Source organism: Callospermophilus lateralis, unplaced genomic scaffold (genome assembly GCF_048772815.1).
Source record: "Callospermophilus lateralis isolate mCalLat2 unplaced genomic scaffold, mCalLat2.hap1 Scaffold_341, whole genome shotgun sequence".
Classification (NCBI taxonomy): Eukaryota; Metazoa; Chordata; class Mammalia; order Rodentia; family Sciuridae; genus Callospermophilus; species Callospermophilus lateralis.
The window spans coordinates 153,567-297,745 of NW_027513930.1; the positions used below are offsets into that span (position 1 = coordinate 153,567).

The 144,179-nt window shown below is 37.2% G+C and overlaps 1 protein-coding gene across 2 annotated transcripts; it reads left to right on the top strand.

Moving 5' to 3' along the window:
- Positions 1–14,764: 14,764 nt before the first annotated feature.
- On the top strand, positions 14,765–16,960 carry LOC143640582 (uncharacterized). 2 transcript variants are annotated; one of them, XM_077108279.1, is made up of 2 exons: positions 14,765–15,102; positions 16,640–16,960. In XM_077108279.1, the coding sequence occupies exons 1-2, from the start codon at positions 14,800–14,802 to the stop codon at positions 16,682–16,684; spliced, it is 348 nt and encodes a 115-aa protein (XP_076964394.1). In that variant the 5' UTR covers positions 14,765–14,799; the 3' UTR covers positions 16,685–16,960. The 2 variants fall into 2 exon arrangements, with proteins under 2 accessions (XP_076964394.1, XP_076964395.1); XM_077108280.1 differs by having other exon boundaries at positions 14,765–15,069.
- Positions 16,961–144,179: the final 127,219 nt, after the last annotated feature.

A 144,179-nucleotide genomic window follows, 5' to 3' on the forward strand; every position in this document is an offset into this window, starting at 1 on the left:
TCAGGAAGAAATTTTGGACAGTTATGGAAAGTTTCTCTATCCTCTGAGAAAGTAGGTTCTAATGAAAGTCAATATATTCTTTGTTGATGGTGGTGGTTAATTATCATTGACTTATATTGATGATATTTTCTTATCATGAACTCATTATAAAAAGGTGGATCCAATTAAGAACTTATTTATATTATAATAATATGTAACTCATCAAGCACATTCCCCACCAACACTGAAGAGTGTAATTTCATTAAACCCATAAATGTTGCCAGAGGCCTATGCATATGATCATCATGTCTGATTTTCCCAACAGCTAAATTCCACATTTCCTGAAATGAACCTGGCAGGGTACATGTTCACTCATCGAGAAAATGCATTATTCTTATTATGCCTTGTTTCAAGTTTTGTTTATATCCTCTGTTGGAATTAAATCCCTAATTATTTTTTCTGTACTACAATTTATTTTTCTGTCCTTAGGGCATTTATATTGAAAATGTTTGTGGCTTTAAGTTTATCAATGCAGAATTCGGTGTTGTCCTTGTCTTGTTTATATGAGCTAAAGCAAAGATTTCCTATTTTCAGCAGCAAGCACCATCACTGCAAATTAGGAGAATACTTAGGAATCTGTTAAAAACAACCTCTGTAAATGATTGTTTTTCTTTATCCCCAAAATGAGTTTTTATATAAATGCCACTGAATGAATTTCATACATTTCCAAATCGAATCATGAGCTTTTTTTTTTTTTTTCCTCTAAACGTAACAAATTATCCCAATGGTGAGTTTGTTAACTCCCTTTCTGTTAATAATTCCAGCTCTGGTTTTAACTAGCCCCCACCAGACCACCTCTTGCTTAGTTTAAAAAAAAATGTCTGTCCTCTAGGGATTAACACTTGCCCCCTCCTCCAGCTCTGCTCAGTGAGCTCCTTTTGATGGACTCACAAAAATATCAGGTTGCCTCATTTTTAAGACCACACCAGTCTCTTTACAGGCGACGCACTATTTTTTAAAAGACCTTTTGAGTCGAACTGACAGCTTATGTACGGTGAGAGTAGATTCCATTTGTAACTAAAAATGACTGTTAAGACAAATCAACCCCAGGAAATTGAGTCTATAACAAAAACTTGTATAAGCCTCAGTGGTAGCAGTGTTTTTCCAATGCAGCGGGAGAAGTCAGGGAAGATTGTTGATGTTAAGCTACAGCAGTGCTTTTAAGAGGGACTACCTAATTCTCAGATAGAATACCCCATGACTCAGCTCCCAGGGGCAGCTCCTGAATGACCACACTTCTATATTCAGTGGTAATAAAAGATGTCATTCAGATGACCGAGGTGTGCAATTTTATACTATGTAAAGAAAAAATTGTCTCCTTCCTCTGTAGGGTCCTTCTTCATGGCCAATTTGAATTTAGTGACTTGGTTGGGCTGCACGATGAAATAATCTGTTCTGAAAAGCATGCATCTTTAGGCAAAAAGGAGTCCTCAAAGTTGATTTATTTTATTCTGTATTACTCAATAATTCTGGAAATTCATTGCATAAGTGCTCATTCTAACATCTCACTCACCAATTGGAGCCTACTCTGGCTTCACATAGAACATTCTTGCTTTTATATTGTAAATCAGCAAGCTGGATTTGCTGGTGTTTCAATATACATTCCCTTATTAATGGATCTGTTCAGATTTTTAGAAAATTCATGTGAAATTAATCTCTTTGTTGTCTCCTAAAGCAGCTACTATTGTTGTTTGAAATTATTTTTCTTTCATCTCAAAATAAGCTTTTTGCTCTGATGCATTCCTTGAAATTATGTGTATGTGAAGAGGATAGTTGTTCTTTAGATGGGCATCTCCTGGTAAATATACATATTAAGGGAGTAAATGATTAGAAATAAAACAGTTTGGAGGAAAAATGAGCACTTCTAATAGCTTGGTCAAAAAGGTTTGCAAATATTGAATCATCTATGGACCAGAGGGAAATATTAATTCAATCAATTCAGTAGTTTGAGGTACATTCTGAAGGGAAGTCCTGTCTGGGTAAAACAGTTGCAGCTACACAGTTTTGACAGTGGCTCAGAAATACATGAATTGATTTAAACTTGACTCAAATATAATGCTTAGTTTTATCCTGTTCAATATCTCATGGATACAATTTACTACTGATTGTGAAAATTAGCTTTTACTTGACCTTAATACTGGTAAATTAAACCTTAATACTGGTAATATCCATATCTTAACACTTATACTGTTATAATTCTTATTCTAATTCTTGGTTAATAAGTCTATCCTCATCCTGGCCACAGAGAAATTTATAGATCCCCCTTGCTTGAAGCTTTGATTGTTATGGTCTGAAGACTTAAATGCAGTAGTGTGAATTATTCTACCAAATCTATTCAATCATGATATTTCATCAATCAATATGAGTTCTAGTAATATTCGTTGTACAATATTTTTGTCATATAGTATAGTATAGTATTTTTCCTAAAATTTACATATAAAAATGGAGAAATTCTCTCCTGCTTAAGCGTATTGTTAATAAATTTTTAAAGACATTTAATGGCCAAATTCCTTAGGAATTGCATTATACTTTATCTAATATAAATTATAAATGATTATATCTATCCATTCAATAATTTATATGCTGTTCTTAATAAGTATTTATTGAGTAGTTTCTGTACAGGATATTTCTTTTTGCTGAGATTCCACTGTAAAGAAAGCACAACCCCCTGCCCTCAGAGAGCCTACATATGAATGAGAGAAAAATAAAAGCAGAAATAACACTTACTGCAACACCCCATAAACCAAATGCTTCAAAATGAAGAACAGTGTTTCACTCTCTTAGTTTAAAATGTAAAATGCGAAGTATAGTTTTTGTTTTTCCCAGAACTAGAATGCAATGTGTCATCAATAATTTTTAAAGAGTAAGTGAATATAATAATAAAATACATTCGGGCAGGGGGGTAACAATTATCAAGATGGATTTAGGGAGGCCCATGCACAGCTCAGTTTGATTTATTGCAAAGATGGACAGACACAGGTATGTCTTGTATTTATTCATAAAGTAAAAAGTGTTTTAAAGAAGAAGAATCGAGTGCAGTATAGATCTGAGTGTCTTTTACACTAGAGATGCTTGCAATTTCAAAGAAGAATACCAACAGAGAAAAGTTACATTCATCAAGCCCTGAACGGTTTTTTTCTTGTACCTTTGTGAGAGAAAACTGGCTGTGAGGCAGCAGTTACTCTTTCACACACAGATGGACATAATAGGCTCGGAAACATGGCTCTTGAATTGGAATAACACAGCCCTGCCAGCTCCCCTCCCAGGTCCCTCCCAGTCTTTGTGTTTCCATGATAAGGGGCATTTGAAAGCCATTTGCATAGTTTCCAGCCCTTGAAAAGACGTTTTGTTTCCTTTTCTTCTCTTATTTTGATAAAATATTCTCATATTCATACAGCACTCTGGTCTCCAAGCTCAGCTCCTCTTGGTTTTGGTCTAGAGAGCAGAAGAAAGTGCAATTCAATTTTGAGACCTATCTACAGTTTTGCTTAATATTCCCATTGTGCAAAGTCAGAAGATTTAGGAGAGAATTATAATTGCCCCATATTTAAAATATTATTGAGAATGCAATGAACTGAATTTAAAATGCACTTTGAGATTTAGTCAAATCATTTAAGAAAAAAGTAATGTTTTGTAAGTTCATTTGTAAAGTTCCAGTGAATCTTTTTTCTAGGTTCTACTTAGTTATTTTTGAAAAGTTAATAAGGCTCCTGTGTTAATAAGGTAATCAATGGTATCTGCCACTATTTCTTTTAGCTTTAAAGGCACTTTATAGAATTTAAAAAAAAATGAAAGAAAGAAAAAAAAGAAAGAAAGAAGCAGGCATTATGGAGATATTGTGATTTTGCACAAATGGAGGAATGAAATATCCACATCTTATGATGGTGAATTTTTTTTCTTTCACCTAATCTGGATTCATATTGCATTATTTACATGAAATTTATTTTAATTTTTTTTAAATAAAATGATGTTCAAACAGCACACACTGGCAAGTGATAAGGAATTCTGGAAGAGTTACCACCATTTTTTATTCCCAAGACTTCACAAAATTTTTTTCTGTACTACTAAGTGATATTTTTTCCAAAAATAATTATTGACTAGTGTATTTTGTTATGACACTTAACATCAAAAGCTTTTGCTTCTTTTGGTGGATATTTGTTTGCTTCCTGAAAAAAGAAAAAAAAGGATTGCCACTGTTCCCTCCACCTGTAATCCCTGTCCTCTGAGATCCTTCTGCTCTTCTGGCAAGGTTGTTGCTGGTGGTGTCCTAGTTGCTCCTGGCTCTCATCATCCAACATGTTATTCCTCAGGTAGGAACTCCTCCCACAGCAAGCATTGGAAACAGAGGCTGGGATACATCAAGGGGAGCAAACATAATTGCCCTTTGCCACATACTGGGGCATGGCTCCACGTTTCTGATAGCTTTTTCAAATTAATAGCCATAAATAGCTGTTTTCAGGGCTACATGTGTGTTTTAGTTGTAACAAACTGGAGGGCCAAGTGTCGCCAGAACCATGGTGACACTGCACCCAAGTGGGGGACTTTACTCAAAGCACACTTGACTCTGGGGTGGGGGCGGTGGAGACAACACAACATTCATGTGTCACATAGCAAATCCTTTAATGCATCCTTCATCACTGCAGCACACAAAAAGACAGACCCCTACCAGAAACTGAAAATCTGTTTTCCTTCACCTTTCCCTTTGCCAAAACTGGTGGATAAAACCGTACTGCTGAAGACCTTGATCTGAAGCCATTATTTGTGTAGCTCCTTCTTGTTAAAAATCAGAAAGTCATTTAAGATTTGGGTAGACAGCTGTGTGAAGTGTTGTCAAGTAAGTGACGTCTGAGAATTAGCAAGGCAGAAAAGTAGGCAGCTGGCAGTATCATTTAAAATGCAACTGTGTTTGGAAACTCCTGGGAGCCAAAGAAGGGATGGAGAAAAAGAAAGAAAAGAAACAAAAATGTCTTCTAGGCAGGAAAAGTACAAGAGTGAAAATCATAAGTATATAATTATATATTATATTTATATATAAAATATATATTATATGTATGTCTATAGAATGATATATACTTATATCCATATGTGTATATATGTACACACATATACATACACATATGTCATTACAAAATGACATTTCTGTTTATTTGATTGTGCCAATAGGACAGGCCTAAGCTCATGAATTATGCCTGAAAATCAGTCATGAGCACTTGCAGGCTTCTTTAGAATCTAAGTAACATTAATTTTCTAGGGACTCAAGGTACAGGTCAGTAGTAGGTGTGTCCTAGCATTTGTGAGGCCTTTGGTCCAGTTCCTAGTATCAAATAAGCAAAGAAATAAATAAATTTTCTACATCAATAGACTAATGAAGGACTCGTTAGTGATTACCCTCCAACTATAATCCACCCTCCTATCCATTCTTCCTTTTAGTTTAAAATTTGAATCCTGTTACATGATCTTGTGAAATAATTCATTTAGTTTATTTAGTCAAAATAAACCAAATAATACCTGTAGAAACCAAGAAATTCCAGGTAAATGGTAAGTCTCGTCTTCAAAAGCAGTAGTCAATGGGCATTGGCTACAGCTCTCTAGTTACCTAGAGCTGTGTAATAGGTGATCACACAGAACAGTCTGAAAGCAACCATGGTTCTCTTGCCCACAAGTCTACAGTGTGATCAGGGCTGCAGTGCACAGCTCTCCTCCTCTGCACATGAATCCACTGGGCCAGTTTGAAGGCCAACTTATTTGACAGCTGGGCCTGGGGTCATTGATCTCTTGGCCTGAAGCAGAGGCTGGTTGCCAGCTGGGGCGGCCTGATGGACAGATTCCCACCAAGGGGCACTTTGGCTTCCTGACAGCATGTCTGCCATATTCCCGAGTGAATGTCCCTTGGAGATAACAGGGACAAGCATGACTTTCTCAGGGCCCAGCTTTGGAGATGGCATAGCACCCTCTGTCTACTCAGAGTTCCACCCAGGGTCAAGTAGCAAGGTCACCGAACTTCTGGAATTGAGGAAAACCAATTGCATATTTTAAGAACATGTGAGATGAGACCTTGTGGGGGCCTCTGAAAAATTTCATTCAGCACAGTGTGTGGTGTGGACACGACAGTCCATTTCCACTCCTGTGCTCCTTTTAGAACAGAGGTACCAAAAGTCTCTCTTCAGTACCATGGGCCCCAGGCCCTCAGGATGCAATCCTTTCCCAGGGCTGACGTGACAAACAGGTTGTGTGGCTTCAGCATAGAAATGTATTTCCCAAAAATTTCCAATGCATGAAGTCAGAGAATAAGGTCTTCCTGGGGCTGGTTTCTTCTAATCTCTTTTGATTTCCCGGAGCATCTTTTCCCCATGCCTTCGCATGGTGCTCCCTCTGTGCCTGTATGAATGTTTTCTTGGAGGACACCAATCATGTTGGATTAGAGCACAGTCTGCTGACCTCATTTTAATTTAATTTTGTTTTCAAAGTCATAATTTAATTATGTCATGTTTCCAAACATGGTCATATTGTGAGGTCCTGGCAGTTAGAACCTTAGAAGTAAATTCAGCAGGGACACAATCAATCTCATACCAGGAGAGCAGTTCAAGTCTATGATGCTGTGGTTTAAGACATCTCCAGGTGCAAGTGATTACCCAGGTGCACCTTGTAGCTTGAAGACCTGCAAACTGAAGAAGGAAGACATCTTGTCCTCCCCACCCCACAGTGACATGACATGGTACAGAAGAGAGGCATTTGGTTCCTGTGTTCTAAAAGGAGCAGCATGGGAGGCTCACAGTGACCACCTGGGCATAGCAATTCTAAAGCCCTGTGGGATATATCTTCATCTTTACAAAGATAGTGAAAGAGAATGATCTTATTGTTCCTTTAAAAAGCATGAATGCTCTCTTTTTTGTTGTTGTTCTTTTTGTATTATTTTTTATTTGTTTTAATTAGTACACATGACAGTACAATGATCTTGACATATCATACATTTGAATCAGATGGGATGTAATTTCTCATTTTTCTGAGTGTACAGGTTGCAGAATCATATTGGTCATGCAGTCACATATATACACACAGTAATAATAGACCCTCGTTGTTATACAAAATACATGTATGAAGATGTGAGGAAAAATAAGAGAATAGCGTTACCTTAGATTAGGTAGAGAGAAGTGATGGGAGGGGAGGGGAAGGGAGGGGGGGATAGGAAGGATAGTAGAATGAAACAGACATTATTTTATTACTGCATGAATGATCTCTATAAAAGAGAAGGTTCTTGTGTACTTGTCAGAATTTTCTTTCCTAGAAATTCCCTGGGTCTTGGGCTTGTCATTTCTTGCTATAGATGAAAGAGGACAAGGACAAGGTCAACTGTGGTAGATTGTGTTTTCCACCGTCGCCACCACAGCAGGCCCCATCCAGGCGTGACTCTTTTTGTGCAACACTACTTGGCTCCTGTGTGGCTATATCCCAGCCCTTTGGACCAGCCCTTTGGAACGTGGTGGACTTTAGGGGCTGCTCCAAATGGGAGAGAATGGTGGAATTGATACAGCCTGGATCCAAAAGCCAGACAATACAGTGCTTTATGATCCCAACATGCTCACAGACACTCATTTCAGAATTTAGTCACCATGGTGTGAGGAAAGCAGAGAAACGTGGGAAACCATCTGTGATGTTCTGGCTGATGGCCCCACCTGCAGCCTCAGTCAACATCAATCATCAGCACCAGCAAGCAACACCTTATGACTGCCATGGGCAGGGTCCCCAGCCCTCCAGATGCCCCTGCTGATACCTCATGGGGCAGACACAGGTAATCCTGCAAGCCTCGCCCCAAGAGTGGTTTAGTAGGACAATGAGATTGCTGATGTGCCAAGCCACCTAGGTTTGTGGTGAACAGGAACCTAGTTTTCTTCCCAGAAGCAGTTGCTGCTGTCACAACTCAGACATGGGTGCTAACCCTGGGACAAGAAAGAGGGAGAGAGCAGGGACCCAGCTAAGAATCATGTTAACAAGAGATCCTTGAAGATTGTGACAACAGAGAAAAATATGAAAAATGATATTAAAAACTGACAAAAGGGAGGCCTTGGTTTACATTATTTAAAAAAAAATTGCAATACCATGGGCTGGAGTAACACAAAAACTTAAAAAAATATATTCTTAATGAAATTGATAGTGTAGGAAAGGATATTGAGGCAGAATGGTAAACTGAAGTACCACTTGGCTTGGACTGGTCATGTAATAAATGAAAGATGGGAGAAAATTGAGTGAAAGAACTATTACATATGAAGAAACCAAGATCTGCTGACCGTGAAAATAAAACTGTGCCTCATCCTAGTCTCACCAGAGGGCAAATTATGCTGAAATTAGACAATGATATTTGGGCAAAGGAAACTCCAGGAGGCAGTTAGGAAATTATTGCCTAAAGAGGAAGCCAAGCGTGTGAATGGAAAAACTTTCCACAATCTCATAGAACTTTAAGGGGGTGCTTCATAGAGGCTTTCAAATGGGTGTCACTAGTATGACCACTGGTGTTATTTTAATTGTGATATGTAACATTTAGTCCATGAAAAACATTCAGTTTAAAACGTTGACCCTGGGCCCTTTTGCTGTGAAATAATATTATTCTACATTTTCTGACCACCCTACATTTTCCATTTCTGCCACATGCATTATTTACTTGATCATTGTTTTAATCGATCCTATGGGGTTAGCAGGACAGATGCCAGTTCTCCACTTTCTGCAGGAATGTTAGTGTTTTGAGGTCAGCCTTCGGATCTCTGCATCTCCGCTTGCCCATCAGCCTGGTGTCTGAGATGTGGGCTCCAGAGCATCTGCTGAAACCCGATGCGGTCCTCATCACCTGTGCAATCTCCTCAGTGCTCATCAGAACTGGGTCCAGGGAATGTGTTTATACCATTCTCTCTCATTTGGAGCAACCCCTTGTCGGAAGCCATTCTCACACGTGACTGGGTGACTCCCGGTTAGGGTCTGAGGCGCTCTGGCTGTGTCGGAGCTTTCCCGGCCCTCTCCTGATGAGAGAACCTGTCCGTGTGGGGGTGTAACTGACCACTGACCCCGGAGGCCCAATCACTGACCCTGACCTTGGAGTGCGGCCCCCCCTTCAACCTTCATTGGATGGAATTATCCCCTGAATTTCTTGCTCCCCAATAAAAGGCTACTCCCTGGCGTGCTCGCTCTCTCTCTCTCCTGCTAGCCCTGAGTAATCCTTGCTGCCCTGCCGGGCGGTTAGAGGAGGGAACCAGAGAGGGGAGCCGTCTCGGACCTGGTCATAGAAAAAGGTAACTGAGTCTGTGTGTTTATTTCGATCTCGCTAGCTAACTTTTATGCCAAGAACCTCATTAATGAAACCATTGCGCTGGCCGCGTGGTAGAATTGGCGCCCACGAGGGGGGCATTCTAGATTAGCTAGATTGAGTGGGAGCGCGCTATAAAGATAAAGAAAAAAGTAAAGATAAAGGAAATAGTGACAATTTGGGTCACAAAAGGAAGTGGTGACAATTTGGGTCACAAAAGTACCTTAAGATATTGAAGGAAAGAGACGTTAAATTAATTAAAATGGGAAATTCAACTTCTACGGATAAGGAAATGTATCTGACTATTTTAGACAGTATAATTAATCAGAAAGGAAAACAGATAAAGAAAGCTCAGTTATTACAATTCTTAGAGATTGTAGGTAAATATTGTCCTTGGTTTTGTGAACAAGAGTCTCCAAATTTACTTACTTGGGAGAAATTAGGAAGAAAGTTACAAAAGGTCTGTCTTTCAAATGAATTACCTGGAGGCATAGATAATATTCAGAGAACCTGGACGGCCTTGGAAGTTTGTCTTTTTGAATATATGGGCCAGAATTCGTGGCCCCCTGAAGACCTGCTAAAAGGCATTCAACGGGCCATTAAGTCTATTCAAATGGAAAATCCGCCTGAGGCTACGTTAATTCCTTTTCCTTTAAGCCGCTTAAAAACGAAGGCGCTAGGGGCCAGGCCCAAAGTTAAAAATGTAAATTTAAACTTGCAAAGTCAGGTTACTCAGCAGGGAGATTATGGAGAGCAACATCAGAAAGGAGATACCTCCGAGGTCCTAGAGAGCCCTCCAAGGGAGGTAGACAATCTTCCTGGAGAGGAAAATCCGGAAGAGATTCCTAGAGGGGCTCAGAGTTCCTCTCAGCCACGTGACTTAGAAGCCCAAATTCAAAATGGTGATAGCGCAGAATCCGACCTTGTCTCAGAGTCAGAGGGAGAAGAATCAGATGTTGAAATTCGGGATTTACAGAAAAATTTCGACAGGCTGCGTTTAACACCGCCTGCCCAGGCTACTCAAATTCGGCCCATACCCGCTAAAAAAACAAAGTTTAACAGGTACGCTGGATTAACGATGACCTTTCTTACCCCATTCCAGCGAGGTATTAAGAAGGCTCAGGAATTGGGGGAGGATACTAGTGGCTTTCAACTTTTTCCCGTTTTTGAGCAAGTTAATGAGCAAGATCAGAGAGTTAGAGTTCATGCTGTAATTCCTTTTAAAACCATTAAGGAACTAAAAAGTGCATGTGAGACGTACGGTCCAAATTCGCCTTTCGTACAGAGTCTGATAGATAATATTTGCTCCCAGCCCCTTCCTCCTAGCGACTGGATTTCTGTAGCCAGATCCTGTCTGAGCGGGGGAGATTTCTTGCTCTGGAGAACTTATTGGACTGATTTTTGTACTGAACAGACAGAACTGAATAGGAAACATAATATAGAAACACCAGTCGAAATGTTTTTAGGGACAGGTGAATTTGCTGACTTAGAAAGGCAGTTAAATTATGACTTTGTAATATACAATCAAATAACTGATTGTGCAAAGCGTGCCTGGAGACAAATAGTCTCTAAGGACCAATCCAATTTAGTTCTTACCAAAATCAGGCAAGGTGCCAATGAACATTATTCAGATTTTGTAGCCCGATTGTACCAGGCTGCAAACAGGTCGATCGGAGATCCAGGAGCCAGTGAATTCATAGTCAGACAACTAGCATTTAAAAACGCAAATAAGTACTGTCAAGATATTCTCCGACCGCACCGTAAGAAAGGCACAGTTTCTGAGTTCATTCGCTTGTGTTCTGATGTGGACTCTACACATTTACAGACTGTAGCTTTAGCCGCAGCCCTAAAAGAAACCTTAAAGCCACGGGATTTAGGGCGAAAACCCCACGGAAAATGTTACGTTTGTGGAAAAAACAATCATTTTGCGCGGGAGTGTCGCATGCGCAAGTTCAGGACTCCATCTACTGGCGATAATAGATATTACAGGACTCGATCCCACATGGCGGATCCAGATGGCGCGGATCAGCCCGCCTTCCCGCCGTCATTTCCTCCTAGCGGGAGGACAAAAAACTTCCGGTCGGCCCCTCCCCGGGCCGAGCAACAATACGAGAAATTCGAGGAGAGGTCGCACAGTGTGACGTCACTGGCGCCGACCAGGACAGCCCGCGATTTTTTCCGGAGGGATTTTTACCAGAACGTAGATCGCAGACAGTTTTCTTAGGGCCTTCAAGGACAATTGAATTGAGTCCTGAATCAGGACCAGAACAAATCCCTACTGGGATTTTCGGGCCGCTTCCTGATAATACTATAGGTTTAATTTTGGGACGTAATAATTTAAAGGGAGCCATTGAGGTAGTACCTGGTGTGATAGATTCAGATTTTAAAGGACAATTAAAGGTTACTGTAAGATCCAATTATGCCCTAAGGCTCACTCCAAGAGATACATTTGCCCAATTAATTTTATTGCCCTGTGATGCAGGGAGACACCTGCCGGTAGGTTCAGCTTCTAAGCCGCCGGACAGAGTATACTGGTCACAGTTAGTACGACAAGAGCGTCCTTTATTAGAACTTAAAATTAATAATAAAAAATTCCTCGGAATAATTGACACAGGGGCTGATATCTCTATTCTTTCCAGTAGATTTTGGCCAAGAAACTGGCCTTTACACGTAGCGCCAGCTAACCTAGAGGGCATAGGGCAGATTTCACAGCCCGCTCAAAGTGCCAACTATCTCCATTGGAAAGATTCCGATGGAAACAGTGGAGTATTCAAGCCTTATGTGTTAGAGACTTTACCAGCTAATCTATGGGGAAGAGATATTTTAACCAAAATGGGATTATTATTAGTTACTCCTAACTCTATGAGATCAGTTGAGGAAGTTAGTCAGAGATATTTTCCTGGAGATGATAGGGAGACCCATCAGGAAGAGTATCTGTTTACAAACCAGTCTCCACGACAAAGATTAGTAAATGCTCCAAGCCAAAATTTTTACTAGGGGCCCTGAGTACTTCCCCGATCCCTAAGACAGCTGAAAAAATCACTTGGCTCACAGAGGAGCCTATATGGATTTCTCAGTGGCCCATCTCAGGGGAAAAGCTTAAAATAATTCACAGACTAGTGAGGAACAACTTCAGGCTGGTCATATAGAACCAACGCTTAGTCCTTGGAACACACCTATTTTTGTTATTAAGAAAAAGTCAGGAAATTGGAGATTGCTGCAGGATTTAAGGGCAATAAATCATGCAATTCAGCCTATGGGATCCTTACAGCCAGGACTTCCCTCTCCCACAGCCATTCCTTTAGATTATAGCTTGATGGTAATAGATTTAAAAGACTGTTTTTTCTCTATAAGGTTACATCCTGGAGATTGTGAGAGATTTGCTTTCACTGTCCCAACAATTAATTTTAAGGAACCTGTTAAAAGATATTGCTGGAAAGTACTCCCACAGGGAATGCGTAATAGTCCTACTCTGTGCCAAAAATACGTAGACCAGGCGATAGATCCCATAAAAAGTAGCTTTCCTGATGCATATATTATTCATTTTATGGATGATATATTATTGGCTCATGCTAATTCAGAGGTACTTTCAGAAATTTTTACTCAGTTAGAGACTTCGCTTACAGCAATGGGTTTATGCATAGCTCCTCAAAAAATTCAAAAAGTGTCACCTTTTCAATATCTAGGTCAGATAATTCAAGGACGTACAATCCGTCCTCAAAATCTTCAGATAAAAATTAAGGAGTTACATACCCTTAATGATTTTCAAAAGCTATTAGGAGATATTAATTGGCTGAGGCCATCCTTAAAACTAACTACTTCTGAGTTAAGTCCTTTATTTCAGATATTACAAGGAAATCCCTCTCCAACCTCTCCACGTCAGCTAACTTTAGAGGCTAAAACAGCTTTAAGGAAAGTTAAAAATACAATTAAAAATGCACAGCTTACTAGAGTTGATCCTAAGGAAATGGTATATTTATTAATATTTCCAACTGAACATACACCAACAGGAGCCATATGGCAAAAATTAGGAGTTATTGAGTGGATTTATTTATCCCACTCCCCTCAAAAAACATTAATTCCTTTTCATGATTCTATAGCTCAATTAGTAATTAAGGGTAGAACTAGGATTTTACAATTAATTGGATCTAAACCTGATATCATAATTATTCCATTTTCTGTTCAACAGATTAATTGGCTTTTTCAAACTTCTAGCCCATGGCAAATAGCTTTTGCTGATTTTCCTGGCCAGATAGACAGTCACTATCCTCGTGATAAGATTATACAATTTACATCATTAACGTCACTTATTTTTCCAAAGATTGTACGTGCCCATCCTATAGATGAAGCCTTATCAGTGTTCACTGATGGATCAAGTTCAGGTAAAGCAAGATTTTATAGTCGTGTTCACACAGAGGTAATACAAACTTCTTATACTTCTGCCCAAAGAGCAGAGCTTCAAGCTCTGATTTGTGCCTTAACTTACTTTGCAAATGAGCCTATTAATATTTATTCTGACAGCTTATATGCAGTCGGAGTTACTAAAAATATTGAAACTTCAGTTATTGGGTATACTTCATCACAAGAGTTATTTAAATTATTTCATAATTTACAAAAGGCAGTGCTAATGCGAAAATATCCATGTTTCATAGGACATATACGAGCTCATACTAATCTTCCAGGACCTTTAGCTTCAGGTAATAACAAAATTGACAGACTCGTAGCTTTTTGTCAACAGATGTCTTCATATGACTGTACACTAGCTTCCCATTCCTTACATCATCAAAATGCTTCTAGCTTACGTAAAAAATTTAATATTACTAGAAAACAAGCTCGTCAGATTGTAAGCCAATGCCCTAAGTGTGTTATTCACACTCCATCTCTGCCATCAGGGGTAAATCCCCGTGGATTAAAACCAAATCAAATCTGACAAATAGACGTAACTCATATTCCTCAATTTGGTAAGCAGTGTTATGTACATGTCATAGTGGACACTTATTCTAGATTTATTTTTGCCACAACACGTACTAAGGAAAATTCTCAAAATGTAATTTCTCATTGCCTAGCAGCTTTTTCTGTTTTAGGATGCCCTATACAAATTAAAACAGATAATGCTCCAGCTTATGTGAGCTCTTCTTTTCAACAATTTTGTCAAAAGTTTAAAATTAATCATAAAACAAAAATTCCTTATAACCCCCAAGGTCAAGCCATTGTAGAACTAACTCATTTATCTATTAAACTTCAATTACAAAAATTAAAAAGGGGGGATAGGCTTATGACTCCCCAAAATAGCCTTAATCATGCCTTGTTTGTTTTAAATTTTTTAAACTGTGACGCAGAAGGTCACACTGCTGCTGAGAGACAAATGTCTCCCTCAGTAACAGGCCCTTTAGGCAGAGTTTTGTAAAAAGATTTACAAACCGGTCAGTGGAAGGGCCCAGACCCGGTGATTATATGGGGCAGAGGGCATGCTTGTATTTTCCCAGAAAATTCTTCTCGTCCTATTTGGGTGCCTGAACGTGCTATCAGACATGGAAGAGATAGAACCCAGATTGAAGCGACTGAAGATCAACCCAGAGGAGCCCCCATCCAGAAGGAGGAGATATCGGAAAAGGATGAAGAAAGACCAGATTGACCCAGCCAAAAAGCTGATTTCATGGAAAGACGTGAAGAAGCTAACAACCCAGGCTTCCCGAATACTTCGAGACCTAGGAAAAAACAGGACCCCAATGATGATGGTAACAACAGTAATTGCCCTACTGGGCTGTCAGGTAAAGGGGGATCAAGTAGACACTTACTGGACATATTTCCCAGATCCACCCCTGGTACACCCAGCTGTGTGGACTGGAAAATCTATTCCAGTATTTACTAATGACTCATTCATGATGGGAGGATTTACAGATACTCATATTACTCCCAATCATGTAACTAGATTTAATTATTCTGGCTATAGTGCCCAATTACCCTTGTGTTGGTCCCACGATAAACATGCTGGCTGTCTAAAAGTATCATTCGAAGAAAAGACAGCAATTGGTAGACCTAGACTGACAAATAATTCTATTTATGGAGATTTAAAACCTAATACTAGATCAGTAATTAAGATGGGACTTTCCCATAATAAGCCAGTCATTTCTGCCAAACCTCCACGGATACACCACTGTCCAAATAGTTCTACAATTGAGATTGGCACCTTTCCTAAATGGATGGATTGTATAAATCCCTTTCCTGTACAACATAAGGTGTCTAAAGATAGTGGGTATATTTTAGACTGGTCTCCAAAAATTGATAAGAGACAATTACGAAGAAATTCTGCTATGACACCTGCAGGATTTGTTAGTAATATTTTGACTTATAGTAAAGGTGGTGTTCAAAAAGATATTTGGCGTTTAATTGCTGCCTCAGAATTCTTACATTTTACAGACAAACCCTTACCAAGATTTATTGGCAAAAACTGTAAAGAGGGATCTTGCTATGGCTTACGAGCTTGTGTCCAATCTCCTTATGTTTTAATTATTAAAAATGTAAAAGTTAAATGGATAGATGACAGATATATTGTTACTTGTAAAAAATGTAACCTAACCAATTACATTACTAGGTATAATGGAGGAAAAGGAGTGCTGATACTTCATCAGCCCTCTTTCGTTTTATTACCTGCTAATATTTCAGAGCCATGGTATGCTGATGCTGGTTTACAAGTCTTACAGCAAATTCATGCCCAGCTGGCAAGACCTAAACGTGCTATTGGAGTTATAATTGTTGGTGTTTTGGCGCTAGTCTCTTTTATTGCCTCAACTGTCTCTGCGTCTCTGACATTGTCTCAGAATATTCAGCATGCAAAATTTCTTAATAATTTAGCTCAAAATACTTCCAAGGCTCTGCGTAATCAAGTAAATATTGATGAAAAGATTGAAACTAAATTAAACGCCTTAGAGGCAACTGTTATTGACATAGGTAATAAACTTTCAGCCTTAAAATTTAAAGAAAGGCTTAAATGCCATGCTAATTATAAGTATGTGTGTGTTACAGCTGCCAAGTACAATGCTTCTCTCTGGGATTGGGAGAAGGTTAAAAACCATTTGTTAGGTATTTGGCAAAATAGTAATAATAGCTTGGATATTCTGGAACTTCATCACCATATCCAAGACATTCAAAATAATAGAGCTGATTTTTCAGATCCTTCTTCTTTGGCTAACCAAATATTGAAGGAGTTAAATGGATTCAACCCTGGAAATATTCTCAAACACTCGGCCTGGTACATTATTGGATTATTCTCTTTGCTGCTAATTCTTTATTGCGTTGTAATTGTAGGATGGCGAGTCTTCAGAACAAGAATGCAGAAACTCCAGAGAGTGAACCGCCGCCTCATTTTTGCGAAAAGAAAGGGGGAATATGTCGGAAGCCATTCTCACACGTGACTGGGTGACTCCCGGTTAGGGTCTGAGGCGCTCTGGCTGTGTCGGAGCTTTCCCGGCCCTCTCCTGATGAGAGAACCTGTCCGTGTGGGGGTGTAACTGACCACTGACCCCGGAGGCCCAATCACTGACCCTGACCTTGGAGTGCGGCCCCCCCTTCAACCTTCATTGGATGGAATTATCCCCTGAATTTCTTGCTCCCCAATAAAAGGCTACTCCCTGGCGTGCTCGCTCTCTCTCTCTCTCCTGCTAGCCCTGAGTAATCCTTGCTGCCCTGCCGGGCGGTTAGAGGAGGGAACCAGAGAGGGGAGCCGTCTCGGACCTGGTCATAGAAAAAGGTAACTGAGTCTGTGTGTTTATTTCGATCTCGCTAGCTAACTTTTATGCCAAGAACCTCATTAATGAAACCATTGCGCTGGCCGCGTGGTAGAACCCCTAAAGTCCATGTCAGATAATGAAAGTAAAAAGCCCCAAATCATTAAGCATGTTTTCTAATATTAGGAAGTTTTCCAAAATTGTGATTCTAATATGATATTTTTAACATAAAAATCAAACAAGTGATCTTTCCATTTTGCTTGACCATCTTGCGTATGATAAAGAGTATGCTCACATACATTTGATGTCTAAATTCATTGATAAAAAAATCAAGATTTTATAGCTTCACTATCTCCCAAAAAATCATCCTAAGGCAATTATATTTTTATATTAACTATACAAATAACTCTTTGCTATAATTTCTTAAACTTAAAATTACAGTAGGGAAAGATCACTCGTTTAACATTGATTGCCTAATATTTAAACTATTGGCAAACTATGAAGAAATATTTATATAAATATTTCTTGATGCTTCCATACTTTACTGCTTTTTATTAACAATGGTAATCAAAATTACTGTGGAATAAGATTGATCAAAATATGTGTATATACAAACATGGTACAATGAACCCACTATTACGTATAATAATAAAATCCTTTAAAGAATAATGATTGAGGATTGTATTTATAGTCATTCAAATGCATAATATATGTAAATAAAGTAGATGCTCAATTTCCTGAAGTTAATATTTCATGTTTTTTCAAGCTCCACATGGATATACTTATATGCATTATAGTAATAGTTGAAACATTTTTGTTTGGAATACCTTACAAACCTGCTTGTCCTTGTTTGGGAAGTGTCTTTATACTCCTTGGTTTGGTGTACAAAGTCCAGCAATGCAGAGCAATGCAGAGAAGTGGGCTGCCTCATTCATTAGTCATTTGTTCATTCATTTTTCTTCCAACAAAATTTGCCAAGCCGAGCTACAGACCCTGTGGTGACCCTGGGTTTCTCTCCTATGCTGCATATACCGAGAAAGGGGAAAGCCGCTCACAAGGCAGTGTGCAAAATGTTGTGATAGGGCTGTGCACAGGTGCCAGCGGAGGTCAGAGTCGAGGGCCAAGAGACTTCATTGAAGAAGGAATCTCAGTTCAGAGCCTAGTAGGACTCGGCCAAATTGAGCAGTTAATTGACAAGTTTGGAAAAAGTAGTGGTCTGCCACATGGTCATGGATTAAAAACAAAAGGAATCTTTATTTTGGGAAGATAAAAGAAAATGCTGCCTTATCTATCATACAGAATTACGAAATAATACAAACCATACATAAATAATATTGTGTAGCAATATAAAAATAGAGAGTAGCATTTTATATCCACTTGATTTAGGTGCTGATTTTCCATTAATTGAATGGAGTTCTTTTTTTGTCTTTCTGAAAAACTTGGGTTTCCCCACCAAACAGAATGCATTATTCAGATTTATTAAAGCAAGAGTCATGAAAAATACAAAGTATAATGACAAAAACCAATTCGTTTCTACGGTATATATTAACTAAATATTTTGTAAAGAATATGCCTTTGGCATTTATAGTAAACCATGCTAAGAAATAAATATTGTTATTATTCCCCTTTTGAGCCAGAGGAAATGAGACAGAAACAGGTCACATAGTAATCAAAAAATAGAAAATATTTAAGTAAACTTTAAGGTGGTCCCATTGCAAAACTGTTTCAATGAATAAAACAAAATTTAAAAGCATGATTTTATTATTTAGTATTAACATTCCAATTCTAGTTTCCACCCAGATTTTAGTGGTGTAAAACCACAGCCACTATAACTTGCTTATTTTATCATCCTGGATGCAATGAAAAAAGGAAGATTACACAGTAACTTTAATAGAAAAGTATAAACTTATGTATGTAAATATATGTCTATGTAAAATTAACATATATATATATAATTAACATATATATATAATTTAATATATATATATATATAAAAGAGAAAATTGAAATATGATATAGAATGTAACAAATTGTAACAGGGTATTGCAATAACAAGGGAATGTGAAGAAGCAAAGAGAATGTTGAAGAAGGAGAAGATACAGTATAATGTATCTATAGAAATTTTTAGGAGGAATAGAAAACAGTGTAAGGCAAGCAGTTCAATGTAAGATGATGTGGTGTGGAGCATACACTTGGCTGTGATGGATTGTAGATGGCTGTCTCCACAGCCCCCTGGAAGAGCACCCAGTCCTGCCTCAGCCCCAGGCCTCCTGGGTCAGGACATGTTCCTTGATCACTGTAAGGCAGGCAAGTGAATGCTGTGCTTGCTGATGGAATTAGCTAAAGACTTGGCCTCTGAATTTGCTAGACAATGACCCTCGATGGTGCTGGGGGAAGCTGCAGCCAGCTGACATTGGCTGCCATGTGTCATATGGGACTGATCCTAGAGAAGCCACTCATGCTGCAGGAGACTTCAAAGCAAGAACACCACAGTTAGGAAAGCAGAATCCTATCCGGCAGCCTCTCTCCCTCAACCTTATTTACCAAGTTTAGGATTATACTGTCCAACAGGGGAGAAAAGAAAGCAATGGGCAGCTCCTCGTTTACCAGAGAGCAAGCAGAGTGAATTTGTAGCTGAGAGGCAGGACATTGATAAGTGGCATTCTCACAGGGTCTAAGAGAAAATGATTAAGGAAAAATGGGGATGCCTTTTTTTAATTTTTATTATATTTGAGGCTCAGCTAGGAAGCGTTGATGCTGGGAATTACTCAACTAGGGGGTTTGGAATTCCCCCCAAATTTGTCCATGTTTGTAGCCTGTGCTGGCAGAAGTCTGAGACTGGCATTGTTGATGGAGGAGTCCTCAGATCACCTCTTCACTGCTGGGAGCCATCAGCCAAGTAGGTATGACAAATTCCTTGCCAGCTTACATCCATGCTGTCTAGTGGAAGGACTTCTGTAAGGTGACCTTGCTCAAGGACCTGGGCAGGATCCGTGTTTAGGGTGTTCCCCCTTTAGAATAGGGCGGTTTAGCATAATAGGAGATTAGGGTGTTCCCCCTTTAGAATAGGGCAGTTTAGCATAATAGGAGATTAGGGTGTTCCCCCTTTAGAATAGGGCGTATCCTGCTGCTGAGTTCCTCTTGAGTGCTTAGGGTCAGACAGTATATTTTGGGAGACAGAAGCCCATGTGGAGTGGATTTGGGCAGAGTAGTGGATTTGGGAGAAGTGGATTTGGGCAGAGAACGTGGATTCCCCCAGAGCGTGTTTGTAGACGGCCGGTGTGAGTTCGGGAATAAAGAATTGCTGTTTGAATCTACAAGCTGTGTGGAGACTCGTGATTTGTGCCCAGCCAGAGACTGCGGAACTTCACAGCCTGGTGTCCTCAGAAATTAAGACTTCTTGCTCAGGACTTCAAGAGTGAGTGATCAAGGAGAAAACACTATTGCTTTCTCCTACCCAGCAAGGGAAGTCACTCAGTGCCACCTCAGGTATGTTTCCTTGGTTAAAAGCACCTCACAGGATTCAAGAGGAGGGGACACAAAGAAGTGTTAAGGTCCCTTGTATAAGAGGACGAGCAATGAAAGATAATTTGCAGTCATATTTGGAACACGCGGTTGCTCACCATTAACAACTTAAAATCTAATTGGCTTCCTTATGTCTCATCTGTTTTTATTTTTGGCTGGCTTCAACCCAGTTTCTCAATTTAAATGATCTTTTTCATCTTCATAGGTGGAGTTCAGAGTATTTAATCAAAGGATTTTGTTGGAAGAATTTATATTCTCCCTGACGAAAGGAATGTGTCCAAGAATAGAGCATGCCTTCTTGTGACATTTTCAGGTCTTCCAGGAGGACAAGGAATTCAGAAAGTTATAGAGCAAGTCATTTTCGTTCTCATTTATATTTTTAGCATAATAGAAAGTTAATGGTGGAATATTCCCAAACTTTGCTAAGATAACCTGCTTTCTCCTTTATATACATAATTCTCTCTACAACCTTGGATGTCATTGGCCATTTAACACATAATTCTGTTGGTTTTCCAGCTTTCTTGTTATTCTGCTGTTTATTCATCTCCTTCACTGAATGATAATTCCACAACCACTTTTGAATCTCCACGTTCAATAATTAAATATAATTAATTAATACTTTACATTATCAAGTGTATATTCTTACACAATTTTATTGGACACTGTTCTTATTTGTAATAGTTTTATTATCAGCTATGCATCCTATTACTGGCACTGATAACTCAGAATCCCGGGAGCATATGCCCAATGTCCTCTGGACATCTCCATCTCATGCTCTTTCCCTTACCTCCACTCACTATGTCCAAATTTAAGACCTCATCTTTTCTTCCAAATCAGTTTCTCTTTCATGTCTCCTTTTCTCATACTGCACTGTCATGAACATGTAACTCCATGTAGGTAACCCAGGAAGGATATTCTCTTTCACTAGTAATCTGATCCATGCCTGGCTCTTTTCCCAGGGCTTCCATCATGTAGCAGATCTGCTTTGTGCTCAGCCTGCCCCCTCCACCTGGCCATCACTGACCTGTCAAATGCTCATCCTTTCCACCTGGATACCTGGCTCTTCATGGTGTTAGCTTCCAATTCACTTTCCAAAGACCTGACACAGATGTTTTCTTAAAGGTGATTATATCACAACCCTGTTTAGAAGTTTTTAAATGACTCCCCATGGAGTTCAAACTGCCCTCTCTCTTTCTGTTTAGGTCCACGTTTCCAGGCATCCCTCATTTCTTGCACTGCTTTCGAGCCATTCTCTGACCAAGATTCTTACAGTATCCTTCTTCTGACAAAATGCCCTCACCTGCGGTGGCTCTTGTAGACACTTGCTACTTCTCTGGCAAGGTTGAAACATGACTTTTCCTCTCCCACCCCCCGAATTATTATTTTCAGCTTTATGCTCTAATTATTCTTGAACATATGTCTACTTAAAGTATGTACCATATTTAACTTGCAATTACTAGTTTGGAAGTTGTCTCTTAGTAGAGGTGACAGAGATATTATTCCCCTATTTATCTACAGAACAGAGTTCAGTATCTCTTACTTTGAACATGTAATTAATTACCTTTGATTGAATGATTTCCTGGATAGAGGCCTCTTGCTCAATATGGCTTTATCTTATCAAACTAGAAAACTATCCCCAACTTTTCATTCCATAAAACTATCTTACTAAATTTTGACCAAGGCATATATCTATCCACTATGTCTTTCTCCATGGGTTGTTTTAGCAGAAAATGTCAGATATAGAGCTCTGACAATCTGTTGAAATAATTGCATTTAAAGTGATTATTGAATAGTTGGATAAATATCTGCCATGTTTATAATCATTTCTATTTGTTGCATTTCTTCTTTTCCCCTGCTTTCTCTGGTTTTAATTAAACATTTATCTTTGTTAAAATATCAATTATATTTCTTTTTAAGAATTATATGTTTCAAATATGTGTTATAAATTAATATAAACCTACTTTTAAATAAAATTTTACCACTTTTTATGAAGTACAAATAAAGTAGAGGATTTCAAATTATTCCCTTTTGTCCCATATGATATTGCTGTGACTCATTTCACTCATCTATATTCAATAATCACTTAATACTTTATTGCTATAATTGGAAAATTAAAAATATCTATATTTCTTCTCCAATACTCTTTATTTAGATAGATATGTGTTTCTAGCATAGCATTTTTCTTCTTGAAAATCATCTCTTACACATCTTCTATGTCAGGGTTGCTGGAGAAAAATCTTTGTGTTTTTCTGATACAGTCCTCGTTTTTCTTCCACTTTGTTATAATGAAACAGGAAATAAAATTTTAAATTCGCATTTTTCAAAATTTCAGTATTTTAAATATGTCACTCTGCTATCTTCTGGCATGGTTTATGTATGATAGGCACACTGAAATTTTTATTTTCTTTCTTTAGAGGGAAGGTGTCCCTCCGCCTCTCCCCAGTTTCTTTCAGGACTTGATCATTGTCCTTGGTATTATTAGGTTGGAATATGATATGTGTAGCTGTAGTTATTTTAATTTTGTCCTTGATGTTCTCTGAGTCTTTTGGGTTTGTTCTATGTCTATCAGTAACTCTATAAAGTTCACAGCTTTCGTTACTTTCAATGTTTCTTCTTCTGTATTCTCTCCTTAGGGTGTTTCAGTTATGCATGTGGTAGTGCCCAGGTGCTCCTACCTAGAGAAGGTCTGCGTCTTCCACATCTCATAGCTCAAACCCACTCTTGGTGTGACAGTAAGATACAGAGGCAGGTAGTGTTTTACGCCTCCATTTTTGAGCCCCAAGTTGTTACCAGTGGAGCCCCAAGTTGCATTGCTGATCTGAGCTTTGGAGCATCCCTCCCCCTCCCTCAGGTGAGTCAGGAAGACGGAGGCAGTGGGGGGGGGACCTATACTCAGACCAAGGATGCTCCTGAAGTAGATCAGGATTTCGCACAGTCTTCTTCTCTGATGTCAGGTCTTCATTTTGGAGAGTTTCTGGGCAATATTTTTACTCCCCTCTTTGGCTCAGAGACAATAGGGTATTTTTCTTAATTTTTCTCTGTGAGAGGTCAACCTCTTCTAGCAAAGTCTATAAAAGTAGAAGGCCATCCCCTAAAACTATGGTCTGTAAGAGTTTCTTGCTATCAGACCGATTGTCCGGTATATTCAGTAAACGTTAACTTAGTTTTTACTATATGCCACATTAAGCCCACCTGCATTCTTCCTCATTTTCCAGTTATTTCCTCCAGCAATTCATCAGAATCGCCAACTCATCAGTAAGTGTTGATTCCCAACAGGTGACACCTGGCACCTTCCATCTAAGTGAGCCAAGCTCACCTGTCAGCTATGCCCTCCTCTCCAGGTTGCAGGGTTGTGATTTGCCCTATTACGTTGGTCATGGGTCCAAGAAAACATGCCTTTGTGTAGCTGTAATGCTTTTCCATGTTGTAAGCTTTGGAGCGATGATGCCCAAGCCCTTCACCTGACAGGCTACTACATGTCAGTACTGTTGATAATTTAATAAATACTTATTGGACAATTTTTGTATATCTGAATTGCATGCGTACTTCTCACCACTTGGATTTCAGAGTGCCTTTATTATGACTAAGGCAAATCCCCACTTCCCCGAAGCTGCCTCAGCTAACCAGCATTTGTTGAGTTGTGTTTTGCCCTGTTAGCTCTTGTACTCTCAGAGCAGGATGTGAATACTAACTCCACTGTGCATGGGGGTCACTGTAGCTGAGAGAAATAGACTGCAAAGCTCAAGGTTAGAAAGAGGCCACAGCATGATTGCCACTCAGATTTCTGACCTCAGTTCCACGAAGATCTTAAAATTGAGGAATTAATGTGGGGGCATTTGAAATAGTCACAGGCAAAAAAAAGAAAAGAAAGAAAACAAAGACAAGATAGCATATGCTCAAATGCTAGGCTCTCTGTCAATCCTGCTGAGATGATTTTCCCTTTCTTTGCAATCCTACATCAATGCAGGCAGGGGTCATTTCCCCTTCTCTATTGTCCCATTGGGCACCCAATGAATACTCCCCTATCTGCATTTTAGCTTCTCAAAGACAAGCAAGAGGTTATTTGTAAAGTACCACAGCTACTGACACAGTGTTGAAAATTTCTATGCACATTAAGCATTTCTCTCCTTCATGAAGGCAGATCCAAGTAAGAACTGACAACATTTTATGAGATTAACAAAATGAATCCCAATCAATTAATGCCAACTATGGTTTTATCTGTAAGAATTTAATTTCAAAAACTGCAATGCTTTCCATTCATTCTCTCTAGAAGCGGGATTGAAAGATTATTTTAATTTTGGTGGACCTGTGAAAACAGGCTGTATCTTGGACAGAAGTAATTATATAATTTTATATCATGTGTATTTGACTCTTGTTAATCTGCATAAATACACAGTACATTTTACAATAATGTGTAAATTGTTACCTAAAGGCTACAATGACTTTTCTTCATGAACCTAATTTGCCTCTTTAAGTATTTAAGAGTGTTGAGTTCTGTTTGGGTATTATGGAATATTTTAAAGTAACCTTTAACTTGGCCTGGGAAAATTGTATCAACAGTTTTCTTTTTTGGGAAACCTGTCCTCTTAATGCTTGATTATATTCTCCTTCTATTCCTTACATTTTATGGTTTAGAAATAAAATTTTATAGTATAAAAGTATTTAAGAGTGAATTCAATTTCTGAATTAGTTATACCAATTACTGACATTCGTCATCGGCAAATGGGCTTAAGTAGGTCTTTCAGATTATTCTGAGTTTGTATTTGAACATCAGATTTTGCATTCTGTATCCTGGGGATATTAAAAACATTAATAAGCTGCCCCAATCTGAGAACTGTGTGCTCTAGTATGGTCATTTGACAAAGTTCTTGCAACTTGTAATTAAGCTGTATACCAAGGTATCCCCCATACAGGGAGATGGAGATGCAGGTTTGTAGTAAAAGACAGAGGAGAGAGAGAGAGAGAGAGAGAAAGAGAGAGAGAGAATAATAATAATAATAATAATAATAATAAGAAGAAGAAGAAGAAGAAGAAGAAGAAGAAGAGAAGGAGGAGGAGGAGGAGAGGAGGAGGAGGAGGAGGAAAAGGAGGAGGAGGAGGGAAGAAAAGGAAGAGGAGGAGGGAGAGGAGGAGAAGTAGTGGGATGAGGAGGAGGAAGTTGTCTTCCTTGGCAGTCATTTTCAAGTGAGATCTTTTACATTCAGTCAGTAAACGTTAACTTAGTTTTTACTATATGCCACATTAAGCCCACTTGCATTCTTCCTCATTTTCCAGTTATTTTAGACACATTTTTTTTCCTACTTATTTCCAGTCACTTGCCAATTAGTTTGATCTATAACCACACATTATTTTATTATGAATTTAAAACAGCTGGTTTTTGGTTTACCAAATTCCCACCTATTCTTTTCATCTATTTCCACACAAATTTGCATATTTTTGCAAGAGTTCTAAAAAGAGATTCCTCTTCCCATATTTAATGTAATACCATCCATTTTTGTTCCCTACAGCCCATTATGCCCACACTGACATAGTACCTCTCCAAACCCTCCACTCCAATCTTCTCTTGTGTTTTTTAAAAGTCCACTGATCTTTTCTTTTCCAATCGATGCCTTCCCTGGTCCAGCTTGCTGTCTTGGGTTCTTGCAGGGCTGTCCTCTGCCCTCAGCATGCTTCCTTTCTCCAACAGCTCCCATCTGCCCAAATGCAGCACTCCCCCCACTGGGCTGCCTGAGTTACCAGAGGACCTACTTCTTTCCATATCTCATGGCTTTTAACTATTTTATCAATCCTTTAAACATCTTTCCTGATTTGAACATTACGACAACAGCCTCCTTCAAGTTCTAGTCTTTTGAAACTTTCCTGGGTCTCTCTGACACCATATTTTCCTGACCTCTTCTGTATTTATTTTCTCCTTTTTCTTTGATTGTGCTTTCTCTGCTATGTTGTGTCTCTTCTCCACTCTCACACCTTGAAAGTCCTCCTGAGGAAACGACTGTGGCTCCTGTAGGTTGTACTTATGTAGAGTTGACAGATACCCACTGAAGGCAGCAGACAAGAAACTGTAACTAAAGCATTAAAAAAGCAGAAAAATCACTCTTACCTTCCCATGTACATGAACTTTATTTGCTTCTTGAGATTGGATCAGGCTGAATTCTGATGGTGAACAGCATCTGGTCCTGAGTCTACTGCCTGAGAGGATAAGTTCTGAGGAATTGATGGAGCTGCCGGATCCTCTTGTGTATTCATCCTGATCACGGATGGACTCCAAGAACTTCTCTTGCTTTCAGTTTTCTTGTAGGTAGAAGACATGGTGTCATCCTCTGCAAGGGCAGGGAGCCATCCACCTGTCTTATGATCATGGAGGGACATGGCACTCTCTGAAGACACATTTTGCATAGGTCCCCTTGGGAACTCATTTCCAGTTCTGAGCTATTTATCCCCCATGTCAACCCACTCGTCCCCAGTCCCCTCACCCAAATTATGCCTGCTATTAGAGATCAGGGCCATAGGTTTGAGATTCTGAACTTCTGTGTTTTCTTCAATTCTTTATTTCTGTGTCTTATATCTATCCTGGGGTCTTCTCTCTAGCCTCCTTCAGGAGGCCTTCATCCAAGGTTGTCTTCCCAGGGACATCTCCCTTATGTATTGAAGTCAACAACCAAGGTTTAGCTTTCCACAGAGCAAAGGTAGAATGCTCCTCAATTTTTTTTTTAACTTTCTGTCCTTCTTTCCCTCTCTCTCTGTCTCCTTTTATCCTCCCTTCCTTCTTTCCCTATAGGATGGGGATAGGAAGGGAATATAGTGGCAGATTTTATCAGAAGGAAAATAATAAACTTTAAGTGAATGAAAACTTGGAGTTTAAAGTCCCTTTTTCTTTCACATGATATTGGTTTTGTATTTAGCTAAAGCAGAACCAGACTCCATGCCTAGCAGGCCTGGCACTGAGAGGAGGGATGAAGCAAGTGTGTTCTCCTTGTGTGTGTTCCCTTTCTCCCTCTCATCCCTTTCCAGACAATCTGGTGAGATCAGAGTACACTGCTCTTCATGCCCAGGTCAACTTGCAGTGACACTAGCATCACATGCAATTTATGACCTGTGCTTCTGAACTGCTTCTAGAGCGGAGTCATCCCAACCTCCCAACATGCGGACGTTGCCAGAGCCAATCTAGTATGGTCCTTACAATTATGACAGGCTCTGCCATCAGCTCCATCCCAGCTCTGTCAATCCAGCTGCATGCAATAGTGAGTTACTGGACATTTTTGAGCTTCTGTTTTCAGTAAGGGTTATTTATAGTCCTTTAAATATAAAGTTGTAAGAATTCACTGAATGGAACACTTAATGCAGAGGTTGGCACATAGTAAATATTCAATAACTGTTAATCATTTATGTTATGGAGACATTGGGTCTTAATAGAGCACTTGGCACAAATTAAATATTGAAAAGTCTTTGGAGTGTCACCACTTCAATAATTGGAATAACAAAGCTAGGGCACAATGGGTAATTCCTTATTAGTAAATCCAATTGTGTCTTTCAAAAAGAGTTTCTGGTTAGCAAGACAGTAGTAAAATTAATATTTATTTTATTTTTATTGGAAAAGGAAGAGTTCACCTCAATTAGATGACTGGCTCAGCTGTCCATAGACTCATAACAAACTACAAAGCGCCTCTGTTTATGGGAAGGCTTGTTCTCGCTCACATTTCTGTGGCCTGGCTGGGTGGTTCTTCTGCTGCTCTTAGCTTGGAGCTGGAGTCAGCAGAGATGCTGCAGAGCAGGGACTTCCTTTCCAAGGAAACTCAAGGACTTTCCCTTACTGTGGTTTCTGGTCTTCAAGGAGGGCGTCCTGGGCTGCTTTCTTGGTGCCTGACTTCCAAGTGTGCATGCCTCTTGGAGTGAACACTTATCAAATGTCTGCTGTGTCCTGCTTTTTAACATCCCATGGCTGAGGAAATCACATGGCAGCCAAACTCAAGGAAGGAAAGGACGGATGAGCAGGGGAATACTGGGGAGTTAGACACTTTGGCAGATATCGATGTACCTGTCCACCTAGACTATGGTGGTTTATAAAATGTGAAATGGGTAAAGCTGGGAAGTATGCTTCCCAGAGTCAAGTTCCCTGCATGGCTACCAGTTAGAGTCTGGTGAGGAGGAAGTCCACGACTTTGGAAGTTGGCAGTGAAGTAATCATCATCTCTTGCGATGGTTGTTGCAATCAGACAAAGTGGTGAGGGAACATAGAAATCCCTGCTGGGTTCTGGCTGGCCCTTGCTCTCCTCTGGTACATGTCTAGCTCATTCCCCTGTCCACTGATCCCATTGAACTAAAGTGGTCCCATTGCCATAATCAGACACTTAGCACTAAACCCATCGAGTCTGGATTGCAAAGAGTCCTCATTTTCCCAGAGGTGACCCTCTCTTTGCTTTCTCTGTCTCATTATGTGTAGGACTGGCTTGTCTGATGTGCTCATCTCAGCTGCGTTCTGATCTGGATAGTTCCAGCTCTCTCTATGCTGGTGTTGACTCTAACTCTGGTTACACTTTCCCAAAACCCTTCTCAGAGCTCTGATGCCCTTTGTGTCTGTTGGCTGATGCAGTGATGAGCTCTGTGTTCATTCTATTCAGTTCTTGTTTTCCAATGTGAGCCATAAGGAAGAAGAAACAACTGTGATACAGATGTACCAAGATCAGAATATTAACAGAAGCCTGTGGTGAACTACCTACAGAAGTAGTCAATACAAGCTTGCTATTATTCTTAATAAAATGCTACATATTTCCAATATTTGATTTCTCACTGGAATAACTTATCTTTAAGTCCCATTCTGTGATTTATAAATGTTCTTGGGTTGCATATCACATCCTGCCTTGTAAGGTTGAATGTGAAAGTATGAGATCACCTTGTATATTATAAAAACAATGCTGAATCCCGTTAAGCTTTTACATAGTTATCTTCATTTTGTTCCCTTTCCAATTGATTTTATTAATTTTGTCCATGCTACCTGCTACCTCCTTACTATTGTGGTTTTCTTTGTGCCCTTGGATATTATTTGCCTTGTGATAGTAGTGAAATTGATCCACAATTGCTTAACCTAGAAAAAATAAGTTTAAAAAATGTGAGCAAAGAAAATAAATTGATCTTGAATTTTCATTAACCATGATATGAAGGATAAGGAAGCTCCCTTGCCATGCGCCCTTGTTAAGTGCTACAAGATGAAGAGAGCTCGTCTTTATTTGATGGTTTTGACTGGTTAATATTATGCATGTAAAATTATTTATTATGTTCTAGTTAGAAAAATAATGCATTCTCAACATAAAATGGTTGAATAGAGAAATAACACAATATATGATGTCAACTTAACCATTTAATGCAAAGATCAATGTTATACTCTTTTAAAAATGTTTCTGAGATGTTCTTCTCTTTGTGTTTAATAAAATGTAATATAATAATGCCCATATGTCATCTTACAACTCAAAAGCATTTATAAATTAAATATTATATAAGGGTACTTAATAATTATTTCAAGAACCTCTAGAAAATATGCAGCAATGTAGTCCTGATGGTCACAATTCCAGGAAAGGAAAGATTTTGATGTACACATTCCATCAACATTTATTTGGCTTACCATCAGCATTTATTTCACAATAAAGTTATATAAACTATTTTTATTTTCTAATTAAGAATTTCTATTATGGCCAGAAAATTACTTTCAAGATCTGCCCTGTAGCTCAGCGATACTACCATCAGACTCACTCATGATGAGAGCTTCCCATCCAGGATTACTTTTGATTATCATGGGGCTGCATTACTGGCTTTGCCTTACCCCAGAAAAGAACCTTGAGTGTGTTTAATCAAAATGTAGCGATTGTGCTACAGGTAGTCTGTGATGTCCTTTGCCTGGACTGAACGGCTGTAAAAGCCACGGGAAGGTGGGATTTAGTGCTGTCTTTGCACAAAATAAATGACTGTCCTTTGCATGCTGGCTTTCATGAATTTAATGTATGTAGAGGTGATAATGCTGGGCATGCACTTAGGACTTTTCAACCCAAAGTTTTCTGAAGCTCTGCATTTCAGGAAGTCAGTGGAGTCAATGAAAATGGCCTTGACCTTCAGAATGAACGGTCTAAATTGAAAGAGGTATATTCAGAGCACTGAGGCGCCACCACACACTCAACACCCTGCAGCTGCATTGTACGACAGAGGCAACCACTGGCTCAGTGGAGCTTGCCTCTGGGAGCCAGAGAGCAGATTTCCCTGGCGGACCTGGGCGTGCAGAGTGCCACTGCCAAGGAGCGTTTGTCTCTCTGCTTTTGGACTTCCCAAGGACAGCTTCCTCCCAAAGTGGACATCAGTATTTTTTTAAATTCTGCAATACCCATATAATATAAAGTATCAAGACTGATAAGAGAAATGTCTTTCTTCAAGTTATCTAGAGTGATCTGTGGAAAATCAGCAGACAGTTGTGAATTGCTTTACTTTCTCTCATCTGCAGTTAGCCAAGAATGAAACCATTTTAAAATATCATAGTAGAGAGAAAATGCAGCCATGAGGAAAGAAGGAGATAATGAAGGCAGCAGGAATCTAGTGCTCCCTCCTCTGCCAACCCACCCAGGGTGCCCACAGTGTGGGGAGACTGCAACAGTGTTGACTAGAGTTCCTGATAGGTGCCAGGCAAGATGTGGGGCCCAGGCTGGGGTGATTCCAAATTTAGAACATGATGAACTTCTTGCTCAGATATTTGCGTTTTTATAAGTATAATAAATGGGATGAAAACAATATAAAAGTCAAAGTACAGGCCATCAGTTGACTTCAGAAAATTTCAGCTATCAAATATCCCAGTGAGTTTTCCAGGGTTACCTTTATTTAATACTAGCACTATGTCACTGTCAAAAGTCAGTTTACAGTTAATTACATAGAAATAAAATAGATATGTCAAAATCTTTCTGAGAATTCCATATCTTAGAAAGCAAGCCTTAATTGATAAATGTTGATTTTGTCCGAAGTTGCCATTTATTGCTAGTTTGTGGCAAATTCTCTTTAAAAGAGTTGAATTCTGTTTCTATGAAATGCCATACACACTCAGTCTTCATGCTCTGCTGTTTCCAATTGCTGCTTGTGCTAAAGACTTTGTCCCTAGCCAGGCACTGTATTGAGGGAGTAGATTAGGTGAGGCCTAGTGGGAGGTCCGTAGGTGTTGGCTTTCTCAATTTCCCTTTGCTTCTGAACTTCAGAAGTTAGCAGTTTGGTCAGCTTGTATTCCTGCATGATGAGGGGCTCTTGCCAGAGGCCCAAAGCTTGGAGCCACCTGATCATTCACTGCAAGCTCTAGAATTATGACATAAGTAAACCCTTTCTCTTTTAAAATTAATGTCCTCAGGTATTTTGTTAGAGTAATTTTGTTAGAGTGAAGTTGAATAATATACTCTAAATTAGGAAAATTAAATAAAATGTGTAAACAGAATCTGCAATTACAAATATCATTGAAATATATCCCTTCCCCCTTTAATATTAAGGACAAGTTGAGAACTAAATGAAATTAAATGTTTTATGCCGTCCTTGGTTTTCTATGCCCCTGTCAGAGTGAGGTCTGTCACTCACTCACCCATATCTCACCCTGAGAGGGTGCACAGTGTGAAGGAGGGCAGTGGGCAGTGCAAACACGGCAGTGCCCGTAGGCAAGGTCTCCCTGGTCATAGGTGCACAATGGCATCTCATAGTGCAAGCCTGTGCTGTTGCAGAAATTTCTTTTCTTTCTTGCTCTTTCCTGATTTGAATAAAGATAGGGTAGTGGATGTTAGCTCAACTATTCCAGAACATGACTAAGATTTATTTTCATAGGATGGTATTTTAAAAAAAAAAAAAATTCAGGTGAACAAAGCAAACTGTCTCTGTTTAAAATAAAAATAGTGACTACCACTTTTTTAGAGCGAACTCTGAATTACAAATTTGGTACTCAAAGGTAGCAGTCACATCATGGACTATTTGAGGTAGTTATTATCACTCTTTTATAAGTGAGAACGCTGAGGCCCAGAGAGTGTAAGTCACTTGGCCTACATAGCGAAAGAAGAAAACACAGTTGAACCGAATTCTTCAGATACCACTGTCCATAGCAGTATATCTCTCTTCTTTTGTTAGTAGTAGTGATTGGATTTTCATTAGTATAGCATTTCTCCAGCATTAAGTGTATATAAATGTGTGTATATAAATATTCAACAGAGAATATAAGAATCATTATAAATATTTTCTTAAAAATATTAGTTGAATTCAAACTAAAAAGCTGTTCTCAGCAAAAGAAATAATTAATAATGTGAATAGAGAACATACAGATTGGGGAAATTTTTTTTTTTTTTTTTACTGCATACACATCAAATAGAGCATTAATTTTCAGGATATATAAAGAACTAAACAAACTTAACACACACACACACACACAAAAAAAAACAAACCCCAAAACCAAATAACCCAATCAATAAATGGGCTAAGGAACTGAACAGATACTTTTCAGAAGTAGATATACAATTAATCAACAAAAACATGAAAAAAAAATGTTCAACATCTCTAGCAAGTAGAGAAATGCAAATTAAAACTACCCTAAGATTTCATCTCACTCTAGTCAGAATGGCAATCATCATGAATACAGATAATGAGAAATATTGGTGAGGATGTAGGGGAAAAGGTATACTCATACATTGATGGTGAGACTACAAATTGGTGCAATCATGTGGAAGGCAGTATGGAGATTCCTCATAAAATTTGAAATGGAGCCATCATTTGACCAACCTATCCCACTCCTGGGTTTATACCCAAAGGACTTCAAATCAGCATACTACAGTGACACAGCCACATCAATGTTTATAGCAACTTAATTCACAATAGTTAAACTAGGAAACCAACCTAGACGCCCTTCAACAGATGAATGAATAAAGAAATATGTGGTATATATATTCAATGAAATATTACTCAGCTTTAGAGAATAATGAAATTATGCCATTTGCCAATAAATTGATGGAGTTGCAAAATACCTCGCTAAGCAAAATAAGCCAATACCCCCAAACTAAAGGCCCAATCTTTTCTCTTACATGTGAATGCTTATTCACAATGGTGGGGGGCACTAGGAAGGAATGGAGGGGAGTAAAGGGAGGGGAGGCTATTGGGATATGAAAGATAGTAGAATGAAGCAGACATTATTACCTTATATGTAACATATATGACTGCATGACTGATTATACATGTTGTGTTTCTATAACATGTACAATCCACAAAAGGAGAAATTATACTCCATTTATGTATGACATATCAAAATGCATTAATGAATTCTACTGTCATATATAACTAATTCAAACAAATTAAAAAAGAGTTTAAAAAGTAAAACAAAAGAAAGATGTTAGTTCTTGACCGTGGAATCTCTCCTGTTTCTATACTTGTTAGTTATACAAAGAAGCACCAGGCTATAAGAGCAGTCAAAATACAAAATACATTGAAACACTACGATGGTCTAGGTTCAGGGAAAGTAATGTTCATGAATTAACTAGTTTACTTACCTATTCCTATTAACATTATGGAGATGGACATTATTTCTTTACCACCATCACCTTATCTACTAGGAAACTCGAAAACAGAGAGCTAAATTTGGTCTCAGATTCCTCAGCAAGCTAGTGGCAAACCTGGAATTTAAATTTGCTATTCCTACAGAGTAGAAAATTTTAGAAATTCTGCCCAAATGCTTTTTTAAATTAAATTCCACACAATACAGTTGATCTGATTAGAAGATTTAAGAGTACATTTTCACCTAAAATAATGTAACTTCATACTTCAAAGATAGAAATATTGACTAAAATCACCTGATTCCAATGTATATTTAGATAGCTCATTCATAGCTGTATTTGCTACTTAGCTCATTAGACAGTTGTATATCACTTATTGGGCAATAATAACATATTCTCTTCTCTTTTTTTTGATACTGAGGCTTGAATTCAGGAGTGCTTAACCACTGATATATATCCCCAGCCCTTTCATATATTTTATTTAGAGACAGGGTTTCTCTGAGTTGCTCAGTGCCTCGCTAAGTTGCTGAGGCTGGCTTTGAACTCACAATTCTCCTGCCTCAGCCTTTCGAGTCGCTGGGATTACAGGTGTATTATTCTAATAATAAAAAATGATGCCTTTATTTCACCATCATTATCTATCTATCTTTCTATCTATTTATTTTAGAATTTAAAGTGGGTAAGTTACCACTTTTACAAAGCTCACTCATTTGACAAATTGAAGCCAACAATTAGTGGGGTGAACAAAGAGGAAGAATATAAAACAGTTAGAATCCACCTCAATTGTTCTAGTAAGGGATGATCCAATACCTAAGAGAAAGTGGAAGAGATGGGTGTGGGAGGAATTGGAAGCTACTTTGAATGAGGAGGACTCTGGTGAGTTTGGGCTTGTTGCCTGCCTGGCAGAGGGTGCTCACCAGGCAGGGAGTATAGCAGGCTGAGGTTTGGGGCCAGGATACCAAGAGATTTTATTTGGACCTACTGAGTTTTAGGTTTGAAATATTCCTAGACATTGGTAAAATTGCACTTTTCAAATTTTTGTCAGGCAGAGTGTCTCCATTACGTTAGGATTGTTCCAACATGAGACAGTGACACAGAGCAGGAGCTCAAAGGACTGCTGGGTGACAAGACTCAGGAGAAGGATTTGGAGCAGAGCCATCTGGATTCATGATGATGGAGGATGGAGAGAAGTGGGGCATGAATCCCAGAAAAAGTGGGACCGCGGAGAGGACCAACTAGGAGGAGCTCTGGGGAAGCAGTAGCCCAGGGTCTGGCATTTAAAGAACTGGTTACAGGAAATCAAGGGGAAATGTCATGTTTTGTAATTGTGGGAGTGATCAGAAAATGTCACTGACGTAGAGAGCCTCCCTCAGACTTTGTGCAGAGGATGTAGAGGATTCCTTTGTTTCTTTAGATCAAAAAGAATTTCAAACCTAAATTCAAGAGTGAATGACAGTGTAGACATGGAAGCAAATCCGTGACAATCTAGAATACTTGTTGCCCAGGGAAAGACAGAAATATAATCAAAGCACTTTCAATTCCTAAAGTCTTGGGCAATATTTGTGCAGTAAAAATGCTTATGATATGATAAAACTGAAAATTCAGGATGATATGCCATTGGACCCACAAGATGTCAATGGTAAAATGATATGCACATATTCACCTATGCACATCTACATGAAACTATACAAATAATTATAAAGGAATATGTTATAATGTGAACAAAGAAAGGTGCCCTCTGAATGACAGGATTGTAGATCATTGAGGGTTAGTTCCTATAACTTGCTGGTGTTTCACTATAAGCTGCAACAGATGCCATACTCATAAAAAGCATAACAACAGGAAGAAAGGGGTATTGGGCTGTGCACCCTTAGCTACCAGCTCCAGGGACCTTTCACTTCCCAAGTGTCCCTGTTGTCACTCATGAAGGTCAATGTGAGGAGGAGCCCAGGGACTCATTGCCTACACAGGGATTCCACGAGGCAGCAGCCAGAGAGAAGCCTGAAACAGTGAAGGGGAGACTGACATTCTGTTCAAAGTCACTGTCAAGCCTGTGAGGTGAAGCTCCCGCCGAATGGTGTCAAGGTGGCACTGTGATCACGGTCACTGATGAAAGTGCCACCTACACGTGTGCCTGTCTTTTCTGTGATAGGAAGCATAATATGCCATGCATCATTTATTAAAGTTCACATGTAGAAACAGGCAGGGTGTTAGCCCTCAGTGTCATCTTTCATCTGTGAATGGGAAAGACAAAAGCAGAATTATGAGGTTGAAAGAGGCCTTGCGAGATCATGTAGTTCGTGGCTTGATCTCGGGGAGAACCTTATGAAGTATTGTATCTACTCATCAGCCAGTCAAGCAAGATCTATTGAATATTCACAGGTGTGCAGCCCCCTGCATAGTACCTGGCTTCCCCGACATTCTTTTCCCAATACCATCAAAGTCATGTTTTCTCAAGGGCTTGAATCATTTTGAAGAAGAGTTAAGGAGGGTTAAGAAAACACTGTATATTCAGGATAAACAATAGCTTCACAATCTGCAGCATGCATAGTGTGCAGTGGTAGGAATAAAAGATGGACAGGGCACAGTTCCGTCTTTAGGAAGTTCACAGAATCAGGCAGCCCAATCCCCAATCCTTCACATGAACACTTGTTACAGTTCCACTCCAGCAGCCCTGAACTCAGCCAGCCTTGATTGTGGCTGTGAGCATCTGAGGCTGATCACGTGTGCCTTAGAAAACTAGTGGCTTCTGTGGTCCCTGGTGTATACAAGCACATATTGCATATGGCGGCAGCACAGAGAAAGTTGTTGTGAGATGTGTTGTTTTTATGTGACAGTACACAAACATGTCTTTGTGCAAAAGGAAGATACAGAAGGACTAATGCAGTGGATTCAAACTACAGCCCACATCCAAAGAGAGTCTCATTTGTGATTCTCAAGCTTGTTCCCCAAAGGTTCAGATCTCATCTCAACCTCAAAAGCTCACGTGCCAGTATGTCTTAGTATTAGCACTTCTGCAACGAAGTCAAGTCAACTGCTGTGTGTAAACTGGCCTGTGTTCCAGGTTTCTGGTTAGGAGGCCATTGGAATTCATGGCTTCCTCTTTCCAGCCAGAGGAGAAGAAAAACTAGCCTTGAAAATAGGTTTCTAGATACGGTATGCATTTTATGGTTGAGCAGGTGCTAGTCGCACCAGGGTGGATCACAAGTGAAATGTTTGAGAGGTTTATGAAGTAATGTGACCCACTCCAAATTCAGGATTATGGAGCATGACCTTCCTGTACATTCTACATAAGTCACTTTAGGTTTGAGTGTACAAGAAGACACAGGCTTGTGATTTATTGATGATCCAGAATAGAGAATCACATGTGAAAGATTGTTCATATGAGCCATAGAGGATTGAGCTATTTAAGAAAGAGTAGGTACATGTCAGCTTTTACAAGGCCATTAAAACCTTCAGGAAAGAACTTTTGTTTTCCATGCTATTGAGAACTAAACTTCATACTTGGCCTAGCAAGAATTTGTTTCCTGAGCGGATTTAGTGGATTATGAACCTGTGGGGTAAAATTCAACTCTGCACATATTACCTTTTGATGACACCTTATTCAGATCCAAATGGACAATGCAGAGCTCTTCCCAGATCCCTTCTCACCGCCCCAACTCCCATCTGTAGGCATTGATTTTGCCTACTTAGTGGCTGCAGATGTGCCTTTCCCCGGGATTGCCCTCAGCCTCAGGGCCCTGCCTCACCCAGTCCCAATGACGGTGGATGTTGTCCAGCCATGATGCTGAAGTTGGGCATAAATGCCGAAGGGCATCATAGCTCCAGAGTTCCCTGTGGCTGCTGCTGCAGCCATACGTTGTGTCAAAGTCACTCTTGGTCCACTCTGGCCTTTCTCACTCTCATGCAGATCTGTCTGCCAAATTCACTTAGCACTTTAAATCTACATGCAAATCTGCATTGAGTGTGTACCTGGGGGTGACCAGATAGCTGCAATGATTCCTCATGTTGGGAAGTAATCATAGCCCATTACATTTTAACATTTCTTTTCATTCTTTTATTTTCTTAGCAGAATGCACTGAATAGTAAGTTCAATTTCAATAAAATATTCTTAAAATTACCTTCAGTTCAAATTTAAACCACTATTTCTTCAGATTGAGGTCTCATGCAATTGGTAGGAACTCTCATTGATATTGAAGTTGCATTGTTATATGACAATAGGTTTTAATCAGAAGTTGTTAAATATTTGTTTGTCCTTAACCTTATATTGGATAAATTGTACCTTATATGTCAGCTCATAGAAAAAAATAAAACAATTAAGCAGCCCAGTGGCAGACTGACATCTAACAGACTATTTTCACTGTGAGTTTAAATGACAACTATGGCTTAATCCAATTTGTGTTTGCAGCAGCCTATGGAAGCATCAAAGTGCCTGCCGAGCTTGTGAATGGGCTGCCAGTGTGATGCACTGGTTCTAAAATGCTTTCTACCCAGATATCAATTTTGTACACTTTTGCCAGATCAAATCAAGCTATTAAAGAATGCATTTTCTCGAGAATTAACAGCAAGAGTCATTCTGTGAAGCTCAGCTTCTATATGACTTTTAGAGAAAAGAATTGATGGGAAGATTACTCTTTGAAGGTCCCTATTGTACTTAGACATGTTCATACAGACCATTTTATAAGACTGTTTGCAGGCTTCTGTTGGAGGAGCTAAGAGGTATAGCTGGTGAAGGTGGAAAAAATAAAGGTTGTGATTCTAAGATATTTGTGGTATTGGTTGGAAACAAAAACATAGCAATTGAGTTGTTAAGATCAGCTTCTCCATGCACCACTAATGTGTAGTGGTTTGTAGAGTCAGAGAAGTCATACTACTTTATTGTAGGATGGATTTGTTCTATTTTAATATTGGAATATTAATATTAAATTTAAATACAATATCTCCCCGATCCAATAGCCTTATGAAAGTAGATATTATAGTAAATGCAAAACTGTTTAAGATATTATAGTAAATGCAAAACTATATTAAGAAAACCAAAGCTGTTGTCTGTTAAAAAAACATGGTGTTTTTATATTAATACCCTGTTGAGCTTATAAATAAATACACTCACTTGATATAATAGAAATAATCTGTTTAAAAGAATTTTTCCTGCTTACAGAGGTCGGGGAGGCATAGATGCTTATTGCTTTAAAAGTCATTGGAGAGTTCACAATTGTCTAAAGATTTTCTTTTCTTGACTCATTTACCACTTCACTTTTATGAGGAAGAATAAAAGAATAAAAAGAATAAAGAAACATAAAGGCTGACTTCAAGGACATCACAACCCTCCAAGGATGGAACAGGGAGCTCTGGCCAGTATGACTGGCATTCTGTCCTGAACTCTGTTATTACTATTTAAAAACAGGATCTTCATTACAATTACAAATCAAAGTTCTTTCATCTATTAAATAACAGCATTCATGCCTTCTAGCTATAACATCCTATAATTATATCTTTTGCCAAACTAAAATTTTGAAACCAATAAAATCACTGTATCTCTCAGATTTCTTTTTGCTTGACTAAATTACTCAACTTTGAGTCAATATAAATTTCAAACACATGCTAACATTCAAAAATTTTTGCGATAATAATAAAAATTATGCTGATGTCATTCGCTTATGTATCAATTTTAAAAATCATTACATGGAAGGAGCAATTTTGAGATCTTGGTAAATTAAATAACAGAACAAACTCCTTGAAATATTTGTTGATTTCTTAATCATGTTTTAAAGTGTCTACTCTGAAGCAAGCACTTGTCTGGGATTATAAATTGTCAAGAGATTAACTGATGATAGAGGATAGATTGTAGATAGATAGATGATGGATAGATATGTGTAGGGGTTTGACAGCCTCATATACTACATAATTAAAACATATGCAAAGCAACTGCATTTACTGCCCTTTACATGCACATAAAATATTTCCAAGTATCCATCAACATCAGAGCATCATAAAACCATGGCAAAATTCAGACTTAGATACTCTATTATATTGGATCTCCCTCCTTCACACTCCCTTCCCTGGGGGTGGAACTTAGGGGTAATTATGGATAATTCAGAATCTTCCTCCTATGTGAGTCCCATTAGGAAATTTTGTATAGTCATCACTCATGTCTTAATTTTTGTGTCTGTAAAAGGATCATGAAAATAACAGTATCTGTCCTATATCATTGATATTTGGATTAAATCATTTAATACATTGCAGGAACCTAAAACACTGGTTAGCAGTTACCAGGTTGTGTTCAAATCCTGGCCACTTTCCCCTGACCTCCTCTGCAGTAGAACTGTCCGAGGTCATGGCCAGCAATACTCAAGGAAGATGTCAGATGTCCAAGGTGCCTGACAGTCTCCTGTCTGTCACTGGGTTTGCACTGAGCACTTTCCGTGTTACTGAGGAACATTCTGAAATTCTTTGTCTTCTGGGATTTCCCCAAGGCTTAGCCAAAGTTTCCATCTCTACATCATCCCTCCACAAATGTTTCAATCCTACTAGAAGCCAGAATAAATCTCCCCTTTGATTCTTCTGTATCAGCCATGACCACTTTGAGTCTTATTAAATGATGCTGTCTATCTTGGTGAGACGCATTGGGGGTGGGGAGGAGCCTGCTGGGTGAAGCGGAGCCTAGCACTGCTTCTGATTCTTGCTCTTTCCATTCTCTTGTTAGTGCCTAAGTCCTATGTCCTATTTAGCCAGACTTTCATTGCTGATATTTGAAACTTATATCTTTTGAATGTCAAATATTTTTATCTCCAGTGTCTGTCTTTAGCATCTGAAATGTTCGGCTTAAGTAGAAAAAAAAAATAAAGAATTAGTAACTCTGTTTTCTTCTTTATTCCAGGCTACATATGTACTTGTAAAGCAATGAAGAGAGGGAGCCCTGGGCAAAAAAGAAAGGATGGTTTACAGAAATCAACATTTTTGTTAACTAAAATAAAACCCAATGGTATCTATTTAAAACATCTCAATCCCTATTTAAAAAGGTGTATCCATTTCTAGGTATGCACTGAAAGGAAATGAAAGCAGATACTCCAATATATGCACAAGCTAGCACCGAGCAATAGCCAACGTGGAAACAACTCAAATGTCCATCAATAGACTCATGGATAAAGAAAATGTGATGTGTATTCAGCCACAAAAATAAAGGAACCACTGATGCGTGGTACCTGATTGAATTTTGATAATATGAAATAAGCCATAGACCAGAGACCAGGTGTTGTATGACTTCATTTATATGAAATACCAGGAACAAGCAAACCTGTGAAGACCTAAAGTCGACTGGGGGTCGTCAGGGTTGGGGGCAGGCAGGATGAGTGGAGACTGCTTAATGAGCATGAGGGTTCCATTTGGAGTGGTGAAAAGGTTCTGAAACTAGAAGTCACGATGGGTTCACAGCACCATGAAGGTACTTAATGCCACTGAATCAACAGTGTACTATAAAATTGTTCAAGTGGCTTATTTGATCTGCATTGTGTCACAGTAAAAATAGATGACAATCTAAATACAATTAGTTTTAAGTGCTTATTAAGTACTTTATATAAAAGGTGAGGACAATTTTTTCTCATAATCTTACTTACAATTACCCCTACTGTGATTCCTTCTGTGTCCTATCTGACATTTTTCAACAGATGCCTAGTATTGTGCTCAACCTGAGCCAAGAGTTGGAACTTTGTTCTTCCAAAATATAATATTTTTTTTGAAATCCAAGAGGTACACACTGGTACGACAGTTTGTCTGCTGTAGTCAGCAATATGACTAGTTTCTGATAATTTTGCCTTGGTACCCTGCCCTGCTGAAGGAATGTACTCTCTGTCATAAATTTTAGGATTGCTCATGCTTCTAGCTTTGGCTAGAGATGGGAGTAGATAAAAATGTTTGCTACCTCTTAGCAGAAATTGCAAGAGACAGGAAGTGTCACCTCACCCACTTCATTCTGCTACCTGTTTCCTCCTTTCCCTGGAGTCTAAACTGGAGTAGAACCTAACAGTTCTTTTCCCCCAGGTTCTCATGTGACCTTGAACAAGAACAAGTTGTAAGAACTTCAGATTTGGGTGTTATTTGTTGTCACTACAAATGCTAACAAATACCCATGCCAGGCATAAAAAAATAGAATAATGAGATGAAGTTCTTATTGGACTCACAAAACCAAAGTCCTGGAACATCCCTGTGTTCTTCCAGGGCCAGGACAGACCAGTCAAAAAAGCTAACAAGGGCGTCAGTTGTGAGGAGGCCACATTATAATCAAGGAGGCTAGAGTAAGTATGCTACATATTCTCCATTTTGTAAGAGGACAGTGACATGGAGCAAAATACAACAGGGGAGGGCAAGCAGCCCATATAGATGGGGAAGACGAAATTTAACATAGGACTTTTGAGGAACCTCCTCTGGAAGTTAACATTGGATTCAATAAACTTAAAGGCAAGGGATAAAGACTTGTTAAGTGGGGGAATTGTTTGAAATGGGAAAGGGAGTGCAGATGCCCTGGGCTAGGGCAGGTCTGGGCATCTTGATGAGAATCAGGAGCTCTGAGTTTGCAATAAGGCTGCGAAGCAGGCAGCGTTGCCTGGGTGCTGGCTGATGTCTGGGCTCCCAGGGGTTCCAATGGCCCGTGTCTGAGTGGGGCCCAAGAAAGGGCACTGTGAGTAAGTTCTGTGGGATGCTGAGGAGCCGAAAGAGTACCTCTTGTGATCTATAAAGCCAGGACTAGGGAGGTTGCGAGGAAGCCTTGGCATGTGGTCTGACAGGAAGAGGTACCCAAGGCTTTTAACAGAAGAGAGGCACCACCTAGCTATAAAGAGGATTTTGATTGTGTTCAGATGGAGCAACAAGGTGAGCCATGTGGAAGTGGGAGATGAAGCAGGATTGAGACATGTGTTGTTGGGCTTGCCTTACACATAAAGAAAAAAGATGCCTTTACATCAATACAGCAGAAGGAAGTTATGGTCTGGGTTTCTACACAGCCAGAGACATTACATCCAGTGACCTCTGTTTTCTCTGGCAAGGTCATCTGACTATGAATGGGAAAGTGAGGAGAGATGTGATTACTTTTATGGGGAGAACAGAATGACCATTGCAGAGTATGAGAGACTTAATCGAGTGCAGAAATATTTTATTATTAAAAAACTTCCACTGAATAAACAAATGAAGCTGTGAGTCCACATTTACAGTTCAGGGATGTAAAATGCTACATCATTTTAATGCATGATAGATGAAAACCAGAATCATTCCTGGCAATTATATATCCCAAGTCCCAAACCCACTGTGGCTTCCTTGCCTCCAAAGCAAAGCATCCTAGAGACTGAGGCCACGGAGCCCCCTGATTTTGGTATTTCCTGAATGAATACAATGCTTCCTACATACTACCCTTCCTCTGTTCTCTTCTTCCAAATATTTTTTTATAATTGTTCCACAAGAGATTAACCAAAATAGCATTCCAATGTGTTGGTAGGGCTTGTAATAATAATACAGAACCAGAGTTTGCTAAAATCAACAATATAACGGTGAAGATGAAGAGGGTGGTGATGAAGTCAGGAACTGGCACAGGAACTATGCTACATTCTCTTCCTGTTTCAACTTAATCTGTCCTTTTCAACATGTTCCATGATTGTACTAACGGTTTCCCCATTTCACAGAGCAGGACACTGCAGCCCCTCAGCATACTCTGTGTGGCCGGGCATCCCGTGACACTGAGCTAGCCCTGCTGAAGTGTTTTTCTGCAGCTGTCCCTCAGATGCTGGTGGCAATAAGAGAATGATGAATTTGCCCCCACCCCTATCCAAAGTGGACTAAGGGGAATGACCTCTATCAACTAATGTGCACAGGAGTTATGTCCAGAAGCCTTTCTGTCCCTGGGCTGTACACACAGAAGAGAGGTGCCTGGGCCAGGTGTGAGGGGAGGGAGGAGATGGGACACTAAAGGCTTCCCGCTGGAGCTCCGGGACTTTCTTTGAAAGAGACTGAGCCAAGCACCCAGGCACAGAGCCCCTGCAGCAATGCACACTCAAGCACTCTTGCTAGGGACAGATACTTGGCTCTTTTTTCTTTAAATGAGAAACAAAAAAAAGAAGATAAAGATGTTGAAGGTGTTTCCTTCTTTTCCCAACTTGCAACAAATCCCATGAACATGTTGCTGTTCTCTTCACCCTGCCTTATAGTATGTTCCTCTGCATTTATTTTTTAATATACAATGTTAAGTCAAGTTTAATTTTTGGATGACTTAAGGGCAGTGCATAAAGATAATTATTCAGATTCTCTTAAGGAATAATTGCTCAAGTTTTAGGGTTTTTGCAAGGAAGGAGACATTAAAACGGCTGCTCTAAACACTTTTATCTCCTAGTAAATGAATTACATTCATGAGGAACATGTAGAAGGTCACTCAAGTTAAGAGAGCTCTATTCCCCACAGGATTTAAATCACTGAGACTTTTGGCCACATTTATCACTAATAGAAAGTATTCTACTGAGCAGGAATAAATACATTTACTGTGTCTAAGTAATGTCAGAGTGTGATTTTTATTTACATGATAGCCACCCTTTCCACTGTTTTCTTACAGTTTTCCCTTCCACTGCATGATGTTTATTGGTTCATTTTTTGTAAAATAGTAAAACCTCAGCTGAAAAAAAAAAGGGCATTGTGTCTTTAATTTAAAAACCGCCTAAGGGCCCTATGGGGTATATTAAATCTGTCTCTTTGCCGTATATCTTGATGTACGTTTTACTTGAAACCAGGTGTTTTGTATATTGGACTTTTTAACACTGCGGGGAGGTAAGTATTCACAGCTGGAGTTTTATGCTTCGCACATTTTCATGTTTGAGAACAAGAAGCAACCCCGAGGGAAACCCCTCCAGCCCGAGGAGAGGCCCAGCATAGGGCTTCTGTCTCCGGTGGCAGGACATGGATATGATGAAGTCACAGATATGGGCCCTGCATGCCAACGAGATGCCAGCGCTACCAAGACAAAAGTGTCAAGGAATCCAAGGGCACAGGTTCTCAGATCAATCAGCAGCCACGAGGTTGTCACTGCTCACAGGGGCTGAAAAGCAGTATCAAAGCCGCTGGAGAGAGGGGAGAAGCTTTTGTGGGGCCGGCTTTTGTCTTCACGTCCAACCCTGGAAGCCAGCTTAGGGTGACTGAAAGGCCGAGTTAATCTATTTCTAGTGAACATTGTTCTACTGTGTGTAGTTAGCCCCAAATCATTAAAGAAAAATAACTCGGTTGGCATGACCAAAAAAGCCTTGATTTTCCTGTGGGGTACGTTGGTAGGAGCTGAAGTTTTGCATTTGTTATTGTGTGAGGGAGAGAGAAGAGGGGCCTGACCCCACATCAAGAGTGCAGCAGCAGCACTTCCTAGCCCCAACAATGAACTTGGAGACAGGAGATGGTGTACTAAATGAAAAAATGCAGCGTTTCTAACGTATTCTTTTCTGGATTCAGTTTCCTGGCCCAAAGGCTTCTTAAAAATCCAACAGCACAAAAGGACTTTCCCCGCTATTTGGTTAGCCATCCCAGAGAAATTTGTCATGGTATTGCAGTGAGATTTCAGTCTCTGTGGTGGGCAGGGAGAGATTTGGAGGGGAGTGTCTGAGTGGGTTAGGATCAGGAAAAGTGCCATGCTGACTGTCCTCATCACTTAAGATGTGGCTTTGACGTCCCAGGGCCCCAGTGAAGTTTCATTTTAGTTCAGAGGGTTAGAGATCAACCACCCCTCTGTGCAAATACAGCAAGCACACTGCATCCAGTAACATGCTGTTGGTTCAGGATTTCATTGCTTGAGAACAGGCACCTCTAGACAGCATGACTTAGGCCCTGTCATCTCCGGCTCCAGCTGAATGACAGTCCCCCTCTTTGCTCTAAGACCTTGAAGACTCCCTCTCTTGTTCAGATGTCAGCACTTTGATGCACACGGTGACAGAGCATTGGATTCTTGGTGATTCCAACAGTAGGCAGCACAACATTTCATGCCAAGAAAAATAATAATGAAACTCTTTAAAAATTAAAAAAAAAAGAACACCAAGAATATCAAGTAAAGAGAGATTATGGCTAAATGTCACCAATGAATAGTAATACCATAGCTACCACATGGGACAAGGGAAAAGAAAATCTAAAGGCAGTCGATTAATGTTTTAAAAATCATTTTGGCAATCTATGGTTGAAGTGGATTGAAATATGTTTCTTACACTTGGGTCTAAAACCATTATGGTTTGCTAATAATTCTCAGAATATGCCTTTCCGTTAACTGTTTCTAGTGACCTACCTAAGTTGTTTTCATGGGTCACACTTTCATGTCAGAAAATTGAGTATGGTGTTTTATTTAGACATAAAAGGAAAAATCTCCCGTTGTCTGGGTTTGGAGCACAGCATTGCTCTGTGTATGTGATAGGATGTCTGTTTTGTTTCTGAGGAAGCAGGTTGGGGAGTTAGAATGGAAGGAGGCAGTGTGGAAGCTTCCAAATGCATGGTGAGGCAGGTACAAGGGCTCCACTCGCTTGTCAGTGTTAGAGCTGGTGGAGCTCACAGTGACAACCTACATTGAAGGCAATCACAATCTTTCACTGCAGGTAGCTGGAAATTCCTCGCCTGATGCATGCAGAGGTATCACCCTGTGCGGAGCAGCACACATGCATCTTTTCATTTAGGCTTATGACAATTGTTTGGGCCTGTTTCTACTACCATCTACATAGAGGCCAAATTACCTGCATCAGAAATAAAGACCATCAATCTTCCATGCTCGAATGCGCCTGTCTGGTTTAAAGCCATAATTTCTACTCATTCCATGTGAACCAAAATTGGCTAATCTGAAATTCTATGAGATTGGGGAAAATTCAGGAATCTTTTATAATTTTTAGCATTCTTGCCAAATTAAAGCACATTAATTTTGACATAGAGACTGAAATTTAATGAAAGGACAGAATCATTACTCAAAACATTAATTAATAAATATTTCAAATAAACATTTAGAGTCTATTATGGTCTAGATAAAAGGTGTTCCCAACTAAACACATGTGCAGGGATGTTAGAAGCAAAAGGATTAAATTATGATAGCTTCATCGGTGAGTTAATCCATTTGATGCATTAATGATTTGAATGGATTACGGTGTGATGAGTGGAGGTGGGTAGAATGTGACTGGAAGAAGTCGATCATTAGAGCCATACCTTTGAAAACTATGTCTTGATGCCTGGTTTCTTGATCTCTCTTTCTCTCTGTCTCCTGGATGCCATGAGGTGACAGCTTTCTTTTGTCATGTCCTTCTGCCGTGATGTTCTAACTCACCTCAGGCTGAGAGCAATGGCATCAGTGAACCATGATCTGAACTTGAAAATCATGACCCCAAAATAAATTTTTCTATTCTGAGTTCTTCTTGTCAGGAGTATTGGTCAAGTGATAGAAAGGTGACTAAAACAAATATTTACTATGTGATACCCTTGGGCTAGATCCCAATGATACAGTAATGAATAAAATCAGTTTCTTTATGCACCATGTAGAATGACGACTACTTCAAATATAATTTTGATAGCTTAATTCTATTTTGTCTCCATTTTCCTCCTTGTTTACATTGACTTTTGCTTTAATGTTCTTAGAAGTGTTAGTTTTAGCTCATGGTATGTTTTAGAATAAGTGGTGTCTGTATGTAACACGACCTATGGGGAGGCTGGTGTGGGAGGATTACAAGCTCAAGGCCTTCGTGGGCAATATAATAAGACCCTGTCTCAAAAGAAAATGAGAAAAGAGAGAAGTTGGGGATGTGGTTCAGTTATAGAGTGCTTGCTTAGTATGTGTAGGACCTGAATTCAATCTCTGTATCTGAAAGAAAAAAAAAACAAACAGTAACTTCTAGTGACTGCAAATAACAGCTAGTTACTCTGTAGGATCTAAAGAAACACAAGGAAAAAATCAAGGTTATTTCTTTGCAAGGATCTTACAGACCAATGGGAAAAAATTTGGATACAATACATCCATCAATAGGAATCTGATTGCTACTTTATAAAAAATAAATGCAGTAATGAAGCATGTTAGTGCAAGTTTGTATAAGGTGTTTAATTCTGCTTTATTGTATGAAAAAAAATGTTTATATTAATGTAGGAAAATGTAGTCAATGTAGGAAAAAAAAACAATCTTTTTTGGAACTAGTTGATTTTAGTCTGTGCCTTATGATAACAGCCTGGATTAGCCAACGGTTATCACAGGAGCTTTGATTTCATCAGGATTTCCTCAGGCCCCCCACTTTTGATTAGTTCATTCATTACACCATTTATACATGCCTCAAACCATTTATTGATGAACCACTATACGTTTATGTTGCTAGTTATTATATTTTAAAAAGGGACTTTAGATTTTGATCTGAAAGACAAAACTGCTCTCTTCAGACAATTTGTTAAAGACAGGAAGGAAGGCACAGAGAGTGAAAGTGACGAGTGGATTGGAATAGTAACTTCTTGTAAGGATTTCTTAGATACACAAGAGCTTAGATATTAAGAGCTATACGAATGTTTGATGAAGGTGTGTGGACGCCATTCAATGAAGAGGACTCTTTCCAGAACAGTGAGGCCCGTGCTCTCAACTTCCCTTGCCCTTCTCCCCTCTCCCATGATCCCATTCAGTATGTAATTTAAACCGAAGCTTTTATCGTGATGTGATTAAGTGGAGATATCACAAGAGAATGCGAGTTTTCAGGGAAAGTTTGGATTAACAGGAAGGAGGTGACTGATGTATCCAATGCACCAGGTCTTAAAATTCCCCTGCTTAGGGAGGCACCAGCCTCTTCCCCAGTGTGGCCAGGAACAAGGACACAATGGCAGGAGGACAGGGCAGAACCACATCTCCAGTCCCACATTACCAGCTGTGCATTCCCGTTAGAGGTAACTGCAGCCCCTCCAACAGCCTGATCCACCTCAGGGCACTAAGTCTTGCTGCTGCAGGTGAAAGATGCAGCAGTTGCTCACGGGATTTGCCCAATCAGTATTCATGGTTTAGAAAACACTTGCCTCCTTCGGAGACCACAGGAGGCAGGTGACACTGGAAATTAAAATTTGCAAGAGAGCAAGTTAATGATGTTCACTAACACATGGTCAAAACCAGTCTCCAGAGGGTTAGAGGTGGCCAGTTCTGCTAGGCTTGCCTGCAGTGAGTGGATCTTCATCTTTCATCCTGCAAACTTATACTGAAATCATGACAGCTGTACGGGATCATGGGATCATGATATGTCTAACCTGTTCATCTGGTTTGTTGTCCTGTTTCCTCCTTTCCCTGATACCAGAGACTATTTAGAATTATACTAATGGGATGTTAGAGAGGAAGAGTGGGTATTGTGATTTGCCTCATACTTAGATCCACATTTGGTGGCTATTTTTATTTCCTGGAGAAATATGTGGGTTCATTTGGTGCTTTTATATTTATATATACACCCACCTGCCTTCAGGTGCCATGTAGTAATCCATCAGCTATCAATGGATTTATCCATTTTCTGGATTTTCACTAATTTACTCTCCCCAGGAGACAGTGAAGGAAATGGATTAATCCACTGTTGACATCAGGACCCAGAACATATCCTCAAAGCCCCACATCTAAACCCTGCTGTGTTGGGAATTGTGCTCTCAACACAAGAAATTTCAGGGGACTTTCCAGGTCCAAACCATAACACAGAAGTTCAGTAACAAGTTCAAAAATTTAAAAATTTTGCATATTTTTAAAAAGATTTACTCTTTTTTAGATACACATGACAATGGAGTATATTTAAATCTTTAACTAATTAGTTCTTCACTCAATCACAAATAATTAGCTGGGACAAGTCAAAGAGAGGATTAATAATGATCATATTTTTGATTAGCTCCTTATGCTACAAAATTTCGACTTTTTAGAATGAATTCTAAAATTAAATATTTTAATTAAATCAAATTTAAATTATTTCGAATCTCCTCTCAATCCTCCTTTACTTACAATGAAGTGGGAAATGAGGTGTTTGAATAACTCACTGTCTGAATATATTTAGATTTTTAAATGTACTTCTTAATAGAAAAACTTGAACAAAGGCATACAAATAACAAAAATCTGTCAGGTAACACTTTGTCACTATAAAGGGAGTTCAGGTTCTACAGTCTACTGGGGAATTATTCAACATAATCTATGCTAATTCATTAAAAACAAGAAGCAATGCCTTGTATGTGCAGAGAACTAGAACACATATGGAAGGATAGGTAGGGCCAGGTAAGACAGGAGTGCTGAGAGGTCTGCAAGGATATGTATCCTGTATAGCCAGGACATGGACATAACCGTATCCTAGAAGCATGTCCCCTGCTGCAGTGTCCTGAGTGACACTCACAACATAGGTGTTCCTGACGGTCATCACGCCCAGCAAGACTTTCTTCCTGAGCTGATGTCTCTGTTGCTGAAATCTTTTTTCTGTGTTTTTCACATGTATGATTCTAGTAGGTTACCAATTACCAAACTAACAAAAATGGTCTCAATGAAATCTAGGTTTTATTTATAGAGATTTATACAATTTCTAGATATATAGCATATATTATAATGTATGTTAGGGATGATAAGTAATATATATGATAAGGCAGATATATGTGGGCATATGCATGTACGTACACATACAATTGATAACCACACTTAAAATGGGTTTCCATTTTTTTATTTACATATCCGATCTTTTTTCAAAAAATGTTTTTGAAGTTTTCATCATAGATTGAAAACTGACTTTTTCATACTCACTTAATATCTGAAAGCTCAGTTTTAATTCACTGGGTATATATGAACCTTTAGTCTCATTGGGTTCCTTGGAATTTAGGATTTCCACTTTTGAATAAGGCATGCATCACCTATGGTGAAATCATTATAACTGAATGTCAAAAATATCCAACAAGACAGAATTTTAATACATACCAAATGGCATCCCTTGAGGGGGAAAAAGAGCTTCCCAAGGACTTAGATGTACATATGTTTACAATGATGATTACCCAGCACGGAACCCCAGAACAAGGCTGCTGTTTACAGTGGATGTAATGAGCTTTCTGTGCCCGAGCTCAACTTCTTTTAGAACCCCAAACAAAGAAAGTGTGTACTGGAAGAGCTCTTCAACTGACGCCATAAATGGACTCTCTGCCAAAATCAGGAGGAATCTAAGGCCTTGACTGGAGTAAGTGGTTCTTAGCAGAGTTCATGACAAAATAAGGAAAGCCGGAGTGTTTTACAAACAACATATGTTATATGCTGAGTTTTCTTTATACTTGCAGGAGGCCTGCAGTTATTTTTAGCATTGTATGGAAACATCTTTAATGACTAGGGGAAAGACAACATTTTATACTTTATTTGATAAAGAATTTGCCTCTTTGATGATGTTATCATCCGATAAATGCACTTAAAGCAGCAAGATGACAAATTTTGCCAGAAATGGTTTCTACAGTGGGAAGAAATGGCACCAAAGTGGAAAAATTTCTGGAGATAAATATAAACATGCTCTTACTTCATCACTTTAAAAAGCCTTTCTTAAAACACCAATATAAAAATCAAAACTTCATTGGAAGCCCATAAGTTCATGGAAAGAAATATTGGATATGTTCAATGATAGTCATAAAATAAAGAAATAGATATAAATTGCAGTCCAGATAATTCAGGGAGAAAGTTTATTCTCATGTGAAAGTGACCAGTTGTGGAAGCAGACTTTGTTGTTCCATTTAGTTGGTTTATGAAGAACTAGATAGTTTTCTCATGTTGGCCAGAGCTACAAAAGAAAAGGAAGAGGCTAAAAGGGGTGGCCTCTTGAAAATGGCTTTTACATGGGAGAGGATCTGTCGATTTGGGATGTCAGTGCTATGAGAGAGGAACAGTCTCAGGCTGGTCTCCACAACCCCAGCTCCTGGTGTCACCCCTCTGTGTGATGCCTTTATCTCAACCTATGATTCTCTTCAAACCAACAAAATACAGCTGGGTAATAAAGGTGCTGAGAATGTGATTACTTGATTACTTATCATGCTAGGTCCTTCCTCACATCTGCACATCCAGGTTACAGAACTCCAGCCCTGGCTGGCCACTGATTTGACTATGCTTGACTGCAGAGGACCTGACCATGCTGCACTGAGACTCTAGCCCTTTAGAAACAGTAATATAGCACATGTGTGTTTTTTTCTGTTCCGGAGTTTGTGATATGATTTTTCTGCAGTAGTAGCCATCCAAACCACTAGAAACAACATAAAATGGTTCTGTCCAGTTCCATTTTGTTTCTTTTTCCTTGAATGTTAGCCCATATTGCAGACACCTGTCATGATACTGTTATTAGGTCACCGGTTGACTGTAGACAAGAAGCCACTACCTGCTACTACTGGGAAAGACTTCTAAGAATCCCCAACACCTTTCTCCTTCTTTCATTTTGTAACGATGGAAGTTTTTAGAAGTTTATTTTCATTTTTGTAATTGTACAAATTATAGTTTATAACATTCACATATTTTCCAGTGTATATTAAAAAAACACATTACTTAAAATTCACCATCTGAACTATTTTTAAATACACAGTTCAGTGACATTAAATACTCTCATATTGATAGGCCACTGTCACCATTGTCTAGCCCCAGAATTCTTCATTTTTTAAAACTCAGTACCTATTAAACACGAGTTTCTTATCCACTGTTCCTCACCTCCTGGGAGCCACCATTTCACTTACATTTGAATACTCTAGGTATTTAAAAAGTGGCTTACACATGATTTCTCATTTTGTGGCTGGCTTATTTCACTTAGCATGATGTCCTCAAGATTCACTCATGTTTATCAACTGTGGAAGAATTTCCTTCCGTTTTAGAGTCAATATTCCATAGTATGCATCACTATCTTTTGCTTACCCACTTATAAACTGAGGGACACTTGGGGTGCTGCCACATTATATATACTCCAAGTAATTTATTACTATGAACATGGATCTCTAATTTTTTTTCTTGAAGACCACATTTTCTTTTTTTTTCATGAGTTGAACTTTATTTTTCTTTTCCACTATAATTATGTATTCATTTTACATTTTAGCTTTTTTGTAACTTTTCACTGTTACAAAAATTATAAAATCAGTCTTTTTATGCACTTCTTCTTGTGTATGTGAGTACATTTCTTCTAGATTTCATAACTAGAAATGAAATTGCTTTATCAAAGCCCATTTTTATCAGGTCAACTTTACTGGCTCATGAAACTTCCAGTACATTCTCCTCTGAAAGTCTGAGAGCCCACTTTGCACTTTTAGGTTTATCATCCATCTAAAATTAATTTTTTTGTACTGTGTGAGACAAAAATCATGATTTTGTTAAACCACGGATCATTAAATTTATTAACTGAACTATCATTTCCACACTGATATTATTCTACTTTGGTAGTTACTAAATTTCCACATTTTGAGTTCTCTATTTTGTACCATTATTTATCTACATCTGTGCCAATACTGCATGGTTTTAATTACTCCAGTTGTATGATTAGATTTGATATTTCATAGGTACTGTTTTTCTTGAAAATTATCTGAGTTTTTCATGGCTCTTTCTTCTTCCATATGAATTTTATCACCATCTTTTGAAGTTTTATACAAATTCCTAGGATTTCATTGGAATTTCAAAGAATTATAGATTAGTTTTAGAATACTTAATGCCTTTGGTTTGTGGAATTTCTTATGTTTATAGGAATTTTGTTATGTCTTGCAATATTATTCATTTCCCAACTCTTGCCCAGTTGTCTTTGGATATATTCCCATGTACCTCAGGCTTATTTTGTTATTGTCATTGTTTTTTTTCTCATCACTAGAATTTATTTAACTGCTAATAATTCAGTGAACCCTCCCAGTCCAAACCCTGTGCCTTTCTTCAACTTTAAAGAAATTTTCATTGTTCCTTTTTTTACCTTAATTCTTTCTTTTCAGTAGAAGTGGGGTTTCTTATGCTAATTCTTCATGTGAAGACCACATTTTCAATTCTTTTAAATATACTAACTGAAGTAGAATTGCTGGATCATTAGGTAATTTCATTTGTAATTTTTCTGAGAAAACATCACATTGCTTTTCATACTGCCTGCTCCATTTGATATCACCAACAGCAATTTCTAAGGGTTACAATTTCTCCATATCCTCACCAACAATTATTTTGTAAAGTTTACTAGTAGCCATTCTTATAGGTATGAATTGGTAGCTTATTGCAGTTTTGATTTGCATTTCCTTAATGGTTTGTGGTGTTGTACATTTTTGTTTTCAGGTTCTTATTGGCTATTTGTAATACCTTCTTTTGGGGAAAAATCTCTATTTAAATCCTTTTATCATTTTTGAATTGGTGTGTTTGTTTTTTCTTGAGCTTTAGGAGTTCTTTCTATATTATAGATATTAATCCACTATCAGATTTTAAATTACCTTTTCTAATTGTGTGAGATTTCTTTTTTTAGACTGTTTGGGTCTTTTAATACACTTTTGTAGTGCATTTGAGTCTTATATTTAGATAATGGGATAATTTTGACTTAATTTTTGTTTATGGTATTAGGTTAGGGTTAAAATTCACTTTTTTTGTCATTGGGATGTACAGTTCTCTCAGCACCTTTTCCTGGAAAAATTATCTTTCCTCTATTGAATTCAAAATAATTTGACCATGTATGAGGCTTTATGAACTCTGCATTCTAATTCTTTGGTTTGTATGTTTATCTATATGCTAATATTATACTGGTTTGAATTTGTAGCATTTTATAGTAATTATTATAATATTTACTATGATAATATATTTTAAATCAGGATGTGAATTTCCAAGCTCTGTTCTTCTTCAGAATTGTTTAGACCATGTTACTTGCACTTCCATGTGTATTTTAGCATAAATTTCTCTGTTTCTACAAAATATACCATTGAGGTTTTGATAGGAGTAGAATTAAATCAGTAGATTACTTTGGGTATTATTGACAACTATATAAGCTCTTTCAATGCACTTATATAGGATATTTGATAGGTGCTTGTTTTAAAGTAAAGAGTCAAAAAAGAACTTTAATAAAATCTATTTATTAATAGTCTGAAGCTCTGTACAAAGTTTTATTTAATATGCAATGCTCTGTGTGAAAAAAGATGTAAAATTTGAAAACTGAACTTTTACTAACAAACAAATATCGAAAAAATGTGAGACACTGACCACTGCCCATTTTATAAGTTTTCACTTTAAAAAGTTCCATTTGTGGTCAAAATGCTTAGGGTCTGGAACTATTTATAAGCTCATACTACAAGTTTTATAATCATCACTTCAGATACAGCACTAATGTGGATATATATATATATATATATAGTGTGTGTGTGTGTGTGTGTGTGTGTGTATACACCATATATTGAAAGACAGGCTTTCCTTTTCAGAGCAGAGATAATCATATGTGTTTCTGGTTTAGAAATATGGAAATAAGTATAGCACCTGTTCAGGTGTGTTTTGTAGGCATGTATGTGTGTGGGAACCATTAACAGTCACAGTTTGATTACACCACACATACTCACATATAATGGGAGATCTTGAAACTGTAATGAGAGAGCAGACAGAACAATTTCAGTCATGGCTTTACTAAAAAAAAATTGTAATGTATGTATACTTATATGAGATATATGATGTATATATTCATGAAATATAGATAAAACTTATTTGCTTAGATGTACAAAATAAAAATCCAAGAATACTGTTTCAATTTGGAAAAGTAGACCAAATAAAATTCTAGTGACTCTTAAAAATTTTATAGTAATATATAAAACATTTTTTTAGTTTTTTTTTCAACAAAAGAATGGGACTTTAACAACCACAATAAAGAAATTTAGAAAAAAGTAAAAGGAAATCAATAAAAATTTCATTTAAAATGATCACTATTATCTTTACAAATTAACTGGGTATTCTGAAACATATAGAACTCCCCTTAGCACCTTTCCTTAAATCATTCATGACCAAATTTGTGAGACAAGTCAGACACAAGCTAAATGCAATAGTAAAAAGAAACAGAGTAGTGGCCCCAGTGCCCACCAGCTGTGGTGCAGCAGGTCCACTGGAGAAGTTCAGAGTGGGTCTTGGAGTAACATGCCAGCGGCCTCCTGCTGTTCATCACCTCTGTGGTGAGGACAAGCTCTCCACCATGCTTGTCAAGATACCCACCTCCATAAAATAGAGCTTTCTGGCATCCTGCAGACCAAAGGGCAACTCTGATGGTTTCTAATTCTAGTTTGGTCAATTATCAGCTGTCTTATAAGCTTCTGAACCCTAGTCTTCCTATTATTTCATTTGCTATATTCTCATGGTTGATAAGTGTTGTAGAAACCCAGTACTATACAATTCTTATTTTCTTGAGAAATAATGAGGACCCAGGGCTGACTCGTATGACTCTTTTATATACCCCCACCCTATATCTTACACCATTTCAGTTTGTGAGCTTTCTATTTTAGTGTGATATTAATTTTAAAAAGACTTAAAATTAGACATCACAGGTTGGTTTTCCACATTAAGGGATGAATCAGAAAACATAAACACTTTAGCTAAGGGAAGACATTCCTTTTATAAAGCCAAGATTAACCATTCAAAGGACCATATTGCTATTATTTGGAACATGTATTACTATCTGAAGTATTCTCTCAAAATACAAACAAAAACAAATGTTCAAGAGGAAAGCACATGTATATTAGAGGGTGAGAAGCAGAACCTCATTCTGGCAAGAAGAGTGCTTTAGGAAGAAGTCTCTAAGGTCAGGTTTATTTAGTCTTACTTGCTTCCTGCCTCCATATTCACCCCTCAGTATTTTGAATACAGCTTAGTAGACAGTTTCTTGCTTGGATGGTATAGCTTCCTTGGTCTCATCATATAGCTAAACTAGGATGATTGAAGAAACACAGACGAGAAGAAAATGTTAGAGGAAAATATATAATGGATGTCATCACTATGTTGTATATATTCCAATCTACAAACTCTGCTTTTATTTTATTAGCAGAAATGGCATAAGACTATAGACTGCAGATTAGTGCGGTCTTCCTTTGCATGGCTCCCTTCTTTTTGATACTTTGCAAATTCCAGCTTTGTTGGCTTCTCTGACCACCTCTCTGCCTCCTGAACACAGAGAGATGTGGCTCCTGGTCTGTCTTGCTCACATTCAGCACCGTCTTGATGACGCCTCCAGGCAAGTAGTACAGCTAACGAATCCCCCCTTGGCTTTCCTTCTTTTGAGATTCTCTCTGTTGTGTTCCTGTTGTCCAGCCCCTGAATAATGGTGTTTTGTTTGCATGTCTCATCTTTTTTAGTTTTTTACTACAGAAAAGCAATTCTCAGATGGATTACATTTTGAAGGGAGAGAGTGAATGAATGTCCAGGGATTCATTTTGCTTTAATGTTGTATAAACTTTTAAACATAATGCGATTTTTTTTCTTTAACACATTTTCTTAAGAAGTGATTACAGTACTTATTTTCCTGCTCTCCAGGTTTTTTCTAGAACATTTTTACATTTTGCTGTCCCTAACCCTCCTCTTTATCACTCATGAGTCTTGGCCTACCCTCAAACAGGAGCATGACACCTCTGGTTCCTATAATCCCTGCATTTTTTTCAGACACCTATTTTCTCTTGAGTTTTCACTGTTGTCCTCTTTCTGTCTCAGTATTTTTTAATTGGGGACTTCTTTTTCCCAGTGCTGTTCTGGAGAAATGAATCTCTGTTCATATTCTCTGTTCTCCAAATTTGCATAGGGATGTGGCATGGGACGATTCTGACAACCTACCTTCTTCTGTCCTTCTTGGGCTGGACCACAGGGCAACAGACCTGGTTCCTCAGTCAGTTCTTGGTGTCCAGCAGGCTCCATGAGAAGGAAGCTCCACTAGTTTCTAGGCTAGCTGATATTTGAAACCAAGAAAGTTCAATTCTTAATAGCTATCATTTCTCTCTACATTTGCTAACACATTTACTAGAAAGAATTTCCACTTCCTGGATACAATATAATCCCTCACTCCACATCCTCTTATTTGATGTTATGAGTTACCATTTTTTACTAGGGAAGATGTACTGAAATTGGGGGACTGGAGAGATGGGATGCAGTCAGACGGCTATAATCTGTGGGAATACGTTAGAATGTAGATTCTCTAATTTCTAGATTTAGAATCTTTGAGTTTTTGATCCTGGGAGAGGACCCTAGAGAACTGTATAACTTGTGAAGTGTTGTGAGCGACCCTCAAGTGTATTTCTCTAAATATCATCCCCTCATCTATGTACTAATGGAAACTCACAGTCAGTTACTACACAGCAACTCTTGCGGGCTGGTCAACATCTCATTATGGAAGGTAGGAACTCTGACATACCAACTGGGGATTTGAAGAAATTCCCAAGTATTTGTAGATTCCATGTCTGAAACTTAAATAAAAAAACATCATTAACTGGTTGTTTTAATTCTCACTAGCTGCCATCACATAATCGGGAGCTTAGAGCGTCCCCTGTGAATTCATCCTGCAGTTTCTTGGGAATACCTGAAAGTGTGTCTTCTCTCTTTGGTGCGATGGTATTTTAGTTATTATATAATTTCCTGTTAAATGTTACCTCGAACACCATCTGCCACTCTTTGGACAACTATCATGTTAATTAATTTCTGTATCACATTATCCCATGTTCCCCTGGAAGAGTGAATATTGTTTTGTTATTTAACTATTTCATGCTAACAAATATGAAAATTATTTTGAAAATTACTAGTACAATGTGTTAAAATTATATTGCTCATATATAACAAGGAATAATGATATAGAGGGCACTATTCTCAAAATGAGAAATATCTAAATTCTGAATTATATTTGGTTCATGTAGGAATAATATTTGTGCATAGTAAATATAAGCCAAGTAAACGTGTTTTGAAGAATAACCTAGCTTTATTCACTAAATTATATTCTGAAGGATGTCTTTAAGAAATCCAGTTAATATCTTCTGCATCATTCTATCCTATTTGAAAATGGAGGGTAAAATATTAAGCTTCATTTATCTGTATTTCTAAAATTACCTAGAATTGGATTTCATTTGGACTCAAATCATGTAATGCCAGACTCAATCAGACCTCATGTCCCTGTGCCAAGGATATCTGGTGTTCCACATGATGACGCATCACACTAACAGCATATATTTGACTTTCTAACAAATTGTGCTATGTAATTACTTTTTACTTAATTTTTTTAGATAAGAATATAAAATAAAAGAAATCTTGCAAAACTTTTATGCACTATTTTGCCCAGCTGACTTTTATGATAAGCCAGAATCTATATTGTAATTGATGATATAATTTATTTAAAAAGTTGTATCTATTAACTGTGAGCTCAAAAGTGCTAGAAGTGCCAGACTGCATGAAGCTGTGGCCCTGTGTGATTCTACCACTTCCTGTGTGGTCACAGACCTAACCTCACTAACAATAAATCCCCAGGCTAAGGATTGGATTTCTCATTATCCTGGGGGTTTAGCCTGATAGGGTGAATACATTGTCCGTATTGTGCTCTTAATACAAGATAGAAGCGCTTTTTAAAAGAATCAGAATTCCAATTTGCCAGGCCCTTGCCCTTCCACTTACTAGTGTCCTTGTACCAAGAGAGGGAACAGCAGTGATTTGGTGTCAGGGACACCCTTAGACCACTAGGCTCATGAAGCCATGATTATAGGTCAGCTTCTCTATGAACTGCTGAGCTTTATGTAGCTTTATAAATTCCAGTTGCTCTCTAGGCCAACTAACTACAGTGCCAAGTACCATTGGTCTAAAAGACAGGAGGACAAGAGTGTAGGGTCTAATGAGAGGGGATGGGTCCTGTTCACCAGGAGAGGGGGAATAAGTTTATGCCTTTATGACAAGGCTCAGCAACTTTATACATTAAGAACATCATCACCATGGAAACAAACCAAATGAGGATCATTCTGTTCATGCATAGAATGCTGTTTAAGTCAGCTACAACTACTCCAGGATCCAACCCTCTCCATGCACCATAACAAAAGAGCATATGGCTTTAATTAACAGCACAAAACCCCAAATACCAGGTAGCTGAAGTGGTTTCCAAGAGCAACTCTTTAGAAATCTTGAGCTGGTAGTAACATAACCTCTGTGATCTTCTATGAGTGACTGCAGAGACCTGATCATAGCTGCTTTTCCACCTAAAAAAGGTGAAGAAAATAAATGATAGTTAGAACAGCAATAAGATGCTGCATCTCAAGCTTTCTCCATCATGATAGTAATATCATGAAATTGTGTCAAAAAATGAGAATTTACACGTCACCTGTTGCATTGAGTTTTCTTTGGTGAGGCCCTTTTAAAATATGTTAATTAATTTTAATTTATTAAAATTCTAGGTAACAGGTGTGTTTACCCATATTAATCAGTATGTGATTGGACTGTCTACCAGAGAAAATAAGCTTTTCTAACCTTGTACTAAGTTACTTTAACTTCTTAAATATTTTTATGTTAAATCTTTTCAGGAAGACTGCTTGTTATTTCAAGACGCTTGATAGCTACCACATAGGTTAAAGTGAGAGTAAGGGGACTAACAAGGTTGGGGGTAAAAGTGGATGATTTCAAAACATGGACAACATCATAATGGTACATGGTGATGCTGCCCACCCCATTGTCCCCTTTGGAGGTAGTGCTGGTATGCATACTCTGACTCAAAATAACTGTCAGGACAAGAATGTTAAAACATGGGGAATATTTCTCACTCTGTGTAGAAAATAGGATTTAAAGAAAAAAAAATTGAGGTTTTTCTTCACACTCTGCCCCCAATAGACTCAGTTGAAAAATAACCAATATTAAGTCATTATACCAACATGATAGGGACATATTGAGTTAAATTTTTGAAATTTTTTAAGCTCAGTTAAAAAAATGAAGCTTACCAATCACATGACACATTTGAGCTGCCTTGGTATGTAATAATTCAAACAAATAGTAATAGTGGAAAATGAACTCGTCCAACTTGGCTATCACTGGATTCAATAGACACTGTCTATTCTTCTATGTGCAACATGGATCACCCATAGTCCACATTGCTTTGCATCGAAGGAATTGCAGCAAATTTCATTTAACACTGAGAAAAATAATGCTGACTGACCTGTCATCAATTATAAAATGCACCCCAACTTTATCATGAAATGTGAAAAAGTGGTATGATGTCATATTAAATAAGTTGTTCAAAATATATTTATTTTTCTTCATCTCCTTGAAAATGACCATGGTGCAAATTACCAGACTGTCACATGAACTATGTGTATCAAAAGGTCTTCTCAAACTGAGTCTCATCTCCTCTCTGACTCACGACACCCACACTTGTTCTTCTTCAGTAATCTTGGTGATATTTTCAAATTGTAAATGTGATTATGGTTCAATTAATTCTTTAACTGCTCATTTCTCTTAAGATAAATCTTTAAGGGCAGAATTATTTTATCTTTGGTACGGGGATTTGAACCCAAGGACACTTAACCTCTGAGCTACATCCTCAGTCTTATTTTAAAAAAAATTATTTATTATTTTGAGACTGAGTCTCCTTAAGTTATGTAGGGCCTCACTAAGTTGCTGAGACTCACTCAAACTTTCGATATTCCTGCCTCAGCCTCCTGAGCAGCTGGGATTAAGGAGTGTGCCATGACAACCAGCTAAATGCAGAATTTTAGAAACCAGAATCTCTTAGAGTACTAACTTTTCTAGGCTTCCTGAAGTACAAGATTTCATATCATAAAATAAAATACAAAATAAAATAAACTCTGCATTATTAATTTCATTTTTCCTCACTATCTCTTAAAATTTATTTGAGGAGATCTTTAAGAAAAGCCTGGGTGGTAGGTTTGGTTTCTGGACATGGCCACAGCAGTACTGATGAGGTCCATTATTTGTGGTCACCTTGAAACTCTGTCAAGGGGTAGAGTCCTTTTCATCTCTTTTTAACCTTACCTGAATTCTTCCTTAATTTGTACAATAATTTGTGGCCATGAAAGGTTATATCACTTTCAAGGCTGGCTTTAGAAGATGAGCAGCTTCTACTTTTAATAATTAGAATAAACTTAATTCTCAACCATTTTTACTGGGTGAAATTAAAGAATTTTTGGATGTGCCTAAACTGTGATATTTTGATACAATTTTGTTTTTAGAAAATACATGACTGAAAAAGTTTTCCAAGAATTGTATTTTGCTGTTGCCAAAAAATTAGCATGACTATTACATGTGCTTCTGTGCTAGACATATGGGCATGTGGAGAATAATTTTTTTTTTTGCTTAATAGTTATTTTCTGTTTTATTTAATTTGGCAGTAAGGTGAATTGATAGTGGATCAAACTACATTCCTGTTTTATTCTCTTCCTTACTTGCTTACATAAAGCTTATAGAGTTTGATTATTGAAATATTTTTGGAACAGAGATGTAACAAATGTACTCTGATATTGCCGTTGATAGTGGGGCAAATACAGTAAATGCCAGAAGTAACTTAAGGATTGAGAGCTAAAGAGACTGTGCATATACCTCACTTTTACTGTCTATTTTCAAGGAAATTACAATGATAATACTGTGATGGGCCTTTTTTATGTCTCTTAGTTGTGACTCAATGAGTTGCCCATTAAGAATGCATATAAACAGGTCCTTGTGAGTAAGAGAAGAAGAATTGGAACATCTAGAACAGGGGAGAGAATGAGAGAGAAGGGAAGGCAAGCTTTGGCAAGTATGTCCTTGACCTTTGGAATCCATCTGCTTGAAGTCACAGAGGCCACAGAAAAGAGAAAAGGCTGAGGAGCGACACATAGTTATTCTTACAAAGTTATATACACCTGACTTATGAAGCGCATCTCAAAGTATGAAGTATGGGGGGAAAATAAGGGTGTGGTATACCCAGTAGAAAGCAGTTGTCAGCAGCAGCCTGGGATCTGTTCAGGTGTCCTCTAATGCCCTCCTCATCTATGGATCCAGGTCAAGCTATTAAGAGAATTAAACCGACTTCACAGGTGTCTCTGCGATTCTTCTCTTACATTGTCTGCCAACATCTGAAGGGTAGCACGGTCATACTGTTGGTACCCGGTGAGATCTCCTTAGGTAACTAGTCAATGCCTGCCCAGAGCTCTGGGAATACTCGCCTTTTTAATGCTTTGGTCTCCTTAGCGTTTCCCATCTGTCTGTCTTCACTCATAACCTTTTTTGGTCTGTCCTGTGGTTCTGAGCTCATGAGCTAGGATTTTGCAAAGAATCAGTAACCAAACATCCATCTGCATGTTCCCTCAGCACCTGGCCCCCTTGGAGGATTTCTCCTTGATTCAACTCTGGAGGGCATTTCCTGGTTCACTGCACAGTGTGACGAGAAGGGAATCATATTGAATAGCTTTTAAATTTGCTTCAAGTGTAATAAGGAAATGTGATTTTTCAGGAATTATAAATTAAGCATATTATGGAAAGGAAAATTTAAAAGTTAGATTAAAAATGTTTATTTTTAGGAATTATACTCCAAGGTCTTAATCTTGATCAAAAGAACCAGGTCAGCAATGTAATAATACATTTTTAAAACATTGATGTTAACTAATCTCATTCTAGATGCCAGTGGGAACATATTAATGATGGAGCTACCAATTATATAACACATCAGTGGTCTTGGAAGGTTAGAATGCCCTTGGTACCTGCTGAGATTAATCCTGATTGGTAACTGGAGAGAATTCCACATAGATTAATAGTTCACATTACACCTGTCATGACTATCACCACAAGTATTACGGTTCAGAAACTCATCCAGTGTAATTCTTATGTCATTTATCTCAAGAAAAACACAGTAATGGAGAATGACAGTTTTCCCCACTAAAGGTTGCTTAAATTGCTACCACATTCATCCATATTTTAGGTTTTTAAACATTATGAGCGGAAGGAAACTTAGAAGTCTTCAGTATTCTCATGTGTCCCCTGAATCATAACTATTTTGTGCATAGCACAAATAGACCATCTTCTCTTTAATTGTTTCAGCTCAAATAGACTTGAAAGTTTAGCTTCAGCTTCTTTACTTTGCGGACCCCTATAATTCTTAAGTGTATTTGCGTGTAAAACTTTTGTTATAAAACAATGTTTGCTTTATTCTTTTTGCTTTGTTCTTTTCCAAGACAACGTATTTCACATGTGGAAATGGCTGCATTCACTTTGGCATTTGCTGATTAATCTCTGTCTCATGAGTTTTTCACCAACCCAAGATGTACTTGGATTAGCATCGTGTTCAGGAGTGTGGCTTCCTCGATATGGAAGCCATGCATGTCATTCACATAAGAGAGCAGTGCTTGCCAAGAGAAACAGCATCTTGCTAAGCAGATGGGATAGTAGGGCCTAGACTGGGATGGCCATTAGTGAGGTCAGCAATCCTGTCATTTGGCCAATGGTCCATTCACCATTACTGCATAGGCCTATATGGTTTTGCCTGTTTTGAATTCTTGTGGAATTTGATAATACTTCTTATCCTAAAATACACATCTTAGATACTCAGATTGATGGGCGTTAAGCTTCTCTGTCTGGATGATTTATTAAATTTCTCAGTGTTTTTAGTTGCTCTATTGATATGTTCTGTGGACTTTTGATTAAAAAATAATCCCATTTTACCATGTTACAATTCATTTTAAATATAATCTTCTGTTTCTGTTCCACATAATGATTCTTACTGTTTTGTTATGGTGAATATCAACTTTGAGCAAAGTAACTATCATCATCTTTGTTGGATGGCTCTATTACTAATTTAGTTTGATTTTGTGATTTTGTTTTACACATCATTTAACACAGAAATAGAAATATCCTATCTTGTGATTTCGTATTTCCTGAACTTCTCACCAAGCCAGCAAAGGAACAGAAAAAAAATATTCATGTGTGTGTGTATATATATATATATATATATATATATATATATATATATATATATATATTGTCAACAGTAAGGTCAAATTTTGTATGGAGACTTGCATATTTTTTTATATAAACCAAAAGTGGATTTAAAACTTTGGCTTTCCTAGTTATCACTTTTTGGTAAAAAGCAAAATATTAAATATTTACCTGTTAGATTTTTTTTTTATCACAAAGTAAATAAAAGTTATCAGGTAGGATGAATGAATTTGCAGGCTGAGGTTTAAGGAGATGAAGAAGTTGAAGAACTGATTTAGGTCAATTTAAATGCTGTATCCATGGTATGTGGTTATGAAAACAAACACACAAAAAACAAAAATCACAAATATGAAGCCACACAACAAAGCCATTTCTGAAAGGCAATAGTTTTAAAATAGAAAATAAAGTGAGTGAGTTACATGAGGAATCAGGGGGAGGATGTAATTCCCTCAATGAGGCCTGGAGGCACCAGTACATTCAGCTCCCCTCACCAGGTGCCTGGAGACCATCCACAGGTGCATGTCTCAGAAGGAGGGGATATTGAAGACTTTCTTACTGAAAATGCTTTGTCAAATCAATTTATTCTGTTTCAATATTCACTTATTTAAGTTTTGAATTACTAAGATTCTGCTTTTGTGTTCTCATTAATATTTTATTGTTTTGTTTGTTTTTTACTACAACCAGTCTGGAGCATGTCAGTGAATGGGGGGAAAAGGCATTTTCAGGCCAGATCCAGACTGAACAGTTCACGGGACATGTGGAAGCAAATCTCACATAAATATTGAAAATAATCATATCACAACAAATGTGTATTCTCCAGGTGAGTTAATCTCTGTCTCTCTTACTAACCTGCACTCTAGTCTGACATGTTGATGACACATAGATAGAGAATGTGATGGACACATACAGAATGCCAATCCATTGTGCTTCCAAGCTACACATTTTATTATACTGTGTAAATAACAGAACATCAATCTATGAATCTATCTAGAAAGAAAGTTAACCATAAGTTGGCTTTGGTTTCTAATACACCTCATTATTCAGTTCATTTTGGACAATATAGTTAGTATTTATTTAGTAGTTAAGACATGCTAGACATCTTTGTAATAATGTAATTGCAAATAATGTGTTCTTTCCTACAGGTGGAGGCTGATCCAGTTAGAGTTCAAAGGGCTCTGGGAAGAACAAGGACCTGTTCCTTCTTTGCCTGGAAAACTCATTTCTCTGTCTAGAGTGGTCTAGAATGCACAACTCTTGTGGTGACTCAGAACATGTTATTCATGTTGTAAAACTCATTAGTAACTTCAGTTTCTCAGAAGAGAGAACTGGATGTATTCTACATGGCTAAGAAAATTCTTCCTGACATTGCCCCTGCCTAGCTCCCTCCTGTGCCAGTTTTATGTCAGTCTTCATTCCATTTCCCCTAGATCCTTGTGATTCCAGGGTTTGTCCTGCTTCCTTGTCTGTGATCTTTGGGAAGAGCTCCCCCTTCTGTCTAGGAAGACCTCCCCCTTCTGTCTAGGAAGACCTCCTCCTGTCACCTTCTCCAGCTACTTGGCCAAATCACCTCCTACAGTGTCATCAGCTATCAGATCATTGCAGAGGACTGCTCTTCCACCCTGCTGCCACCCAAGGTGGTCTTCTTGCATATTTTCCTGACACCTTATTATTGTCTTTCACATGGTTTTGTAATCATTTTCCTATTCATTTATCCTTTTAGTCTCTTAAATTTGGGGTGACAGGAGGATCATTTCTGTTTACTTCTCATCTTTGACAGAGATTGACACACTTAGTAGGTGCTTGATAGTTGATTGTGTGGTTGACTCAGACAGAATTCCATAAATAAAAATAATACAGCTCAATTCCTTCTCAAAATTAGAATGGAAATGGGAAAAAACAGATAATATGTCGATGTCAGAAGCCAAATAAGTCTTGCCTCCTCGGTTTTGTTCAGTTTGGTGACATATTTAGCTCTGTGCTACTGTGATGGGACATTTCAGTTTTTTCTAACCATCCTATTTCACTCTACTGATCTCTGTAGGGATATGTACTTAGTATTTGGGATGTCCGGCAACTGCAATGATTTAAATTTCAGTCATTCACAGGCTGCTCAGACTTCTGATTCACAGTGGGAAAGCCATTCCAATTGAGCAGGATGGCAGAATTGAATTGATGCTTTCAATTCTGATTTGATTTGATTTCCTAGAACAGAGAAGAAAAGATAATTATAGGAGCCAGAAAAGTATATCATGACTATAACACTTAATAACTGGCCCAAAGATACTGTTTTCTTTGGATGATTTCCACATGAGCAGGGGACAAAGGTCCTCCAGAGTACAGTTACCTTAGGCAGATGTAATATTTTCTCTCTTTGTTCATTCACATACATTTGACACTTTTATGTTTCCTTGTAGTTACATATTCTAGTTTAATTTATAATGTACCATCTCTGTGAACAAAAGACCCATATACTATTTTTTTTTCTTTTTTCTCATTTGCCTGTAACTAACTATTTGCTTCCAAAAGAAATTTTCTCAAACTAATAAGACATAGTAAGCATGGGGGATTCTTCATATATGTTTTATGTTGTCTATGAAGTTACAATAATCAAGTGGTACAACTACACAGTTACAATGTTTCTTAAATGCCTTAAAAGGATTTAAACACTTAAAATAATAATCAGAATTATTAAATTTATCCTTAGCCTTTAGTACTTCACATTGTCTCCATATCTCCAACATCTCAAAGAATTCAAAGATTTAGTTTTGAAAATTCTACCTCCCCTTATGTTAAGTTCATATGAATAGGATTTCTTTAGTCTGGAATGTATTTCTAATCTGCTTGATATCTTTAGCAATGCTCTAGTCAAAGTAAGTCTACCTGATAATCTCAAGAGAAGAAAACAGAACAACTCATGTAAGCAAAAACCTAGTAAAATCTTTCTTTCTAAAAAATATAACAAGTGTTCTAGAACATAGCTAATGTGTAATAAGAGATTTATTGAAATATGATACTGATATGGTCTATTCAATCTTTTAACATAGAAACAGAAATAACCTGGTACCTCCAGGCCTCATTGAGTGGAACTACATCCTCACCCAGATTCCTGGTGGAACATATTCATTTTATTTTCTATTTTAATATTGGGAAATGGCTTTGTTTGTGGCTTTCCTTTTGTGTTTTTGCTTTGCACATTTTTTTTCATAACCACACCATGGATACACTATTTAATTTGAGCTAAATCAGGTTTTCAGCTTCATGCTACAGCTCCTTATACCTCAGATTGAAAACTCATTCATCTTCTCTGATAATTTTCTTCGTGGTAAAAAGAATCTATTCAATATTCTCACATATTTGAACTAAAATTTTATGTATAATTTACAATAAAAATTATTGATGTCTCCATAGAATTGTTATTGTAATTACTTTCTTATTCTGCTGTGAATACAAGAATTTGAGCACTAATAACATCAATCTGAAGATGATACAGAATAGTTTTAAAATTTTTGTATTCATCATCTCATTATAAACAACATAAAAAGATTTAATTAAAAATAAACACTGTGACTGATGCTTTCATCTCAGTTTCCTTATAGTTTTTTAGTGATCAAACTATGTGACATAATATCAAGTATGTTTTAAACATTTGCTAGTGTACACCTTAAAGTTTAAAATACAGAACAAAGAATCAAAAATAAATACTAAATAGTGTTAAATTATCCCACTCCCAATAATTATGTGAAAGTTACTCAATTCATTTAATCTTACCCTAGTCATAAAATCTTTGTGCTTTAACTGATTGGGTTGGACCATTTATATTTAATGTGATTATGGATACTGCTAGATTAAGTTGTACCTTCTCCCTTCATGCTACAGTTTTCTATTTGTAACATTTGTTTATTATTTTTTGTCTTTATTCTGAATTTCCTGATCTTAAATGAAATTTTTTATTTCTCTTTTTTTATTTTTGGCTTATTTTTAATATTTCTTAATAATAACATTTTATACTTCTTTTAAAAATGTATTTTAGATTTTTCTAGGGTTTATAGAATCCATTTTACTTGTATTTATGCAAATAATTTTATATAGCTTCTCCTGTGTAGAAGAAATGTATAGCATTGTATATATTCCTTTCTCCATCATTTTTGCCTTGTACTTGTCTTATATTTGAGATTTATATATTCTATAATATAATATATAGTCTATGAAAGAAATAATACTTTGATTCAAAATTTGCTTTAAAGAGCAGTTATTTTAGAAAAAAATAAAATACTTTTTACTTTTATTTATCCCATTGTGAAGTTCTGTTTCTTTGAGGGAGGATGATTTCCTGATGCTTCAGCTACTGGAAGGATTTCATGGAGGTTGTCTGGCAATGAATTCCCTCAGTTAAGTTTGTTCTATGAAAATTGACATTTTTCCTTTACTTTTGAAGCTTTAAATATTCAATTTAGTTTATTTTCAATGTTTATACAGAATTCTAGGTAAGGAGTCTTATTTTGCTTGTAACACTTTAAATATTTTTGTTCTTTGACTTTGCTTCTGTGGCTGCTAACACAGAGTTTGCTTTATTCTCAACCTTGGTTATAATAGACAATATGACTTTTTTATCTGACCACCTCAGGATTTCCTCTGTCTTTGTTCATCTATCTCTTCTATTTGTAATTTTTATGTTGTTTTTATCTGTTTGATATTAACTTGTTTTTCCTTGTGATCCATGGGTTTGGGGTATGATATCTGCCAATAATTTGTAAAGTTTTCAGTCATTACATTGCTTAATATTTTTTTCATGCTGTGCTCACATTTTTCCGTTTACATATATATTGACAAATATATTAGAATGTTTGATATCGTACAGCATCTCCGGAATTCTCTGTGATCCTTATTTAATGGTTTTTCTCCTTTAATTTCCATTTAGGTAATTTGTGCTTACTTATCTTCCGGCTCATTGACTGTCTTCTAGACTGTTTTGGGTCTAACCATGAACCAGCCAAAATGATTCTTTCTCTATTAATTTTTTTTTATTTAACATTTCTACCTGATTATCCCTAACTTTCCATTTCTTGGTTGAAATCACCTTGTCACACTTGAATATTGTTGCCTTTTCCATTCATTAGAGCCTATAACATTATTGGAGTAACTTGAAATCATGTTTTGACTGTTCCAATATCTATCATATGTAAATCTGGTTTGGGTGATCATTTTGTGTTTACAGACTGTATTTTTTTCTTACACTATTTTTGTTATGTCTCAGATACTTTTGTTGATAGATTGGTATGTTGAATAGAATTATAAATAGTGCTACATTTTTAATCTTATTTTGTTTTTATTTTCCATGGGTAGCACTCAATATGCATTTATTTCTCCTGGTCCTTTGGTGTTGGTGTTTGATCCATTCAGAAGCTTGACTGGTTTTACAGTAAGCCCGTTTGGATGTCCCTGTGTGTCAATCAGCTTTCAGTCACTATAGTCCCTGAGATAATCAACTTATAAAGATAAAAGTTTCCTTTTGAGTCACAATGTAGGTTCCAATTTATGATTTCTTGTCTATGTGGTTTATGGGTCTCTGGGAGGTGTCACATCATGGTGATAGTGCATGGTACAGCAAAGCTGCTCACTTCATGACTGAGAAGCAAAAGAGTCAGAGGAAGAGGCTATATTACTACTACCTATCCCCTTCAAGGATATACCTGAAATGGCCTTAATGCTCTTCACCAAGCTCCTCTTGGTAGAGGTAGTACCACCTCCCAATATGGTTTCCTTAAACCAATTTAGAAAACACTTAGGTTAGAAACATTAGCACCCATCTTGGCCCTAAAATTTCCCTTTACTTGTCTCTTCAGCTATTCCAGCTCTTTCCAGTGATATTTTCTCCAGTGCGTGTTAGTATGGGGATGGAGGGGAGACACAGTGTGCATGTCCTGATATTCTGAATAAGCTTCAGCTCTAGCAGACATCAATAATGTGGGCTGGGGGTTGTCCTTCCCAGGTACCTTGTCTTCTTCCTCACATAGTGCTATGAATGTTTGTTACATAGGAAAGGAGATGGAGGTTGTAGACAGTCTTAAGGTTGCAATCAATTGACCTTGAGAAAGGAGATTAGCCTAGTGTAATGGAATGGACCAGATCTACTCACAAGGATCTCATAAGTGAATGAGGTTGGGAAGAAAGTCTGATCATTGATACCATATGATATGATACGTGATATGTGACAGTGTCAGCTTTGAAAAAAGAGGAAAAGGAACATGGTCCAAGGAACACTATCATTGTAGAAATGGGAAAAATATGAGACAGATTCCTCCCTACAATTGACAGAAAGAATATAGTTCTGCTGATCTCTTGATACAAGCTTAAAGAAACCAGTTTTAACTTTGAAGATCTAGAAGTATAATATGATGCATTCCTGTTGTTTTTAATTTGAGAAATTTGTGGTAATTTGCTGTAGCAGCGGTATGGAACTGATACACAACACTGTTTAAAACAATCTGAATCAATAATTACTGATAATGATATTACCATTTTTGCTATTCATTGTGTGGATACATATATCCATGTGTGTGTGTGTGTGTGTATGTATATATATATATATATATATATATATGTGTGTGTGTGTGTGTGTGTGTGTGTGTGTGTGTGTGTGTATTGTTGTCCTATTTCCTCCCAGAATCTAGGAAAGCAAAAATCAAGGTTTATGGACAACCATCATGATTTTCTATAATCTTTACTTATTGCTCTTAATTTTCTCTTTCCAGTATTTACTGTAAGGATTAATCTTTTATTCTGCATAATGGTTTATATATTTATTATAACCATAAGAATATTTTAGGCCATCTGTGAAGAAAAAGGAGAAAAAAAATCTAAAACATAGTCCTATTCTAACTAATTATATATAGATAGTTTCTACATGGGAGGGAAGCAGAATCATCAGCCTTTTTCACATAGATTTAAATTCAAGTCAGTCAGATATTTAAATAAAGATAATAAAAAATTGAGAAAATAAATAAAAATAAATGAGTTAATAAATATTTTCCAATTGTAGCTTTCTTTGTTTATACTTATAGAAAGGGTCAATATCTTAAATTAGGGGTCAGATAAAATGAGCTCAACCATAACTGTTGGTTAAATTAATCAGTCACAGTTTATTATTTTACCTCTGGTGTTTAATTAGAGTTGTATTCAGGGTAGAAAGAAAATATAAATAGGTCTTACTCAACAACTTCTTGGATTATCTTCTGTGTAAAGAATACTGAGTATAATATGTAGCCACCTATGAAGGTTTATAATATTTAGAAAAAAAATTTCCTTCAACCTACATAGAATTATTTTCAATTACTTAATACCATCTGTATGCACACATATATATCATATTTAAATATATATATATATAACATAATTTATAGTGAAAAGAATCTCCATCTTCTAAGTGCGGATGGGTGTCTACCTGGAACAGATGGGCCAAATGTTGTATAGGCTGGTAGAAGATTTTGCTGTAAATCCTTAACCAATTCCTAAAAGCCAGTGTGGGCTAGGATAAGAAGGCCTCAGATCATAATAAACAGGTGCACACTTCTCTGCAAGCTTTGAATCCAGGATGCCAGCAGGGTTCATAACTGAAAAGACTCTTGGAAAAAAGTCCTCTTGTGAGGGAAACTGGAAGGGAAGATATGTCAGTCATGCTTAATTTATAAGTTAACTCTGTAATATATAATAGAAGCAAAACTATGCCATTTGTATTTAAAGAGTATCATTACATTGAGTATATATTTTTCAAAATATATATCTTTGCATGCATCTATTACTTTAGTGTGTGTGCACACACATGTGTGCATGTGTGTGTAAGTGTTCTTAACTGCTTTTTAATAAACAAAATAAATGAAGGGCTCTACGTTTCTTTGTTTTAATTATGGATATGTCAAAGCAGAATACATCATTCATTTATTTAGATCCAGAACCCCCCAAAAAATAGCTTAGAATACTGTAGGTGCTTAATAAAAGTTTCACAAAAAGACCTGGTTACTGTGTCCTATCATCTGCCTGATGATATTGACTTCAATATGTTTCACAGTGAATGTGTCCAAACTCAGTCCAAGTGGATCCCTCTCCAGGATGAGCATCCTAGTTCTGTTAATGATTCACCATAGGAAAAAGAATTTGTCACTGTCCTCGCTGCCTCATTCTCCTCTTGAAACTCTCAAAATCTTCTAAGAAACCAAGTACCTTTCAGTCTCTTAGAAGGCTTACAGCACCGCATTCCTTACTGTGGGGGGAAATTGGAAAAAAAATAGAAGCTATTCTATGCTATTTCTAACATATGCATAAACTATAACAATGAAGTCTTGAGACTTTAGCATGAACTGAAAATCATAGGGTCATATTAAACACCACGTAGGATTATTAGACTTTCAAATGTATTTGGGTCCTCATACAAAATATGACCTCAGTTTGTCAATTGTTCAGACAGATTATCTTTTTCACTGGCTTTTAGCCAAGAACTTCTGTGTATTCCAGGGGACACTGAACTATGTCTACAGAAATATTTATCGTCCCAACTGATATTGTCTCAACTGGTATTTATTGTCCCAACTAATATTGTTATTCTTTAGTGGGAAGCTACTAAATATCCTACAATGTATATATTTAGACCTTTTACAACAAAGACTTACCAGCCTAAAATATAATCCTACCACATTTGATAAGTGTTAAAATATCTGCATTACAATACAACTTTCAAGCATATGTTTTATAACCATATCAACAAAAGAAAAGATTAAAAGAAAGTCTTCTGATGAACTCTTACATCACTCAATTCCCATCGTCATACTTAATGCAAAGCCAGGTGCTATGATTTACCTAATATCATAACTTTGTCAGCTTTTGAACTTCCACAAATTCATTCAAAATTTATAAGTCAGTGAGTCACTTGAATGTCAGAGTGGCTGGTTTTCTGTGTTTTCTAAGCAGAAGCTGCTCTCAGTAGCATGTGAGAGGTGGGGTCTTTTTCTTTTAAACAGTTGGGGTTCTGATGAATTTCATTTTGATCAGTGGCTCTGGAGCTCAGTGCTCAATCTCGGAGTCCATGTGCTTCCCAGGACATGGAAAGTGGAGTCATTGAGACTGCAGTACAAATGGACTTATTTCTGCCTTCTCATTAATTATTTCTTATAAGTAAAGTCGAGTTACATAATTCCGTAATTAGGTTTGTATTAGTGCTTTGTTGTGAAGTCTTTTGATGTCTGAAGGGACTAACAATAACAACTCTATTAATTAAAAGAATACCGGTAAATTATTCATTCATCAGTCTGTAAGGCAATCTTTGGCAGTCTCTTGTTTTTCTTTGTAATGTGTCATTGTTATTTTCTGATCAGCTCTGCCATCTGAAAGCCTTTCATGGCTTTTTCCATGTGTGTAATATAATACAGTTTGAAGCAGCCTTAAATATTATATGCTTCTCCACTTTGGAAGACAAGAGGCAGAGTGAAGAGATCATGTCTTTGTCTGGATCATTTTGTTGTAAGTGTTAATTTGCCAAGGTATTTCTCCATTACTGCTCAGACCCCGAGCATTGAACTCTCTTATTGGATAATTATTTATGAAGAGATTTAAAGAAAATATATCACGGGAAATGTTTACTCAGTGTTCCATGTTTGATCTTTTGGGTACAATCTTTTTGCTAAAGCTGGAATCTATTTCCAATGACTACATATGAATGCAGCACACGTTCTGCGGCCTAACAGATGCCATCTGTAAAAGCATTTACTTTAAATTAGTGGAATAAGTAATCAAAAGGGCTTTGTACTTAATGCAAAACTTTTGGTGACTATTAAATGCTCATTAGAGGGTGTTTTTGCTGTATGACTGTCAAAATCAGCAGGACGCTTATGTTAGATTTCCTGAGTGGGTCAAGATTGAACATGATTTTACAACCTAAATAACATAAATAAATGCAGGTTATTTCAGCATCTCCAGATGTTTTTTAAACTCGTTGCCCCTAAATCCAAAACTTAATGCCATTTCAAATTCTTCAGTGGTATTTTACTGAAGACTTCAAAAATTAAATGTTTTGGCATCTCTAGATAAATAAGGAATGTTTTTACACTACCAACATTTATAAATGAATATCATGATACAATCAATAGTGTTAAATATACTCCAACCCATATATTATGGAACTATATCCCCCGGGGGAAACAGATAAAATCAGCTTAACTATGCTAATTATTACAATAGCCAGTTATTTAAAAAATTTTATTATGATGGTTTATTTGGTAGATTGTATATATGTTACAATTTGAATCTCTGGACACATGTCCTTATTATCGCTTAATTTTAATTGAACATTCAATGTCTGTCTTGTTAAATCTAGAGAGATGCATCTATTCCTTTCAGTATTGTTGTTTATGTAGAACCATGCCCAGGAATGATATGGTACAACTAAATGCTTAACTTCTGTCATGGTCTTACACTGCGGGAATTAAGTTTTAGATGTACTAACTAAAGTCTGTAGTTGGTCTTATTTTTAGAAAAAAGATAATTTTGAAGGTCTGTCTGCATCAGAGAACTGGCAAAAAGAAACCCAAGAGTCCATAATGTCACACTTACAGGCCAAAATACACTAAAAATAGTTGGGCCGGCATTGAAGGTTAAATACAGAGAAATAAAGCAAATCAGGCTCTAGTTAAAAAAAAAAAAAAATTCAACCCGTTTAGAAAGAAATACTATAAGGGTTGCATGATGCGATTTTTATTTATTTTTTTTAATCGAGAAAAGTATAAATCGGCAGAATAAGCTGCTGCTCTACTCTCTTAGAAAATCCTTACCATGGGGTTGAATTGTTTTACTCCCCATGACGTGCAGAATTAGAACTGTTTTTCTGATTCAAAGCTCTAGTTTTCCACCAATGTTGTCTCTGGTCTGGAGGGGCTGAAGGCTGATACGCTTTCCCCCTGGCAGTCCCACTCCTCTCCAGGCCAGGATGAGCAGCCATTCTACAACTGGCTGTTGTCCTTGTGACCGATCACAGCAGAAATGAGAATGATTTCAATCTTAAGCTGACCTAGACTCATTTTTTGAGAGCTTCCCCAAGAGTAAAACATTTGGGGGGATCCAGAATCTATAATAGAAAATATATTGCCATTTGTGAGCTGGTGTGGGCTAGAGGGTAGCTACATCCACACAAGGAACCCAGGACAAAGGGATGAACCGTGTCCCGACTCAGTCAAACCACAATCATGGGTTGAAAGTGGAAGTAGATGTGTCACCATTCAATTTATTCTTACTTATTATTTTTTTTCAAGTGCCTGTTCAATAAATGCTACATTCTTTGGCTACAACACTTCAAAATGAAAGCAGTCTTCATTCTAAGCCCCTTAGAGTATGTTGGTAAAGATGAGTTTGAGCATGTGTCATTTATGGCAGAGATATAATGAACTGAGCACTCTGCTGTGGGTGAGAGTAGGGTGCTCCCAAGAAATGGGGGGCTCAGGACAAACAAAAGACAAAGTCCCTTGGAAAAGGTAACAGATCAACTGGTTCTAGAGGAGCACTGGTAGTAAAGCAATTTAGGAAAGGGGGAAAGAAGAGCTTTTCTCAAAGAAACCTAGAGCTAAAGACATGGAGGTGAGATTTTCACTGACAGGGTGTTCTCAATATGAAAATGAAAATCATCTATGTGTTTCTGCTATTATCAAATAAACCATAAATTAGTAAACTGGATAAATTTTAGCCATGTTAATCCTAAGTAAATGATATGGCAGAATTTCAACCAAGTTATCTCAGTCACGTGATGAGTAAATTTTAGAATATCTCAACAAAACATTCTCAGTTTTCGTCTCAGTGAAGAACACATCTGTATTTAATCAGAGGAAATGGAAGGAAAGGCCATATTAGTGTGACCCTTTGTTCCTGATACTATACAAACACGTAAAATCTTAGAAAATAAACACATGGGAACGAACGAAAACATTTTAAAATGATCAGACTGTCTCAAATACTTCATGAGCAAATTGTGTTTTAGGGCCCCCTGATCTATGATGACAGTCATCAAAAGGTAGCAAACGTTAACTTCTTGAAACTTTTTATAAAATATTCAATGGAGAAAGAACATGGCTTAGGAGCACTCGTGTTTGTAGGTTTACAGCGTGTGCTTAACCTGTTATTATAATGTTCACCCTTTCTTCTTCGTTTCTCCACATAGATAGAATTGACCTGGGGTTTGATGAAGTTTGGATTCTAGGCTCAGGGAACATGACATCACATACATCTCCCTCCCTTTGACTCAGAGGCCAGTGAACCATCTCATTTCCTCCACCGAATCATTTAAAGGGAATGCAAATATTTTAACATAATCAGATGATGAACTGAAATTGTGTTAGTAAATATTCTCCAGGTTTTTCCCATTGGAAGAAATAAGCTGAACTGATTCTTTCAGTTGAACAGCAAAGATACGTAGCTGTAGAATCTCTCATAAGATGAACACTCATGAATCTGAGGTAGAACAATGTCCGTTAGAGAGAGATGACTCCCTCCACTGTGAGCTTGCCTTCCCAGAAGACTCCAGGGGACAGCCCTGTGTCCCTAGGCCTCACATCCTTTCAAGGAAACCTGTTTTATGACCCTGAAGTCAGAGCCAGGCTCACTGCCACATGTGTAGCCATTAGCCTTCAGGAAGCTCAGCATGCTTGTCCGGTGGGCAAAAGAGGCAGCAAGTGTTTTCATCCAGTGTCTACTCAGTTCCAATCCATAGCAGTCTGTGCACATCAACCCCTATATATCTTTCTTTCTTTCTTTCTTTCTTTCTTTCTTTCTTTCTTTCTTTCTTTCTTTCTTTCTTTCTTTCTTTTTTCTTCCCTCCCTCCCTCCCTCCCTCCCTTCCTTCCTTCCTTCCTTCCTTCCTTCCTTCCTTCCTTCCTTCCTTCCTTCCTTTCTTGTTCTGTAGGACCTGTCTTTCTTGTGCCAGCCCCATCTTTTGATCTAAAGTAGAGGATGATTTACATCCTATCTTCTTCCTGAGAATTTCGACATTTTGTCGCAACCTCCTGTCACATTCAAATATTAAGTGGATCTCTCTCTTGTGCCCTCTCTCTCATGGGTTTTTATCATCAGTGATACACTCAGGCATCTGCCATTTCCACACCAGCAGTCCCACACAGCTTGAAGATAAATGCAGGTGTGTGTCAGAGATATGTCAGATACCGATTAATGTCAGCTTTCTCAGGCCTTCGACCTCCAGCTTTGTGAAGCCAACAACCCCAGGCCTGGAGCCAGCAGCTCTGTGTCCAAGAAGTGGAGTTAGAAAGGACCACATTGATTCTCAAATACTTTACAAAACAGATTTTGTGGAATATTTATCAATGGTTGGGAAAGACTTTTATCCAGTTGCTGGGCATCTCCCAAACCAGAAAGCCATGTCATATCATTTATACTTCCACATGCATTGCTTTTTTTTTTCCATTTCTCTTCTTGTCATCTTAGAAACAGTAAAAATATTAATATTATTACATTTGACACTTGAATCAATATTTTAAAAATATTCTCTGGAACAAACTGAGAACTGTACCAAGAGCACTTTTTCATCCCCATCTGCAGTGGCTGTCTTGGGGATCAGCAGGGGCGTGGGTTGCACGCAAACCCAGCAGCGTCCCTTATGGACCATGCTCGCTGGGAAGAAGGCTGGACAAACACACTGTGCATCCAGGCCTGCCCGACATATTTTTGGGCTGAATGAGCTGAGCATGCCACCTCCAGGAGATCTGCTCAGGATATAAACCACCAGTTATAAAAATTGAGTTTCAAAACCAAATTTAAAATTTGGAAGAAATTGTACTGGACACCATGCACTTGATATTTTCCCAAACCTTAAATAGTTGAGAACTGATGTTAACATTTGAGTTTTTAAATTTTATCTGAGGAAATATGTCAACGTTTTGAAAATTAGCATAACTAAACAAACCAATATTTTCTGAGGGATTAATGCATGATGCTGCAAAATCCTGAATGTATAAAGGATCCATTTGAAGTGCAAGATGGGTTTAATAGACCCGTGGATTAAACAGAACAATGGATTTAATAGAAGAGTGGGGGGAGAAGTTTAGTGACAATGTTTCAGATTCTACTTTGTAACTAACCTTAAGACACTTCTCCTTAATGAGTTTGTGTGTAGCATCAAAGATGAATATCCACAATTATCTGAAAAGACTATTAGGTGAATATTCTTTTTCTCCAACTTTATATCGGTGTGAGGCCATATTTTCTTAATGCACTTCACCCGGAACAACATATTGAAGCAGATTGAAAGCAGAAGCCGATATGAGAATCCAGCTGTCTTCTATTAAGCCAGACATTAAAGAGATTTGCAAAAATGTAAAAGAATGCCACTCTCTTGAATTTTTGTTTTTTTGGAAAAAAAATAAGTATTTTAAAATACATTAGTTTTGTTAACATGCAGTGAGTAGACTACCACTTTAAATGAATTAATATTTTTAAAATGTAGCACATTTAATCTATGAAATAACATATACTGATAACTATAAAACATGAATACAAAAATGCTCTTTGGAGTTTTCAGTCATATTTAAGAGCACAAAGAAGTTTGGGCATCAAAATTTCAATGACTTCTGTATATTTGTTTCCCAGTACTGCCCAATCCAAGTAGCAGAAACCAAGGTGGATTTTCACAATAGAGTTGGTTTTGGTTGATGTGGTTGTTTTTTTGTTTCCCATGACTCCAAGGCCAGAGCACTCATCTCAGGTGTTGGGAGGACCCTGCTCTCATGGCAGACTCTGGGGAGAATCTGTCCCAGGACTTCTCCTGGCTGTTGGTGTTACATCTATCCTTGCCCCTCTGCCTGGCGCTGCTTAACCCCAGGCGCAGGCCTGGGTCCTCTCTGTGTGCCTGTCTGCATTCTTCATGGTGTGTTTCTCCATGGCTGCATCTCTTCTAGGACATCCCCTTGGAGTCATGGCCCCCTTACTCCAGTATGACTCCATCTTTGTTTTCATCTTTGTCACCTTTGCAAGGATCTTATAAGGTCACAATCACATGGACCCAGGAATTGGGACTTCTAGGGATCAAAGTATCTGTTAGAGGGGTAAAGTTCACCCCAAGATGCCAGACTTCCTAGGAATCCAGCTGCCACTGTTACTTATTGATGATCACCCCTCTTTATCTTTCTTTGTTGTGGTTTGCTCGTGAACACATTGAGGTTATTTTGACTTGTTCATTTTCCCATGGTTTTATCTGAAGTACTTCACACAGTTTAGAATCAATAAGTAATTGTCAACTGAATCAACTAGTGATAAATTAATTATTTAATATATTGTAAGAGACACTGAATATTCCTTTTTTTTTTTAAATCTTTTGAGATCCCATTAAAGGATGCTGGTTTTTCATTCATTGTCTAAAATAATTCCTTATCTGTTTTCCCTTGGAGGCAGTTTGGTATACAGAATGAGCTTGCATTTTAGTGATAGACTCACTTGCCTTATAATATGAATGAGCCAGTCTCTAAAGTACACAGCTTTGAAGAGACTTTTCCTATATATCTGTCATCCTGATTCTTATTCTACAAAAAAAAAAATTAAAAAAAAATAGGAGTACAAAAATGCTTGCCTAGAGGAATTTGGTAAGTGCTGTTAGATGATATATGGGCTATGTGAGAAAATGAGAGAGTCTAATACAGATTTTCAAGTTTGGTTGCTCAGAACAATCTAGCCTGTATTTGATGAGCCTGGAGGGGAACCTAGGCATCTGCAATTTAGAAGGTCATCACATGATGACTGCATTTAGACACACATGAGGCAGCAGGTGCAACATGTTAGCAGTACCAACAATTAAATCTTGGTTACAAAGAGTTCTGGGACAGAACCCCTTTATTTACCTGTTGTGTGTTTTAGAACCTTTAATGCAAATCTCAAGTAAAGTGAACACCTTGTTCAGGTCAAATTATATATAGCAATTTTTAACAATGTCTTGATAAGAAACATTTTAGTTTCTGTTATTATTTTTGAAAAGGGAGTTTGCTGATAATGACTCAACCTGTGCTCTGCTCTTCCCAGAGGAGGGCTGCTTCTTGAACAGAATGGGAAGTGAAATCATCCCGTGTCTCTGGGCTGTGACATTAGTCTGCACATGCAGCCTCCAAACCCTCCTTGGTAGAGATAGTATTCTCTTTGAATTTGAATTGTGGAATATTCTGCAGGTTATAAAAATATCTGGCACAGTGTTTGGTATATATTAGGTGCTGAACAATTATTAGCTTGTCTTCAATTCAATCCTGTTACAGAGGTAAAACAAAATGTGAAAAAAATTATTCTTTTATTTGTTATAATTAGTTATACATGACAGTAGGATGCATTTTGACCCATTGTACACAATTTTGTATTCCTCTGGCCTTACTGCAGAGTCCCAACATTAGTGTAATCATACATGTATAGTAAGTAATAATGTAATGTTTTGTATCATGGACTTGCTAAAGCATCCAGTGCAGAGCTTTCTTTCATTATTCATTTCCTGGTACTCCCAGGTAAGAGTAGTGACTAGTGTATCCATCACATTTTGAGCCTTTTGGAGGTCATCAGAAGGATGCTAAAGCTGGACATCGAGGCCAATTATTTGTGACTTCAATTATTGTTCAGGAGAATCTGAACTCAGGGCTTGTGCAAATTTAAAATGTTGGCACATTTTGCAGTACTTTCTAGTGTCTTTGTCTACACATTTCAGGAACTGTTTCTGGTTTAAAAGTTCAAAACAGCCAAAAACTTCAAACAGCAGCATCGTTCTCTGACTTTAATGGCAGCAGAATGGCACAGAACATCTGAGCTCATGCTGCATAATGACATCTTTTGGCCTTTCCGTAAAGGCCTGCTTGTCTCGTGTTCTTAAATAAAATGTGAGATCTTGGAATGTTTTTCTATCTGACAGGATAAAATTGAGGCCTTTCTGTAAGATATAATGGGAGTTTAAAGGCAGACTGAACCCTGAAGCAAAGAACCACTCACATTTTCGAATCACAACTGGTGAGCAATGGTGGTTTGATCACAGGTGCTGCCTCTTGCCTATAGTACCCATGGGAAACCGGCTGTCGTTCGACGGCTCATCTGCCTGGTCTTTTTAAAGTTGCCTGAGAGAGCGCTGCTATAAACTTACTTATTTATCCTATTTATTGGATGAGCCCATCACATAATGGTCTTTGGGTGCATTTACAAGGGCAATAAAAAAGGCTATGCAATTCTCTCTTAGCAATTTCTTAGCGAACCCAGAGCTCAAAGTAGATACAAGCATATGCAATTCAGCTATTTCACTGTTCTTTAACAATCTTTACATTTTTATTTAGCTTTTTTTTAGGGTTATCACATAATAAAATTGAAAAGGAGGAGTACATAATCCTAACTGAATACTAAAGAAATAAAATTATGGAAAACAATTCACACTCTTTTTCAAGGTTCCTGGAGGACAGCTCTGGGTTGGAGGTCCTGACTTCACAAAGTTGCACATCCTGTGTGGAGAGGCTTTCATTGTGCGTTCTTCTTAGATTTCACTTCAGATTAACAAGCATGGCATGCATGGTGCAGACCAGCAATGCTACATCACCCTGCATATGAGACATTCCTGCAGAATTTCAAGCAAAGTGGGTTAGCGGGGCTCTGAACAAGAAAAGGATGGAGCGATAGATGAGCATGTGCAAGCACATGCAGGGAGCAGGTCACACGCATGGGCACAGGTGTCTAGCTAGTGAATCCCGACTGACAGCAGGAGGATAAGCTAGCCTAGATAAAGATCTTAGACTTTGCCCAACAAATAGCTATTATTTTCTACATATGTAAAGTGCTGTCAAATATAACTAAGAATAAGGGATGGGTCATTCACTCACTAGTGCTTAGAATTTCTAATTCTCTGTTATTTTACTTTCAGTGAAGTGGTCCACCACAACAGGTGCTGATCTATGTCAAATGCAGATGAAATGCATAATAGTATTTGGTCAATGATGAAGGTAAATATGCTAATTGGATAAATAAGACCAATGCATGGGGTCAATATATTCTAAGAAAGTTTCTAAAATAACAATAAACTATACTTATAATTTCAAGTAACTTCTAATGAAGAATTTATTTCATATGATTCCATCATTTCAACAAATCTTCCTCCACCTGTTAAGATATGTAATTTGCTTTGCTTGGTGCTGAGACTAACCCAGTGAACACAGAATGCTCTTTGCCCTCAAAGTGATTAGTGCATTGTGGAGAAGATAACTGCAATTCAGGATATAGAAGAAAGAAGGGAGTGCAGAAATGTGGACATGGAAACTCCTTCCTGGCCCTGCTTGAGAATATTATAAAAAAGACCACTTGGCACAGTGGTGAGCAGATCAGAGGGGACCACCTGACCATGTGGAGGAGGCTTGGGAGAGCCAGGAGACTGGAAAGATGAACACAGCCAGGCTGTGGGCTTCTTCAGTAGTTCCTGCATCTGCAGGTGCGATTTCTAACTTGAGTCTCGGTAAGGAAGCAGTACAATGAGAAGTTATGCTGCAGTTTGGCTTTGGTACAAAGGTGGTTTGGGCTACAGAGAAACAGGGCTGGGGCTTCTGGGTAAGTGATATCACTGGACTGGCAGGAAAGAGAGGACAGTTAGGAGGGGCACTACTGTGGTGTCGTCAGTGTGATTTTAAAAATACACGTGAAAGACACTATAAAATTGGATTAATGTTTACATGTAAATGGATATTGGAGCAAAAAATAGGATAAGAGTCAGGATAACATAGATGACTTCAGCATGGTTGATACAGAAATTGGAGCAATTAATGGAGAAATAAAAAACTTGAAGAAAGAACGAGCAGGCAGGAGTTCAGTGTTGAAACTGGAGATTGAAGCGATGGGGGAGAGTTTATTAGGGTACATTCAGAAGGCAAAGGATACCTGGCAAGGAAACTCAAAATGGCCTGGAGTAGAGACAAAATGTATGCCTTACCAGAGGAGAATCGTGACGTGAAGTCAGGAGACTGTGCAAGATTATCAGGTGAGAGAGGGTTAAGCGCAGAAATAGAGCACCCATACCTGGAGGTGGGAGATGACCAAGGATGTACTGCCATGGAGGGTTCAGTGGAGAAGTCAAAGCTGCAAGAGGGAGATAGAAAGGCCCCACAAGTCCCAATTAGACATGGAACACACCACACTCTTCATTAGAAAATAGCCAATATTTGCTTTAATTCTCAGTTCTAATAGGCATGTGATTAGCATTCATTTACTCTCACACTTTGCTATCTTTTAATGTTTTTGTTAGTGCATTAAAGTTATAGATAATATCAGAGTTTATTTTGACATAATCACATATACGTGAAATATTATTTGCTCTAAATCAATCCCCAGGATTTACTCTTTCCTTCCCCTCCTCCCCCAACACACAGCAAGTTTTGTTTTCTTTAACCTAAAAATTGATGTTTAGAACCCTTTTTTACAAATATGCACTGAACAGTTTCATGTTAGTGTTGAGGAGTGTTCACATCTCTCCAAATTGCTGTCCTAAGTATGACTTTAATAAAGCTGCTCCTAGAGGGGGTTAATTTCCCACATTGTAAAGAGTTTCTAAAAGAGAGTAGCAAGATATATTCATCAACACAGGAGACCTAAAACCAAAATGCTACAGGAACTTGCAGGAGGAAAGTTGGTTCTCTGTTCAGAGAGTCACTGAAGCCTCTAACAGAAACAACAGAGATACCAGCTAAACCACAGGCCAGTCCGTTTCTCCCTTTTTTGCTACTCTGTTTCTTAAGTTAGTTTAAGTTTAGGGCACATGCATACTGAACTAAATAACTTAATTTGAATATATATCACTTAGTTCTCAAAATACATTATTTTTACCAATTCAGTATACACACAAATACAGAAATAAATTTAGGGAATGAATTTTGTTTATTGTAATTTCTATTTCCATTTCAAATATACTCCATTTGTCTCTCTGTACCTTTTCCCCCCAAGATTTAGATTTAAGATAGTGGTATCATCCCATTATTTTGTACAATGATGTACAACACCAGTGAAGAAACATTGAAAGAAGTTAAACATTTTTAAAAAAGACAACGGTGACATTTTACTATAATTACTTAACATTTTATTATTTTACTTAACCTTTAAATATATTTGTAGACTATACTCACATTTGATCAAACCTCATTTTATTTATGTATCTAAACATACATTTGTCATATATAACACATTCACTTATTTTATAGAACAAGACATTTTTATGAACTGTTACAAATAAGTCTATTTATTTCTCTTTCAGAAAAATTCAAAGATGTATTTCTTATTTTCTTCAGTTATAATTTTTATTTTTCCTTAGAACTTGAATTGCAATGTACCTGAAATTCTTAGACATATTACTTTTTCCTGGAGAAAATAAAGAAAATCCCAGCACAGTACTTAATGCATCTAATTGTGTGGCCATTGTCTTCGGCATCAGAGGCTGTTCTCCAAGGCCGTTTTGTCATTCTCATGACCTCCCTATGACAATAGGTTACCTTGTTATTCCCAGTATCAATTGCCATGGCTTTGACTCCCTCTTGATAGTATGGAATCCAATTCCTCTTCCATTCAATGTCAGCAATAAAGGATTTATTCAGCAGCTGAAGATGGTGTCATTTGAAATGAGAAAGGAAGCCTTCTTTCATTCCAATTAGCAACGAGGGAGAGAGCTGGTCTCTTCCCCCTACTTCCCAGGCCTGAGCAGGACCAACACTGAAACTGAACCCTGCCACCTGCTTAGACTGTTGCAACTGCACATCATGTAGCAGGTAGAATGCATTTTCTGTGTAGGGAAACCCAGACATCTTGGGCGAGTGGCTAACCTGCTCCCAGAGAGATGCAGGGTCATTCCTCTTTCCCTCAGAGGGAGGTTTTCCACTGGGCAAGTCATGAGGAGGGCCAGGACACACTGCCTGTCTGTGTCAACCAAAGGCGCCATGTTTCCAGCCACTGACTCCTTCCCTTTCCCTGTGAGGATGACAGACACCAGGAAAATAAAGTATGTTAGAAAATGAAGCTGTTGCTTGAATTGACATACCATAAATGAATGTGAGTCTTCAGTAATCTTCATGATCTTACTTTTATGTACTCCATTCCCTGCCAATAATACGTATTTATGTGGTGAAATTTTATACCTCGTCATTAATTTTTTTTCTTTTATATTTGATTGAGTTGCAAATAGATTTTTTTCTTTCATGTATATACATACGTGTGTGTGTGTGTGTGTATGGGTGTGTGTGTGTGTGACTTGTATTTATTTGTACACAGCTAAGTGGGGAGAAGTTCCCAAGAGCCCTGGACCAGCTGGCACCTGAACCCCCCACAGATCATTGTCCATCTCTCAGTGCGTGGGACTGGCCGGTTCAGGTTTGCACCTGACCCTACTGTCCTCACCGGCCGTTTCTGGCCCTCTCTCCCTTCTCTTTGGCAGCTGCTGGTTCCTCCAGAATCAAGTTTTGCTTTTTAAGCTCTTTAAAGACTTACATTTTACCTCTTAAAAAAAAAGTTACCATATGCTCCCAAAGGTAGTTTCTAAGCTCATATTAAGTACTCTAAAATAGGAAAAGCAAGCTTACAAAATATTTGTGATACAAATAGAACTAATATACATATTACAAACTTTGCCTACTATTTCTTTCTCTTTTTTTGTATTCATATTTATTTGAATGAATGAGACTTCATGCTTCATTCACACTCTGGTTTAAAGTTACCTAGGAACAAGTAGATTTTGAGATGTGAGAAAAGAATATGTGGATTTCAGAGCTTATAGAAGAGGTAAAAAGGAATGGTCAAATACAATGGCATTGAGGTCTCAGAGGCATTTTTTCTGATAAATATGTACAGAGAGGTGTTTAGTTACACAGCAAGCACTGAATGTGTAGATATTCAGGGAGGGGGCAGAGAATTGTGTGTTTGTTTATCTTTTTATTTTGAGGGACAAGAGACAACAGTTTCAGATAGATGTATAAATAAGCATCAAGCATCTTCAATGATTAAGAACTTTTGAAACCTAAGAAAAAACTGTAACTTAGAATTTGTTCTTCAGGATAAATGACCAGTGGTCTTATCTCCAAGAAAACTATAAGAAAGATTTAATAATAGTTTTAATAATGTATTTCAATTTGAATAGAAATTATGAAACATCGTTTTTAGTTTTCTCTGTAAACATATCATACCTACATTTTAGGCATGAGGAGGCACTACAAAGAAGACCCAGTGATGCTCACCTGTAATCCCAGCTATTCAGGAGGATGAGGGGGAGGAGCACAAGTTTGAGTCCAGTTTCAGCAATTTAGCAAGATCTTGTCTTAAAATAAAAATAATAAAAAGGGCTGGGATGTAGGTCAGTGATAAAGCACCCCTGAATTCCGTCTGTTGCTGGGTGTGGAGATAAAGGAGGTCATGCATACCCGATCTCCTCTGCACCCTCCCTCGGTTTGCTAATGTTCTGAACACCAGTGGACTCCATGAGCAGAAACCAGCCACAGAACATGCACATTGGTAGGCTGGTGAGGGCCTGAGAAGCTGAAAATGAACTGAGCTGAATCAAATCAGAATCTGTTGAAGAAACCTGCACGGATTCCTTCTCTGCTTCCCTGACTGGGTGTGATAGTCCCTGCTGCCTAGATAGAATGACATGGCCCCGGCCATAAGGTGCATGGGACATGCATGGTCCTCTGCAGCTTCGCTCTGGATGAGGCCACTAGGACCACCCGGGTGGACTGAGGGGCTGCCTGGTACATGAACAGTGCTGCTTCATTTTCTCTCTATAGTTCCAAGTACACCTGAAATATTCTAAATATTACATGAAGATCCATTAATTCATTTGTTCTTTCTTCACTCATTTCATCCACCATCGTTTATTTTGTGCCTACTGTGTCAGGCACTGTGCTAGATGTGGAATGGAAATAAGAAAGGAGGCTTGCATGTTTCTCACCTCTATAAAGCTTTCAGAATTCCAGAATATAAATAAAGGGAAAGGGAAAATTGTAGCAACTATTGCAGTGATAATTACATACTATGATGCATCCTGGGAGACAGAGACAGCCCAGCTTCAGTGTGCTACCTGAGCAGTCATGTTGGTCCTGTGCTTGGAAGGTCTGTGCTCAACTTAAAGTTCTAACAGTACCTTTTAGAAATTCTAAATTATTCTCCAACCATAGGGGCTATGTTTTTATTTTTCACCAGCCTCTAAAATTACTTTGCATATTCAAAGATGCTACATTAATTATAAACATGGGAATACCTGTTTTAGATATAGTGATAAGGGAGCACAATCCAGAGAAGGTAATTCCAATTAGACTCTTCCTCTAAGTCATAAGTATAGGTAAGATTGACTCCAGAGCCATCTCTCTACCTTTTACTGATCTACCTGTTGCTCTAGCTAAATCAATGAGGTTTAAAAGAATTAACAGATTAAGTAGTAAAAGAAGATTCACAATATATTTACAAACCAAATCCTTCCTAAAAGTGACAAAGGATACAGAACAATAAACAAATAGGCCAGTAAAATGTGAAAAGATGGGATTCCAATAATCATTAATATAAATTTAATGATATGTGGGATAATCTATTTCACCAATCAAATTGACAATTAAAATTTTAATTCCCCCATGTGCAGGTATAATTGCACAAATGGTGCTTTTATCATGTACAATCAGAGAAATGAAAAGCTGTGCTCCATTTGTGTAAAAAGTAAAATAAAATTAGGTAAAAAATGTAATATCTATGGTCAGTATTCTTGTTCCGGGGAACATTAAGTTAATATGATCACATAGAGAAGGAATTTACTGGAAAGAAATCAGAAAATTCAAAGTTGAGGAAGGGTGTGGGTCTCAAGTCAAGCTTAAAAGAACAGTTCTCGAAACTCTGCTTGAGAACTGCTCTGTGCATCAAATCATCATAAACATTGATGACTCCTTTAGTAAAATAGGCTGTCTCTTCCTTTGCAGGTGCCACCTCTGGATCAGGAAATGCAGGAGAATCTCACCCAGGGTCCTATAGCTCATTCCATTACTCTCACCAGCACTGTGGATTGTATAAAGTGCCTTTTCCTCAAGAAATGCACACATCATCATCCCTTCTTCCTTATAGCTCTGTAGAGCTCTGTTGCGTTCACACCCCATGTTCGTTTTTGTCCAGTCATCTGGTGATGGACATCTAGGCTGTACCATAACATGCCTGGAGTGAATCGCATTGCTGTTGGAAGAAGGAAATTCTGTCATTTGCAAGTAAATGGATGGAACTGGAGAATTAGACTCAGAAAGTTAAGGGTTGAATGTTTTTCCTCATATGAGGAAGCTAGAGATAAAAAAAGGAATAAAATGAAAGGGAATCTGATGAAAATAGAAGGGAAGTCAGTAGAGAAGGCAGGGAAGGAGGGAAAGGGGAAGACCTGGGGAATAAAATCTATAAGATTATGCTCACACATTCTTGAATATACCACAATGCATCCGACCTTATGTATAATTATAATGCATCAATGAAAAACACATGTACATGTAAAGAAATAGATGGTAGATCAGGAGAGTAGAGGAGGGGAACAGGAAGGGGAGGGAAAGCAGGGAGGGAAGCAGAAGGACTGGGGAATGTATTGGTGCCAATCGTGTTATGTTCATATGTGAATTTATTACAATGAACCCCACTAGTCCATGTAATTATAACACACTAACAAGAAGGAAAATAGAAATTTCTGGGTTGAATCTACATGTACAGTGATGGGTTAATTAGCCTCCCTGTTCCTAAATTGCTTCTTTATAAAATGGCATTAGTAATATCTTTCTTATATGAACATTTTCATATAAAATGAAACAATGTATATAAAACATAATGCAGTGCCTCAATCATCAGCTGAAAACTTCAACTACTTTTGTCTATTTTTTGAAATTTGGTTCAGTTCATTTGTCATTCATTTGTCATTATTAACCGAGTTTTTGTTAATAATGTGAAAGGTATACTTATAATAATTTAATAATTTATCTTTTTCCTAGCACTTGTGTTTTAAATGTTTACTCCCAGTTCATTTTGTTTTCTTTTTTAATATTATGGATTTATAAAGTTTAACATATGTTTTCAAATCCACTGATGTTAATTTGATGTCCTTTTACTGTTTTTGAATTTAAAAACAAATTCTCATTGAAGAATCAAATTAATGTTCACACATGTGTGCCTTTTTATTGCTACTTTCCTTCTCTATTTAACCATTTAATCAACCTGGGAATGTGTTATGATGACAAATATCTATGATGTCTTTAACAACAAAGAATATACAACCCAAAAAATCAGTATCCAGAAAAAAGATAAATGGAATCTTTTCCAAGTTCAAAATATACACTTATAAAAGAGATATAATTGAGCCACAGACTGGAAAAAAAATGTTTGGGGCTTATTTGAAAAAAGACTTATGCTTTACTCAGCTTTTCCACTGCCCTCACCAAAAAACCTGACAAGAACAATTTTAAGGAGGGAAAGATTTGGGGGGGCTTACAGTTTCAGAGGTCTCAGTACATAATGGCCTATTTCATTCCTCAGGGCCCAGGGCAAGACAGAACATCATGATTGACTGATGGGTGTGGTGGAGGGAGGAGGCTCAAGACATCACACCAAGAAGCAGAGAGAGACTAAGGTCAGTTCATGAAATATATATCCCAAAGGCAATCCCTCCAGTGACCCAGGACCTCCAGCCACACCCTACCAGCCTGCAGTCCCCACCCAGTTCATCCTACCAGGGGATTAAGGCACTGATTGGGATAAGGCTCTCATAACCAATTCATCACACCTCCAAACCCTGCATTGTCTCACACCTCATATCTAAACCATAGCACCAAAGGAGGGAAAGTGGAAGACCTGGGGAATAAAATCTCTAAGATTATGCTACACGCATAATTCCTACAAATCAACAATTAAAAGGAAAGCATCTCACACACACAAAAATAGACATAATATAGCTCAACTGCAGAAGAGTTGAGAAGAGCTACAGGTTCACAGCAATGTTGACCACAGCTCTGTTGACAATGGCCTGGAGTGAGAAAGGACCCCTGTGCTCAGCAACTCGGCAACAGAGGGATAGAGACAGATGGTGTAGATGTGAAGCCAAAGGGGAATGGGTGCTGGCACAGGCTGGGTGCCCCTGACACTTGCAGACAACGTGCCAGGTCACAGGCACTGGAGGGCCCATATTCTACAGATACGTTCATAGTAATCACCCAGGGTGGAAAGATCCATACAGACCCATACAGGGCCAGAGGTTAGGGGACATAAGGAATGTGGAAAGATCACTCAGTGTGTAAGGGTCTTTAATTTGGAGAAATAAAAAAAAAATGCTTTGAGACTTGAGAGGCAAGTGATTGCATAATACTGTTGAAGCACCAAGGACCACTAAGTTGCTCATTTTAAAATGGTTCCTTATATGTTATGTGATTTTACCTCAAAATTTATTTTAAAGATTGGATGGACAGAAGACTTGTATACTTCACCAAACAAGATATATGGTATGTCCAATACACACATGAAAATAATCAACATTATAAGTTATTGTATATATATATACACACACACATAAAACATCATTAGAATACAAAAAGAAAAAACCTGATGCTTTCATTTTGCTAGAGTGTCAAATAGCTCAACCACCTTGAATAGCCAAAGCATGACCAATATGTTCCGTTTATTTATTTATTTTGGGTACATTCATTCCATTCCACTTCTGATTATGCACTAAGCTCCCTGAGAACATGTGTCCCTGTGTTCAAAAGAATGACTTGATCAAGAAAGTTCATAGCAGCTGGATGTGCAAGAGCCTACAAAGAGAAATAATCCAACGATCCACCAATAGAAGAATGGGTAAAACCGGGAGGCAAAAGCCCTCTGGCTGATCTATACTCACCATCAATCATCAATAAGGATGAAGATACTTGAGTACTGACAGAGGATGGATAAATCCAATGAGATTATTTTACGTGGGAGGAACAAGACACAAATAATAACACATTGATTTATCCCATTTATTTTAGGTTCATGAGATGATGGGACATGTCAGTATCTTTCATTAGGTCTTAGTTGCATATGTATAAATAATTTCCAGAATTCATAAGACTGAACACTAAAATTTGCATATTTACTTTGTATTAATGGACACTGATATATTTTCTTTGTTAGTGTGATTTTTCATATTTAAAAGAAAAATAACTTATTTTATGACATTTAAATGCTGTGGACAATCGGCCCTCACCCTTTCTCATTCTGGAACAGGTTTTTGTACCTCCAGTTTGAATACATATTTTACTGTTTTGTCTTTTAGAATTAGTATCATGCCTGTGTCCAACCTCATTTGGCATGCTAATAGGAATACATCTGCTGATCTGCCATCATATGACATAATTTCCTAAAGTGCCACCTGTGATACAACATATTGTACAGCTTCAATTTAAAAACTTTATGAATATTAAAAGCAAATGTTCCCGCTTCCTTGAGTGCATTGGCTTCATATTCTGCTCACCAAGCCTATCCCAGGTGTTGATTTAGAATTCAGTGGTACAAAACGATTATCTATCATTCTAAATTATCTCATATTCTTCTAATCCTCCATGTATCTGAGACAGAAGCCTGGGAAACACGTTCTTTCCCATTGACCATGTAACACATTTTGTCATTAGTGGCTGAAGCTGCATCATTTGGAATTTCAATCTAAACAAAGATTCATAAGTGCGTCACCCAGCAGCTGCCTTGTCAGGTTGTGAAAGGGAAAAATTAAACTCCTATATTTATTCCAAGCTCTTCTGGGATGGATCTCATAGGAGAGCTTCATTTTTATTTCCTGTTTATCAGAAATAAGCCTATGGAAGACACGTTATGTAAGTAATTATGTAAAGCCATCACACAGATGGTGGATCATAATAAGCGATTGTTGATAGGGATTTGGTCCTTTAACAAGCGCAGAGAAATGGCATCTGACTCTCCTTCTTATTAATAATAATACCTAGTGCTCGTTAAATTTGGTGGCAGTTCCACTTTTATCAGAAAAAAAGAGATCTGGCACTGATAATAACTGTTATTGAAAGGGGAAGAAACAACACAGGGTTTCATTTATTTTCTGTGCAGGCAGCGGATGCTACCATAGATAGAGAAAGAGACAGACAGTCAGAGAAGACAGACAGACAGGTAGACCTTATGAAACAACTGAAAAAGAGCAAAACTGCAGTTATAATGCAGCTTCTTCTGGATCCCATAAATCCTTTTTCATTAATCTTTTAGAATTGACCCCGCAGGAAGCAGAAAATGCATTTGTCCAAATTGTTTACTTTTCAGCCTCTTTCAAACTGTTACTTGTAAAGTACTAGAAGTATAAAGCCACTGGTTCAGATATTCATTCATGTATCTGTTCAGAAGTATTTGATGAGACTGACTTCTTCCAGGCACTGTTGGGAAAGGCAGTTGTGAGTCAGAATAGCTGGTCTCTACCTTCAAACTGATTATTGTCCCTGAAAAGAAGCGTGATTATGGGGTCTATTAAAAATCTCTGGAATGAGATTAAATTCACCATTTATTCACCCAAAATAGATTCATTAAATGTTTAGTTTTTTACAACCTAGAAGGAGGAGCTGGACTAAAATGGAAAAATGCTACAACAAACTTCAGTACAGAGAGACTTACACTGAAATTTTCAATTGCTTAAAATTTGAATGTAATAATGTAAGTAAAGTTCTGGCCAATCTATGGCTAAATGCCTGAAGCAAATGTCCCCAGACATTGCCAAATGTCCCTCAAAAGGCCATATTGCCACCTGCTGAGAAGCATTAAGAGAAGAATTGAGGAAGAAGAGATGTAAAGACCTCAGAAACTGGTAAAAACAAAAGTCTCATTAGATACAAAATTAATGTTAGTTACCATAAAAAGGATATAAATTGTTCTCATTCTCACAACCATTAATACTGCACAATATCTACTGTCTTTTTTTCTCCTATACGTCTTTTCTTGAACCATTCAAGAATTTGAAATAAATCCATATTCTTGAAACCATAAAATGAACAAGAATAGCTACTATCATTTCTTGTTGCATATTTTGGGATAATGTTATTAACAGCCAAATTACAAAATAACAAAGTGATCAAGAAAGAATGTGGCATCAACAGAATTCAAAATGAAAATAAAAATTGCTGGCAATTGAGATTTTAATATAAAATTTGGAAGATTGTTTACAACATGCTTTTCTTTCATTTTTTCTTTGGTCAAGAACCTCACTCTTTGTAGATTAGAGATGTTTATCCAATAACTGAGAAAAGAAAAGAGTTTTCAAAGTAGGAATGAGGAAGAATCAATGCAACATCAATATGCTTTTTAATGTAACATCAGAATTATGTGTGACAGATGATCTCAATGTTGACATTGCTGGCATTTGGTGTAAATAGGTCTGTATTTTTAGAGGTACCTTGTGCACAATAGGATGCTTAGAAGCTTCCCTGGACCCTGTCTTCTAAATGTCTGGAAAAAATGTCCCCAGGCATTCCCAAAGTCACTGAAAGGCAATATTGCCACCTGTTGTAAATCATTGAATTAAGGCAGTGATTGAGGAGAAGATGTGTGGGCTTCTGAAAGTCTTTGAGAGATAGCTCACACAAAGGGAACTTTGCCCAACTGACTAGAATCTATAGCTAAGCATCACTAGTGACAAATAAAATAATATCTATAGTATTCTGAAGTGTGCAGATTAAGACAAATGAAAAAAAGACAGAAAATTCTCAAGATGTGAAAATAAACAGCAAATATCAAAAAGTCAAGTGAGTAATTCTCTAAGTCAGTGACAATAGAGATCAGTATTCCTAATCTTTGTTTATTTCAACATCTGTTTAAATGTTGTAGTTTTGGATTACAAATATAAGTGAAGTTAGCAGATACTAATTTTGACTAACTATGCAATCATATTTTGACTTTATTTTTAAAAGATCAAAAATATGTATACTAAATAGCTTATCATCACTTTTCTCAATTATCCAAACAGTAATTAGCTTGAAAAACTAACCTTAATGAAACACCTGGTGTCTTTAAAAGATCTAAATAATTTACCTAGGATTTTATCAATAATTTGAACTCATTTAAGTACAGAAATTTGCTAACTTGTTAGGATTAATTTATGTTAAAACTGACTTTCACTCGAAAGTATTTTTTGAGGTGGGTCCAGGAATAATGTGAAAGTTCTACTAAATTTTTAGTTTTAAAAATTCATTAAAATGTCACCCCAACATTATTTATAATGTAAAGATTTCAAAACAAATATCAAAAAAATAATTTTTCCTGACAGTCATTCCTAAACCCATGTTGCCATCTGTCTGTGGTGGACTGGTGGCCAAGGCCAACCACTGGGAAGTTGTGTCCATGTGGCAGAGGGTGGAGACAGTGTAGACCAGAAGGTCTCCCCGTTGAGTGTTGCTGAGCCAGGCCCTCCCTGGCCCCCGATGTTCTGCACCTGTGTGCACAATTGGTCTTCCTCTTCTTTCTTCCTCTTCCCTCTTCCTGATTTCTATTAAGCATCTCCAGGGACCTCCTGGCCAACATTTCAACCATCAAGTCTTAAGTTAGGAAATGAGGGAAAAAAATAGCTTTCCATGGTTGCATTAAATTGAGAAATACAAGGTTATATTTAGAAAATGATTTCCAAGGGGAAAAAAATTGTGAGCTCTTTTTAGATGAGTACAAAACTAATAATCCATAGCTCAAACATATTAATGATTCAAAATATGTAAAGAACTTAGACAGGACATTTTCAGACATTGTGTAATAAGCATATGGAATGAATTGAGCAAAATGACCATCAAAGAAAATAAATTAATGAGCTTAAGAAGCAGACATTTGGACATGAGAAAAAGGATTAAAGCATACAAGGGCCAGTCAGTGTGTGGAATTGTGATAAAAGTGGATAGCCTCTTTGAACCACATAGTACTTTCAGCTCATTCATCTAAAATACAAATCTACACTTTTAATTAAAATATGCCTTCCAAAGTCCATGAATATGTCTTAAAATACTTAGAATTAGGTTGGGTTTGGCCTAGGGCATAATTTACATAGGTAGTTTGAGTTCTTGGTTCATTAATGAAAAACATACCTGCCCCTTGGGAAAGAAGATATATATAAAAAAAATTCTATCATGTCCATTAGATCCAGTAATAACTCCACTGTGAAACTCAGTGCATTCTAGAAAGAAGTTTGTGGGTTGGTTGATCATTACTGAAGAACACAGAAGTTGAACACTAGTGAATGCATGTAACCCCTCCACCCTCCGCTTCCTAAGGATAGACAGGGTTACTTCTGGAAACTTGATTGGGGCCAGAGCTGTCTAGATTTCTTCCTTTGCTTGAGTGGGCTTCCCTTAGCTCCATCCCCCCAGGGCTGCTATAAGTAGGGATTTTTTTTAAGTCTTTCTTGTCTTTTAGAATCTATTTCTTTTTCTCATCCCTACTTGTTACTGGCTAATGTATTGATGCTGAAGGAGGGACACTTCCATCGTTTGCTTACACCTAGTGTGTTTATCTTAATGGAGAAACTGTGTAGTCTTTGTCTTCAACTATTTTAAAGATAAATGATAAAAGAGCAGTTGTGTTGATTGATGTGTGACTATGGACAGCTTCAGAGGTTATACCAGGCACACTGTGTATTTTGACTCATTTTACAATACCCTGACAGATTATTTTTAATATTGCTATTAGGAGATGAGTTGTCTCCCTGTCCTTAATCCACAGCACCTTAGAATACTATTTATTTGAAAAAGTGTGTGTTTTCAGATGTAATTAGCTGACAAGGAGTTCATGCTGGAATCGGGTGGACCACTGGTGGTCCAACGTGACTGGTGTCCATATGGAGAGGGGAAATTTAAACACAGACACACACAGGAAGAATGCCTTGAGAAGATGAGGGTAGAGAGGCGGGAAGTGTCTCTATACTCAACGGCCACCAAAAGCCCCAGAAAGTCATTAGAAGTAATGGAGATGTATGGGACAGATTCTCCCTCAGAGAAGGAACCAGTCCAGCTAATACCTGACTTCTGGTCTCCAAAATGGTGAGAAAACACTTTTTTTATATATATATATATAAGCCACACAGTACTTGGTTATGGGAACTTGGTTATAGGAGCTTCAAGAAAACTAGTGTTTTAATCATCTTTAGAGCTGCTATGATTAAAAGACCCAACCAGAAAAACCATAGGGGAACAAAAGTTTGTTTAGGGGCTAATGGTTTTAGAAGGCTCAGTCCACTGAAGACTGGTTTTATTTCCTTGGGCTCAAGGTGAGGCAGAACTCATGGTAGAAGAGTGTGGCACAGGCAAGTGGCTCACATGATGATCAGAAAGCAGAGAGACACCACTTATCAGATACAAAATATGAACCCCAAAGACATGCCCCATTACCCACCTCCTCCAGCCACACCCTACCTGTGGTTCATTCAGTTACTGCTCAGTTAACCTCCATCAGGGATTAATTCACAGATAGGTTTAAAAGCTCTCATAACCCAATCATTTCTCCTCTAAACTGCTTTGCTTTGTCTCACACATGAGCTTTTGGGGGACAACTCACATCTGAGCTGTAACAACTAGCAACAGCATTTTACAGCTGAATACTGAAAGCTCTGGAAGCAACCACAGCCCAGGAAGAGAAGTGGGACCTTCCAATCCACACATTCTCCTAAGACCTCATCTGAAAAATACAATTTCAGATCGGAGACTTTCTCTAATCTCTTTTTGTGTTCTGTGAAGAAAGAACACAAAATTATCAAAAATTTTTTTTTCACAATTTTTAAATCTACCAGAAAAGAACAAACTTGATATAAAGAAAAAATAATGTTCCTAAAAGCTGAGAAGTAATTCAGAATCACTGTACATGTCAATAGTTCCACCTTGAAAAGTTATGTTAACAAATTACCTTCGAGATAAGGAAAGACCCTTAAGGGACATCTCAGATTGAGTGTCAGTGATAAGGGGGAAAAACATGTAGAAGAGTCAAGTGAGCTGAACATTTGAGATAGATAATCAGGCTGCACTTCATTAAGGGAGAGACGTTACCTGGGAAAGGGGTTTCATAAATGCAAACTGTAGGAAATTATCAAATAGATCAATTTTGAATGTTGAGAGTGATCAAATAGGAAGAGCTACGTCTGTAGAAATAATTTTTAAAATTTATACTGTTATTTTTAAATGATTCAATGTAATGTTTTGAAACATGCATACACTGTGTAATGTTTAAATCAGATTAAACATATCTATCTCCTCAAATATCATTTCCTCAAGGTGTAATAATATAAAATCCTTCGTTTTATCTCCCTGAAATGCATAAGATAGCTTATCAGTGTCTGTACCCCCCCCCCCGTTCTCTCATAGCCCCTGAACTTCTCACTCTTCTCGACTATCTTAGCACCCATTGATCAATCTCTCTCCTTCCCTCTTTCCCCTCACTACTCTCCCCATCTTCTGGTTGACATGGCCTAAAACTAAGAGAAGCCTTCGTCGCTCTTTCTGTAGCTCAGAAATTCTGCTTGTCTCTCCTCAGGATATTTGCTCAGTCCACAAATCACCATCAGCTCTTCTCTGTTCAAGAACACAGGACATAAACTTCCCTGTGTTATCAACTCCACAACTGTGCTTCTCACAATTTTACATCTCAGATCTTTTTAATGCCCCTAAAAAAAGTGTTGAGAAACATTCCCAAAGATATTTATCTTATTAGAAATCTGAACAAATTTTTTTAATATTTGTTTACAAATTAATTAAAAGTAACAACAATACAAGCATAAGGTATTATTATAATTTAATATTTCATGAAAAAGAACTACAAATTAGTGAGAAAGAAGGAATTGCACGATGCCTTTGCAAATCCCTTTATTGTCCTGCGTAATTGAGGCTAGCCACTTTTTCATGTCTGTTTTGCATTCAATCTGTTGTAGTTATGTTGTTTCAAATGAAGTGTATAAGGAAAATCTAGCTTCAAAAATATATGTAGTTAAAAAAGAGATGAGTATTGTATTGGGTGTTCTGAACAGTCATGGCTAATCTTCCTTTAAATTACATAAAACCTAAGAAAAGGTGGATTCTTAAAGATGACTACAACTACATGTGCCGACATTTTATAAAATTATTTTATGAACCCATGATCCTAACCTCTTTGTGAATGGATGGATACTTTGCCAAACCTGATCTTGTAATTATGCACTGGCTACTTGAAAGTATGAATTGACTCATGCAGTCACATCTTCCAGAGATTAGCACATTTCATTATATGATGTAAGTCATTATTACCAATATCACCTCGGACCATAGCAGAAGAATCTGTTCATACTGGGATGTTGTCAGGCTCATGATGATGAAGACAAATTTTCTGAATCTGATCTTTGTTTCCAAGCTCAAATTCTACCATCAGTCTATCATACTGTAAGTTATTTTCATAAAAGTAACAGCCTAGCTTTGCTCACTGTGGAGAAATTATTGGCCTAGCAATGAGCATGGTCTATCCGTTATTAATTCAGGTAAACTGAGAACGTAAAGAATTGCATTGAATATGTTAGCTAAGTTTAACAATCTGGAGGGGAAAGATCCACGGGTGGACTCATGGCCTTGAGTGGCCGGGAGTGACCTTTCCTCTTTCCCTGGTACTTTTCGATAATTCTGAGCACTAAAGCTTGTTATTTTTATGAACATGCAGAGGCACAGCTCTGTCTCAAGCTAGAGTCCATCGCTTCAGGTATTGGCCATCAGGGGACATCCAGCATGTCCTCTGTGTGCACTCGAGTCCTCATTAGGGGTGGTAGGGCAGAATGTGAACTGTGGGGAAGAGGAATGGAAGGAGACAGAAGGTAGGAGAGAGGCAGTGGGGAGGGGAGGCAGACAGGGATACAGTGGATGGCATCTGTGTGGTGAGATGGATGGACCGCAAGGCAGTGGCTCAGATCCTGGGGTCAGATGTCTTCCTGCAGATCCACTGCTCATTGGAGAGCTGTTACAGGAAAGTGTCTCAGACTCTCAAAGTCATCTCCATTTGGTTGTTTGTTAAATGGGACCAATAATACTAACTACAGCTGAGGATTATTGTCTGAATTAGGTGAAATGTATTAAGAAAGCAGGACTCAGGCTGCTGCTTGGTACTATGCCATGCACAGTAAAAGTCAGCCATCAACGTGTTTGAGACGGAACCTGCAGTGTTATTAAAGAAGACAGAATGCTGCCTTTCACTTATCATTCTCCTTCCAACCAGCACAGCGACCTCACCTCTGCCAACTCTAAGCCTGGGGCTGGATGTCCTCTGTGTGTCTGGCCTGGGCAGTAGCTTTCCTGTGTCCTGTTCGCTGGAGGCTTCCCTTACCATCGGCAGTATTTACTCTGGGGAGAAAACTATGAATTTGATAAATTAGTTTACATAAAGTCAACATTAAATTGTAATTCTCTGGGATACAATAGATTTTTCCATGGTCTAGACAACTCAGAAGAGGGAAGAGCTGTCAGGGGCATTTCACAAGAAGGCATTTTATTAGGGGGAGAAGCTGATGAACGCCAAGGCCAATCAGGAACAGGCAAGGTGGAGGAGGGGTGCACTCAGGAGAGGCCAGAGGATTGCTTTAATTTTGTTTATTCTCATATTCCCCAAACATATTTAACCACATTGTCCTCCACGGCTGGAATCAGCGATTGAGTATCATGTGTCAAGTGCTTCCAAGGGTGGGCAGCGCTGGCTGAACTCCTTCACAGTAATTAATATGCTGTCACTTCTCATTCCTGCGCCTCCTTTAAAGTCCCTCTCCGGTGCCCATTTCCGATGCCCGTGTTGTGCTGGTGGAGATGCCAGGATGTCTCCTAAGCTCTCTCTGTGTATGAGCTTCCCTGCAGACTCCACCCATCTTTTGTGCTCCTTCAACAGCCTGCTTCAGGTGCTCAGAATTTTTTTTTTTTTCTATCAGTCCAGTTCAGATTGTCATCAGTTTTTTTTTTTCTCATTTCATTTTATGTTGTTTTTTTAGGCCATCACTTTTGGAAGAATCTGCCATTAATACTTTCTGAATTCTAAAGCCTGTTGAAAGCCATTTTCACTCCCAGAAACCTTTAAATATATAGAAAAGACTTGCCCCAATCCTAGATCTAACCTAACTCACATGCCCTTTTCCCACTATGAACAAATATTCAATATTTTATCTGACATGAAATTATGGGTAACATAAAAGAAAAAACCCTAAATTTGCATTTTGAAAGATAGCTTGTCAGTTTATTCAAAATCCCCTGAGTGTGTACTTGTGTACTCCTGAACCCTGTATCTCCTGTTTCCTATAGACCTGGGGCTAATAAAAGATACATAGCATTGAGAGAATCAGTTGCCAGGATTCCTTCACTGTAACTTTCACATTTATGCTTCAACAGGTTTCATTACTTGCAGTAAGAATACAGGGCCATGGAAGGTTTTAATTTATATATATATATATACTATTTTAAAGTTGATACAATATCTGATATTTATCTATCGTAAGGATACAGAAAGCATTGTATTCATTTTCAGCCAAATTAAAGAATGAAAAAGAACAGTAATAGTGAGACTCACGCATTCCAGTTCAGAATCTGTGTCCTAACCGCATGCCATTGTTGCCTCAGGGTGTGGGAAGGTTTGCACAGCAAGGCTCTCAGTGAGGGGGTATTTTGTGTTTATCCATATGAGCCCTGATTAGGAAGATTCTGATCCTCAGCTACACAGCATCTCTCACACTACCCAGTGGCTAGCTCCTGGCTGCTGTCAACTTCTGGTGAGTCACTATAAAATGTAACACAAATCAATACAATATTTTAGAAAAAACAATTTAAAAGAAACTTACAACTATTAGTTATAGGAAATAAAATTATTTTAGAAGTTATGCAATGACCCTAGTAGTTAATAATGTACATTTTAAATAAATGAGGATTATGTATTATTTTAACTTCCATGCTGATAAAATTATTTTAAATGTTCCTTACTACATTTGATTGAAAACACATTGAAATAATAAATGTAAAGATGTACCACACTGGAGATGTAAATTTATTTAAATCATTTGTACAAAATTATGCCCTGAAAAAAATTGTATTGTTATTATTATTTGAATAGAAAAATATATATCCACAGCACCTTTTTATAAACAGATAATACAACGAAAAAATTCATCAGCTTATGAAACTTGAATATTACTTTTGAACTGTACAAATGCTGGAGTAATATGACTTTATTTTAAGATAATTCTCTCTTACATCTCCAGCTGTATCTTATGCCTTCTGTTTCAAGAACTTTTAACATGTAACATAGATTTGTTTTGTTTTTCTTTGCTGTTGTATTTTCTTTTGATATCTAAAACAAAAATCAGTTATCATGGGCAATAAATTAGGATATATCTTGTGTAAAAGAGTCATTTTTCCTTCTCTATAAGGGTATATTATTCTTTTATAGAGTATTTTTTAATTCATTTGCAAAAAAAAATCTAGATGTGATTGCTTATACTTGTAGTCCCATGTGCTTGAGGCAGGGGAATCATTTGGTTACACAGGTTTGATAACAGCCTTGGCTGAATGTGAACACATATTACTGTGTGTGTGTGTGTGTGTGTGTGTGTGTGTGTGTGTGTGTGTGTAGAGAGAGAGAGAGAGAGAGAGAGAAAGGCTGAGAAGGTAAGTGCACTACAATGGAAATGATTGTGAAAATCATAATGCAATTTTTTTATGCTGCTAGTTTAGAAAACAACACTCAGGGAAATCAGGACTATCAATGGACCCACAAATCTATAGTCTAAGTGGTTAATTATTATTTCTAATAAAACTAAGTTTTTCTATTAGCATAAAACTCATTTTATTTCAACATCTTTTTTCTCAAATCTAGCACCAATAATATTTGATTTTTTGAAGACAAAAATATGTGTCTCTGAAGCTGGTCTACATTAGACACAATCAGGGTTAGATATGTGTCCTGCCATAACAGAATCAAGTGGGCTTTGTAAACATGCTACACATTTATTGTCAGGTGTTCATTGTCATGATTGTATCTAGTACTTAAATAAATAAATTTACTTACTTGGATACCAAAGGCAATAAAATAAAAAACGTATTTCATAGACACTCTTTTTCTTCTTTCTCTCTCTAAAAACAATTTTCAGTTAGATTAGAAACTAATCTATATTTATTACCAGGACTTAAAATGGAAGCAGATTGGTTTCTGGAGAACTAACATTACTAACTGTTCTTAATATAATGAATGAGAATTATAACGTATGAACGTATCAGTGGATGATAGGTCACAATGAATCTATATAACTAGAATTTATTTGACATGGACAATGGGCGTGTGCTTCATGGTTTATAGTCAATCTGTTGTGCAAAGTGCTCAGGGTGCAAGCACAACTTTGTTCAGGAAGATTTGCACTAAATGTTGACTGATCTTGGGGTTGCTGGTTCCTGTGACCTCTCCTGGAAAGTCATATTCTGGCTGATGAATAACTGGACACACCACAGCTCTGAGCCTCAGGGCACTGCCTACTTTTCCTGCAAGAGAATCTTACATGGCCACTTGACCTGCCTTCTCTTCCATCTCACTTCTTCCCCTGCTAACTCTATCTCTAGAAGTATTCCTTGGGTCTGTGTGCACAGTTATCTGGCCATACAGACTTCCATTCCCTGCCATTGTTCATATTAAATGTAATTTTTACGTCACCAGGATATTTTGACATTACCCCCTTTGTGGCTTCAGTAAAGGGTCCTATTTTTCACTTACATTCATCAGGTTTTCAGGAAGCCTGAATTTTTCTCAGGATGTCCAAGAATAAAGTAGGTATTATGACAGCTCCCGAGTAGTGAATTCAATCAAATCTGCAATAATTGTCTTTAATCAAACACTCATCTTGATTTTCCTCAACTACATAGATGTAGTTCCCATCTTCAAATAGTTGTGTAACTACAATTTCTAAACCCAGACTGTAGGATCACAACCCAACTGTTCACTGACATGTTCATGTTGATACCTAATAAGCATCTCATTTTTTTACTGATTTTTTTAAAAAAATAAATGACAGTGGAATGCATTATAATTCTTATTACACATATACAGCACAATTTTTCATATCTCTGGTTGTATATAAAGTATGTTGACACCAACTTGTGTCTTCATACATGTACTTTGGATAATGATGTCTATCACATTCTACCATCCTTACTAATCCCCTGCCCTCTCCCTTTCTCTCCCACCCCTCTACTCTGTCTAGAATCCATCTATTCCTCCCATGCTACCCGTGCCTATCCCACTATGAGTCAGCCTCCTTCTATCAGAGAAAATATTTGGCGTTTGTTTTTTGGGGGAGATTGGCTAACTTGACTTAGCATTATCTTCTCCAATGTCATCCATTTACCTGCAAATGCCATGATTTTTTTCTATTTTATTGCTGAGTAAAATTCCATTGTGTATATATGCCACATTTTTTAAATCTATTTATCCACTGAAGGTCATCTAGGTTGACTCCACAGTTTAGCTGTTGTGAGTTGTGCTGCTATAAACATTGATGTGGCTATAGACCGTGGAGAGAGATAGCTGGGTTAAATGGTGGTTCCATTCCCAGCTTTCCAAGGAATCTCCATACTACTTTCCGTATTGGCTGCACCAATTTGCAGTCCCACCAGCAGTGTATGAGTGTGCCTTTCCCCCCACAACCTCGCCAACACTTACTGTTGTTTGTCTTCATAATAACTGCCATTCTGTATGGAGTGAGATGATAACTTAGGGTAGTTTTGATTTGCATTTCTCTAATTGCTGGACAAAACATCTTAATTTTAAAACAGTAAAAAATAACTCTTTATTTTCTCACAATTCACAGCTGTGCCCCTCTCAGATCCACACAGTTCTGCAAGTAGAACCAACAGTCGCTTAAGTTAAAAATCAACAAGTTTTCCTCACTGTTTTCTCATTTCCTCTCTGATACTCTCCATTTTCAGGTCAGAATTGTCAGACTGAAAACAGAAATGTCAGCCGTCCCAGTAAAACACATCCCGCAAGCATCACCTCCAGCTTCGCCATCCCTGCCCCATTCTGGGCACTTCTGGTTGATCTTTCCTGAATTACTAAAGGAACCTCTAATCTGAACTTCCACTCTAGTTCTGACCCTGTTCTTTGGGCTTTCAATTTAGCAGTCAAATAAAACTTGCAAAATATTATGAGATTCTCATGTTGGAAATTTTTGGTGACTTTTCACCAGTCTCAAAAAAATTTAAAATTTCTTCCTCTCACTTGCTGAGCACTGCATGCTCTGAACCTGTATCATCATGACCTTCTGTATGTTATCCTAAATCCTAAATTGCAAGGGCTTCATCACTCCAAATGGTTGCTTAACTGGATTTTCTAAAGCTAACAAAGTACAGTGAACATGGGTCGGATACAGCCTGACTCATGATTCTTCCTAGGAATATCCTAAGCTAGACACAGATCAGTGCCCTCCCAGGACTTTCATCTGACGAGATGGAAGAGGGAGGGCTGTGTTCAGTCCCACCACCCACCGTCACCCACCATCTGGTGATCAGGTGATGCTTGACATTGGGAGGATTCTTCTTGTTTGATGGCTTCTGCTCAGGCATTGGAGTACATAAACACTCCAGAGCCCCATAACTGCAAAGCTTCCCAGGGAGAAGTCCTTCTGACCTTGTTCTGTGTTCATCCAATTATGGACACTGTTAGACTGTTCAGGAAGAGCATAGAAAACTAAAAACTACACATGGGACCATACACTTCCGGGAAGCAATTACTCCTTCAGCTCAGACACAGGTTCAAATCATGTTAAAGGAAATAAGTATTAGCAGCTCAGTGCTTCTGAATGTCTACTAGTGTGTAAGGGATGATTCCAACTACTCTGCATACAATTATTGCAGATTCACACAAACACACGCAAAAAACCAGCTTGTTGCCTGAATCATCATGTTCTATCAATATTAGCTATTAATGTTAAAAAGGAATATGATTCAAAACAATCTTATGAGGTAAACACTTTGTTCCCATATTTTTCAGAGAGGAAATGAAAGCATTAAGGATAAGATAATTTATTTTGTTCATTACTTAGGCAATTAGCAGATCCAGCTGAGCACTTAAGCAGAGGTATGATGACTCCAGAGTCCAAGCCAAGGTCACCTCAAGTTAGCATTAATTTAAAACATGCCACTTTTCTTCACCTTGTAAAGATGCTTCTCTATCATGCTGATTGACTTTTATCTTCCTGTAAAAGTGAGATCACCCACTTCAAGCCACTGCTACTCAATCCAGGAACCTCGGACTTCCTCAGGATTGGTCACTGAGTACTTGGACCAAACCATAGTGTGCTCAGTATTTGACAGAGGAATAAAAGGACTTGTTGCCACATGGCATGTGTCTCACCAAAGGGGAGGAGCCATGTTGCAGAAGGTGTGCAGTGTTTCCCAGGAACAGTTAAACAGTTTCTATGATAATGTGAAAGCAAGCTCATACAGACTTCATTATGTGTCAGGTATAATCTATGAGGTCACATATTAACTCCTTAAATGTTCTAAACAACTCTCTGCAAGTAGGGACATATACTGAAGCTGAGACAGAGACACATTAACGACTTGTCCAAGGTCATTGCTGGTAAATAGGGAGAGGAGACAAACCTGGGCAGCCCAGCTCCACGTCCTGCTTTCACCATGCTGAGACTGTTGCTTCTTTGGAGATTGATATCTCCTGTAGTGTAGAAAAGTCATATCCCCAAAAATAGATGATGAGTAGAAATTGGGCAGTTAGACAACATGGAAGTTAATATCTCAAGGAATTTTAAACATTGATTGACAAAGAGAGAAGGGCTTGCATCTCCCTGGAGTTTGTAGTGAACACAGGGAATTTCCCACCTGGCAAGAATTAAAAGTCTCTGAATTTATAACAGATTATATTCATCCACACTCAGTGATGCTCTCAAGATTTCCAAGGAAACAAACCCAGGCTGATTGTAAAATCTGAAACATACAGCCACATATTACATGTTACTTTCTTATACAGGTATCAAGAGAGACAGATTTTATTTAAAACACATTGGAGGAAGAAATTTTTGCTGGGGATGCATTTTAAACACAATGCCTGGCAGGGAAGGAATGTATAGCATATGGTCACTTTCATTAATTTGGCTCTTAAATGATATATAGAGTCTGAAAACAGATATCACAGAACTGAATATATTTTACAGAATTCTTAAATATGAGATGAATGTTTAAAATACAATATTTTATTAAAAATAATTTCTTGGATATAACTCTCAATTTATGTATTTACTGGGATTTTTTTATATTCCCAGTAAAATATATATGAATTTAATAAATTCTTCAAAGGATGTTTCTTTTATTCTTCAAAACTAAACACAAAGATGCCAGAGAAAGGAAAAAAAAATGTTCCATATTAAAAAAAAAAATCCCACAGGAATTTAGCATATCTAGAGCAGAGGCAATCATAGGTAGAACTCAAATACGCCCACACAGCAGGTGCTACAGAATATTTTGTTTGTAGTGAATATAACAGACTATATCATAAGAGTATGTCATTAGGAAGAAAGCAGAAAAATGATAATATGTCTCCTGGCTAAAATAATCACACATTTAGCAAATATGAATATAAAATAGATTTAATTATACCATTATATGCGTATATATTTTCAATCACACATAGTATTCATATATACAATGTACACATTTTTCATTTATATATAAATTTTGTAATTGGATAACAAATCACAGTACACTATTATAATTATATGGAACACAATTATAAAATTTTATAAGTGTATTTCATATTTATATAATTAATAATATACCAAATGTTTGGTCACATATTTATATAAAACCACATGTCACATAGCCATCATGTGATAGAGACAGACAATACAGAACTTTAGGATTTTCCTACTATTGTATTGACTGTGAAACTCCCACTCAAATGCTGTGCTCACACTGAGGACCACAGTGAGTTCACCATCAGTGTGAACTTTCCCTCCACTGCCCTCTGCAGCACATCACTCTCACCTCCATCAAAGTTGTGAGATGTAGGATACTTTATTACGGGGCGTTAAATCTCGAGCCACCAATGCCAGTGTTCATGTGTGACTGCAAGTTGGTGCAGTGGGCAGAGATCTGGTTAGCTCTTCCTGGGAACTGCTCTTGGGAGTTTTCTCACAGTAGCCTTGCAAGGAGAGGAAGACTCCACTTCCGTTCTTTCCATCCACTCCATGGATGTAAACCCACATGCTCCATAATGTGAGTAAAATATCCACTGGATTCGTTTCTACATATGTTACAATATAATGAGTATTTATAGTGACATCTAACACTGCCGACTGTGAGTTCTCCAGGGGGAAAAACTCCCCAACAATTCTGCAGCCAATTTCCTGGTCTCTTTACCCCTCCAATTGCTTTAGGTAGCTTGTCTCCAAAGGTTCCGAGAGATCATTGATTGAGGTTGTTCTAGGCCACTTGTCTTCCACAAAAACACAACTTTGTGGTTCAAAATAAAATCATTAAATTGAGCCCTATTGTAGTATGAGATACTTTCTATCTTGAATACAAGGTGACTTTCTCTCTGAGGGATGCTTTTGGGAAAACGTCAGTATATTTAATCATTTATGATGAAATCTTCTATCAGGTCCTAAATAGGACTCCACAACACAGAAAATCACTTGCAGCTGCCACCTTGAGCAGGTGGAGTTCTTGCTGTGGAGGCGTGTAGCCTGCTCTCTGAGTCATCTGTCACTGTCACCCACTCTGGGTAGGGCTGTGCCATAGAGCAGGGTGTGGTGTACATCAGAGGAAGGCCTTCTTTGCCCCCAGGAACCCAGCAGAAGAAACGATGACTCCACACATCATCATTATCATGACAGTGGAAGAGTGGGGTTCATTTTGACGCGATCCTACATGCGTGGGACGCCATCTGCTCCATTACAATCCCCAGTTCTTCCTCTTTTCCTCCCCTTCTCCTCTCTGTCTTCCTTCTGCCTCTTCTCCCTTCTCTACCTTATGCCTTCTATTTATTTACAGTTTTAAATTGATGCTTTATAGATATATTTAAAATGCACTGTAGAATATTCATATATATGTGAATATATTTGCAAGGAGTGGATTTCATTCTGTAGTGGCTTCCTTTCCCATTTCTCCTCTCTCCTCACCCTAGTTCCCTTCTTCTACCTCACTGCTCTTTCTTCTGTTTTCATGGCATCTCCCTACCTTTCTCCCACCTGTTTTTGTCTAGCTCACCCAGATGAGTAAAAACATTCAACCCACTTTCTGTGTCTGGCTCATTTCACTTAGCATTATATTTTCCAGTTCATCCATTTATCAGCAAATGTCATAATTTCATTTTTATTCATGGCTGAGTAAAACTTTATTATGTATATATACCATATTTTCTGTATCCATTCTTCTGCTGAAGGGCACCTGGGCTGATTCCATAACTTGGCTATTGTAATTGCAAAGCTATAAATAGTAAAGTGGCTGTATCACAATAATTTGCTGATTTTAGTTCTGTGGATAATTACTGAGGAGTGGGATAGCTGGATCATGTGGTGATTCCATTTCTAGTGTTTGGAGAAACATCCATGTCACTTTCCATGGTGAATACACTAATTTGCAGTCACCAAAAATGTATGAGTATACCTCTGCTCCACACACACACATGTTTGTCAATAATTGCCATTCTGAGTGGAGTAAGATGAAATCTGAGTGTAGTTTTGATTTCCATTTTTTGTTTTCTAGGGATATCAAACACTTTTCTTACATAGATTTGTTGGCCATTTTTATTTCTTCCTTTTGAAGATTTTATTTTTGATTCACAATTGGAAAATAGAGCAAAAGATACATTTGGCACTTGCTTAAACACATGCACAGCCTCTCAGTTGTCAGCATCCCTCACTAGAGTGGAACCATCAATGGCTTCTCATTGACACATGACCACCACCCAAATTTCATAATTCACATTAGAATCCACTCTGGGTGAGTATATTTAATGGGTTTTTGATGGGATGTATAATAATGGCATTATGGTTTGGCGAGGAATTGTCCTCCTAAGGCTCTTGTGTTGATGTAGGGATATTCAGAGGTGAAGGGATTGGGTTATGGGAGTTGTAACCTAATGTAATCATTCTAGTTTGAACAGACTGGCTGGATGGTAACTGTAAGCACCCTAGGCATGGAGAAAGGGTCATGCCCTGGAAGGGTGCATCTCTCCTGTGGCACCTTCGCCTCCCTCTCAGTTTCCGGACTCCTCCATGAGCTGAGCCGCTTTCCTCCACTGGGCTCTTGCACCATGATGTGCTGCCTCACCTCAGCCAAGAGCAATGGAGTTGGCCACTTATGAAGTGAGCCCTCTGAAACCATGAGCTCAACTAAAATTTTTCTCCTCTAACTTGTTCTTGACATGCATTTTGATCACAGCAACACAGAGGTAAATACAGTGTTAATAGCGTCAGCAATTTCTTACACAAACTGGGGTTAATAACAAAACTGAGAGCTGATTATGCAGAAAAGGAAAATTTATTCTTGGCCAGGGAATAAGGAGAAGGTGGGACAAACAACCTTCAGATCACGCTCTCACCCAAGTGAAAGACGAGGGTCCTTTCAAGAGTAAAGGAGAAAATTCAGATATTAGTTAAGGAGTAGGGGAATTAGTCACATCTTCTTGGAGAGCAGACTGGGTCTATCCCAGGAAAAAGCTAATGTGAGATCCTTATGTGAAGTTGCTAGAATCAGGGTCAGAAGCAGAGCAAACCAAGATAGCACTTGGCGATTTCATCAGGGCCAAGTAATATGATGAGACAGTCCAGGTGATTAGCAGGTCCTCAGAGTGTTCTTTATGGCTGAAACTAATTCTTCCTGGTTCCATTCTGTGTTAGTTTTATAGCAGTAGCTGAAGTTCTACAAATCTGCACAGCTGGGTAGGTGTTCCTCTGGTCTAGAACAGAACACTGGTTAGCAAAGGGACTGCTGGTATCAAACTTGAGGTTTGAGGGTGTGTTTGTTTGCCTGGTGACTCTCTCATGCAATATCTGTACTGCTCTCAGTTCCTCCAGCTCCACCTGCTTACACCTATTTATCAGCCTTCCCCCAGGTTTTGGCAGCCACTGCTTTGTTTGTTTGTTTGTTTGTTTCTGTTTTGTTTGTATGTTTGTTTCTGTTTTTAACATCTCTATTGCTTTGTCTTTTTCAGAATATCATATAGTTGGTATCATACAATCCGTACCTTTTCAGATTGGATTCTTTCAAGTATTAATATGCACTTAAGCCTCATCCATATCTCCCCTCATTTGATAAATCGTTTATTTTCAGTGCTGAAAAATACTTTATTATCTGGATGTACCACAGTTTATTAGTTTGTTCACCTGCTGAAGGACATCTTGGTTGCTTCCAAGTTTGGGCAATGATGAATAAAGCTATTATAAAAATCAATGTGCAGATTTTTGTGGATGTAAGTTTTCAAATGTGTTGTGTAGAGACTAAGGAGTTCAGTGTTTGGACCATATGATTAAAACGTATTTAGTTTCATAAAAAACTGCCAAAGTGTCTTCCAAGTGGCTATGGCAGAAATGAATGAAGGGGTTTCTACTGCTCCACATTCTCATCACCATTTGGTGTTATCGGTGTTCTGAATTTTGCCCATTCTAATAGTTATGTGGCAATATATTATTTTTTAATTTGCATTTATCTTACAGAAACTGATATGGTGCATTGTTTCATATGCTTATCTACCAACTGTCTAACTTTGGTAAGGCATAATCACATTTACTGGCTTATTGGGTTTTAGGATCTCTTTCCACATTGTGTACGACATCTTTATCAGACTTTATGTTTTCTTCAAATAATTTGTCAAGGTATTGGCTTGTTATCTTACTCCCTTGGCATTGTCCTACATGGAAGTTTTAATTTTAACAAAGCCCAGCATTCAAAGTGGTTCCTTAACAATTAGTCATTTATGAAACATGTTTTTTTTTGGGGGGGGGCATGCTGGGGACTGAACCCAGGGCCTTGTGCAAGTGAGCAAGCACTCTACCAACTCAGCTACATCCCCAGATCTGGAACATGCCTTTGTGTTTTATCTGAAAGCTCGTCACCATGCTAATGTTCATCTAGGTTTCTTCTATATTATCCTCCAGGAATTTTACCACTTTACACTTAGGAATCTAATAATTTGTAGTAAAATTTGTGAAAGGTGGAAAGTCTGTGCATACATGTTTTTTGTTTGTTTGTTTGCATTTAGATGTCCAGTTGCTCCTGTGCCACTTGCTGGAGTCTTTCTGTCCTCCACTGAATTGCCTTTGCTCCTGTGGGATCGTTTGGCTATGCTGATGTGAGGCTATTTCTGGGCTTTCTATTTTTTCTGTTGATCTACTTGTCTACTCTATGACCCATAGCACTCTGCTTTGATTCCTGTAGTATTGTCACAAGCACTGTGGTTGAGCAGTGTCAGAACTCCAACTTCATTCTTCTCACAGTTATGTTTTATTGAGCACTGAAGAAAAACATGTAAGATAAGACTTAATGAAGACTGAAATTTAATCTGGTGGAGAGTGAGGGAAATAGAAAAGATAACTGCCAACCATCTTAGGTAGAGATGGAGGAAGTAATTAGGAAGTAATTTTGATTTGAGGATTTTTTTTTTAAAGAGAGAGTGAGAGAGAATTTTAATATTTATCTTTTAGTATTTGGCGGACACAACATCTTTGTTTGTATGTGGTGCTGAGGATCGAACAAGGGCCGCACACACGCCAGGTGAGCGCGCTACCGCTTGAGCCACATCCCTAGCCCCCATTTGAGGATCTTAAAAAGGAACTGTGCACAAAAAGAGGAACCAAAGAACCAAAGAAGGAGGGTCATTTGACAGTGTTGGATACGGCAGATGTGTTTTACTTATTTATTTTGGTTTTTTCATTCTTGTTTCTTTCTTTTTCTGAAAGGGGGTTCAACATGGGGAAAAAGGAAGAGGCAGAGATGAGACCTAAGGAAGGAGAAGGAAGGTGGAAGGTGTGTGTAGGAAGAAGAACCCAGGCACAAAAGGAAGAGAGGCCTGAGGAAGGGCCACTGACCTTCTTCCACGAGGCAGAAGTCCCCGCCCTCCTGCTTCCGTCTTGGCAAATGAATCATGTTCATTTGACTCCATCATGCTTCAGACACTTTTGCAGTGACAAATCCTCTCCTCTACTTTTACTGACCAAAGCCACCGTTGCGGGTGCGCCCTCGTGCCCCCGAGGGAAACTCCACTTCCTGCCAATCACTCCCCCACTGCATCCCAACCTCCACATATGCAGGGCTCCCCTAAACTCTTCAGTTTCTCTATTTGCTTCATCCTCCACAAGGAAGAAAGACACATCTCTCTGAGTCCTTAGGGTAACTACTCAGTATTTCCAGCAACTTCTAAGATCTTTGGCAAAGAAGCACTTAAAGGAAATGTTTTCAATCCGGAGCTGCTAATAGGTCAGTAAACAGGATTTATTAAGCACAGCTGTATTCAAGGCCCTGAACTGTGGGCTGTAGGGAAATGCGGAATTCGCCGATTGATGTGAATTCCTCATGAGAAAGATGATTTAAGAAAGCTTCAATTAAAATAGGATAAATAGGACAACTCAATCAGATGAAAGCAGTTTATCTATATGATTAAATTTCTAGGTGAAATGGGGAAGGAGAATTTGAGGGAGAATTTTGAACAGGGTTCTAAAATATTCCACAGGATCAAGTGGGTATTGCCTATTTTAAATCAGAGAAGAAGTAAATAAGGCACATATGGATGTATCCATGGTCAGTGAAGGAGGCTGAAGGGAGGAGCTAAGAGAAACAGGGAGAGAGATGTGTATCTGCAATACATTGGAGAGGGAAACTGAGCACTTCCCAGGACACTGACAGACTTGAGTCCCATTCTACTTGCTATTTAATCTTTTGCACTTTAGTTATTTATAAGTAAGATGTACTAGTGATGACTAACCTATGTGCTGATATTTTTAGAGGAATTGCCTTAGGATATTTGCTCAATAAGTGTCACTAGTATTAATCATCTCTGACTTTTTTCTGGGGACTTCTACTTACATTCCCCCTAACATCAATTAATGTAGTGTTGCATTTGTCCTGATTGTCCCAGAAGTAAACAGCCTCTTGTTACTCCACTATGTAGCTTCTTCAATGGCATTTCATCACCAAGAATCTGAGAATGGTAGGTTATCCATAGCCCGTTGCAATGTTGCCCTTCCTGAACTTTGTATTTTCATTACATAATGCTTCTCCTTTTGTTCCTTGATCCAGATACTTTATGAATTAGCAGCACATGCTCAGGCAAAACAGGATCCTTCTGGAGTCCCAGCCTTTGCAGACTTGGAGACCTGTGTACATAATCCCCATTGTCATTGTGGCAAAATCCTGTTTGAATCTACCTTCTTTAACCTAGCTTCTTTCACTACCATGTAGAGCAAAACACACACTTTTGTTAAAAATGAATTCTGTACTTAGAGAAATATTTGTTTACTTATTTGTCAATCCATTATCCATTCTTTTTCATGATGTTGCAAATCTAAAATTCAATAGACAGTATTCTATTTCTAGTATTTTTAAAGAGAAACTTTGGAATACAGTTAACATCTAATCTTTATGGTTTAGATATTAGGTGTCCCCCAAAAGCTCATGTGTGAGAAAATTCCAAAAAAATTTAGAGGTCAAAGATTTAGGTTAGGAAAGCCTTAACCTAATCAGCAAATCAGTGCATTAATCCAATGAAAGGGTCTATAGCTGGGTGGTAACTGTAGGCAGGTATATTGTGGCTGGAGGATGTGGGTCACTGCGGCATTTACTTGGCTTATATATTTTGTCCTTGGTGAGAGGAGTCTCCCTCTGCTTCCTGGTGCCATATCCTGGGAACTTTCCTCTACCATATCTTTTTGCCATGATGTTCTGTCATACCTCAGGCCCAGAGGAATAGAGTCTGATATCTATGGACTGAGACCTCAGAGACTGTGAGCACCTAATAAACTCTTGCTCTTCTGAAATTGTTCTTTACAGGTTTTTTTGTGACAATAGCAAAAAACACCGACTAAGACACTAACAATGGCTGATAAAAGATTGAATCATTAAATAAATATAGGAATAAATGCTTAAAGTCTTCATAAAATAGAATTTCTTCCTATTTCGTGCTATACCTCTGTTACCTTCAACGATGACATACACATATTGAGAGGTGCACAGAAATGCAATAGCTTAGTACTGATATAACTGGGTAGTCAGTGTTCCATTAAATGCATGGTAATGGGTGTATATTTTCATATGAGGAAACTGGGAATAAACTATATTTGGTGAGGTAAGATCTTCATTAAAATACAAAATACGATAAATATGACCTGGGAAACAACAATCCCATACTCAAGAAAGGACAAGTCCAGATTGGATGATACACACCATTTGGAGATTCCAAAACGGTTTCATTGGGGAACATCAGCAAAGGTACCCAGATTAATTTGGAGACAGTACAAATTGCAAGATTGTGGGGAAATTGTTCAATCAAGCTGTATTTTGTATCAAGCAAATCTCAGAATAATTGATTTGAAAATGAAGTAAAAATAAATAAAATAACTCAGATTGTCATGAGATTTTTTTTTCCTGTGATGAAAGAAGATAGCTGAAATATGAAGAAGTTGGCAAAAGTATTAAAACAGAAGCTCATCTGTAATGGATTTTATTCAGAGCTTCATTTCTTAAAATGTTGCCATAATTCAGGGTATCTTGATGCAGGAGACAGCTGGAGTTGATAATAACGTTTCTCAAGGCTGTCATTAGTTCTGCAATATTAGCTTAAAATTAGTATGGAGGAGAATTCAAAGTTCATACAGATTTTTGGTTCAGTTCCTTACAGCATATAAAAGATGAAATGACATATTTTAAAAAGCCATCAGGACTTGTTTTCTTCAGAAGAGTAGCCCCAATTTTTAAAGATGTACTATTAGAAATCATTTTACTAAGCATATAGAAATATTTTAATTGTATTATAATTCAATTCCAAAACAACTCCATAAAGCATGAAGTTTTTTTACTTATAAGAAATATGCTTCCATTGAATTATTTATTTAAAATCCATTAAGGAAAGATTTACACATATGTAAGCAAAGCACACATATTACCTCTTCAATAAAGAAGGTGAATATGCCATCTACAGAGAACCTAGTCTTAAGTCAATCAGTCACATGTAGCCCATAGACACCAAATCCAAGACCACTAATGCAAGGTGATTGGAAGGCAATCCCATCCTTTGAACACCACGTGATCAGGTGGGATGAAAACACCTGGGAACCAAGTTATGTATACATAAAGGAAAGCTAAACAAAGAATTTTTATTTGCTTAAGTCATATAATTACTTCTAACTTTTGAGAAGCAGGAAGCATTTATCAATAACAGAAATAAATATATAGAAAATTTTGTATTTATTTTCTATATTAACCACAGATTATATAAAACATTATGTAAAATTTACTAAAAATGCCAAAAAGACATTTAGTTGGTCACGGGTTTAAAATAACACCATTAGTATCACTTTAAATTATTTGAAATTATATAATCATGATCACAAAGTTTATTTAATTCCCTACCCATAACTTATCTATTATCAGTTCACCTATCTACATGCTTTTGTTTGTTGATTTAAAGAGTCCAGATAAATAACAAAAAAATTAAAAATATTACCTTATTTTTAATCATTTATAAATGTCTAATTAAATCTCATTTTTGTGTACATTGATAAACTGCTTAAGTGTAATGTTAAAATAGCATTACAGGGCTAGGATTGTGGCTCAGCAGTAGAGCGCTTGCCTAGCATGGGTGGGACCCGGGTTTGATGCTCAGCACCACATAAAAATAAAGGCATTGTGTTGTGTCCATATTCACCAAAAAAATAAATAAAAATTTTTAAAAATAGCATTACATGATCAGTTCTACATAGCTCCCAAAGCAATTCTTTATAGGAAAATGTGAACTAGATCCTTAATGTTTTAATATGCACAAGCTTAGTGACAGAGATTGATGATCAACAAATATACAGGATTAATATAAGTAAATAAAAGCTCAATATCCACAAAGATGGAAAATATTGGAATTTTCAGATGCAAAATATAGAGTAATTATATATAAAAATATATTGAAAAATGACACAATTTTAAATACTGATCATTTTACAGACATTATCAGGAGTAAAGAGATCAGAAAATACATGGCAGTATGTAATATTTAACATCTATGTGCATTTAAAGTGTATACATTTGAAAGTAATCAAAGTTTACCAATATAATAAACAGTTGAAGTGAAACATAATTGGAAAACACAGTCAAAAAATAAATAGCAAAATGAAGCCCTGAGAGATAAGGCGATGGGAATAAAAAAGAATCATGGAGATATAGAAAGGATAGAAAAAATAAGGTCTAACCAGTTAATTTACAGGGACAATAGAGAAAGAACAATGAAGAAAAGATAATATTTGAACATATAGTGGCTGAAAATGTTCCAGGCCTCATAAAAATTATGAATTTAAAGAGAGGGGAGGGAGAATGCATCTCAACAGACAAAAATCAATTCTTACCTCTTTAAGTGTGGACACAATGGAATCCACTACATCTAAAACCAAGAGCAGGACAAAGAAACCCATTCCCTTAGGTGCTCTTCAGCAATGGCCTCCAACTTTTACACAGCGCAGGGAAAGACAGAAAGAAACTAAAAACATAGGGAGTGGGAGGAATAGACATAGATAATTTAACGAAGCCCTGTAAAATACTCCTGGAATATGTCAACAATAATATGACAATAGCCCAGTGTGCACATGGAAGATCAATATGAAGACCTGAATATTTTCAGTATGTCTATATACTACAACCAAGAATATTGAAACCTCATTTTAAAACACATTACATCAATTATACATCAATAAAACTGAAAATAAAAAGAAACAGCAGCAACACATTGTATACACTACCAATATATAGAAGAGGCAACTTAGGTCTTACAAAGGCTTTGCAAAACAGGAGAGAAAATGATAAAACTCTAGATTAAATGTGACATAAATATGTGGAACAAATACTCTATTCTTGGATGGTACCCATCAATTCCCAATGATGTAAATTCTTCAAATTTGACCTAGACAATATAAGAACTTCAAGTACTAGCAGATTGTCAAGCTAAATCTAAAATAAAAATACAAGTGAAAATAGTCCAGAAATCAAAAAAAAAAAAAAAAAAGAGAAGAGGTTATATATATATATATTCTATAAATAGCCAAAATTTAAAATAAAGCTATAGAAAATAAGAGTAATAAATTAATAAATTTTATACCTTCTGTTCAGTAAAAGACAATTGAAAAAATGAAAAGATGAATTCAAATCTAGGAGAAGATATTAGTAACACATAATTGACAAGTATCAGAATCCAAAATAATACATTCATAACTCAAGGAATCTTACCCAAGATAATTTCTTGTCAGAAGATTATGAACAATACTCTCAGAAAATAGGAAACATGTAAGTCCTTATTCCTTATTAGTTCATTCCTTATAACATTCCTTATTTTAGAAATGGACATTACAATCACAACAAAACACCATTTTGTTCTTGTAAAATAACTACGACTAATAATAAGTCAAATAATACAATGTATCAGAATACAGTTCAGCAGGAACTCATATTTTTTTTTCTATTGGAACATAAATTTGCACAACCACTTTGGAAAACAATTTGATATTTTCATGTTTTACAGCCCAGAAAAATCCGAGCACAGTATGTTGTGAAGAAATGTCTGCATGTGTATTTCAGGATCAGTCTGGGGTAGGGAGTTAAGCCAGAGAATATTACTTCATTAGATAATGGATAAGACATTTTTTACTAATAAAATGTAAGATTTTACAATTATAAAAATGAATGGATTAATTTACCCATGAATTTAAAATTCAATAAAACTTTAAAACATGTTTCTTAACCAGGCATTAACATGCGATAAAATCATTTAACACAACAAGGGAGGATTAAACACAAATTTTAAGATGGTGGACATCTATAAGTGGCAGGTAAGAGGTGGGTAGCAGAGAAGGACAGAAGGATGTGCAAGTTATGAGCATGTTCTGTTTTCATGGGTGAAGAGACAGGTTTACAAGCAGCATTCACACATTGCTTTTCTTTATAAATTAAAACAGAATGTATCAGTTATGGTGTATGTTAAACATCGTGTATTGACACATAATAAAAATATTAAGACTATACATACAGGCATTAGGAAAGAATTTACTAAGACACAATCATATTTGCAAATGTTTTAACAACAAAACATTCCCAATTTTCTTCCCTGAAGTTATATAAACCTTACATAACTTACATAAAACTTTAATAAACTTATAAATAAGTCTGTTGCACAATCTGACAAAATTCTGTTAATTCAAATAAACATGCCAAACATCAAGGTAGAAATTAAACATACTGTGGTGCCTTCAGAACTTTGCAGGGAGCCGCAGTGCACTGGAGTCAATAATGTACTCAACTGAACGTTTAAAAGTTAATGTGCTGTCCTGATGTGGGCAACTCAAAATGGGCATAGGAATTGGATTTAAGCCAATGTCTTTTTCCACTTACAGTAGACTATTATTAACAACTGAAAAATGGATGTTTTTCTACAGTTCAAAAACTTCTTTTGCATATGTTTTTATATGTAGCTGAACAACAATAACGAAAAGACTTGGATAGAGTATCCTTTAAAGAAATGATGGGTGAAAAAACATCAGATTTTCTAATATTTCTGTCTTCATGTCAGTAAAATATGTGATTCTGCTTGATTCAGTCTTTGAGATTCAATAAGATAATTTATATCCATTAAAATATTAAGAAAGCCTTGAGTATCATCACTTGAAAGATATCTTAGAAATCACTAAGCAATATGCAAAAATGAGATGAATTACCCATTAAATCTAATAATTTCCCAAGAAACAGATTTTGACAGAGTTCTGACTTCCAGAGAACCATATTATTACTTTGCCTAGTGTAACTGTCAGATGTGTGTAAAATCATGAGATAATTCACAATTTTCTTCCATATGCAGCTTTCACATTAGCTTATATTTTTAACTTGTATAATTTCTCATGTATTTTCTGTTTAAAAAAAGCCAAAAACTTTCTCAGAGGAAAATAGTTTTATTAAAAAATACATATATCTATTACATTACTTTCTGATAGATATCTTTACTGATCCATCAAATATACAAAGAAAAGTGTTATAACCATTTTAAGAAATGGAATTTTAGTATAATATCAAATACATTAACACCCTCACATTGTGACATGCCTAGCATTTAATGATTCTACCACCTATTTTCTACTTCATGGGTTCTTCATTTTGAACTATTGTGTCTTAAATGTTATGTTCATTATCCAGAATAGTCTAGCTAAAGAGAAATAAATATTTAATTGCTTAGCCATAAAAGTGAATCAAAATGTCACTTCATATGCATATATCCAGCCCAGGTTTCTCTAGCTTCACAGGTATAAACAACAAATCTCCCATGTTGGCCCACTGAAGACATCTAATACTTCTTGTCCTTAAGTAATAAGGTGTACCAGTTCATGGAGACCTACATAATCAATTTTTAAAGCAGCTTTTCTGAAGGGTTTCCATTTTTTTCTAATCAGTGCAGATATGCTTGTTACTAAAAAAGACCACCCCAAGAGTTAATTCCTTAAAATAATGATTATTTATTTTACCCTCAACTCTGCACTTGATGTAGGGCTTGAATAGAATGGCCTATTTCTGGTCCATAAGGCATTAACTGGGATGACTTTATAGGGATTGGCGTTTCTTCTTCCAAGGTGGCTCCCTTACATGGCAGGTTGGTACCAGCTGTGTGCTGGGATCTCAGCAGAGGTTGTTGCCAGAGGCCATCATTTTCCTCTTTGAAGGCCTCCACCTGGAGATTTTTATGTTTCAATAAATTTTTCTTCAACCTCACAGTAGTTTTCTTTTCCAGGGGCATTGGCATGTGAACTGAATTTAATTTGTAGATATTCCTCAATAATTACTAATTATTTCTAAATTTTAAAATTGATTTGTTTCATGTTTAATTTTTCAATTTTTTTCCTTTGTAAATTACATTGTATCACACTGAAGGGGGCTTTTAATGTAGCTATCATAATCTTGATGATGTTACTTCTTTCTTAGACTTTTATGATCCCTAAAAGTTCAGGTTTCATATCCTTTGGTCATTTTTCAATTTCTTTACTGAATTCATTTTTCCAGCTTTTTTTTCTCTAAATGAATTACTTTGCCATTCCCAGGAATTATTTCATTTTTAAAAATGTATTAAATGAAATAAATTTATGATGGTAGCACACACCAATGCTTTCCACATGAACGTCTATCCTAATTTCTCAGAAGGTTAAGAGGAACCCACTTGGAAATTAAATCAGAACAAAATTTATCTCACAATCTAGCAGACATTTACCAAGTTGCTTCTTGGAGCATACTTGTATGTATCAATATCTATTTCTCCTTTTCTTTTTTGGACACACAGGTCTGCACTGACCATATTCCTAAGATAAGCAATCATAGCTGTGGTGGTGGGAAACCAAGACGGGCTCTCTGGTTACTTTCTTCACCCTTGCTGCAATTGCAATGGGAGTAGTCTTGTGATAACTTTGGAGAAGCAAAATTAGAACAATCTGTATTACTGTGGCCATATGGAGAACAGCTACTTTGCAGTGTGGCCTGGGACTTAGCAAGCCTCTGTCAGTGGGAAGTCAACTGGCACTGTGTCCATGAGAATTTGGGTTTGTTGCTACTTCATTCTGGTTAAATCCCAGGTCAATAATTATATTCCTGTTTATTTTTTGTTGACTATGAGAATTTCAAGTGACTACAGAAATTTGAAACACGTTCTTATTCTCCTTTGTATTCATTGGTCTGAACAAAACATGAAAACGTATCCATCAACAATAGAGAAAATGTAATAATTATGCACAATGGAGTTCTACTCAGTAAAAGAAGAATGAAGTCATGGCATTTGCTGGTAAGTGGATGTAACTGGAGAACACCATGCTAAGTGAAATAAGCCAGACTCAGAAAGTCAAGGGTTGAAACCTCACCCTCATATGTAGAAGCTAGAGAGAAAAGAAGGGGGAATCAGAGGAGCAGAGATAGAATATCAATGATAAGATAAGAAGGGAGAGAAATGAGAAAAGCTGGGGAATAAGGAGAATAAATGTACCAAATTATGCTATTTGTATGTATGAATATACCAACAATGTACACCATTTTAAGTAAAATTATAATGTACCAAGGAAACACATATAGGTAAGACACCAGAGTAGTGAAGAAAAGGGAACCCAGTGAGGGAGATGGGGAGGTCCGGGGACTGAATTGCTTTGTGCATATATAAGCATGTGACTATGAGCCCACATTATGTAAACCTATAATGCAGCAATAAAAATATAACATAACATGAGAAGGCATAGTCTCTGGAGATATGCTGTGCATAACCTCTCCTATCAAAGTTCTTGTCTAACTGAATGGTATTCCAAGTTGTCATGAATTTTTGTTATAAATCCTTAAATGTTAATTGTTTGCATTTCTTCAAATTACAGATTCTATTAAATATAGAAGGTATGTATGCTTCGGTGATGACGGAGAAGAGCACAATGATTCAAACTCCCTTGGAAGTCCATTCATGGTATTCCTGGCTGAGGTAGCCAAGTCACATATTTAAGAATTGCTTTCACTGACATTGAGGGAAAATTCTTTTTTGTTTGTTTGTTTACCCTCTCCCTGCACAGTGATATATCCCTGCAGCTTGTTAATATACTTTAAATAACTCCTGCCTAACACTTGTTTATCATTTATTGATTTCCTTCATTTTATTTATTATTATAATTTTGAATATGTGTGTTCTTTGTGAGAGACAGGGACTTTTTTAGTCAAAATGCAAGGATGTTAAATTGAGAAGTTTACTACTCTCATTAACTTAAATTCTTACTAACATTTTAAATAGAGGCCAGAAACATCTACTAAAAATGTCTCCTACTTAAGTACATCATTGCAATAAAAAACAATGGATATTTAAATCTTCCAGTGAATTCATTTTAATTTCCCACAAGTCTTCGCGTTGAGCAACTCATTTGAATTTTTGGGAGCACCTAAAACGAAAATAAAAGAGTCATATATTTATATTTATATATGTATAGATGGATGGATAGAGATAAAAGTATATATGGACATAGCTATCAGCCCAGTGTAGTCCCTAAGCAAGTGCTGAAGTTATATTAAATTTTCAGGGAAAGGCTACTCAATATTTTTTTATAATACATTTTAAAATAAAATATGAAATATTTCCTATTGTGTAACACCAAGTGTACACCTTTATTTTGCATTGGAATTCATGCTCTGAAGGCTTTAATTTTCTGTTGATTGCATAGATAAATTTAATTTTTGACTATTTCAGATATGGTGTTAAGAGACAGTCTTCATTATAAACTTTCAAATGGAATCAACTTGTTTCCATAACTACTGGGTGACTCAATTTTGAGAAGTGTTCTTTCAGGTGCATGCATTTGTATACACGGTTTGGTAGAAGATGAGGAATGAATCAAAGGTAGGTTCAAATTTGTGATCATTGATCTGCACTCCCGGAAAATGGCTTTTGAAGACAAACATATGATTGTTGTCATATGTGCCTGTCTACAATTCTTCCTATTATGCTCTCAAAGGGTTTCCTAAGCAAGCATCCATGAGCTGCTTCTGAGATGGGATGCTTTGGGAGGAATTGGAGAGTGGAGTAAAGAATAGCAGCACATTCCTGCTTCAGCTCCGGGACAGAGCACTTTGACATTTAATTATGTTGCCAATGAATGTGTCCCTGAGGGCAATTGTGAGGATGCACAATGGTCTTACCCTGAGTGGACTGGTCCTCCTTATTGATGTCCCTTAGGTCAGCAACACTCATCAGTCAGGACTTGTGCTGTGCTTCAATCTCCCATGCAACAAGCTCCTGTAGAGAGCACCCCTTAGAAATACTGGGATTTCTTTACTATTTGGGCACCAGGGATTCTCATTCAGGTAAAAACAGAAGACAAAGGGAACTGACAAGAAGTTCCCTCATATTAGATTGAGTCAAATTGCATTTCTGTTCACTTCTGACTTCTGGATACCCGGAAATTTCCATATAACATTACCAATTGAAAACTAAATTAAAAAGTGCTTAATTGGTATTTCTCTTTATCATACTGATAACCTATTTCTTGATTTTTTATTCTTTTGTTGTTGTTGTTGCTGTTGTTTGTTTGTTTTGTTTTGTCTTTTTGAATTCTAGTAGCTTAGTGATGTGGCTTTAATGTGCTGGAAGTGGAATATTATAATTTATCATAATGCAACATTCTTTAATCAATAAAACTAAGTACTGGTTTCACTTTATCATAGGATACTCGAAACATTGTATCACTAGCACTTTAACAGTGTTTCAAAAAGCAAATAACAGTAAATTTTTCATCTTCTTTGGCAACTTAATTATTTACATACCATCGAAAGATGACATGGTTGATGCCCACGCAAAGGTTCAAGTACTATAAGAATATGTGCTGTATTTCATGCAGAGTTGACAGTGCTATTTTTAAACTGCTGTATTGTCCATAGTTGTATATTTTCATGGATCTGGCCTTCAGTGTTTTACAAATGATCTTCCTTTTGAAATGTATAACTTTCCTAGACATTTGGGCTGATGGAGTTTTCCTATGAAAATGTCATTGCTGGAGTTAATTGATAGCTGTAAGCTGCCATGGAAAAGCACAAACGTTTTAATGGGAAAGGCTTATCTAGAGAATGAGACTCAGTATCACAATCAGAAAGCTATCCGGTGCCCTCACGTCACTGTCCTTTTTAAAATGAGGTCTTTAATTTTTCACATAGACACATACTCACACACACACACAAACACTCATTCACATCATTGTTCAGAGAGATATATATCATGCAAAATTGTTTGCAAGATCCTGGTTTTTTCATATTTAACTATGTGGAAACAATATTATTTTTTCAGAATAATAGATATTATTAAAAAAGTTATAAGTAAAAGATTTATGAAACTGCATTTCATTTGAACTTTGTACCAAATATACATAAGAAAGATTTCTGTAGAGCCCAATTGGTTGATCATTAAGAAATCTGGAGATTTGGAGAAAATGAGAATAAAAACAGAAACAAATACAAGAAGAAAAGCAAATAAAAAGTCTAAGTTCACCTCAAAAATAATCCCTGCTTGTTAGAAAACTTTAAGTTTGAATTTTATTTCAGCAACTGAAATGAACATTTGTCTGTAATTAATAAGAGATTCAATGATTTTTTTTTTAAATGGGGCCAAGCATGTTAAGAAATGTTTAAAAAATGAATTGTGGGTGACATTTAGACTAACAGAAAATTTAAAAGAATCAAATTAATTGTCTTAATATTTCCATAATTTGGTAATGGTTAATTTTTTACAAATAGGCTTCTAATTGACATTTAATCAAGCATACATGAGTGTATGTTAAATATAAATTAATTACTGTAAGTTAAAAATACCATAATTTTATGGTGTGTAAACATGTGAGTACATTTTAGTTACCATTTAATTAAAGATTTCACAGATGGTAAATGTATGATTAAGTAACAACTCACTACCTTTCTATGGAAAGCATTTTGGGGGTTAAATATAATGTAAAGTTAATTAGATATTATTTATATAATAATACTTAAAAGTTGTTGGTGATTTATCTCATCTATCTCATTTCTGAATTAACTTATCTTTACAGTAATATATGTGGAAATTAGAATGTGCATAAAGACTGCTTATAAATTCACAGTTACATGATTGTGATTTGATTACCCATCAATGCAACATCTTCATGGAAAATACCAAAAAAGTCTTGAGTTTTAAAATAGTATCTATTTATAAAATTATGTTAAATAAATAAATATGATTATACATAATACAGGAAACACTTTGGAAAATGTAAATTTCTATAAGTATGTAGTGGGTACTAATTAACATACTGCATTTTGAATTACTACTTTTCCTTGACTTTTCCCTTCTCCACTCAGTGATTTTTGACTGATATTAACTTTGTGCCCCTATTTACCTCTTCCATTTCTCTTATATGTCCAGTAAGTGCCATGCATTCTATGTTAAAAAAAAAAAAGCATAATATTGTTGCAAACTGACCAAAGAGCTTTTGATTTTACAGGATACATCAATAGTATATATGGTATCAAACATTAAATTGACATTAATTGACAAAAATCTTTTAAAATTATTTATTATTTATTAAAATAACATAAAAATGTACTGCATGATAATGTAACATAGATCATTTAAAATAACTATAATTTTCAACACCAAAAAAAAAATCCTGTGAACGTAAATTGCATTGTTTTATACTTTGCAACATAGATCATTTTAATAACTGGCTTGATAAAAGAAATCCTGTTCTCATATCAGCTTTTTCATTGCATACATCACATCTATTATTTTGGTGAAAGTATTTGAAAATACCTGGCCTCACACAGCTGTGCAGCTGGAGAAATATTTCCAGATGATTGTGCACATTGTCTTTTATACCATGCTAACGTTTGGCAAATGGGTGTTTTTAGAGTTTGCTGTAATGTGTAATTTGAAACTTCATTAACAATTTTTTACATATCTTTTTCAAATGAAAAAATGCTGATCTTTCTTGTACTTTGAATAAATTTTTTACCCATCCATGATGTTATAGCCTTGTACATTGGTTATTTGGAAAATAAATGTTTCACAGATATATAATCTCCCAAACATGGATACAGTTTACTTTTTTAATATAAAAGAAAATCCCATCCAGCCGCTTGGAAACTGTAAAAAAAATCCTGCAGATTTTAATACCCTAATAAGGCTAATAATGAGAAAGGCTTTATTTTAAACTACTTTTAATCGAATGGATGCCTTGATAGTTTGTGGGGACTTTCCCAGTGTTCCCATATCGCATTTGAGATGCATAGTCTTTGAGCACAAAATGGATACAGAAGAGAAATATGTGCCTGAAAACCCTTCTCACAATTTCTCCTCCTGACAACACTCTCCCTGTTTTCAACCCATCACCACTACAATAGGATGGATGAGGGAAAACATTAACATTCTTTTCCTGATGCCTAAAAAACTTGTTTTTTAAACTGTTTTTTTTTTTCCTACAGAATAAGCCCTATCAATCATGCAAATTTGTTGATGCACTTGATATTTTTGCAAAGTAAGATTAGACTCTGACCAAAAGAGCATAGTGTACTCCAGTTTTCAAAAGCTCAGATTTGCTAAACTATGTGTGTTGGTATTTTTCAAGGAGTCCCAACAACCTAAAGAAATTATTGATACCACCCTTGGGACCAGAAACTGAAATACTTCCAGCAGATTCTCCTCTTCCTCCTCCTTTTTCTTTCTCCCCTTCTCCTGCAAATCCCACAAGGTCAGGGATATAGAAGACAAGAGGGGCGTGATAGATATAAATCTAACAGCTGACCTGTTTCCATCTTTGCTGTTGTATCACTGCCAATACAATTGTACACATTCAAGGTGTGCAATATGATGTTTTGATAGCCTTATACACTGCAAAATGATCACCACAATCCAATCAAATAACATATTCCTCCCCTCAATTGATTACCATTTGTGTGTGTTCCTGGAAGGGGATGTATCCTGAGAGAACCTTGGAGATCTGTTCTCCTTGTGAATTTCAACACAGTGATATTAACGTGTTCACCATGCTGTATATTAATCTTCACCACGTCGGCGGCTTCTGAGTATTTTTGAGTTGCCAATTTTCCACATCCTAATTATTCCTACATCCTCTCTGTTGTGTGAGGGCAGGGACTTCTTAAACTTTGGCAATGTGGCTTTTCCCCCCTTATTTTAACTACTGGAATAATGACCCATTCTCTTCTAAAGTTCATGACCTAGGTTTTATTTTAGCTGTCAACTATACTTAGACATCACTGGGCACAAATAGAACAAAGAATCATAAATATATTTACAGCAAATAAACTGAAAAAACAAAATTATCATTCCTTTACAGGATGCCACATGGCCGGGTGACTTTGCCAAGCATTTTATTGACCCTTAGCTGTCAGATTTTATATGTGCTTTTTATGACTTTACTTTTGAAATATTTTATATGAAAGCCATTGTGACACTTTCAATACTTCAGAAGCCAAAATAATTATGTGTGTGTGCTCTTCACTTAAACAGTGAAGGATTTGCACTTATGCTTATGCCTATGAATATACACATTGTTGAATGGATGAGCAGGAGTGAAGCAATTGGAAAAGCAAAATTAGTTTAGTGACATGTTGTTAGTGCTGGAACTGATTTACTACCCTCCAGACTTTCATAAATATAATTATCAGTGCATCAGATTCTGAGAACGGGATTACAAGGAAGGAGGCCTGAAAGAACTGTCTTCAACAAGTACTTCTGCAAGAATGAAGGACCTCTAGAGTAAAGAATTCAAATGCAAGAAGGGGCATTATAGAGGAGTGCTACGTGTCTGTTTTCAGAATCAAGGTAATGCTAAGATTCAAATAATAGAAAATCATTAAATAGTGTGTACTATTAACTCTATCTGGGGTAACAGTGGTCTGTGTTTTCATTGACATGTATATGTCATGAGCTGCTTATAATAAAACATTGATTTCAGCTCATTGTGAGCTATATTTTGGCAGAAAATTTTCTCTCCCTTGTAGATTGGACTCTGAAATAACTAGAGATTCACAGAAGTTGCTTTGGCAGAAAATAGCAGACCTTCTTTCTTGTAGCGTCATCAGCTTCACCTAGAAAGGTCACAGGTCCAAGAGAGAAAAGAGCATCTTAGAGGACTCCATATTGGGGTACATATGAAGAACTCAGACTTTATTTAAAATCTGGTTCTGATGTGTGGTAGCCAGAGTCCCCCACAGTTTACCAACTCACTAGGTAAAGTGTCTGACGCTGAGTAAATATTCAGTAAGTTTACTCCTTTTTATTTCCTCCCATCTTGCATATATTTGCAATATTAATCTTTGAGTCACATATTTTGAGCTCTACTCAGTATGACCTTATTCTTTCAGAAATTGTCATCATCTTTGACAACCTAAAATCATTTTAATTACTACTGCCTGAATACACCATACTTTATTGAACCAAACCTGTGCTGAAGGATATCCAGGCTCGTCGTGATTTCCCAAATTTTGTATATTGCTATAATGGACAAACTTTGGCACATTTTTTTAATGCTACTTGTGACATTATTTTGATGGGAAATAGACTTGAACTTGTAACTTTTTGGCCATTGATTTGATTAATTTTAAGTTTTGATTAATGTGGCAAAAATGCTCTAAATCTTTGAATTGTATATATTTTTCTCAATAGGGTATGAAAATTTTTTCAATACTTCATAAAGCTTCAGAATCATTTCCTCAAACTTTTGCAAATACTAATTTTTGGGGGGGTCTTTTTAGTCATACATAACATGAAACATACTCATGAAAGCATGGAATATGACTTGCTCTAGTTCAGTCCCCAGTACTTCCCCTTCCCTCTACTCTTCCCTCCCCGAATTCCTTTTCTCTACTGATATTTCCTCTATTTTAATTATTTTTAAAGAGAGAGAGAGAGACAGAGAGAGAGAGAGAGAGAGAGAGAGAGAGAGAGAGAGAGAGAGAGAAATTTTTTAATATTTATTTTTTAGTTTTCGACAGACACAACATCTTTGTTTGTATGTGGTGCTGAGGATCGAACCCGGGCCGCACGCATGCCAGGCGAGGGCACTACCACTTGAGCCACATTCCCAGCCCCTATTTTTAATTTTAACTTACTTAATTTGTATTTTTATTATAGTTAGTGTCATGTGACTCTACAAGATGACGCTATTCACTGTGATATATTCACATATGGACATGGCAAAGTTAGATCAGATTATTCTGCTGTTATTCCTTCTCCTTCCCCTTCATTCCCCTTCTTGTAGTCCTAGTGTATTTCACTTAGCTAGACAGCCTGCACTCCATTCATTTATAGCAAAAGCCATAATTTCAGTCTTCTTTGTGGCTAATAATCCTGTGTGTGTGTGTGTGTGTGTGTGTGTGTGTGTGTGTAATCTTCTTTTCCCATCTATCTGTTGGAGGGAACCTAGGTTGGCTACATAGCTTGACTATGGTTAATTGTGCTGCTATAAACATTGATGTGGCTGTGTCACTGTTCTATGCAGATTTTTAATCTTTTGTATATATATGGAGGAGTAAGATAGTTAGTTGGGTCATATGGTGGTTCCATTCCTAGTTTTTTGAGAAACCTCCATACTGCTTTTCAGTGTGACTGTCATAATTTGTCATCCCACTACCAATGTCTGAGTGTACATTTTCCCCCACATCCTCACCAACATTTATTATTATTTGTATTCTTGATTACTGCCATTCTGACTGCAGTTAGATAAAATATTCCTAGGGCTTTGTTTCTGATTTCCCTGATTGCTAGAGACATTAATTATTTTTCATAAGTTTATTTACTGATTGTATTTTTTATTTGAGAAATATCTGTTTATTTCTTCTTCCTATTTATTAATTGTTCATTTGGCTTTTGGGTTATTAATACCCTGAAGAGCAGGTGGCAAAGGCAAAAATTCTCATTCTGTAGGTTCTCTCTTCATGGTCTTAATTCTTTACTTTGCTGTGCAGAGACTTTTTAATTTGATGCCACACCATTTATTATTTTATTGGTTTTATTTCTTGCACTCTAGGAGTTTTGTTCAAGAAATTGTTTCCTGTGTCAACACATAGGAGCCAACACTGAATTTGGGAGGTAGATTACAGTAATATGAGAAGCTAATTCTTTAACTATTGGTTGACTTGAAAAGTTTTATATGATCATAATTTTTACCATCGTTTTATGTGTGATACTGGGGATTGAACTCAGTAGTTCTCTCCCAATGAGCTACACCCCAGCCCTTTATTTATTTTGAGAAAGGGTGTTGCAAAGACTCTTCAGCTGGCCTCAACATCAGTCTTATGCATCAAAGAGATGATAGGCATATCCCACAATGCCCAGGCCACAAAACTTTTCATATAGCTTGTATGTACTTTTTGAAAGTGACTTTATAAGTATATATTGAATCTAGAAGTGTAAATATAATGTTTTATTTTTTATTTTAAATAATGCTTGCATTGTATATTAAATTTGATTTTTGAAAAACAACCGTGGACATTCAACTTTGATTGTACCTCATTAATGGAAACTTACTTTTATTTTATATGGTTACTATTGTAAAGTATAGTTAAATTGTATTTTTTTCTGTCTCCTAATGTCTTTATTACACATTTATTCATTTAATTACTTAGCCATTTGGAATTGTTTTGATATGAAAGATGTGATAGATGCTTATCTTTTTTTCAAATGTTCTATCTTTCTTACAGCATTTTTAATCATTTATGTTTTCTGTTCAAAATATTATTTCTTCAAGAATCTTAAATCTGTTATAAATTTTGGAGTTTGCATTTAAATTTCTTACAGCAATTTTTAGTATGCTGCCTTATGAAAAAAATTAAGAGAATTTTCCACATTTGTACTACAGTATTTATTTCTTCTTTCCACACTGTGCATCTGGAGGGCTTGCTACAATCCTGCTCAGCACTATGACTGGATTAAAGATGTGGAAGAATAGAAAAATAAGCATAATAAACACTTTATTCTCTAAGAAAAATACACATTAGTAGAGAACAATATCATAAACAATTCAAGGAAAATACAAATAAATGATGTTGAGTTGAAGAGTCAAAGATTATATTTTTGGTGACATTAAGAAATGATCCATATGAACACATTTATTGTGCATTCAAAACTGTGGGTAGCAAAATAGTAATTCAGAAAGAGGAGAAATTCTAAATGAAGAATATAGTATAAATGACTGAACATCGAGAAAGTGCCAGATATGTTCTTGGTAGCTAGATAAAAATAGATTGGATCTTATATTCAGAGGGACCACTGAGAGAGGAGGCTTGTGGGAAAGTCAGGACAAGGCTTTGAATCTTGCTATGACTGCCAGATTGAGTTCAAGTTTAATTAATTAATGAATGGGAAATCATGAAAGGTTTTTGACAAGAATGTTGATATGATCAGATTATTAATTAAGACCAGTGACAATTATGCAACAATTTGCAAGCCTGTATAGAATCTCAGGAAATCACAAGGAGGCATAAATCCTAGTCATATGATAATTTGAATTCTTGATGTCATCTACTATTTTTTTGAAATAGAAAAATAGCACTGATTCTAAGTCAAATATATGTGTACAAAACAATTTATCAGTAAAAGTTAAAGTAAAAAGATTTGTCAATTTATCTTAAATTCTGGGCATCCCCTTAGTGAAGCCCACTAGCTAAACATCAATTTTGGAATGATTAATTCAAAGATAATAAAATTATCTAATGTACATTTTAAAACAAAGATAATATGGGTATAACACCAACAGTAAGAATATCATCATTTGTAAAGGGTATCTTTATCAATAGTGCCAGACAATTGGCTAAATTTTGGTTAATATAATGACATAATGAAACAAATACATATATTTTTTTTTATACTGAGGGGATTTTAGTGCAAAAATTGTTGAACACTTCCTCCACCATACACATATATCAGGACTTGATAAACATTCTGCATGTGTCCTTTTTTGTGTATCAAAAATATTATATACACTAGCAGTAAATGATATAGCAGTTTATTTTCCCATTGTATGCAAATAACTTTATTATTAATTTAACAGAATTTTGGTTATACCAACCAGTGAGGTGTGACTAAAAGATTTTTCTATATTTCCTTTTTATTTCAGATGGAATATGTTTATCATTAATTTCCCAGAGATACTGTGAGAAGTCCTTGTTTCAGCTATTAGGAGTATGACGATCAATGGTACCATTTAGATGTTTTGCCTTCTCTTCCTTAATGAAAATTAATTTTGGTTGAGAAACAAGCTACTTATAAGTTGTTTTCAGAAAGTTTGATGGATTTGCTGATTTTTTAAATAAAAACAAATGCCTCCATGAGTTCTTGCTCCTGTTTGACAGTGTTGGAGCAGACATCATACTGGTCATCTCTAGGTCAGCAAAAACCTATTTCACACACAGCAGATTTTTGTGTAGAATCATGACATTTAACCACTCAGATGTATCCCACCTTGTTCAAATGCATATTTCTTACATTGCACTTGCTCTGCTTTTTACTTTATGGTGATATGTAGTATTGATATACTATTTTATCAATATATTATGTTTTAAAAAATATATATAGTAAACTTTAAAAGTAGTTTTTAATATTTATTCATTTATTGAGATAAAACAGGTAAAAATAAGGAAAGTAAATATTTAAGAAAATTAAACAATACTATCCAGATTTTATTTTTTAAATAACATTAATCAAGTCAAATCACACTCTTGATTGATGGTTCATCAAGATGCGCTGACTGGTGAGTCTCCTGTCACTCATGGGCTCCTTGTAGATACATCATTGGAATGTAACTAGCTGCTCTGTGAAGCACAGAACTGACCTACTCCACCTTGCTGGATGAGCAAGGAGGATGTTATTTCATCACGTTTTTCCCTCAGAAACCACCAGTTCTCTCTGTGCTTTCAGAAACAGTGCTAGATTCTTACTCTTTCCAAAATGTATTATGAATGTATTAAAATATGTCTTATGTACCCAGGGCTGCAGCTTCCCAGATGATAGCAGCCAAACTAGGATCTTTCTCTGCAGTGTGGTATGCATACACTTTGCCTAAGATCACAAGTAGCAGCTTGAAGTAGATACCAAGGAAAGCCTGGTGATTCAAGGATCATGGCGCAGAATCACAATGACTTCAAGAGTAAATATCCTGGCCCAGGTAAGGTAGAAACCATAGGCCCCCCAAAAATAAAAATATTAACCTGCAATTTTCCTTTATTGTCTGGATATGTGACAGACTATGGATAATAAGAAAGTCAAAGAAATAAGAGAGTAGAGTTAATACTGATCTTCTGATAAACTCACTAAAATTTTAACTCAAATCTTTTGCTGTTAGTAATTGCATGTTATAACAATCTTCTTTTGAATGCACAATAATGCATTTTCTTTTACTTATGAGAGATTCATTTTACACAATTAACAGAATATCATTTTCTTTTCCTTTTGGAAAACTCATAAAAGGAAAATAAATATAAATAGTGAAAGAATATGTCGGTTACTGTCAGCCCTCCATATCCTTGGATTCCACATCTGTGGATTCAACCAACCATGAATCAGAAATATTCAAAATAATTGCATCTGTATTGAATCTGTACAGATGGCTTTGTTTGTCATTATTTCCTAAATATCAATATAACAACTACTTAACAACATTGATATTGCATAAGATATTAGAAGTAATCTAGAGATGATTTATAGTATGTAAAGAATGTGTTTTAGGTATATACAAACACTATATTATTTTACATAACTGACTTTTGCATCTGTGGATTTTGGCTTCCTTGGGGAATTCCTGGAATGAATGCCCATGGATACAGAGGGATGAATGTACTAAAATCAGGACTTATTCTCTTTGCAAATAGGTTACAATTAAGTGTAACTACTCCAATGCCATAATTAAAGATTAAGGTACTATAGGCATTGAGGGAGCAAATAGGAAAAGTCTCTGCCTTTACTTGAAAGAAAGGCAACAGGGAAAAAAGAAAAAAGCCTGGAGACCAACTCATCATGCCAAGTGAAAGCCAAAAATCAAAGCGGATGGTCAGAAACATGCCTGATGCCTGTTAGACAGAGTGGAACAGAATTCCAACAGTCACTAAGGAGCAGAGAGGAGCATCATGGGAGTCTGAGTGGAGCATCATGCCAAGTCTGAGTGGGTGATTCCAGAAATGGAAAAGGCTAGAGAAAATTAAAGAAGGAAGATGGAGAGATGAGGGAACTGGGGAGTGGGAGAAAAGCTTTCCCAATAGCCAGAAGGGCAGTGTGGGCCAGGGTTTTCAGACAATGCTGGGGGGGGGGTTCAACCAAATTTATGCTAGTTCTTTTGCTCCATTGTGGGAAGCTTCATCCTGTGACAGTTGAACTTGCATTCTGATTGAAGGCTCCATCAGGGAAGAAAAGTTTGTGGGAAATGAGATGAAGATGATCTGCAAAAGGCTGAGCAAGTGCAGTCAGCTCTGAGGACAACTGAGAAGGAAGAGGCACTAGGATCATTTGTAGCACAGGTGGGAGGCCACGGTGGCTCCCTGCAAGATGACCAGTTTCATTGCTAAGTTCTGTGCTTGAATGGGGACATCATGGTGGGACATCATGGTGAGAAGGAAGATAATGAATTTATATTCAGACACTTTTTTGCTTAAAGTCATGAGGCTGCCCCAGTAGGAACATCTGCAAGGCATTATTAGTGTGTGGAGAAGACTGGGAGGAGACAGAGGTGAAAATGTACATGCCCCCCAGTGAATGTGAGGACCAAGGGTGATGGAGATTGTGAAAGCAGTTTTATCATGCACATATGACACAAATCAGAATTGTGAAAGCCACTGGGGGTGAGGTATGAAAAGAAGCTAGCTAATGAGGCGGAAGACACTGTCAGAGGAGTCAGCGATCCGGCTGTGCAGCAACGTGAGTGTGAGGGGTGGTTTGCACTGCTCGCCTTTCTTAACAACTGGGATAAAATAGTGAATAAATTAGCAGCTAAGGTGTTTGTGAGTTTGCATGGAGAACCTCTAACTGTGAGAGAGTGCAGGGGAGGGGCTCACGTAATCACTCTATATACCATCATTATTATTACTAGGATAAGATGTTGAAGCACAAAACATTGTACACTGTTCTTAGAAACATTCATCACTTATATGGTTTGCCAACACCTGGCAAATTCCTAATCACCCAACAAATGCAGTGGATTTTTATCATACCTAAGGCCAAACAATAATGAATGGACCTTTGTTCCTCTCAGTCAAGGTCAGTTCATGCCTCCCCACTAAGACCCAAATCGCTGTCTTGTGCTTTTTATCTAGGAACTGATAGCACATCTGATGTCTAATGCTATCTTCATCAATGCTCCAGTTGCTAAATGAGAGTTCTGACATTAAAATGAAGTGTTTATTCAGGGAGAGGCAGGATGCCCATGAAGATCCAGGAGCATCTGAATAGGACTCATGATAGACAGAGGAGGTGGTGCAATACAAGAAGAGAAAATGTCAGGGACTGTGTGGAGGCAAGAAGAGGGGGCAGAGCGAGGAGAAGGAAGGTGGGACCTGAGGAGAAACCAACAGGGAGCTTGATGGCAGCAACTGCACCCTGAGCAGAGCTGCCTGGTGGGAGCCGAGCTGGCACAGCACCTTCACTGTTCAGACCTCTGACGGCCTCGCACACAATGAAGAGGAGTGAAGCCCCTTAGATCAATTGTGCCTCAATCCACAGCCCCACAGAGAGATGTAATGCGATGCTTTCTTTGTTCCTCCTTCTTAAACATTAGTGGACTTTTGAAATCAAGGACTTTGTGTCCAACTACAATAAGACACCTTTTCATGTTGCGTTAGATGTTAAGTCATCAGGTAGTTGATAATTGGGAAAGTGAAAATTCAGAAAAGACACTATTTCTGGAAAAATAAGGAAGCAAAAAATATTTTACTTTTTTCCTATTTCTTACATTATGACCTCATATTTCCTATCACAAGAAAGGCATTTACAAAACTTTTGATTCAGACATAAACTATTAAGTTTTAACAAGTTACCAGTACAGAATTTAGACACGCATCTAAGATAAGGTGCACAAAATTGTTTTGATGCAAAGGCTAACCCAAGATAACCACCTAACATAATCATGTAGACTATAAGGGATTGAATATGCCTAGATAGGATAACATTAATACCAATCCACGGTTCTTCACTCTGATCTCTTTGCGAACAACATCAATTCCTTTGCACAGACGTAATCCTGTCTCATAGAAAGCAGTTCTATTTCTTTCTTTTTTTTTGCTTATGCTCCCACCAAACAGCAGTCATTAATTTACTGATACCCTGTCTATCAGGCCCACATCATCTTGATTAGGGCTGTTATCCTAATCAAAAGGCTGATAATTAAGACTATCCATCTGTAGAGTTCTAAGTGCTGAGATGAGTTGCAGATCCTAATTAAGATTATTTAGTGTTACTTAAATGCCATCATTTGATTCAGCTAATCATACCAGCAGGTACATTAGATTTGCATTAATGTCATGCTGAAGCCAGCAGCTATTTAGGCAGATCAAAAATGTAGATTGCAGACACTATTTCAAATGTCTTTATTTGAAAGTGATACTGAGACAATACATTTAGATAAGCAGGATGTTAGAGCAGCTTAGGTTATTTCAATGTTTCTTAATTTGCTTTATGGTAATAAGTAGAGTATTTAAAATAAACAGCCTATTTATTGAATTTACTGTGTATCTTTCATCATCTTGCACCCTCTCTCACACATGGATATGCAGCCCAACAGTGACACATCTTTCCAGTGTTTTCCACTTTTTCAATTATTCTTACTGAGGCATATTAAATTCTTTGCAAACCACATTTCATTAGTAGAAATGTTTGGGAACAATGAAGGATGTTTCAGATCCAAAATATCTCACATTATATTAAGAACAAATAAATAAAATAATGTTTTAATGATCATATAAATAGCCAACCATCCTAATGCATTAATAATAAAATGATTATAGTAAAGTATAAATCATTAATGTCTTATTTTATATTATTTTTTCTTTGCTTAATGGAAAATACAGAATATATTTTTGATTGATTGCATAGGTACAATGGAATGAATTTTGTTCATAAGATCTTGGCTAAGTATCACTTCCAAGTTATTTCTCCCCATATTGTGAGGACAAATTCTACAACTGCCTCTGAGAGTAAGTACTGCGTTTCTTTCTCTTTTTTCTGAGAATGATTCACATAAAAAAATATCTGGTCAATAATTTGAATTCTCTTTTTCCGGTGTACAGAGGCAATATACACTCAGGTTATATGCCCAGATGTTAATTTCTGAAATTCTTGTGTTAAAGTGAGTATGTGGGTGGGACTAGGAGAGAAGGTACAGGGCCATAAAAGGAACTGGAAGCAAATTGAAGTCCAGAAGCTCTTGCTTCTGCTGTGTGCTAGGTATTCATGACAAAGGGTGATATTGTGAACAGAATCACTTCTTGCTCAGGGGTATCCCTGTGTGAGTGTCTACATGATATAGTAAACTGATTATTTTGTGCTCTCTATCCCTATATTCATTGAGGTCTGATTGACAAAGTTATGTAAATTCAAGGTCCACAGAGATGATTCGAATACATTTTTATTATGAAAGGATTACTGTATTTAAGACAGTTTAGATTTCTGCCCCTCACCTAACTACTGTTGTTTTGTGTTTTGTTTTGGGGTTTAGGATCTGCTTTCTTAGTGACTTTTGTATAACCAGCACAGTAGTGTTGACTAGAGTCACCATGCTCTCTTTGGAGACTTTTTCATCTTACAGCTGCAAGTCTGCACCCTTCATTCACATCCCCCACATCCCCCACACCCTAGCCCCCAGTACCCACCATTCTACTCTGATTTTATGACTCCAGCTTCTGCAGATTCCACAAGGTCATAGAGTGATGGTTTTGTGTTTCCTATTACACTTGGCATAATACCCTCATGTTTCATCCACACTGTTGTAAAGGCAGGATTTCCTTTATTATTGTGACCTAAAGATAGTCATATATATATATATATATATATATATATATATATATATATATATATATATATATATATATATGACTATATATATAAATGAATATTTTATGGACCTGTAGCTATACCTATTAATTTATTTATTTATTCTCCAAGGGGCACTTAGTTTTTCCCTAATAGGTGGGCTCTTGTAGATACACTGCACTGGACATGGATTGTGGAAATTTTTTGACTATTTACTTCATTTATTTTAGATTTATATATAAGTGGGAATAGTGGATTTTATGATAATTCTATTTAATTTGAGAGAATTATTTCCATAATACCTGCTACAATTTTCATTACCCTTACTCATGATTGCTATCTTTGATATTGAGGTACTAATGCTCCTATCACGTGAGAGGTGATATCTCATGGTGGTTTTGATTTGTATTTTCCTGGTAATTAGTTAAGGTATTCAAGATCTTTCCATGCACTTGTAGATCATTTGTTTGTCTCAGGGGAAATGTCTATTTTTATCCTTTACATAGATTTAATAAAATTGTTGTTATTATTTTGCTATTGAGTTGGATGACTTCCACATATATTTTTAATATTACTCTCTTTTCAGATACATGATTTGCAAATAATTTCTCCTATTCCATAAATCATTTTGTCGGTTATTCTGTTTAAAAGCAATTTAGTTTCACATAGTTCAACTCAGTTATTTTTGCTTCCATTGTGCAATAAATAAAATCTTTGCTAAGACCAGTACCATAGAGTACTTTCCCCATGTTTCCTTCTAAAATTTTATATTTCAGGGTCTTACATTTAAGTCTTTAATTCAGATTAAAATAATGTTAGGGTTCAATTTCATTCATTTGCATGTAGATTCCAGCATGGTTTATTTATTGAAAAGGCTAACTTTTCACCTGTGTATTCTTGGCACCTTTGTTAAATATATTAGATAATTGTATATCTGTGGGGTATTTTTTTATGGCTCTTGATTTTTTTCTATTGGTCTCTGTGTCTGTTTTTATGCTAGTACAATTCCCTTTTAATTACTATCACTTGTAACATAGTTTGAAATAAAAATGTGATGCTCCCAACTATCTTCCTCAAGATTATTTTTGCTATTAGAGGTCTCAATGCTTCTACACATAATTTAGAATTATTTTTCTATTTCTGTGAAAAATGACATCGGAATTTAGATGCAAATTGCATTGACTTTGTATGTTGCTATGGGTAGTAAGAACATTTCAACATATCAATTCTTCTCAAACCTTAATACAGAATATCTGTTCATTTATGAACATCTTCTTCTTTTTTTAATCACCATTTTATAGTTTTCAATGTATTGGTCTTTCACTTCTTTAAATAAATTTATTTCTTAATGTCATATATTTGATGCTATCACAAATGAAATTTGTTGCTTTTTTAGATAGTTTATTGCTCATGAGTATAAATGTAAATGACTTTTATATGTTGCTTTTGTATCTTGTAATTTTACTATATTATTTTATACGTCATTATTTTGTTGTTGTTGGAGTCTTTAGGGCTATATATGCTTACATATTTAACTGCAAACAGAGACAGTTTTACATCTTCCTTTACAAATTGAAATATTTTATTTATTTATTTTCCCTAATAACTGTGACCAGAGCTTTAAGAAGTAGGTTGAAGAGAAGGAGTAAGAGTAGGCACCATTGTTTGTTCCTGATCTTAGAGAAAAGGTTTTGAGCATTTTGTCATTGAGTATGCCAGCTGTGAGCTTGCCATATGTAGGTGTTTTAGTCCATTTTTTCCTTTCTGTGACTAAAAGACCTAACAAGAACAATTAGAGGGGAAAAGGTTTATTTAGAGCTTACCTTTTCAGAGGTCTCAGTCCATAGGTAGTGGGCGCCTTTCCTTAGGGCTCGAGGTGAGGCAGGACATCATGGCAGAAGAGTGTGGTGGAGGGAAGCAGCTCACATGATGATTGGAACCAGAGAGACTCCACTCTCTAGATACAAATATATACCCCAAAGCCACGCCCCAATGCTCGCCTCCTCCAGCCACATACTACCTGACTTCCATTACCACTCAGTCAATCCCTATCAGGGGATTAATTCATTAATTGGGTTGAGACTGTCATAACCCAATCATTTCACCTCTGAATATTCATTGTCCTACACATAAGCTTTTGGGGACATCTAATATCTAAACCATAATAGTGGGTTTTATTGTGTCAAGTTGTATTTCTTTTATATCTAATTTGTTGTTTGCTTTTACCTTAAAACATTGTTGCATTTTGTTCAGTGCTTTGTCTTTATCTGCTGAGAGATCATATGGTTGTTCATCCTTGATTCCATTGCCTAGCTGATTGATTTTCATAAATTCAACTGTCCTTCATTCCAGAAATAAACCCCACTTCAATGTGGTATTCCATTCCTCCTTTTACTTTTCTCTTGTATTATGTCCGCTAGTATTTTGTTGAGAATGTTTGCATTCGTGTACAGAACTGAGTGAACTGTGTGTCTTCTCTTGAATTGAATCCAATGCTAGCAGCACTACCACTGAAAACACTTCTACATCTCAGATCCTATGACTCCTGTAACTGCATGCGTGTGAGTGCACTAGTTCTGGTGACAAGTGGCCTAATTTCCAAACATGGAGGAGAAAGGGAGAACTTTTGTAACACACCTGTTTCAACCACCCAGAACTCCAGTATCCTCAGCTGCTGCAGCCATCATGGACACGTGGACCACTATGAACCATCACAGTCTTTGCAGTCTTTGTAGACATTGACATCTGCTGAGGCAGCTGCACAGAGACACAGCTGCTGTAGCTCACTGGAAACCAGAGGTGTGTTCCCTACCAGTCAGTCCCTGGAAGCCACTCACAGGTGGACATCTTTTCGAATGTTCGCAGTTCAAAATTCTGCCTACATGTACAGATGCCAAAGCAACAATAGAAAAAAGAAAGCCAAAGACATATATATATATATATATATATATATATATATATATATATATATATATATATCACCATCAAGGATCATGGCAACTATTCAGAAAGTGACCTTAAATGGAAATTCATGTATTTTCTCAGAAAAAAATTCAAAATTATTATTTTAAGGAAACTCAGTGAGGTGTGACTGTTTCCATCATAGGTATCTGGATTTCAAAGACACTGTGTTGTATTTCAATTCATACCTTTAAAAAAAATATAACTGGCTTTGTTTTCCACCATTTACAAAGTAGACTTTAAAAATTATAAGACTTTTAAATCTTAGTCATAAATGTCAACCTGTACCCTGCACACTGTAGTAAAAGAATTATACCTAACTGGATGCTGCAATGTCATTTTCTTCTGCACTCAGGTAGAAAAAGTGTTATGTGGTAAACTTAAAGATATTGATTAAAAACCAAGAAGGATAGAAAGGAGAACAGAGCCACTGAGTAACTTGCATGTTGACTAATCTGTTGCTGAATAATTTAGAATTGAATATATTTGGAACTATTAAAACTTTGAGACTACTAATGACAGCACTCAACAATCTTATTTTCTTGGAAAGTGCCCAAGAATTCCTTATTTATGGCTCTTTTATTCTAATGTGACTAATTTATATTTTGCCTGAATGGCTTTCCTAAAATTGATTTACTTTTAGTGGAAGAATATGCTTTAATTTAAAGTTTTATTTGCATCACATATAAAATACTAATTACTTTAACTTACCCATAATCTTTCTTGGTATATGTCAATTTTAATCAATTTGTTGAATGCTATTTTACCTTGAGAAACTTGCTCAGAATTAAACATTGTGATTGAGATTGGGCACAAGTTCAGCCAGGGGTGGTGGCACACACCGGCTACTTGGAAGACTGAGACAGGGAGATTGCGAGTTCGAGGCCAATTTCAGGAACAAAGAGAGACTCTATCTGAAAATAAAAAATAAAGTGGACTGAGAGTGTAACTCAATGGCAAAGCACCATGGGTTTGATTTCCAAAACCAAATTAAAAAAAGGAACACAAGTTCTAAATATAGACTTATACATAAAATACTGCAAAAAACATTGTGCATAAAATGACCATTTCTGAGTACCAATTGTATAGTAGGCATGCGACTCATATTATTAGTTTTATTCTTCAATGCCTGTAAACAAACGTGACCGACCTCCCACCACAGCTGGGGGTGTTTAGGATCTCTTGCTGACTCTTGCCGTCTGGGCACCAAGAAGATGTTTTTCCTCATGGGCAAAAGGAGAATAGTGACATCTGCTTTGCAGGGATGTTTGGAGACTTGAGGTTCTTTTTTTCATCCTTTTCTCCCCAAAGAAACCCCATCCTGTGCTGTGTGCTTCCTCATTTAGGGAGTGATAGTTCCATTCGTCCATGTCCCTGTTATACAGTTAGAGATGACTTTAGTGGTTCTTTTCCCTGCACTCCACAACCAATCCACCTACAAGGCTCGCTGGCTCTCCCGTGATGTGCATCACACCCTTCCCCTTCTCACCCCCACTGAGGCTACGGCTCTGGTTCAAGTCCAGGCTCTTCTCACCAGGATGGATCTAAGTATGGCCTAACTCCCTGTCCACAGGGTTGTCACCAAGGTCCACCCACCTCAGCGATTTTCAACTCAGTTGCCAAGTGATCTCCAGAAGTACAGACATCTCATGCCATCTCTGTGTTTGCCCACCGGACGCTGGCCCTCCCCAGGAACCCCTCATTTCAGGACCTAAAGAATACTCCTGCAGGAAGAACCCATGGCTCCTCCCATGGACGCTTTCCTGGATGCAGGAACAATAGTGGTCAATGGAGCTGTCAAGGCAGGAGCACAGAAAGCATTAGTGTCCTGGGAGCGGCCCTCAAACGTTGACAGACAAAATGGAGGCTAAATATCCCAGCACTCCCAGCCCTCACTCAGGTGAGACCCCTGGGATATGTGACAGGCCATCACCCAGAGTGCCACTGTGCTGAACATAATCTGCTGTGAACTGACTCCATATTTTCTTCCTTCTCTCTGACATCCCCACCGCCCCTTGATCTCCTCCCAAATGCACTGCTAGCTTCATGCCCTGCACGGGCCTTGTTGACCTGGCCACAGATCTCGGCCCTACAAATGCTTCTCCACAAGCTCCTTCCCAGGCTGGTGTCGGGCATCACGTCTCCTGCGGATGTCCCAGTCCCCTCTCACCCTTCCTCAGCTCACCAGGGACTCCACGCCAGCCCAGGGCTCACTTCTCTCCCCAGGTCCTGCTCCTTTGTTTGCTCCTTATTAGTGCACCCTCCCCAGCTGCCACTCTGGGACGCCTGCTCCTTCCCTCACCTGTCACATTTTCCTTCATAGCCCTGGACATCATCTGGTATGATATATATTTGATTATTTTAAAAATCTGTCTCTTCCCACTAAACATAAATCTCATGGTATTAAGAACATAGTTTGTTTTTTGAGGACACTGAATCCTCCT

Bases quoted from the DNA above. Each gene is read 5' to 3' on its own strand.
- LOC143640582 (XM_077108279.1), top strand. From the start codon at position 14,800: ATGCTTGTATTTTCCCAGAAAATTCTTCTCGTCCTATTTGGGTGCCTG. The intron at 15,103-16,639 runs GTAAAGGGGGAT...TTGTAATTGTAG, and splicing joins TTGCCCTACTGGGCTGTCAG to GATGGCGAGTCTTCAGAACA.